This window comes from Dipodomys merriami, unplaced genomic scaffold (assembly GCF_024711535.1).
Source record: "Dipodomys merriami isolate MVZ:Mamm:240054 unplaced genomic scaffold, mDipMer1.0.p SCAF_85, whole genome shotgun sequence".
NCBI classification, from domain to species: Eukaryota; Metazoa; Chordata; class Mammalia; order Rodentia; family Heteromyidae; genus Dipodomys; species Dipodomys merriami.
This window is the reverse complement of record NW_027206457.1, coordinates 2,020,575-2,163,120: the sequence shown is the minus strand read 5'-3', so window position 1 is coordinate 2,163,120 and position 142,546 is coordinate 2,020,575. Positions and strand designations below refer to the sequence as shown.

The following is a 142,546-nucleotide window of genomic DNA, read 5'->3' as shown; positions in this document are numbered from 1 at the left end:
TAGCCTCCTTCCTGTGGCCTTACCTGAGCTAGAACATCCCCATCTGACCCTGTGGAGATGTCTTGCCCAACCAAAGAGCTGGCACCTGCCTGGAGATACTCACACCTGCTTTTCTGTCCCTCTGAGTGCCCAGGGAGCTCCTCATGCAGGGTGAATTAGGTGTGTTCTTGGGTGACTGCCTGGGACAGTTCAGGATGGACGATGCTGGGCCCCATGATCACCACAGAGCTCTACAGCTGGATGGCTTTCACAGTTGCCTGTGTCCCACGCTGCCCCAGGAAGGGAAGGAGCTGGGCAAGGAGACTGGGCAGCTTTGGGGCTGAAGCAGCGACATGTTGAGTCCTTTAGCCAGCCTTCCTGTCTCCCTTCCAGGCCTCCTCTGCGATCTCTCTGCGATTCTATCTACTGACAAAGCTTTGAAGGCAAATTTCCCCCAGGCCCTGCTTGCCAGCCAGCCTGGGTTAAGTAAGGTACTACTAAGCCAGCTTCCTAGTGTAACTGACCAGAGAGCTTTGTGTCCAGCCAGATATGGTATATCTGCCTGGCTGGCCTTCACAAATTTCCCTTGGTAAGGTGACTGAACCTTTTCTGTTGGTGATGGTGAGGGCTTTTGTTGGTTTGTTTTGTATTTTTGAGACAGGGCCTGTTTCGGGTTACTTGAAACTTACCAAGCAGCCCAGGCTGGCCACTAACTGACTATCCTCCTGCTTCAGTCTTTGGAGTGATGAAATTATAGAAGGAACCATTGCACCCAGCAAAGGAACAGATTGTAGCCAGTCATCTCTAGCCAGAGTCCAGTGGTCTGCAGAGATGGAGTCTTGCCTCTTCTCTCAGCAGGGACTGATGTATCCAGCACAACCGAGTGCCTGTGCTTGCACACCCTGGCCGCTTGGCCCCCCTATGGCAGTGTGGTGTGCTGTTATGGTAGAGTCTGTAAGAGGTGAGGCCTGGAACCATTTCCCTGGGAAAGGATTAATGCTGATTACTTAAAGTGAGTTAGTTTCCAAAAGAATGAGTTGGGAACTAGTAGTTCATGCCTGTAGTCCTAGCTGGTTGTGAGGCTGAGATCCAGAGGATTGTGGGAGGGCAGCTTGGGCAAAACAGAGACTCCTATGTGACCAATAGCCAGGTATAATGGCATCTGTCTGTCAACACATGCTACATGGTGGCCAAGATCCAGATGATTGCAGTACAAGAGCAGAGGGCTGAAAAGTAAGACCTTCTTTCTTTCTTTCTTTCTTTCTTTTCTTTCTTTCTCTTTCATTCTTTTTTCTTTCTTTCCTTCCTTCCTTTTTTCTTTCTCCTCCTTCCTTCCTTCCTTCCTTCCTTCCTTCCTTCCTTCCTTCCTTCCTTCCTTCCTTCCTTCCTTCCTTCCTTTCTTTCCTTCCTTCCTTCTTTCCTTCTTTTTTGTTGGTCATAGGGTTTGAACTCTGGGCCTGGGAGCTGTCCCTCAGCTCTTTAGCTCAAAGCAAATGCCCTACCACTTGAGCCACAGTAACACTTCTAGTTTTCTGGTGGTTTATTGGAGCAAAGAGTCTTATGGACCTTCCTTCCCAAATTGGCTTTGAACCACAATCCACAGATGTCAGCCTCCTGAGTAGCTAGGATTACAGGCGTGAGCCATCGGTGCCCAGCAAGATTCTATGTCAACAAAACAGGCTGGGCGTGGTGATAGATGCCTGTCATCCCAGCTACAGCATGAAGCATAAAAGAAGAAAATTGCAGTCCAAGTGCAGGATTGCAGGAAGTGAGACCCTTTCTCAATCAGTGCAAAAAAAAAAAAAAGACTGAAGATGTGGTTCAGTAGTAGAGTACCTGTTGGCAAGCACAGGCCCTGAGTTCAAGTTTTGCTTTCTCAGCTCACTGTTTTTGCTTTCTTTTTTTTTTTTTTTGGTCGGCCGTGGGGCTTGAACTCTGGGCCTGGGCACTGTCCCTCAGCTCTTCAGCTCAAGGCGAGCGCTCTACCACTTGAGCTACAGCGCCACTTCCGGTTTTCTGGTGGTTTATTGGAGATAGGAGTTTCACGGTCTCTCCTGCCCGGGCTGGCTTTGAACCGCAATCCTCAGATCTCAGCCTCCTGAGTAGCTAGGATTACAGGCGTGAGCCACCAGCGCCCGGCTGTTTTTGCTTTCTTATCCATGACTTCTTCCTCTTATACATACTCCCATAACAACATTGCACACCAAGCTGCAATGTAGGCAGAAGACCCCACCAGTGTCAAGCAGGTACCAGTATTGTGCCCTTAGATCTCTAAAGCAGTGGACTTTAAATAAATCTCCTTTCTTTATACATTTCCCAGAGTCAGGCATGTTGTCATACTGATTGAAAACAGCCCAAAGCACTAGGCACAGGGCCAGGGAGAATAAGATATCTCAGGTATGGTTTCTGTCCAGGGATCTCAAATCGAGTAGGGTCATCCTGTCTTCCGCTCAGAGCCCTTGCTGGGGACTCCCCCAATGACAGAAGCAAACCCTCCATCACTTGCTCCCTCCCTGCACATGCCTGCCTTTCCCGGTACTCTCAGGGGTGAACCATGAAGACGCGAAGCCCATTCTGGTGGCCAGAAGTTGAGTTGAGTCTGGGCACAGGTCTAAATTTGGCTCCAAATGGAAGTCTCACAAGTTAAATCTGGCAAAGGAGTTCCTCATCAATGACACACGGAAAGTGAGAGGTGGTGAGAGGAAGTGCTTCTGTGGATGTCACCGGCCCACTGAGCCAATAACAGCTCCACCCTGCACTTGTAGTTATATGAGGTAATTAGCATTTTATCGTCCAGTGCCTAAGACATAGGTCTTTGAGGACCAATTGCCTTATATTAAGGCTTGGATTCTTTTTTTCATGGTACTAGTGTTTCAACTCAGGACCTTGTGGCACTGTGGCGCTGTCTGGAGGTAGCAGAGCCCTTAGGAGGCGGAGCCTATTGGAGGGGATTTAGGTCATTGGAACCCAGGCCACTTTTCCTCTCCTTTGGCTTCCAAGGCACCATGAGGTGAGCAGCCTTCTCCTCCATGGGTTTTCATCACGATATACCATGCTTTCATAGGCTCAATGCAACATGGTCAAGTGGCCATGGACTAAAACTTCTGAAACCATGAGCTAAACCAAACCTTTCTCCCTTGTAAATTTACCCCCTCAGGTATTTTGTCACAGTAGTGGGAACCTGACGAACACATCTGTCTCCCTGGGCAGGCATTTAACTTGTAAGACCACTCACAAGCTGCTCTGGGATGTGAAAGTGCTTTATGTCTGTGACAGGACTGTCAGCAGGCCTGGCACTCAGGAAATGATAGGAAAGTATTGGCTGTTAGTTAGCTCTCTTTTATTTGTTTATTTAAATTTTATCTTCTTGTAAAGATGCTGTACAGAAAAGGAACAGTTACATCAGTAAGGTAATGAGTACATTTCTTGTTGGACACTGTTACCCCCTCCTTTGTTTTTATCCCACTATCTCTTCTCCTACCTTCCACACTCCTCCCCCCACCAACGTTATAAGGTTCATTTCCAGCATGGTGTCTTGTGAGTATTAGCTTTCTTTTAAAAATAGATATTAGAGCTGGGTGCCAGTTGCTCACAACCTGTAATCCTTACTATTCAGGAGGCTAAGATCTAAGGATCACAGTTTGAAGCCAGCCTAGGCAGGAAAGTCAGTGAAATTCTTATCTCTAATTAACCAGGAACAAGCCAGAAATGGAGGTGTGGCTCAAGAGTTAATCAGCTTTGAACAAAAGAAACTCAGAGATAGTGCCTAGATCCTGACTTCCAACTCCAGAACTGGGGGGAAAAAATCTTAGACAGAAAGGGATTAGCCATAAGCCTAATTCATGATGATCTGCCATTGGTCTATTAATTAAAACAATGAACACCTGTGAACCCATCTCTCCGTTGAGGAAGTAATGTCAACAGTGATGATGACTAGTCTATGCTGCTGTCCACGTTCCTCCTTCAGCCTCAGGTAAGCTGTGTCCCAAATCTGTTTACTATTCCCATGTCCAGGTAGTCTTATCACATGGTAATGCTGGTCAAACAGCATTTGCTTTGTTTCACCTGCTCTGGAGTCCTCTGAAAGGGATCCATGCTGCCAGGTCCCCTGGGCTATCATGATCTCATTCTTCAAAGGAGGGAGAGAAGTCCACTTTCAACAGACAGGGAACAAGTACCCGGTCCCTTTTCTTTCCCATTCCTGTGTTTCCTTTGGATGCGGAGATGCTCTGGCCCTCCTAAAGGTGCTTCCAGAAATACCTTCCCTCTGAAGCATTGTAGGAGGAGCTTCTTGTCCTCTGGCCTGGCTGCTTTGCGGGGCACAGGGTCCAGGGATGAGGGACCATGATGCATCTGTTCAGAGCCAGGCCCAGAGTGAGAAGCTGCTGCCCCCGAGGAATTTTTCTGATGCTTTCGAATCCCCACTGGGAGTCATTTTCCCTTTTCCATCCCAAATATGGGCTGGGGCTCCTGGGAGGCGTGGGAGGACTAATTTGAGGCGAGTGTAAACACTTGCATGCCCACGGAGCCCTGGCCAGCTGGAATTACAAGCCATCCAGCAACTCTGCCAACCTGAAGTTAGACTTTGGCTGGGACCCTCTGCTGCAGCTACTTTTAGCTTGGGAACATTTTTTTCCCAGAGTCTGGAGGCCACGCTTGAAAGTTTATGATTAACTTACAAAGACCCCTCACTGACTGGGTCATTGCTGCTCCAGAGGGCCATCTCCACGCCTGCTTCACTGCCTTCCTCCTTCTGGGTGGCGAAATCTACCCAGACTGTTAAGACACCGAGCTCAGGAAGTTGAATAAACCTGACCCCCACCCTGGGCCTTCCTTTTATTGATTGGGTTCAATAAAGAACACCTTTGCTTCAAGGTTCACACCTGGAACATGGAGATAATAGTAACACTTGCCATGGACCAGTGACACTTGAAATCCTACCTACTCAGGAGGCTGAGATCTGAAGATCGAGGTTTGAAGCCAGCCCAGGCAGGAAAGTCTGTGAGACTCTTCTCTCCAATTAATCACAGAGAAAGCTGGCAGTGGTGCTGTCACTGAAGTGGTAGAGGGCTAGCTTTGAGCAAAAGGAGCCCAGGGGTAGTGCCCAGGCCCAGAGTTCAAGCTAAAGAACTGGCCAAAAAACAATTCAAATTCAAATTAAAAATAATTAAAAAATAGTAACACCTGCCTTTGGAGTAACGGTGAGAATTAAGTGAGAGAATATAGGTATCAGTTCTCATTTCTTTCTGATGAATCTGGGCTTCAAATTCAGGGCTCCACACTTGCTAGGCAGGTGCTTTACCACTTGAGCTATGCACACTTGTGCACAGAAAGTGTCACTATTCTCCTGCCCTTTTTCATTTATTTTTCATGCTTTTTACCCTGGCTGGCCACAGACCCTCCCAAATCACTTCCAAAATAGCTGGGATTATGGATACACACCATCATACTTGGCCTCATATGAAAGTTTTTGCACATGAGAGTCCTTGTAACAGTCAATCCAGATAAGGAAATGCTGCAGTAACAAACATTCCTCAAAGCTCAGTGTGGCTTACTCCAACAGAAATATTATCTTCACTCCAAGCTTGCTGCATATCCAGACCACTCCTCAGGGCACATTTCCTCCCCAGGTGACAGTGATCGACAGGATCAAATTCTGGCTTCTTCATTTCAGCAGGAAGTCTCAGATTTACTGTGGCAGAGGAGGTCAACTTAAATAAGAATTGGTCTGCTCACGATGAACCGGCCTCCTCTACCCTATGGCTCTTCTTCACATCAGTGGTGCTGGGAGATAAAGTTTTTCTATGCTTAGGAAGAAAAACTTGAACCAGATATTGGGGTACCCATGTAATATCTACCACAGTGTTCAGTAAACGATTTTCTGCCTTTATTTTCAAAGAGAACCTATTCAAGGCGACAAGACACCAAAAGGTAAAGTCAACATATTTTATTTATTTTTAAATTCCTTGCTAGCATATAGTTCTTTGAATTTATTAGTTTGTTTAGTTTAGTGTTTAGTTTTTTGCTGATATTGGGGCCTGAACTTAGAGCTCGGGCACTGACCCTTTTCATTCAAGGCTGGCATTCTACTACTTGAACCACAGTTCTACTCCCAGCTTTTTGGTGGTTAATTGGCAATAAGAGTCTCACAGATTTATCTGTTCTGACTGACTTTGAACCAAGATCTTCAGATCTATCTCTCCTTCCTACATTGCTAGAATTACAGGCGCAAGTCACAGAGCCCAGCTCAATCCTTTGCATTTTATTTAAGAGTTTTCAGCTTCTTCCCACAGGTCTCAGCAGAGTCTGTCTCCAGCTAGAGCCTAAGGGGAAGGAAGGCAAGGAATAAACAGGGGAGGACTCTCCAAGGTGATCCCAAAGGCCCTTCTCAGACTGGTTGACTCTGCAGGGGAAATCCAGCTGCACCCAGCCCCGAGGAGGCCAGACTTATCCTGGCACTGAGCAGTCACTTGTGCATAGAAAGTGTCACTATTCTTGTCATACTTGTCTGTCCATGGAGCATTTAAATGCCCAGGCATTAGCCCAGTGCTTTGCGCTGTCACTCATACATATGTTAGCAACATCCCAATTTTACTGATGAAGAAATAAAGACTCAGATTGGTGAGCTAACTTGACAATCATACAGCCAGGACACAGGGAGAGCTACTGGGCAAGAGGGGTGTGGACAGTTTCTGGCAGAGACCAAGCTTTAGAATCGTCAAATGCCAATGGGCTGCGTGCAGGTGGAGATGGGGATTTGTGTCCTGTCCCGGGGTGTGCACAGGCCAAGGATGGCACTGATATAGTTAGGGATATTGTGTCCTCCCTTCTCCTTTCTGCCTACAGATAACAGAATTGTTTGAGAAATAGCAAAATATGACAGCGTGCAAGAGGCCCTTTGCAAAATACAAGTGCTTGTGGCAGATTTTTATAAATTTAAAAAAAGAGAAAGATGTAAGTTTTTAATGTGGAAACGACCATGTGCACTGCTGGGATGGAGCTTAGACACACACGCACACGCACACACACACACACAGACACACAGACACACAGACAGACACACAGACACACAGACACAGACACAGACACACACGCACACACGCATGCACGCACACACACACGCACACACACACGCACGCACACACACGCACACACGCATGCACACACACATGCACATGCACACACGCACGCACACACGCATGCACGCACGCACACACGCACACGGACACACACACGCATGCACGCACGCGCACACACACACGGGCACACACACACGCACACACACACGTGCGCACGCACACACGCACACACACTCACACACACACACGGGCACACACACACGGGCACACACACATGCACACACACACGGGCACACACACACACGCACGCACGCACACACACACACGCACACACGCATGCATGCATCCTAAGCAATTGCTCTATCATTGAGCCACACACCAACCTTTGTCCTGTCTAGTAGTAGAATCAGGAAGGGATAAAGACAGAGGGTAATTCCTCCTTGTATTGGATCTCAGAGTCAAGATCCAGATGAGGGAAGGGTTTCTTCAGGGTCACATAACCAGAAAGGGTGAGTACAAGGGACCACTCAGGTCTCCTGATGCCCTGCCCCCTCCCCTTCCCCTCTCCTCCTTTGTGGGACTAAGAAGGGGGATGCTGGGGCACACAGCTGACAAACAGCCCTGGGTTTGAACAGTGCCCCACTCACCCTTGTTGGTAGAGGGACTGCCCCTGGCCTGTGCACCTCCTGCCCTGCAGGCTGGCTTGCTCTGTTCCCTGAGAGCCTGGGAGCAGCTGTGGAGGTCAGTGACAACCCCATTGCGTTACAGCTTCTCTAAGTGCCTCACATTCAGAAAAGTGACCAGTGAACATGCCATGACACTTGCTAAGATTATGATAAGATGGTGGAAAAGAAAAACCAAGAAGTATAAAGAGAAGTGAACAAAAGGGGAATGATCTGGCTGTGGAACCAATGCAACAGCCATTTCTCCAGTCCCTCCCAGCCCTCCTCTCTTACTGCCTGCTCCCCATTATAGAGGTCACCTGTTCCGCAAACCCAGTACTTGACTTTACAGAAATGGAAGTTGGTAATCTCCAAATTCGAATGGACAGTTAGCAGCAGGAGTAGGGATGAGCTTCCCAGCCCTGGAAGTGTGCAAGGCAGGACTGTGCAAGGCTGGGGCTTGCTGCAGGGGTGTTACCATGCACGGAATGCTGGGTGTTGTCACCCCTCGGCACCCTGCTCTGAGCTCCTCCTGACTCTAGCTAGGCCTCCTGACTCTAGCTAGGCCTCCCGCTTTGCTTAGGTTTAACCAATAGGGGGCACCCGTGGGTGGTCAGCGAGCCTCTCCCGGCTAGACCAGAGCTGGTGGCTATGACATGTCTCCCTCAAAGCCTGTCTCCTGTTGGAGGCCCCATCTGGCCCACTTGATGTGGGCTCTGGTTCCTGTTGAGTTCTTCCCTCTTGTCTTTCATGTTCCTAACCTACAGGTCTCAGGGCGCCTCTTCTGCCTTTTGGGGTTCCTACCCTCTATAATAGCCCAACATTAAACCTTCCTCAGCGGTCCTTGGGAAAGTGCCATCTGTTTCCTGCTGGCTAGGACTCACACAAACAGGAAAGATGGGACTTTGACCTTCCAGATGCCAGGGCCTTGTGGTCCCCATCGGCACCTTGCTGTCCTAGCACTTCCGCCAGCATGGCCCTCCGAGTGCCCGGCCCTCCTGAGCGCCCGCCAGTCTTATTTATTTATTGAACAACATGAAGGCACAGTTTCCTTTTGTGTTTAATGTGTCAGCGTTTCAGTGGATTCCGACTTCAAGGCTTGGATTTTGTTGACAATAATGAGATCACCCAGACAATTATCGTTTGATTTTTCAGTTTGCCAGAGAGGAGAAGATTAAAGAAAAGTTAAGAAGCTTTGGCTGTTTCCTGTTATCCATTTGCTAGGGGGTGGGCAGGGGGGGGGGCAAGGTTGCTGGAAAGAGGAGAAATCTAACTGCTTAATAATGTCCACATCGAGAGTTGCAGTCTGTGCCCCAGGCAGGCTTCCCACACACTGGAAGGTGCCCATGTGGATGGCCTTCCAGGCACCCAGAATGCTTTGCTCCCCTGTCCAGCTGAATCTGTGTTGTGTATTGCCAGTACTGGAACTTGAGCTTAGGCAGTGACCTTTAGCTTTTTTGCTTAAGGGTGGCACTCTACCACTTGAGCTTCACTTACAGCTTTTTGGTGGTTAATTGGAGATAAGAATCTCATGGACTTTCCTGTCAAGGCTGGCTTTGAACCATGATCCTCAGGTCTCAGCTTCTGGAATAGCTCAGATGACAGGTTTGAGCCACCAACATCTGGGCCCAGCTGGGTCTGAAAGTGCATCAGTACCAATATCAAAGGTACCAGCTAAAGCCCCAGAGGGAGAGACAGGAGGCTGGAATCCAATGAGCATTTAGTTTTATTATCATTGCTATTATTATTATTACCAGTAGGATTATTATTATTGTTTAACCCAGTCATGAGTTTGTTGACATAACTCCTCTCCTCTAGCCTCAGTTTCCCCCTCTGTGACTGATAAGACTTTGGTTCTCTCTTCCCTCTCAGCCACGTAGAAGCAAAGGACATGGGTGCTGCCTGCCACACAGTAGCTCAGGTGTCAATCATTGCAAAAGCAAGGTCCCTTGGGAGCGAAGTCTGTGTCTCCAGGGTTCCTTGTCTTCTCAGTGACCTACCCCCTTCTCCCCACCCCCCCTACCCCATGACCTCCTGAATGGCCTTGCCAGCCCAGTAGCAGCTCCCTGGATAAATATTTGTGGACAGAGTAAAAGAACAGCCTGGTTTGGTGGTCTCTGGGGAGGCAGGGTGACAGGTTCCCTGAAGAGAGTCAATCCCAGAGTAGAAGTAGAGCTGGTGCTTGGATTCCACGAAGTTCTGGGATTTGGGGCTTTAAGAGACCTGGGGGGAGGTTCTTCCAGTGATCACAGAGGTGGGGTAACTGAGGCTCATGGAGGAGCAAGACTTTCCTCAGCTCTTTTAAAAATTGTTACTATACTATATATTTCTTTGTGGAGCTGGGGATTGAACTCAGAGCCTTGCACTTGCTAGGCAAGCACTCTAGCACTCAAGCCACACTGCAGTCCTCTTGATTTTAGTTTCTTTTTAAGATAGGGTCCTGCTTTTGCAAGGGGTTAGCCTCAGACCAAGCTGCTCCTCTCTCTGCCTCTTCAGTGGCTAGAATCACAGGCATATGCCACCATGCATTGTACCTTCTCCTAAGTTCTTTTAATGAGTTAATTGCAGAGCTGCAACCTTAATCCAAGTCACTTGCTAAATATGACTGTGAGCTGTGGAGCCCCAGTTGTCTCTCTGAAAAATGGAATATGCTAGTTAGCCTTCTGTCATGATGCTGAATTACTTGAGGCAGGCTACTTTACAAAGAAAAGAGGTTTGCTTGGCTCATGATTTTGGGTATACTGCAGGCCAAATAGCACTGTGCATATTCTGGTGGGCACTCCCTGGGCTGCACCCCATCATGGTGGAAGCAGAAGTGTCTGGGTGAGGTCTCTCTCTTTATCTCTTTATGAAGTTATTAGGGTCCAATCATGAGGCCTCTACCCTATTGATCTAATCTAACATGATCACTTCTAAACATCTCAGTGGGATTACATTTCTGCCATATTCAAGCCATCCTGAAAAGATAGATACAGGCTTTAGGAGCTGACCTGGAGCAAGGACCACATTATATGCCCTGTACAACTAACCTCCCACCCCCAAGTCTGGGCCCTGGCCACTGACTCTTGTTTCTGGCTTATTTTTCCAGGTTCCAGAAACCACCACTCCATTCCCCTGGCTCCTCTCTTTGGTGTTTTGGGCCCACTCACCCCACCCCCTGCCCTCAGTGCTTTGTCCCCACCCCATTGTTCTTTTAGAGGCGATGGAAGGGCTTAGGCCCTTCTTTGGATATGGTCGATCTGCTCAGCAGAAGGCAGCTTAGCTCCCCTGGAAAGGGGTTGGGCTGTCTCCCGGGAAATGGTTGCTTGGGGTGGGGGTGGGGTGTTTTCACAAGGCTTAGCCCAGGACAGTCATGTCAGCCTCCATCTCTGTGATACCATTACTAGTCCTTACTTCACAGATGAGGAAACTGAGGCCCAAATTGCCAGAATCCCTTCCTTTGGGTGTCCTGCACTATGTAGCTCAAAGCCTCCAAGCCTAGGACTCAGGCATGGTCCTGTTTCTCGCCTTGACTGGCCACCTCAGGGACAAGGCCTGGATGCTTCTGCCACAAGGGCTGAGTGGGCATCTGGCTGATCATTCCATGGTGTGTCATGTGGTCAAGGGGACCAAGAAGCCTAGGCATTTTAAGCAAGTGGAGGTCCGGGACCCAGAAGTATGAGGGCCCATTGGGAAGAGTTTTCTGTATTTAGAACATGGCTGCCCTTAGACTGGTTTATTTCCTTACAAAGCCTGGAGCTAAAAGGTCACCCTCCTTTGCTAGATCTTCAGGGTTCTTATCCACCCTCCAGGAGAGGAGACCTCCACAGGGTTGAACAGCCTGGGAGCCCTAGGAAGGCCTACTCAAGGCTACACAATTGGTGGAACCAGAGGTGCATTCAAGCTCTTCTCTGCCAGGCCTCTTTTCTTTTCCAAAGAAAATTCTAGGTAGGGAAGTCCGTCCGTTTCAATGACAGCTCACAGGTAACTCCAAGTGGAAAGCAATGGCTGTCACTGTGAACCCAGCTTAAAATCTTACTTCTGCTACTGTCCTTGTTGTGGGTACAGGTCAAGGCTTCCTGCCTGCTATTGTTCAAAAGTGTCCTCTGTCCCCCAGTTTCTGTGTTGGAAATAGATTGATGGTATTCAGAGGTCTTGGAGGTGATTAGGGTTAGATGAGATCTAGAGGGTCTTCACTGTGGGACTAGTGGCTGTACAGGGAGAGCTAGTACTGCTTTCTCCCTGAGATGCGCCCACCATGTTCCCACACAGCACAAGGCCCTCACCTGATACCAGCACTACACTCTAGGGTTTCTCAGCATTCAGAACCATGATGAGCTCAATGGACTGCTATTCCTTGTCAATTAACTGATCTCTGGAAATGGACTAAGACATCGTGTTAGTTTTCATTGCTGTGATAGGATAGCTGACATAAATAATGCAAGAAGAGAAAAGGTTTATTTTGGCCGATAGATGTAGATGTTTCAGCCCATGTCTGGTTAGCTGGCTCTGTTGTTTCTGGACTATGATGAGGTAGAATAACATAATGGAAGGTCATATAGCAATAACATTGCCCATTTCTTGGTGACTAGGAAGGCGAGGGAGGGAGAGAGAGAAAAAGAGAGAAAGAGGACTCTATGGGCTGGGCACCAATGGCTCATATCTATAATCCTAGCTACTCAGGAGGCTGAGATCTGACGATCATGGTTTGAAGCCAGCCCATGCAGAAAAGTCCCCATGAAACTCTTATCTCCAATTAACTACCAGAAAACTAGAAGTGGCATTGTAGCTCAAAGTGGTAGAGCCCTAGCCTTGAGCAAAAGAGCTCAGGGACATCACTCAGTCCCTGAGTTCAAGCCTTACCACTGACAAAAAGAAAGAAGAAAGAAAGAAAGAAAGACAGACAGAAAGAAAGAAAGACAGAAAGACAGAAAGAAAGAAAGAAAGAAAGAAAGAAAGAAAGAAAGAAAGAAAGAAAGAAAGAAAGAAAGAAAAGAAAAAAAGAAAGAGAAAAGAAAAGAAAAAAAGAAAGAAAAGGCACAATATAGTTTCCAAAGGCCCACCATATAATTGGATCTGGGAATATATGTTTATATTCTGGATACAATACAAAGGTGTTTTGTTTTTGATACTGAGGTTTGAACTCTGAGACTCATGCTTGCTAGGCATGTGCTCTATCACTTGAGCAATGCCTGAGTGTCTAATTTTGTTTGTTTTGTATGGGGGCCAGCCTCAGACCGTAATACTTCTTCCTAAGTTTACCATGTAGCTGGAATTTCAGTCATGAATCACCATGCCCAGTTTATTCTTTGAGATAGAATCTTGCTAACTTTTTGGTAAAGCTGGCCTCTAACCATGAGCCTCCTGATCTGTACCTCCTGCGTATCTATAATTGCAGGAATGTACCACCATGCCCAGCTACTACAAAGGCTTTATAAAAAAAATCATAGTCTACTTAAAATATTTAAACTAAGACTATGAATTTCTGGCTTTGTTTGTTTCTAAAAGAAAATCTGAAAAGGTTGAGCTCAGAGTGTCTTTGGGAACACTAGCAGAGCCTGGGTCAGGCTCTCTCTTCATCTTCCTGGCTGTTCACATGCCAGTCTGGCTTCTAGGGGCATTTGAATCTGAGACCCCCTGAAATAATGCTTTCTTTGTTTCACTTGTGATGCACATTGTCCTCATATACAGCACCCCCTGGGGCTGGGTTCAGGTTTTGTATCGTTTTTCTTCCAATCTTCCCAATTGCCCTTAATGGGGACCAAATTTCCCCAAACCACTGATGTTTCCACCTTCCCACCATGTTGTGCTAGTTTCATGGCAGATTAGGTGGATGGTATCTCGTAAAGTCCACACGGCCATCCAGGCTGGCCCCATCCTTTGTTGCTAGCTCAGGATTTTGATGCTTGTGGTAATTTACTAGTGAGGAAGAAGCAGAGATTAGAACCTGAAGTCATCCCCAAACAAGCCCCATCTTGGCCTTTGCTTTGGAAAGTATAAACTCACAGTGTAGATTACACTGCAAACTCAGGCATGCATGGGAATCATGTGGAAAGCTGGTTCAGACAGATTGCCAAGTTCCGCTCCCAAAGCATCAGAAGCATTAGGTCTCAGGAGGACCGACAATTTGCATTTCTAACAGATGTCCATGTGAGGCAGATGCTGCTGATCCAGGGCCACACTTTGAGAGCCATTGTATTAGATTATCCAGGGGATGGGGGAGAACAAGACTCTAACACACAAAGAGGAGGTACTAAGGAGAAAAACAGAAGTCCTTGGGAGTGGAGAAGGATGTGTAGAATCTATGACTTAGAAGTAACAAGACAGTACCTGGGGAGCAGGATGACAACCTCTAGAAGGAAATGGCTGTAGATAGAGAGACTGGAAGGAGGCTCCAGACTTAGCAAAGCTCCTCTGCCAGCTGTGGCTGGAGGCATCCAGCTGTAGCCTCCAAGGAGTTCTGGGGGGTTGTCCAGCCCTGGTGAGGGGTATGGGCCCACCAATAGTGACCAGGACCAAACTCTCAGTCATGCTTGCTGCTCTGGCGCTTAGAGTCATGTTTAATTTGGTTTTACTTTTGTTATTTATCTACTTGAATATTTAAGCTCCATCGACACAAATTGTATATATTTATGATGTACAACATGATGTTTTGATATACATAAATGGTTACCACAAAGGAATTAACAGATCTATCATCTCCCAACTGTATGTGTGTGTGTGTGTGTGTGTGTGCTGTGAAACATGTAAAATCTACTTTCTTAGCAATTTCAAGTATACAGTGTGAGTTGGCTAATGATGATTATCACGCTGTACATCAGATCCCATTGGATCTGATATATAGTTATTCATTCTGCATAACAATTTCCTATCATCCTTTACCACCATTCTACCTGGTTTTTATGACAACATTCTTTTTTTGGGGGGGAGGGCTCTTTTGCTTAAGGCTAGTGTTCTAGCACTTTGAGCTACAGTGCCACTTCTGGTTTCCTAGCAGTTAATTGGAGATACTTTGGAGATACTTTCCTGCCCAGCCTGGCTTCAAACTGTGATCATCCGATCTCAGTCTCCTGAGTAGCTAGGATTACAGACATGAGCCACTGGCACTCAGAGAGAACATTCTCTTCAGATTCTACATATAAGTGAGATCAGGTCTTCTAGGTTCATCTGTGTACTCTCTCTCTCTCTCTCTCTCTCTCTCTCTCTCTCTCTCTCTCTCTCTCTCACACACACACACACACACACACACACACACATACACACACACACACAGAGATTATTTTTTTCTTTTCTATTTTTCTTTCTTTGTTTCCAGTATCAGGGTTTGAGCTCAGGGCCTCAATTTGCTTGAATTCCTTTTTTTTTTTTTTTTTTGTCGGTCATGGGGCTTGAACTCCGGGCCTGGGCGCTGTCCCTCAGCTCTTCAGCTCAAGGCGAGCGCTCTACCACTTGAGCTACAGCGCCACTTCCGGTTTTCTGGTGGTTTATTGGAGATAGGAGTCTCACGGTCTCTCCTGCCCGGGCTGGCTTTGAACCGTGATCCTCAGATCTCAGCCTCCTGAGTAGCTAGGATTACAGGCGTGAGCCACCAGCGCCCGGCTTGAATTCCTTTCTTATGGATGGTGTTCTTTCACTTAAGCTGTACTTCCAGTCGGGCATTTTGCTGGTTAATTGAGGAGTCTTAAGGACTTTTCTGCCCAAGCTATTGCTGAGCTTCTATCCTTCGTGTCTCACTCAGTCTCTTGAGTAGCTGGGTTTACAGGTGTGAGCTGCCATTGCCAGACCTACCATTCTCTTTATGAGAGTTTATTAGTCTGCTGATAGACACTGAGGTTGATCTGTGTCCTGGCTATTGTGAACAGGGCTGCAGTGGCTCTGAGAGTACAGACATCTTGTCTAGAAATGGGTTTCATTTTCTTTAAGTAGACGCCAGAAGTGAGTTTGCTGAATAGCATGGAAGCTCTTTTTCATTGCACTTTTCTATTGTTTCTCTAGTTCATTTCATTCATTTCTGCTCTGATTTGTTTTATTTCCTTCCTATGCTAACTTCAGGCTTAGTTTGGTCTTCTTTTTTCTAGTTCCTTGTGATATAATGTTAGTTTGCTTAATTGATATCTTCTTTTTTTCCCCTCCAGGATTGGTGTGTGTGTGTGTGTGTGTGTGTGTGTGTGTGTGTGTGTGTGTGTGTGTGATTGTGTGTGTGATTGTGTGTGTGTGTGTGTGTGTGTGTGATTGTGTATGTCTGTCCATCTGTCTGTGTCAGTCCAGGGGTTTGAACTAGGGGCGTGGGCACTGTTACAGTGCTTTTTTGCTCAAGGCTAGCATTCCACCATTTGAGCCACAGCTCCACTTCTGGCTTTTTTGGTAGTCAATGGAGACAAGAATCTCATGGGACTTTCCTGCTTGGGCTGCCTTCAAATTGTGATCCTTAGATCTCAGCCTCCTGAGTAGCTGGGATTACAGGAATGAGCCACTGGCATAAGGCTCTTTTTTCTTAATGTAGGTGTTTATCAGTATAAACTCTTAGACATGTTTTTGTTTTGTTGGTGGTGGTGGTTGTGGGGCCTGAACTCTGGACCTGGGCACTGTCCCTCAGCTCTTCAGCTCAAGGCGAGTGCTCTACCACTTTAGCCACAGCACCACTTCCGGCTTTTTCTGCTTATGTGGTGCTGAGGAATCGAACCCAGGGCCTCATGCATGCAAGGCAAGCACTCTACCACTGAGCCACCTTCCCAGCCCTTAGATATGCTTTTACTGCAGCCCATAAGATTTTTGTTGTTGTTTTGCTTTTGTTGTTGTTATGGACTGCCACAAGATACTTTTTGATTTCCAGTTTGATTTGGTCAGGTGAGCACTTTTTTTCATTTCCACAAAGGTGAGAATTGTCGTTTTTTTCCCCTTCTATTACTGACTTTAGTTTCATAGCATTAGATTTAAAAAGATACTTGATAAGATTTTGGCCTTTTAAAATCCATGAAGATTTGTTTTGTGGCCTAACTTATGACCTATCCTGGAGAACATTCTGTATACACTTGAAAGAATGTGTTTTTTGTACAGTTACTGTGCATGTCTGCCAGGCCCACTGGGTCTGTAGTGTCACACCAACTTGTGATTTCTTATCTGAATAGACAGACATTGAATAATGTTGAAAGAAATATATCGATGGTTCCTACAGTTACTGTATTAATTTCCCCTCAGTCCTGTTAATATTTGCTTTATTGTTTAGGGGCTCTGAAGTTGGGTGCATATACATATATATATATATATGTATATGCAAGTGTTATGTTCTTTTTTGTGTGCATATATCTGCAAGTGTTATGTTCTTTTGATGAATTGACCCTTTAACTATTATAAAGTGGGCTTTGTTGTTGAATATGATTTTTTTTACTTAATATCTCTTTTGTCTAGTGTAGGATTGGTAATCTCGCTCCTTTGATCCCCATTTCCTTGGAATATCAATCCATATGAGAATCCTGAAGCTAAGGTAAAATAGCATATATGTTCGTCTTCTTTAGGTACCCCCCCTTTTTTTGGTACCAGTACTGGGGCTTTAACTCAGAGCTTAGGCACGGTCCTTTGGCTTTTTCATTCAAAGCTGGTGCTCTACCATTTGAGTCATAGCCCACTTCTGGCTTTTTGGTAGTTAAATTGGAGGTGACTTTGCCTGCGTTAGTTTTGAACCTGAATCCTCATATCTCATCCTCCTGAGAATCTAGGATTAAAGATGTTAGCCACTGACACCTGGCCCACTGGGCCTTTTACTGGAGAATTGAATCTCTTAAAAGTTTAAATAGTTATTGATAGGCAAAGACCTGATATTACCATTTTATAAGCTGTTTTTCTTATTGTTTGATAATTTCCTTGTTCTTTTCCCTCTTCTGTTGTCTTCATTTGTGATTTGAGAACTTTTCTTTTTGAGACAGGGAATCATTACACAGGCCAGCCTGATCTCAAACTCAAGACCCTCTGGGCTGAGCCTTCTGAGACCTGGGATTATAGCTGTGTGCCAGTGTGCCTGGTGATTTGAGAATGTCTTTTATACTGGTCTGCTTTAATTCTTTTATCTTTTTCTTTTATGGATACACTGCTATATTTTTATTGTGGTGATCATGAGTCTTCCACAAAACACCCTTCAGATCCCAATTAAAGGTGACAGAAGCTTAACTTCAACTGCATCAAAAACTCTACATTTTGTGTTTGTGATCTCACAATTTATATCTTTTACACATTATTAATGTAGCTTTAGCTATTTCAAACTTTTCTTCTTTTAACTTTTTTTGCTAGAGTTAAATGTGGCTAACAGTCTTAGAATGCTCTGATTTTGACTATTCTTTATTCATTATTTACACTTACATTTTCATGTTATTGGTTGACATTCTTTGATTTAAGCTGAAAGAATCTCCTTTAATATTTCCTTTATGCAGGTTGAATGGTTAAAAAATATCCCCACATCTTTTGTTTGTCTAGGAAAGACCTTTCTGTCCTTCTTTCAGAGGACAGCTTTGGTGTATATAATATTCTTGGTGGACAGTTTTCTCCCCTGAATTTTAAGTGTTTTAACATCTTCTCCTGGACTGTAAGATTCTGAGGAATCTGATGATAGTCTTATAAAAGTTCCCTTGTGTATGTATGATATGTTTCACTTTCTCTTGCTGCTTTCAAAATTGTCTCATTGACTTTTGAAAACATGTTCATGTTGGTGAATATCTCCTTATATTCTATATTTAAAGTCCTTTTAGGGTTCTTGAATGGACATGCTCATTTCCTTGTCTTATTTGGGGAGCTTTCTGTATTTCTTTAAATAAGCTTTCTGTCCCTTTCTCTGTTCTTTGTGGGGATTCTACGACATAGCATTAGCTTATTGTTTATTGATGCTGTCACATAAGCCTATTTCATTCTCTTTTCTTTCTGATCCTTTGGCTGGGTAATTTCAAATGGCCTATTTTTGAGCAGACTGATTCTTTTGCTTGCCTGAGTCTCCATTGAGACCCTCTGTGGTATTTTTCAGTTCAGTCATGTGTTCTTTAGTTCCAGAATTTGTCTGGTTCTTCACTATTGTTTCTATCTCTATGTTGAACTTCCAATTTTGTTCATGTATTACTGTTCTCTCATCATTTAGGGTTGTCTTGTAGCCCCATAGGCTTCTTTAAGACAATTATTTTAAGTTCTTTATCAGGCAGTTCATAAATCTTCATTTCTTTAGAAATGATTCCTGGTGAGTTATTGTATTCTTTAATGGTGTCTCAACTATTTGTGATCTTTATAGTGATGCCCGTACACTGAATTAATAAGCACCTCCTCCAGCCTGTGTAGACTGGCTCTGGCAGGGGAAGCCCTTCACCAATCAGCTTATCCTACAGTCTGGGTTGGCAGGTGGTGGTAGGGTCCACAGGCAGGCTAGCCTGTGGAATCCTCAGGCTGGAATCCTCAGGTAGGCTGGCCATGTCCTTGGGTCAGGGAAGAGCTAGAAGCTAAGTCTTTGGAGTCAGGCTGATGTTGAGACAGACCTTAAACCAGGGGAGGATGGCCTCGTGTTGAGATTGTCCTAGTGCCTAAGTCCATGAGGGTCAGCCTGATCCTGATCTACAAGTGCCAGCCTGGTGCCAGGCTCTACTTGTGCCATAGAGTTGGGCCTGGGTCTGAGATCATGGAGGTCACACTGGTACCTGGGCCCAAGGACACTGTCTCTGTGCTAACATCTGTTCATGTAGGCATGGACTATGGCCTGTCCATATGGCTATCACAAGAGCATTCTTGGACCTGGGGACTTCTTGACCCTGTGGCCACAGGTGTCTAATCAGGGATCAATGTCAGTCCAGACTGATATTGGGACCAGACTTTTCCTTGGGCCAAAGGAATAAGCTTGGTACTATATGTGGTCCTGGAGCCTGGGCCTATAGGAATGGCCTAGTGCTGGAGCAGGCCTGGAGCCTGGGGCTAGAGGACCAGACTGGTACTTGGATGGTCTTAAAATCTGGTACTAGGGTGTGTCTGGAGTCTGGACTTCTGAGGTCTAGCGTGGTTTGGGCAAGCATGTAGTCTGGACACTGGTATGAGCTTGGACTGGGGAGGGGAGGATTGGAACGTGATTCTGTATGGCCCAAATTCTGGGCCTGTGTGGCCAGCTTAGTGCTCTTGCAGGATGTGACTAGATCTTAGGACCAGTGTGATGTGATGCTGGGGACCATCTGGAGCCTGGAGCCTTGGTGATGAGCCTGGCTCTGGAGTTCATGGGGTGGGCCTGGTTCTGGGGCTTTGATCAAGTTACCTACTCGTTTACTTTCCTTCCCCCACAGAGGGGAATCCCTGTCCATTGTGCTATCCAGGGTTGGGGGAAGTGTAACATGCATAGCATGGAAGTGTCCTTCCTACCTCTGCAATAAGGATCTCTGTCTGTCTGTATCTTTCCCTGTCCCTGTCCCTGGCTCTGTTCCTCTCCCCCTCCTTCCTTCCCTCCCTCCTTTCTACCTTCTCTCTCTCTCTCTCTCTCTCTCTCTCTCTCTCTCTCTCTCTCTCTCTCTCTCTCTCTCTCTCTCTCTCTCTCTCTCTCTCTCTCTCTCCCCTCACTCTCTCTTTCTCTCTCTGTCTCCCCTATAATCTCTTTACCATCTCATCCAGTTTTGGCCATTCAAATATAGCTTCCCATGACTGAATTTTCTGCACTCCTAGCTCCTGAAGAGGGAAGATCCATTGCACATCTGGGGACAGATGACCACCATTGGTCCAATTGATCATTAGAGGGATGGTGAGATGGTGTAGGGGGAAGATGTGCTGTCTAAGCAAGGAAATCCTTGTGGTCTGGGACCTCTGAGGCTGCAGTTTGCTAAAGACCCACCCAGCTCATGGTTATCCTACTCTGGGAACCACTTGCCAGGCAGACCTGGGGTTAAGCCTGCACCTCACTTTGTAACCCTGGGCCAGTCTGTGTGCCCTAGAGCCTTGGGTTTATCCACTATTGAAGGTGAAAAACACCTTGCCTCATAGGACTGCCATGTAGGGTAGATAATGTCTGCGTATCTGTGCACATAGTAGGCCCCGCATGAACATGGGGTGACTTCAGTCTGAGGGAGGCAGTGCTGGGCTTCACTTTTCCAATGTAGTTCTGTTGACTCATCAAGATAAAGGACAGATAAAGCTAGTGTCTCTGTCATATACTGTCACTTCAAGCCAGTCATCCGGTTATTCCCTCCCAGTACCAGTAGCAAGAACTGGTTCAGTACAGGAACTACTGGGTAAACAATAGTTTAGTAGCAGTTGAAGAAGAGGAAAAGGAGGAGGAGGAGGAGGAGGAGAAAGAGGAAAAGTAAGAAAAACCTTCAGCAAATGGATTTGTTCTCTCTCTCTGCAGAAGTCTAATAATATCAGATATTTGCTTGTTTTTTGTTTTTCTTAAGACAGAATCTCACTATGTAGTCCACACTAGCCTGCTTCAGCTTCCCAAGTGCTTGGGATTACAGGCTTGCCACACCACATCTGGCTCAGGTGTTCTGATTTTAAATGAGTAATGTTAGGTATCTGACAGAGTTTTCAGCCTCTAAAAGATCTTCTGCAGTGCACAGGTAGCTCACACCTGTATCCTTAGCTACCTCCAAGCTGAGATCTGAGGATCAAATTTCAAAGCCAGCCCATGAAAGAATGTCTATGAGACTCTTATCTCCAATTAACCAGCAAAAAGCTGGAAGAAGAGCTGTGGCTCAAGGGGTAGAGCATGAACCTTGAGTGAAAAAAAAAAAACAACCAAGGCCCAGTAGTGGTGCGCACGCACGTGCATGCACGCACACACACACACACAGACACACACACAGACACACATACACACACAAACAGACACGCACACAAAGAAATCTTTCAACCTTTGGATTAGTATTTAAATAAAGTCATTGAACCCTCCTCTGAGCTAGGCTGGGAGGCTGGGTGCCACTTGGAAAGCTGCTCGCTAGTGGAGCTCTGGTCCAAGCCTTGGACCAGCTACAGAACCTGGCCCTACCCCCTCCCCTACTGCCACCCCCTCCTCCTCCGCCCACCCTCCCAGTGCCGTGCCAGGGATGACTTCAGCTGGAAGACAAAGGGGCCTTCATGTTCAAAGGCCGGCAAGACAGTTCATTCTCCATCCTCCACAAACAAACAGGGTGGCTTTGATCTGAGTGGGGGAGGAGGCTGCAGCTCCAATTAGGAGATCAGCCCATAACTGGGCTAAAGAATGTTTGTAATAAAATAAAAGATCTAAGTGGTTGTAATGAAGGGTAATAGAAAAATAGTGTCACTGGGCATTCTCTCCCAGTTGCCCTATTTGAAGTGGATTAGCCACTGGTACAGCGAGGGGTTGGGGTGAGGTCCCCCGCCCTCTCCATGCCATGGTGGGGGCACTGCTGGGTGGGCACAAGGGGACGCCAGAACAGTGATCCTGCTGGGTTTGCTGTGCAGTCACTTGCGTCACAGTGTTCCCTTTTCATCTGACACATGTAAGTCAAGATTGTCCCCCGAGACCCTCCTTGGGAACACGGTCCTTCAGTCCTGGGCCTTCGTCTGCCTTGTCCCTTTACTCTTTGGAGCCTGCCCCTTGGAGTCAGAACTGCATTACAAGGGCTTGTTCTTCCCCTTGGTAGAAACTGTCATTCCCTGAGGCTGAGGACTTTGTAGACCCAGGGTAGATGGGATGGCTTCCATCTTCTTCAGCTTCTGCACACACTGTACTCAGGAAGACCGATGGTTTTGAGGTATCTGATCACACAGAAAGAGGCCCCAGTGGGCTTTCCAATGTGGCATCACTTTGTATTCATCATCAGGGCTGCTGTGCAAGTATGGTTGGTCAGATGCGCACTGAGCAACCCCAAAGGGATGCAATTCAGAACCTAGGCATTCCCATCCATTTTCCTGGATGAGAACACTGCATGACAGTATTTGGGGCCCCAAGTAGGGAAACCAAGGTTCAAGGAGGGTTGAATAATGGTATTTCCCCCCCCCCCCCGCACCCCCCCCACACACACCCTGACAAAATGCCTGAGCCTCCTGGGCCTGCAATTGTCTGTCGCCAGCTCAGGAGGCATGGAACAAGCATGCATTATGGGCATTCTGGGGCTTTATGTAGCTTAATCTCTGTGATCCTTACACACTTGGAAGGTGGTTACCATCACCACCCTCTCCGTTTTACTCACTAGGAAGCTGGCAGAGCTGTTACTATTTCAGGCATCATGGTCACCCTATATGATCTTGTCACCTTGGGCCCAGCCCCCACAAGCTATAAGAACATGAGTAACTCATAAGGCCTCTCTTCAACTGTTCCATTCTCTGAAAGTGGAGAGCAGCCAGTGCAGCAAATACACTGTGATCTGAAGTGCTAATGTATGCTCTGGGGGGTATGGCTCAACTGGTAGAGAGTCTGCCTAGCAAGTTCAAATCCCAGTACTGCCAAAAAAAATAAAGTCATAAGCAGACATATAACCCTATATGTGGGTGGCAGAGATTGGGAGATCTTGCTTGGTACAGTTGTGTGTGGCTACCATCATGGAAAAGCAAAGTCAGAGGAAGTCAGCCTAGACTTGGCTGGGGCTGTGGGACTCTACCTCAAGAATAATCAGTGTTAAAAGGGACTAGAGGTGTGATGCAAGTTGTTGAATTAGCAGGAAGTCCTGAGTTCAAACTTCAGTTCTCAAGGCTGAAGATGGTGATCTGCAATTCCAGCTGGGTAAGAGTCAGGCAGGAGGATCAGGGCTCCACAGTATTATTTCCAGATATTATCAGGACCACTAGGAGATGCCTGTATGTAAATATAGTAAGGAGCCTGCAGGCTCAAGACCTGAGAAGAGCCCATGTTTCTGACCAAATCTCCAGCATCCCAGCAGGAAAGACTCCTTCCACCTTAGCCTTTCTGCTCCTTCAGGTTTTTGACTAATTAGATAAGGCCCACCCACGTTGGGCAGGGCAGTCTGCGTTACTCAGTCTATGGATTCCTATCTTAATGTCATCCAGAAACTCCCCCTCAGACACACTTAGAGCCAGTAGCTGGGTGAATATCAGGACACCCTATGGCCCAGTCAAGTTGGTGCATAAAATTCTCCATCACAGCTGCTTTGGTAGCTGCTCCTCGGGCCCTTTTGCCTGTTGTTGCTGGAATGCTGCCGAGGAGGGGCTGTGGAGGGAGGACAGGCTTGGGTCATTTTGGCCACCGTTGTACCGTACGTAGCAGCTCCTACACCCCTCACTTGCTCTCTTTCCTTGTTCATTCCTCAGGCCCTCTCCCGCCCAAAGTTGTCTACTCTCCCTCATTGCAGTCGCAGGCCTTGGTCTCAAGAGGTCCCAGCCCCCTGCAGGAATTGAGGACACCTGCCATCATATCCCACCTGGGCTGTGGGCTGGCCTGCAACCTTTTGTTTTCTTGATAGAATCACCAGGTGTTGGAAGTGTAGGGACTTTGGTGACAATTGTGAAACAGTTGCAGAGAGGGGAAGGAGGAGCTGTTTGGGTTGCAGTCTGGTCTTCCCATAAGTCCCCAGAAACAGTGGATGTGAAGAAAGAGGGGTGAGTGTCATGATGGGAGTAGGTATGTGATAGTGTGCATGTCACGCGAATGGGAACCTGTGTCCGCCAGCCTGGCTTAGGCCAGCGGTATGCATGGGGCCTTGGCGTCTCCCTCCTGCAGCCTCAGTGCCCTTTGGGCCACTCTCATGAGACTAAAGAGGGTGGTTCTTAGCAATCCTGAGAAGTAGGGTGGGGTCCAAGTTTTTCTGGGGATTGGTAGGCTGTTGAGAGGCAGCCCCAGGCCCAGCTAAGTGTGCCTCCTTGGAACTCAGCCCCTGGGCAAAGTTTCTCTTCTCTGGATAAGGAGGGTATGGCAGGCTGGAGGCTTTTTCCAAACACCAGCTCTCCAAGCCCACATCTGCCCCCTGGCCTTGGCAAATGAGACAAACAAGGACATTGTGGTGATTGTTCATAAAATTCAATGTGCTCATTTTAATGGACCTTCCCTTCTTCTCAGATGACGTCCTTCTTCTTTTTGATATTCCAGTGCCCTTTTAAAAATCAAATGATAGCTGGATTCTAGAGGCTCATGCCGGTTATCCTAGCTACTTAGGAGGCTGAGATCTGAGGGTTGTGGTTTAAAACTAGTCCAGGCAGGAAAATCCATAAGACACTTATCACCAGTTAACATCAAAAAGCCAGAAGTAAAGCTGCTGGCCCAACTGGTAGAGCACCAGCCTTGAGCAAAAATGCTAAGGGAAAGAGTCCAGGTCCTGAGTTCAAGCCCTGGTACTGGTGCGCATGCACATACACATGCATGCACAGACATAAAATGAAAATTCTGCGTGTTGGCATTGGAGGCGTGGCTCAGTTGGTATACAGCACTAGCCAATGGGCCAAAGTGTCAGGTACCATGTTTGAATCCTGCTCTCAGACCTAAAAAAGATTCTCTATGTACTTGTGGGTAGTTTTGACAAAAGGCAGCGTGGTGACAGGTTGTTCCTAGGTCTGTGAAGGCCTAGAGGTCCCCAAGACCCTTTCCGGGGGGCCCACAAGGTCACAGCCTGTGATGAAACTGAGCTGCCACTTGTCCTCCCGCCCAAGTGATACATGCAGGGATGGTACGGGAGTGATGGTAAATGTGTCTGCCGAAGTCCTGGCATGTACCGGGCCATGATGCTCACAGACAAACACCAGAAAAGGAGACCAGATCACCTCTGATGTCCTTGAAGCAGGAACATTTGTGAATTTGTTCATTTCTTTGACCCTGGAGGTTGGTCCATTTTACCATTCCGTGCAGCTAAGTGAAGCATGGAGCACTTTCCTGCATTCCAAAGCAGGAGGGTTGTCACAGGAAAGCACAGCGCAGCTGAGTTGGCAGCTGACCTTGCTGAACACCATTTACTTGAATAGAACAAAAATGACAAACAGAGAAATTATGTTGTTCAGGCTCACGCATCGACAGACATTTCCTGAAGATGAATGAAATGTGCCTATCACGTCTAAGAAAATAATAGACTATGTGTGTTTTCAAGGAGAGAATCAAGCTTCTAAGATAATTGAGAAGTGACCCCAGAGAGTTGACCCCCCCAAATACTGTCTCCCTTGCCCTATGTCTCTTCTTTCCTTTCCCATGTTTATGGTGTTAAGTAGCTCCTCCATCTTGGCTGAAAGGAGTCTGAGGATTAGGGGTTAGAATTGAAGGGGTAGGCATGGGCCAACCTGCTGTACGAATAGCTCCCAGGCCCACCAACTTAAACCCAGGGCTCTTTCTCCAAGGTGAAACTCCAGGTTAAGTTGTAGATGGTTGACTTGACTTCAAGAAGTAGCTCTGAGACCCCAGGAACTCCTTTGTCATCCTCTGAGGAGCTGAGTTCAAACTGGATTTCTGCTCCTGCCTCAGTGATAAGACCTGTTAGAGCACTCTCTGCTGCCAGGGAGCCTGTGTGGCCCCTCTGCTGCCCAAAAGAACAAGAGAGAGTATGTACCAGGAGACAATAGCATTCCTGCTTCAACAGGAATAGTAGAGGATCATGGAAAATGAACTGGCAAATGAATGTGCCACTTTTGGCTCTCAGAAATATGCTCAGGTGAAGGCTCAGAGAGGCCCAGGTTGACTCAGCATGTGGGTATGGCTGCCTTTCTCACCTAGTTGGTCTGTACGTATATCTAGACCAAGTGTCCTTACATTTCTCCAAGTTTCTGGAGAAACTTGTCAGGCCCAAGAGGGACATAAAGAGATCACCACCATCCTATAAGGGGGTGGGGACTACCATTCCCAAGACCATAGCCTTCCTGCCACACTTTCACAGCTATTTCAGGAATGACTTATCAGGCCCAGGACCCCCTGGACAGACTGAGTGACTCCCTACGCAAGATGACACTTGATTACCTTGACAAGTACTGACAACATTTTTTGTGTCAGTCTTGGCGCTTGAACTCAGAGCCTGTGCACTGTTCCTGAGCTTTTGTGCTCAAGCCTAACACTCTATCACTTGAGCCTCTGCTTCTGGCTTTTGGTATTGAACTGGAAATAAGTGTCTCACAGACTTTTCTGTCCAGGCTGGCTTCAAACCATGATTCTTAGATCTCAGCCTCCTGAGTAGATAAGATTACAGGTGTGGGCCACCGGTGTCTGACTTAATCATCAACACAGTTTAAGCAAGAAGATATGGGCTAATACAATAGGAAAGCAGCAAAAGGACATAGCTTCCAGAAGGTGACCTAGGGAGAGGGTTACCAGACCTTTCCATTTACATGTCCAGTCAAGAGCCTTTTGGTTGTAGGTATAAAAACAAACACACACACAAACAAAACACCCTCACTTGAATGTGCTTACACAATTAAGGAGGATTTTGATTTTGTTCATATACTCATTCAGTATTTTTAGGGCAGATCACTCTGTAGCCCATTCCTGGTACCAATTTCTCTATCACTTGTGGTCTTTTGTCAATGAGCAGCAGCCATATGCTGTGAGGCTTTGGGCTTCTGTTGGAGTGACCTGGGACCTTCAGGCAGAGAACTGAGGAGAAATCCTTAAGATGCCTGGAAGTGAAGAGGCCACTGTCTGAGGTGTCCATTGCAGCCATCTCCTGTCCCTGAGAGCCAGACTGTGTGCCCACTGCGAGAAAAAGAGAATGTACTAAAGCAGGGAAGCTATGATAGAAAAACAGTAACAGCAACAAAATAAACAATTTCCATCATGCCTGTTAACCTGCCATTTTTGTGTGTTCAATAGATTATGCTTTTAATCTCAAGATAAAAGGAAAAACAAAATATTCATATATTAAGACCTGATGAGAGTCTATGTAGTAGGATGGAGGGCATACGTTGTTAGAACATTTTGGCCCAATACCCATTAACTATGTAACCTTGGCCAAGTTACTTCTCTGAGATTCAATTTCTTCCTCTTTAAAATGAGAATAAAAATTCCTTGTAGGGCTGGGAATGTGGCTTAGTGTTAGAGTGCTTGCCTCGCATGCATGAAGCCCTGGATTCGATTCCTCAGTACCATATAAACAGAAAAAGCTGGAAGTAGTGCTGTGGCTCAAGTGGTGGAGTGCTAGCCTTGAGCAAACAAAGCTTAGCGACAGTGCCCAGCCCTGAGTTCAAGCCCTAGGACTGGCAAAAACAAAACAAAACTTCCTTGTAGGATAGCTAATTAAGGTGCCAAGTACATGGGAAAACTTGAAGTAGAATAAACATTACAATAGATGGTGGTTATGTGTGTGTGTGTGTTTGTGTGTGTGTGTGTGTGTGTGTTGTGTGTGTGCACACATGCACCTGCACGCATGCGCATACCACTATTAGAACTTATACTCTGAACCTCATACTCTCATTTGGTTTTTTCACTCAAGGTTGAAGGTCTACCATTTGAGGTACATCTCTACTTCCATCTTTTGGCTGGTTCATTGGAGATGAAGTGTCTAATGGACTTTTCTACCTGAGTTGGCTTTGAACCATGATCCTCTTTTCCCAACCTCCTGAATAGCTAGGATTATAGACACGAGGCACACCAGTACCTGGCTAGTGGTGATCCTTTTTATCATTTAAAATTTTCTACATCTCCACTGTCTTAAGATGGGCTCCTAGAAGCATATCCTTGAAGGCGAGTTGAAAAGGCTGAGAGAGTGGGGCAGGGAAACTGCCAAGCCTGGTCTCAGAGGGAGGGCAATTTTGGCTTATTCCCACAGTTGAACTCTAGGGATATGATGTATAGTAGCTCAGAGCTGCAAAAGCAGACACCAGAGCTGGGGTATTGACACTTCCAGGATGCCAGCCGCTGGCAGAGATCCCTGGAAAGCTGAGGGCTGCTGTTGAGAATGGGACTGGGTGCTGGCTACTCAGAGTCAAAGCATGTTACAGGGTAGAGAAAGGGGCAGAGGGGAGTTGGGTCTTCTTTCACAGACTTAAAGCAGGTATGGAGGTAAGTAAAGCTCAGCAGCCTCACTCCTCTGGGCCAGAGCTTACCTAAGGCTCCAGGGCTCTGCTTGGATCAGCTGATTTGCTCAACACTTACCAATAGGAAACTCATCAAACCCAGAGGCATGATGATATGCTCAACTCAAAAACTGGGAGCATTTTTTTTAAGTCCCAAACAGGGCATGGTGGACCATATCTGTAAATCCCAACACTTAGGAGGCTGCGGCAGGAGGATCAAGAGTGTGAGGCCAGCCTGGACTATAATACTTACCCAGGCTCACAACAACAGGCAAAACAAAATGCTTATTCTCCCCATCCATGTGTGTGGGGGGGGTGGAGGCAGGCGGGGGTTCACAGCTGGCCACAGGCCACTAATGCTCCTTTGGTACTTCCTGAGCACCTGCTCTGAGCTCAGAGACAGGAAGGCCAGGTGCCTCTGGGCTGCTAAGGGACAAAGTGTCATTTCCCCACCGGGACACCAGGGAGGGCCTCAGGAAAGACAAGGATTTTGCTTGTTCTTGAAAAGACCTGCATTTGCCCTGTTGGAAAGCAGTAATCAAAGGGGTTTTATTGGTCCCCTGGTCCCAACATTTGACATTCAGTTAATTCATTTTTATAATATTTATTTGTAAAGTACTCACAGATCATCTATTATATGCCAGAGAAAGTCTGAGGGCTTTATAAGCACAAACCAAGTTCATATCTAGATGTGAGGGATGTTTATAGAGTTTAGACATCCTGTCCCTGTGTTCTGTCTTTCTCAATTGTCACATATCTGTTGTCTTTCCCCATACTGGCTGGGCATGGTTACCAGTGGGGTGCTTTCCTCTCCAGAGAAGTCAAGAGATTTGGATTTTACTCCCAAATAGCAGTGACTTTAGGTCCTGTCAATGGACAGATCCCCAGATCGGGCCTTCCTTTCCTCTATATCAAATCTGTGGCCTCTTCTGACCCTACCTGCCGCCTTTTCCTGCTTCCTGTCTACTAGTCTTAGTGAGATTTTACAGCTGCCTCTGTGCTCCTTTTTTTTTTTTTTTTTTTTTTGTCGGTCAGTCATGAGGCTTGAACTATGGGTCTGGGCGCTGTCCCTCAGCTCTTCAGCTCAAGGCTAATGCTCTACCACTTGAGCCACAGAGCCACTTCTGGTTTTTTGGTGGTTTATTGGAGATAAGAATCTCACAGTGTTTCCTGTGTGGGCTGGCTTTGAACCACGATCCTCAGATCTCAGCCTCCTGAGTAGTTAGGATTACAGGCATGAGCCACTGGTATCTGGCTTTTTTTTTTTTTTTTTTTTTTCCAAATCAGGGTTGTTACCAGATCCTTGACTGGTTCAGAAGCATCTAGAAGATGGAGTATTTTCTTTGGTTAGTGGTTCTCAATCACTATCACCTGCTGTTACCAGTCAGCACTTGCTGTGGTTATGCTGTGTAACAAGCCAGGAACCCCCCCCCCCAAATGTTTATTTTTTGCCACTGCAAGTCTTTGATCAGCTGAGTTGACTGATGAACTTGACTAGTGTTGGTGGAGTACGGATCCAGCCGGGGGGCTGGGGTTGAAGACCCAAGCTAAAAGGGCAGAATCTGTCTGCAGAGGCCTGCCATGGAAAATTGCAGAAAGGCCAGAGGACAGAATGGAAATATGCAGTGTCTCATAAGGCCACTTGGAACTGGTGCCGTGTTCCTTCTATCCATACCGAATTGAGCAAAATGAGTCACATGGCTAATTCCACACACTGGAAGCCCCTGAGCACAGCGAGTCAATGAAGTAGACAAAGAATTGGGGGTAGAAGTGGCTTAATGCACCACACGAGTTTTCTCTCAATCTGACTCCTGGATTCCAACCTTCTGAGCAGAAAGTATGCATTTTGAAAAGGCACCCTAGTTATTCCAGTGTGCTCACCATGGGATAAGGGTTAAGTGTTCATTATGACAAGCCATGAGGGCTTTGAGCAGTTGAGAGACATTATCCATCCTGAGCTCCATAAATAATTCCAGGAAATAGAAGAGTAAGGCTGGTTGATCAGTGCATTAGCAAGCTGTTCCAGAAAAAACAGACAAGTTGATGGGAACTTGAACCCAGGGCTTTATATCCTTTGCTATATAATAAACCACCACAAAGTCCAGTGGCTTAAACAACACCTGGTTTATTAGCTCCTGGGACTTTGTGGATGGGCAGGGCTCACTGGTAGCTCTACTGTATATGATTGATGTCTTTTGGAGCTATGTCACTCAGGGACTTATTAGGGCTGGACACCCTAATGGCAGAGCATTCTCTGCCACTTGATGTTTCCCTCTATTCTCAAGGCCCAGGTCATGTGGTGAAGAAGGTCTTAGGATTCTGAGCTTCACTGAGATTGGCCCTTGGAGGGTAGCCAGGAGATGTTGTATGGTAAGAATCATCTTCCTGCTGGGCACATGGAAGTAATCCTAGCTACTCAGCAGACTGAGATCTGAGAATCGAGGTTCAAAGCCAGCCCAGTCAGGAAAGTCCATGAAACTCTTCTCTCCAATTAACTACCAGGATGCCAGTTGTGGTGCTGTGGCTCAAAGTGTTAGAGTGAACAAAAGAGCTCAGAGACAATGCCCAGGACTGAATTCAAGCCCCATGACTGACAAAAATAAATAAATAAATAAAAGAATGGTCTTCTTCCAGCTCCTTACTCCACTGGCTTTCCTTCAGGATTTAGGGCTTCTGGTCTCAATGGCACCAGTGTTCTAGGGCTGAGAGTGGTTGTTAATTTGCTTCTAGGATGATTCACTCTCTTCTTCCTTAGTCTTGCCCAAGAGATCAAGTTCATCATTTAAAAACATGTCTTAAGCCAGGCATCAGTGGCTCATACCTGTAATCCTAGCTACTCAGGAGTCTGAGATCTGAGGATTACGGTTCAAAGCCAGCCCAGGCAGGAAATCCCACGAGACTCTTATCTCCAATAAACCACCAGAAAACCAGAAGTGGCTCCTATATCTAGTCATTGTTCTTTTCCTCTGAATGCTGGGTCATGGGGATTAGGTGTAGGGAAACGTATGGAGGCAGACAATCCCAGACTGTGTTCCAGGATCACCCTTAAAAAGCATGTGATTGTGGGAAAGCTGCTGCATAAGTTAGAGAACTACAATTCCACCTCCATAAAGTAGGGCTACTACCCTTCTGAAGGACCCTGAGTTCTGTGCATTGTAATAAGTCAATCAGGAGAATATTTGACCTTCTTCAGTAAGCCCTTGCTCCCTTCCCACTCTTTCCCTTGACCCACTTGCTCTTCCAATCCAGTACCTAGCTGAAGTGCAGCTGCCAATCAACTCCATTTGGAAACAGGATTGAGCTGCTGACTAAAGTAGGAGCAATCAAACTCAAGTCCTGATTGGCCCACAAATGTATGCATGATCAAGGCACCAATCAGATTCTTTCTCAGATTCTCCATGAGTTGGGAAAGGATAGTTCCCTTTTTATATTCAACATAAATTTATTAGGTTGTAAGTCTGAAACTGTCCTCTCAACACCTGGGTCATATGAACCCTCATGTTCCTTTTTGCTTGGGCTCATTTTAGTCACTGTATCTTACAAACCAAAAAATCCTGAGAAAATATTACTTTTGATGCTTAATTATAATAATAGAATGACAGCTACTTTTATTGTGTAACTGCTATTTTCCAGGATCTGTTCCAAGCTCTTGTATCCTCAGCTCATGGTTTATCTTGATCTGGGTTATTTGCATATGACCAGTGACATGTTCCCGCTGCCTTTTATCTCCTTGAGGTTGATCTGCCCTAGTATTGCCCAGAACACCCCAGTCCATGGCCACCTAAATGACTTGTCAGTGGGTCATCTCAGACTTAGTCTGTATCAGTGATTGTGAGGTGAATGGGATATGGAGGTGGGCCTTGGACAAAGTTGTCTGGGAACTGATCTTTGGGGGAAGTAGTTGTATAAAAGTGGGTAAAGTCTTGTTCCTGCTCACCTATAAACCCTCAGGACTTCCTTTCCTAAGTTGGCTTTTCTACTATATTCATTTTTTCTGTTAAATTCATTCTATTATTTTTCTATTATATTCATTACATTTTTTCTATTAGACTCATATTTTTGTTATATTCATCTTCTGTTGCTTTAACAAAATACCAAAGGCTGGGCCATTTATCAAGAAAAGAGGTTTACTTAGCTCACAGTTTTGGAAAGCGAAAGTTCAAGATCACACAGCTCCATCTAGTGAGAGCCTCCTTGGCTGTGTCACAGTATAGGAGGTAGCACCATAGTGAGGTGGCTGAGAGGGACAGAGTAGTCTCATGGCAAGACAGGAGGCAAGAGAGACTCTGGGGCTAGGCTTACTCACCCTTCCTTCCTTCCTCCCTCCCTCCCTCCCTCCCTCCCTCCCTCCCTCCCTCCCTTCCTTCCTTCCTTCCTTCCTTCCTTCCTTCCTTCCTTCCTTCCTTCCTTTCTTTCTTTCTTTCTTCCTTTCTCTCCCTTCCTTCCTTCCTTCTTCCTTTCTTTTCTTTTACCTGTCCTGGGGTCTTAAACTCAGGGCCTGGGTACTGTCTCTGAGCCTCTTTGTTTTCAAGGCTAGTGCTCTACCACTTGAGCCATAGTGCTACTTCCAGCTTTTTCTGTGATTCATTGAGATAAAAGTCTCTCATACTATCCTGCCCAGGCTGGCTTTGAACCATGATCCTCAGATCTCAGCCTCCTGATAACTAGGATTACAGGTGTGAGTCACCAGCACCTGGCCTGCTCTTTTTCCATTTAAATTTTTTTTAAAAAATTGTTATTATAAAGGTGTAACAGAGATTACAGTTACATAAGCCAAGTAATGAGTACATTTCTTTTTGGACAATGTCACCCCTTCCCTCACTTTCCTAGTTTTTCCCTCCAGTCCCCATTCACAAGTTGTACAGTTCATTTTCAACATAGTGTTTAGTGGGTACCACTGCTACGTTTATTCACCCTTTGTCCTTCCATTTCTGTGGCCGCTTACCCTCCCAAAGACAGAGAAATGAAAAGTAAGTCAAAGAAAAGAAAACAATAATAACAACAAAAAACTTTGTTTCCATTTCCTGTGGTTCATTGCGATAAATACTACAGAGACACATAGGCTTTGCACCTCTGTGTTCTTCCCCTAGGAGTTCTAAACCCCAGCACTACCAAAAGGAAAAATTAGTTAAAATGTAAAAAAAACGTTAAAACATGACTTATTTTCACCTAAAGCTAGAGATATCCAGACTGTTACATGATCCTTAGAACATTGACTGTATACAATTAAATATTTTTAAAGTTTTTTAAAAAAATTATCATTAAGAGGGCCAGGACAATGTCTCAATGGTAGAGTGCTTGCCTTGCATGCATGAGGCCCTGGGTTCGATTCCTCAGCACCACTAAGCAGAAAAAGCCCGAATGGTGCTGTGGCTTAAGTGGTAAAGCACTTGCCTTGAGCTGAAGAGCTGAGGGACAGCGCCCAGGCTCAGAGTTCAGGCCCCATGATCGACACACACACACACACACACACACACACACACACACACACACACACACAATTATCATTATGTAAAGAACAGGTTTGGTTTGGTTTTGTGTTCTAGTACTGGGACTTGAACTCAGAGTTTGGGCACTATCCCTTAGCTTTTTCGATCAAGGCTGGTGTTCTGCCACTTGAGCCACAGCTCCACTTCTGGCTGGTTAATTGGAGAGAAGAGTCTCAGGGATTTTCCTGCCTAGGCTGGCTTTCAACCTGGATTCTCAGATCTCAATCTCCTGAGTAGCTAGGAGTACAGGCATGAGCCATTGGTTCTCTGGTTTAGTGAGCAGTTTTGGGAGAGACTACAGCTCTCCCTGCTTGAAGCCCTGTCCAGGTGTCCTGTGGCTGTTCTCTTTCACCTCCCAGGCATCTTGTGAATTCCAAGGCCTTTCCAAGATTCAATGTCCTTTCAAATGTCCCCCAGAGCTATCTGGGCCCCCTGCAGTTCCCAAGGACCATGATAGCTGATACTGTCCTCTGACCCTTATCTTCTGGCAGGGGGAGGCAAAGGTCCAGAGGAGCCACAGGGAGCAGTGGGGAGGGGCTCCAGGCCTGATTCCCAGAATGTCCTCTCCTCTGCCTTGGTCTCTTCTCTCTCTCTTTCTTTCTCTCTTTCTCTCTCTCTCTTTCTTTCTTTCTTTCTTTCTTTCTTTCTTTCTTTCTTTCTTTCTTTCTGTCTGTCTGTCTGTCTTCCTTCCTTCCTTCTTTCCTTCCCTCCTCCGTCTCTCTTTCTCTCTCTCTCTCTCTCTCTCTCTCTCTCTCTCTCTCTCTCTCTCTCTCTCTCTCTCTCTCTCTCTCTTCTCTTCTCTTTTGGTTATTTTGTGGTTTGAACTCAGGATCTTATGTTTTCTAGGCAGGTGCTCTGCCACTTAAACCATGCCACCACCCACATTTTTGTTTTCATCCTGGTTTTGACAAGATCTCACTGATACATTTTACTCAGGTTTACCCCAAACTTGCAGCCCTTCTGCTTCTGCCTCCTGAATAAATGGGATTACTAACATTGTTATATGGGAATTAGACTGCGAGATACAGACAAGCCACATTTTGAGACATTGAATTGGGAGTCTTTATTAGAGAGCCAGTGCCTATGAGCAGACACATCCCCCCAAAACTTATAGTCTTGAGTGCACTTAATACTCTTAGACAATTGAGTCACGACAGTAGTAAAGAGAGAGCAGAAAAACAATCTCAACAAGCCAGATCAACTCTAATGGAAAGTTGAAGAAGGACACTAAGGTGACCCTGAGGAGAGTCAAGAGACAGGATGCATGACACAATGGCTGCAGGGGTGGTGGGCCTAAATAAGGTCCCAGTCAGCGGGGACAGAAATTCAGACAGTCTCCCGAGTTTATGGTATATGTCTGGCAGGTCCAAGAACCTATTGTCTATGTCCCTGCCCCCATTTCTAGGAATTTAGAGCCTATCACCAAAGGATAGGGGCAGAGAAGAGGAATTTCATCTCTAGGAGTTTTTGCAAAGTCCCCATCATCCACCAAGATGCCAAGACGGCACCAGTCAGATCCAGTATCCACAATTCTTTAGGAGCTACCCTGCTTGGCCTCCCCCTGTCTTTCTGAGGCCAGTTTCATTCTCTCTAGGCTTGACTTGCCCCAACACCTCCCCTGGAAAGATTCCAGCCAATGGGGGAAGGAGCCTGGGTCCTTGTCCCTGCTTTCTCTCTTCTCTCCCCCATTCTAGGGTCTAGCACCTGAGGGGTAGAGCCTGGGCCCACCTCACTTCACAATGTGTATAAGTCTGTCACTTTGCTTCTGTGTCACAACTACTAGAGAGATCTGCTGTGTTGTGCGGCCAGTGAGTTCCTGGAAGGAGTCATCTTGATGTCTGAAAGTGGGAGCCATGGAAGGTTGTATGCAGGACAGGGGCATGGGCCCTCCTGAGCACGGTTCCATGGCGATGATTATACTGACCAGGCATCCGTGGCTGCTAACCCTCTGGGAGCTGACTCTAGGCCAGGCTCTGTATGTCATTTCACAGATGAAGGGAGTGAGAATGAACAGTCAGCTAGTGTCACCTGGCTGCCAGACACAGAGGTCAGAGCTACCTCATTTAGCCCAGAATCCCTCTCCCATGCCAGCAGGCCTGGGCATCCCATGGTAATCACGAAGATGGTGTGCCAGGACTCGTTTATAGATGGGATCACCAAGGGCAAAAGACTGCAGGTTTTCTGCTTTTCAAAATTCGACACTTTGAGTGGCAGAAGGTCTAGGCAAAGCAGGACTGGAAGCAACACCTACACAGGAAAGAGGGGTCGAAGGGAAGCCCAGCCCCAGGGATTGTATATACCTCCATGAATGTTTCATTGAAGTTTGTCTGTTCTACCACAGGACTAGCATGAACAATATTAATATTTATTTATGTCAGTGCTGGGGTTTGAACTTAGGGCCTGGGTATTGTCCCTAGATTTTTTTACTCAAGGCTGGTACTTTACCACTTGAGCCACATCTCCGCTTCCAGCTTTTTGCTGGGTAAGTAGAAATAGAGTCTCAGGGACATTTCTAGCTGGGTTGGATTTCAACTGCTTGGCATGTTTTTTTCTTTGTTTGTTTTATTTTTCTAAGATAAAGTCTTACCTGGCCTTAAACTCACAATCCTCTGCCTCAGACTCCTGAGTGCTGGGATTTTATGTGCCACCACATTTGGCCACACTTTTTAAAGTGCTGTAATTTGAAGCTTGGGACATTTCATATAGAAACCCAGATTTTGTTACTCTTCAAGATCTGATGCTGAAGCAATGGAGGGCCCACAACTAGCAGGTGATCTGGGCAGCCATCGTCCCTGCATGCTGGGCATTTGCTGTCTAGTCTGCCACCAATCTTACCTGGTTGGCTGGACTCCATTGTTTGGATTTTGTGCCCTCTCCTGGGGTGACTTGACCTATGGCTCCATGGAGCTTGTGGCAGGCTTACCAACCTCCTGGGCTTCTATTCGGCTGTTCATGATCAAACCATGGTCTGCATCTGTGTCACAAGTGCCCCTCACCAGGACAACCCATGGGGGTGCCCTCCAAACATGCCATGCTCACAACCAAGCCTCCAGGGTGTCACCTAACCGATTCACTCTTCCTCCTCTGCCTTCATGAGCTAGCCCTCTGCCCGGCTTCGGGGGATGAAAACATACACACCGTTATTAGAAGCCCAGATCAAAGGCAGCATCCCACAGCCTCTTCTCAATGGTCTCTTTGTGTAGGAAAGCCTGCCAGAGAGTTAGAACCCAGGGAGAGAAGGAGGGGCAGGAAGGGGCACAGTACAAAGACACTTGTCACCCGAAGAAGTGGCAGAAGATGATGTGGAAGATGTGCCAGGTGGAGGTGTGCCCTGCTTGCTTGCTACTCAGCCATGCAAATGGGGAGTCCTCCTCAGTTTTGGGGGAGAAGGATAAAGATGACTGGGCCCTGGGGCAGGGACAGCATCTGTTTGCCCCTGGTCCTCAAGTCTGTCAGAGTGTCAGAGAGGCAGTGACCTTGTCTTGGACACTGAATCAGAAGAAAGAAAATGACAAGTATGGAAGGGAGGGTGCTGGGAAGGAGGAGATGCCTTGGGGCTGGAGATGGTATGGTATGCCTTTGGTTAGATACATCTGTTCCCTTAACCATATGCCACAGCAGATCTTTCTAAAACCCTGCTATGTGTCAGACGAGTATGGAGAAGGTTCAGTAAGGGGCAGAGCCACAGCGAGGGTGAGATTCTGTGCTATGACCATGCATCCGAGGGAACAGGTACCCACCACCCCCTGGCTTTTATCAGGCCTATCTCTAGGGCTGGAGGAACAAAGACTTGCTTTGAGAGCTCAGGTGGAGATCCAGGGCCTGTCTGGCCCCCTAGCTCTGGGGAGGAGGCTGGAGAGCAGGTTCTCCAGGAGTGAGAAGCCATGGAACCCAGTGGGGCCTAAGAAGAGCAGTGGAGACAGACTAGATCTATAAAAGCACTGGTGGTGACTTCTCACTTTTGCAGGCCCCAGGGCTCTATCCTGGACTCCCTTCTTCTCTTTGCCAGGGTTGGGTTTTATGCTTACAATACCAGCTTGCGTCCGAAGCCCATGGATCTGAGTGCCAAGTGTGTGAGTGCACTTGATTCTGCAGCTCGGGCCCCCCACAGGTTTCATGATATGCTCCAAGTGTGCTCCTCATCTTCCTGGACCTGCAACCCACCTTGCCTCACCCACCTACAGGCTTCCATGATTCTGTTAGTGGCATATCCTGCTGCCAACCAGGAGTCCGGTTTAACCTTGACATCCTCATTTTCCCTCCCACTCAGGGTCTGATGTATTAGCCACTCCTGCCACTCTGAAGTTCATTCAACACCCAGTGTCTTCCACCACCTCCGCTGCTCTCACCCTGTTCTAAGCCAGCACTGTTTTGAGCCTAAGTTCCTTCTGTCACCTCTCAATCAGGTACTCTGTTCTCCAGTGTAGTCCCCTCCAAAAGCTCCTGTTGTACTGGAGTAATGTGAGAGCCCTTCTTGAAGCTCCTGAGGGTCCCCTGATCTGACTCTATCAACTTCCCTTCATTTTCCCCACCCCAAACCACATCACCTTGCTGTCAGACCCAGTGCCTTCTTTGCTGCTCCCAAAGCATTTGCAGCCTGTCCCTGCCTCAGGGCCCTTGTATTTGTTGTTGCCTTGGCCTCTGCCTGCTTTGCCCTGATTTCCTTATCCATGTGTGGACACAAAATTAGAAGACAAGTATATGTGGGGACTTGAGGAAGGCCAGGGGATCCTGTGGGGTGGAAGGGTGCCATCTTTGAGCATTTTCAAGTCTGCTCAAAGGTTGCCCTCTGTAACCTCCTACCTTGGTAGTTTCTCTTCTTTCCAAGTGGGTTTTTTTTCCCCATAGATATATCATTGACTTGTTTATAATGCCTTCCTTGTTAACATAGAACTATTTTCATTTAGTGGAAGTCCTCCCACAGATACTCAATGGCACAACTTTATTCTTACTAAAAAGATACCTATATTTCTTGATTCCCCCTGCCCTGCCATCTGCCTCACCCCTAGGCCCTGAAGCTGTTACAGACTCTATGTGGAGATGAACTCCACAGCTCCAATAGAAAGCTTTCCTATCTACAACTTCAGCCCCACCTGGGAGTTCCTTAGCAATGCAGATTCTCAGGCCCTGCTGCACTGAATTTTTACAAGGACCTATACCTTTGCATACTCAATTCCAAAGAACCTTTGTCCAGGCTACTTAACACCAGTTTCCAAAAGGAGAAATACAGGGCTTCCAGGAACCCAAGGCTAGAACACAAAAGAGGCAATATCAGGGACAAAGACAGATGTCTGCCCAGATGTCTGTCTCCACATGGCTCACATCTGTGCTAGTCAGACTTTTGTTGCTGTGACAAAATGCCTGGCGTAAACAACTTATAAGGAGGAAAGGTTATTTTGGCTGACAGTTTCAGAGGTCTCAGTCCATGCTCATTAGGCTCTGGGTTTCTGGATGGAGGGGTATGGTGGAGGAAAACTGCTCACTTCATTAAAGCTAAGAGGCGGGAGGGTGGAGAGGAAGAGAAGGACTGGAGACCCCAAATAACCTTCAATGGTAGGCCACCTATGAGCTACTTCCTCCACCTAGGCCCCGCCTCCTATCAGCCCATTCAACTGTGAACTCACCAGTGGTCTACATGCTTATGATCCAATCATCTCTGGGGACCAAGACTTTAATACTTGAGTCTTTTGGGGGCACCCTTCATATCCAAACCATACCTCCATCTCTGTTCTTGTTTCTTTTGGTTTCTGTATTAACTCATATAGACTACAAGTAGCTACTCCATCCCCCTAGACTACCCAAAGCACTATTTACCACCACCCACCATTCAAATTTTACGAAGTGATTTTTATTGGCTAAGCTGGTGGATGAGATATCCAATCAGCAGTGGCCAAGTTGTGAAGCAGTTAAAGGGTACCAATACAGTAGCTATATATTATGGGGTGGAAGCGAGGAGGGGTGAAGGAGCTGAGCTGGGAGGAAAGGCTGGCAATCTGGGCAAATCATCCATGCTGTGGTGATGGTTTTTCTTTCATTCTTCTAGGTGTGACCTAGAGATGCCTCAGGTATCATCACAGAGGCTGAGGCACCAGAAGTGTAAGGTTTCTTAGCACCAGCAAGCTGTCCTAAAGCACAGTAACTGCAGACTGGTGATGCTCTCCTACAAGGAACCTTTCCACCTCAGCTGTCTCCCCTGACCTGTCCTTTCTGCCAGGCCTGGCATAGTTCCTAGACTTGGTACTTGGAAGGATGACTTCGAAGAAAGTTATCAGACATAGCATGTTCCATGAACACTTGGCCTAGCAGGTATAAGAACCCTTGCTTCTGATGCTTTCCTCTTAGAAAATTGAAACACTCGACTGATCACTGAAGGCTCTGACAAATCCTACAGAAAAAGAACTTGTCTCCCTGCAGCTAAGCCAGGGTGGCCCAAACTTTCTCATGGAGCTCCTTCTTTCACAAAATAGCATCTTTCCAAACCAGTGTCCAGTGGAACACATTTTGAGAAATAGGATCCTTCCTTTGACATTACAGATGGTGACACTAGCTGTGGTAGGCAGGCCGAGGTTGGTTGCATTTAATTGGCAAATACAGGCTTAAAAAGATAGCCTCTCCTTGTCTTTTGTAACAGCAATGTGGAAATAGAGAGGGTACCATCACTAGGTGAGCTTCTCAGCTGGGCAGGAGAACCTGTGTGCAAATGCACTGAGAACCTTCCCTACAAGTGGGAGCTGGTGCTACGAAAATCCAATGCAATTCAACCAAGGTTCCGACAATGCTTAGTAGCTATCTTCTGGGTTTTCTGTCTCTCTGTCTGTCTGTTTCTGTCTCTGTCTGTCTTTCTCTGTGTATACTGGTGCTGGGACTTGCACTCAGGGCTTTGCCATCTTCCTTGTTTTCTTTCCCCTGCTCAAGGCTAGCCCTCTACTGCTCAAGCCACACCTCCACTTGCAGCATTTTGCTGGTTAATTGGAGATAAGACTCTCATAGACTGATGGATGCCTCTTGTTCTGTCCTTTCTCCACTGACCAACTGTACTCTGCCTGTGGCCTGGTGCTCTGTGGATGATCAGTGCTAAGCCATCTTTATAAGTCCTTTGTATTGTCCTTTGTCTCTAACTGGGGAATGTGGTTAGGATTTTTGTGTAGGGTTTGGAGCAGTGGATGGAGTTGATGACAGCTGCCAATTGCACAGCTTCTCCACCTCACTGGACACGCTCCTTCCCCAGTTCCTATTTCTCTCTCTGTCTTTCCTCATACTCTGGTCTCCTGGAGACCCTTCTCTTACCTTCCCTAGATACTGCCTCCATCATCCCCTTCTCCTCATCCAAACCACATCTCCAGGCCACCTAGCAATGCCAAAGCTCCCCAAAGGATGGTGAAATGAAGTATCTCCAGACCCACTAGGAACCAGTGGGGACTTGGGAATGAATCTGTTCCTTTGTGTATTCCAGCTCACATTCCAGGCCTCTCACTGTCTTAGGGATCTCTTCATCCCCAGGCTAAGTGAAAGATTATGGTTCTCTCCTTCAATACAAAGTTCCACTGTGGATGAGGCTGTGTTGGGCACTTCATCCAGACATGTGTACAAGGCGTCCAAGGGGGTCTCTGGATGGGAGCAGCTTCTTCATGAAAAGTAAGGCGTGCATGCCTGTGGCTGACCCCCTGTAATCTTGGCTATTCAAGAGGCTGAGGCTTGAGGATTGAGGTTCAAAGGCAGTGTTAGAGTGTCAGTCTTGAGTGAAAAAAGCTAAGGGACATAGCCTAGGCCCCAGATTCAAGCTTTCATGTACACACACACACACACACACACACACACACACACACACACACACACACACACACACAGAGGAAATGCCAAATGTGGGCAGGGAGGAGAGGGAAGGTAGGGGTGGGAGGAGAGGGGAGGTAGGGGTGGGAGGAAGGAGGGGAGGGACCCCCTGGCTGTTCTGATCAGAGTTGAGCTTTTCAGGCTGGAAGGCCAAGGAAGGCTTCCTCTAGGAAGTGGCATTTGAAAGGGGCCATATCAGATGGCTTAAGTCAGGGTATGTGGGGAGCCAACCAGGGCCATGCAGATTAAAAAAAAAACAAACCATCTCCCAGCTCTTGTCTGACAGATTTCACCAAAACTAGGCTGGCTAAACCTCCAGCTCTGTGCAGCCGCCTGTTCTAATCTTTCCTTCTTATCTCTTTCTGGCCTTCCTCTCCCATCTTTTCCCCCAAAGGATGGTAAATCTTCAAAGAAAAAGACATGTCACTGTAAGTATACAGACCAAGAAATGGGCCAGATAAATTATTAAAACACATAAAAGACACTGAGTTGTGGGGAGGGAAGCCCTTGAAGGCCACACGGCCACCCCAGTTGGATGGCACGTTGATGGCATCTGGGGCAGCCCCTCTTGAGAGTCCTGGTAACACTGCCCTGGTCCCACCCAGGCTCATCTTTCTGATTGCCGCCCCAGGGCCAGGTGTGTATGGTGGTCACAATTACAGTGGATTGAAGTCCAGGTCCCTGCTGGTCTGGGATGTCCAGTGTCAAGGTAGAGAGGAAGAGTATGTGTGTGTGGAGGAGGGGGGGGGGAGGAGGTGGGCTTTGTGTCTGGCTGGACTTATGGGATTTACTTCCCCCAAGACTCAAGCTGGTAACTGCAGTTTTAGTTCTTGCTTTTATCTCTTTTTGAACTGTAAAAAAGAAATTCCCAAGGGGAAGAAGGGATACTGTTTTCTCATGAAAGAAGAAAGCCATGGCTGGTTTAAGGAAGCAACCAACTTTCTAAGCATGGTGAGAAAGAGTTTGGCTTTGATTTCCATGCACCCTGGCTCCAGTGGGATTGTGAAGGACAAGGAACAAGCGCTGGTCTATCCTTGCAGGGGGCCTATAGGCCCCTCCCACTGAGTCAGAAAAGCAGCCCCTGACCACAGCTAGGCTCCTCTCCATTCTACTCCATCTCCACAGGGCTCAAGGGCTCAGATTCCCACTGCTGGCGTTGGCCTCAGATAATTTCTTACTGGGGAGCTATCCTAGATTCTACCTGCCTGATGTGTCCAGAAACTTCCAAAGATCTCTGGGGGTTAACTTGCTTTGTAATTTCCCATACGATTTAACTATTCATTATGCTGGTTGTTTCTTGCCTGTCTTATACCAAGTACCCAGTCTGGCCCCATAAGAGTGGTATATGTCCATTTTGTTCTCTGATAGATCCTTTAAGAGCTTGACACGGCTTGCCAGGTAGCTGCCACTCATTTTTCTTTCCAGGTGTGGGGACTCACTCTTATGGTGGGATATTATTAGATTTGGAATGTGTTGAGGAAACCTGATCTAGCAAATAAGAGCATGAGTAATGTAATTAACAGATGGGTTTGGTTTGACCAGCTGTGTGACCTTAGGCAAATAACTCTGCCTCTCTGAGCCTAATAGGGCCCTTCCTTTTTGCAGTTACAACTCTGCAGCAGAAAGTGGTTGTGATACAGGACAATGTCTAGCAATAGAAGTTACTGGATAAAGAATGACAATAGTACCACTATCTTCTGGGATATCCCTCAGCAATGGAGTACCTATTAATAAGATTGGTTTTTACAAGGTGTGTAACAGAGCTTGGAGGATGGAAGGAAAGGATTTTTAAAATTGTTTTTTTATTGTGAAAATACTGTACTGAGGGGTTACAGTTACATGAGCAAGGTAATGAGTACATTTCTTATCCAGCATTGTTGCCTCCTCCTTTGTTTTTCCCCTACCATTCCTTCCCTCCCACCTCCTCAGCTACACCCCCACCCCCACCCCCTCCCAAGGAAAGGATTTTGTGACTTTGGAGGACATCACAGAACCCTTTGAGACATACAGTGCTCAGATAGATTGTTCAATATAGTAGTCAGTCCCTACCTGCTGAAGATCGTTTGCAGTGTGCCTACTCTGGGTTTAGATGTGTGGTTTTTGTTATTGTTTTGTTTTGTTTATTTAGCTAGGGTCTTACTATGTAGTCCCATTTGGCCTCCAACTTCCAAGCCTCCTGTCTCAGCCTCCCTAGTGCTGGATTAGACAGGTATGTACCACCAAAACACATCTTGAGAAGTATTTTGAATATAAAATATACATGACACTTTAAAGGCAGTGAAAAACAAAGAATGTAGAACGTAGTGCCTTATTATACATTGAAAGCATAGTTTGGGTATATTGGTTCAAATGAAATGTATTAATTTTACCTGCTTTAAAAAAAAACTTTTTTTAAAGGTGGCCACTAGGAGGTTTAAAGCCAGAAATGTGGCTCACATTACATTTCTATTGGTGCTCTAGAGTGTAGGGAAAAGGAGCGGAGTCGCATCTCCATTTTACAGATCATAAAACTGAGGCTCACACAAAGAGCCGAGTTGGGGGTTTTCTTTCCCACACCCAGGCTGCCTGATACCAGGAGTTGCTCAGTACAGGCCTGCTGTGTCCTCAGCGGGGCAGGCATTCTCTCTGAGAACCACAAAGGTGGGGTGGAACCCCTTGATGTCGCCCTCCCCTTCGCAGAGACCTCCCCAGACAAAACAAACAAGCCCTTGGGTCTGGCGAACTTCAGCAGGGAGCGGAAACCAAGAAAGATCAAAGACCCAGCGGTTACCCTCTTCCCGGCCACGTAGCTTGGCAGCGCGCCCCCACCCCGGCCGGGCACCCACGGGTCCCTAGACGAGGAGGTCCGCCTCTGAATACTTGTCGTGGTCAAGAGGAGGCTGGACTCGCATGGACCCGAGGAGCAGCTGGGGAGGGGGGGGGGGTCCGGGGCTCCCAAATTAAAAATTAAAGAGATTGGAGGAGGAGGATGGGGAGGAAAACACACCAACATTTCTGCAGAAGAAGGCAGAAGTGGAAGACTAGGAAGGAAGCACGCAGCAGCTGAGATCGGGTCTCCCTACCTCAGTTTCCCCACTTGTAAACTGGAATCCTGCCCTGCCACTCCGCGAAAAATGCAGAGAGGAGAGAAGGCGCTGTGCAGCGAATGAGGAAGTGGTTACTCGGTGGAGCTCTGCACCCCAGAGAGTATCGGTCCCAGGACGCCTCGGGGCTCGAGCCTCCGCACCCGGTCCCCACCCCGGCAGCTGGCCAGAGACCACGGCCAGAGCTGGACGCCGAGCTGGCCTCCCCCGCCCCGCCCCCGGCGCGCAGGCCCCGCCCCGGCGCGCAGGCCCCGCCCCCGCGCCAGCCCCCGCCCACTTCAGGCCCCGCCCACGCCTCGCCGCGGCCCGCCTCGCCTTTGATGCGCCGCGCCTGGCCAATGGGCGCGCGGGGAGGCGCGGGGCCGCGACGGAGGGCCGGGGGCTCGGCGCGCCCGGGCGTCAGTCGGGCCGCGGCGACGGCGGCAAGAGCGTGTCCCGTCGCCGCCTCCGGCTCCGCTCGGCTCCGGGGCTGCTCTGGGAGGAGGACAGCTTAGCCGAGGCGAGGCGCGGGGCCCGCGGGCCGGGCGCATGGCTTAGGGCCGCTCCCGCCGCCGCGCCCCCAAGCATGGGGAAACTTCACTCCAAGCCGGGTCAGTGCCCCCCGCCCCCCGCCCGCGCCCGGCCGCGGCCCCGGCGCCCTGCCCCCCGCGATCGCTAACTCTCTCCCTCTCCTTTCTTTCCGGCTCCCGCCGCCGCCGCCGCCGCCGCCGCCGCGCGCGATGTGCCTGCAGCCGCCGTGTGCAAGCGCAGGGAGAGCCCGGAAGGTAGGGGCGCGCGGGGCACCGGCTGGGGGAGGCGCGGGGGGGAGCCCCGGGCCGGCGGCCGGGTGGTCAGGCCCGCTGGATCTCATTCCTAGGGCTGCCTCGACCCCTGGTCCTGGCAGCCAGCCCCCCCAAACCCGCTGCCGGAGCAGTCCTGGGGCCCCCTCCTCCGTCCGCCGGCCCCCTCCCCGCGGTCCTGCGCTCCCACTTTTGATCCTAAACCTCCTCCCACTCCCGCGTCCCCGCCCTCGGCGCTCACTGGTTCCCCCCTTCTGACTCCCAGATGCCTTCCCTCAAGACCCTGCCCCTCTCTTTCCGGCCCCCAGCCCCTTCTCCGGAGATCTGGCTCCGGAGCCCCCCGCGCCCCTCTGCCCCGCTGCGCTCCCTCCTCCCGAGGTTGCCGTCCCCGTCTCGTTCGCGTTTGCATCCTTGCCCTGGGGTTGCGCCGAACCCCGTTCTCCTGGCGTGCCCGCCTCGCTCCGATCCTGCCCCGGCTCTTGACGCCTCGGTGATTCTGATCTCGGGGCCCTGCCGCACCCCTCTTTGCCTCTGCTCTCGGCTCTCTGGTAACTTTTGGCTGGGCTGCGGGTGGGAGTGCCCAGACTCAGGGGCCTCCTGTCATCCTCACCCCAGGTGACAGCTTCGCCGTGAGCGCTGCCTGGGCTCGGAAAGGCATCGAGGAGTGGATTGGGCGGCAGCGCTGCCCGGGCGGCGTCCCAGGACCTCGACAGCTGCGGTTGGCAGGCACCGTTGGTCCAGACAGCCGGGTATGGCCCCCCACTCTTCCCCACCTCCTCAACCCCTTCGAGCCTCAGGGATAGATCTTCTCACCCCAGCTGCCCAACTTTTAGCATCTAGGTCCCCAAATCCCTTCTTAGTAGCCCCATGTTCCACAGGCATGACGGGTGCCCCATGCTTTGGGGAAACTTAGGGGCCAGGGGAATCCTAGCCCAGTTGGAAGCAGAGCACTTTAAGGGGGGGCGGGGTGGTCCTAGGTGAGGAGGTGCAGGTGGTGGGGAGGCTGGTCTGTGCTGGAGGAATGGGGGTCTACTCTGCCTTCTGCTTGCTTTCTGTGGCCAACAGTCAAAGAGTAGGAGATGTTGGAGGTGGGATAGTGAAGGTTCTAGCCATGTCTGGGTGGAGAGCGGGGCTGTGCGGGGCCCAAGATCTGTGGCCACTTCCAACTGGGTCTGTGGCATTCATCAGTGCCATCTGCCATCTACGTGGAAAGCTTGGGGTGCTGAGACCCAGTGACCCCTTGGTGTGGCCCTCAAAGAGAAACAGGGCCTGGCCTCACTATACTGCAGCCTGGGCACAAGCTTGTGCCTTCAGCCAGGGGCTCTCCAAGAGGAGGAGCAGTGAGTGTGACAGGGAAATGAAATGAGGGAGTCCAGCCCCAGTTCCTGGCCTGGGACTGGTGTTCACAGATGTCCTGTGAGCTCCAGAACTCTGCACGGGGCTTTCAGATGGTCTGCGTGGAACTCTCACAAGCTGAGGATCAAAGGATGAATCAACTTTTTGATGTGACATTTAATTTTTTTTTTTAACTTAGAGGGGGAACAGACTCAGTCTCGGGTCTGGTTAGTTCTTTGGTCTTGTCCATGGCTGGGGAGAGGCCAGTGGAGTGCACAGATGTGTGTGTGTGTGTGTGTGTGTGTGTGTGTGTGTGTGTGTGTACGTGTACGTGTACGTGTACTTGGGTGGTAGGACCTGGCAGCTGTGTTGCAAGGCCAGTGTTGTGTGTGTGTGTGTGAGTGATGTTCTCTGTGTCCGGGAGATGCTCCTCTCTCCCCCTCCACTGCTTTCTCTTCTCTGCTTCTCCTCATCTGGGGGCTGCTCTTCTGGTATAAAGGTCAAAGCTTCGTGGGTGGGGGACACTGTGCTTGGGGCCTTTCAACAACAGAAGTACAAACTTCTCCTTCCCCCTATGTTTTAGTTTTTGATCTACTTATTTATTTAAAGACCAATGAAAACGATCCAATTTAGCCATATGAACAAGTATATTTGCAGCTCAACTCAGAGGCCAACTGAGTGGATTTCCATTAATCAACTTTGGGGTTTTCTTCAGCCTGTTTATTTTTACAAAGTATTCCTGCTGAATGACATTTATTTGTAGTCCCTCTTTCTTTCTTTCTTCTCTCTCTCCTCCCCCCCCCCCTTTCCTAAACTGCCAGGCAGCTTTTGCTCCATGCTAGAGGGGAAACTTGAAATACAGCAAGGGCTTGCTTCAATTGACTTTTATCTTCAAAGCCATAACAAATGTTACCCGCATGTTTTTGGTAGGTCTCCTTGGCATCCAGTCCTGGAGGAAGGGAGGGAGGAGGGAAGAAGGAGAGGAAAACAAAAGTCTGTCGTTTTTAATTAAATAGTAGTGTTCCCAGCAAGAGGAAAAGTTGCCATTGGGGGAAATGAGAGGGGGTGGGGAGGGGGCCCCTGCTTAAGCCTGTGGCTTTGGTGAAGTCACGGAATTTTGTTCCCTGGTTCCTTCCCCCAGCTGAGGACAGCATGGGAGGGAGCTCACTGCCTCCCTCCCTCCTTCTCTCCCTCCCTCGCCTGCCCTCAAACAAACGCTGAGGGGTCATTAATATTTGTTCAAAGTACTTTTGAAGATGTGAGGCATAAAGCTGGGGGAGGGGCCAAAAGGGGGGTTGGAGGGTAGACTCGGCCCTCAGAGATGTTGAGTAGGGCATCTCTGTTTCTTGGCAGTTGGTCTTAGTGACTGGGATCTGGATGCCTTGCTTCTCACCTGCTGTGGACTAAGATGGTCCGGATTGGGGATCTGTAAGGGTGGGGTGGGGAGTCTGTAGAGGGAGGTGGTCAGGATAAGCCAGGGGTTTAAGGCAGTGTGGTAGAGGCCTGCGAGGTGTTTTCAGGTGGTGCCTGCAGGAATATTTTTAATCTTAATAGGCACCTTTAAAAAAAAATCAGAACTAGGGCGTCAAGCCAATAATTTTGTGGCTATTATCACTTAGGATGAAGCTAAGTTACAAGAGATAGGCTAAAAGCAACTCAGAGAAAATTACCAAGTGCAAGTGGCCATTCCCAGGGAAGTGAGAGTGAAGTGCCCAAAGGTTGAGGTTCTGGGCTGGACAAGTGGGCATCCCCTGCAGCTCTGCTTCATTTCCTGCATTGCCACTGGCAGAGGAGTGGCTGTTGGATCGTGGCCTGCTATCATCAGGATGGAGTAGGGCGTGGGTTCCTAAGTCTGCTGCCGTCCAGCCTGGCAGCAAGCCTCCAGCCAGCCCAGGCATGGCTCTTCTGTCTCCCATTTCTTCACCTGGCCGGTCACCAAAGTGGCTGGGACACATTAATGGCTTATCTAACTAGCATTATTATTATTGCAATGATAACTACCATTTGTTAAGTGCCTGTGCCTGTGTCATGCACTTTGCTTACATTATCTTAATCTCCCTGGAACCCTCTGGAGTTACCAGCCAGCTGGTATGAACCAACTTTTCCTCCCTCCTGAAGTACTTTCTAGGAGAAGGGAAGTTGCGTGTGGCAAAGCTCTCTGCCACAGCATCTGCCAGAAGTGGGTTGTGCTGCTGACTACTCAGGGAGGGGCGTCTTGCCCAGCTACCCAGCGTTTCCACGTGAGTTGTTTGTGGTGCAGGTCTGTATTGCATGCAAAGTCCTGGCGTGTGTGGAGAGGAGAGATGACACAGACACTAAACTAAGCCTGTCCTTCTGAATATAGACATAAAGGAAGTCAGGCTTTGAGCAAGCCATTTTGCTATATACCTTAATTGGCTCATCTGCAAAATGGGTGTTTTAGTACTTTCATCCACAGTACGACAATGGCAGATAACTCTTCAAAAAGAGTGGAACCTGGGTGGAGATGGAGGCCGGTAAGCAGGGATTGTGATTCCAGGGCTCCCTGCGCCCCTCAGTACAGGCTCACTTGAAGGGACACAGCTAAGGCCTGGCCGCTGCCTTTCCATGGTATCTGCTGGAAGTAAGTAGGAGGCCTACAAGGACCCTGAAAACAGAACAATAGATTGAGCCATGCATATGCCAGAGAGACACATGCTCAACAGAATTAGAAGGAAAATGAGTATAATAATCTCCAAGAGTAAAATGTCGGATATTGGAACAGCAGCAACAGGCAGTTTCAAAAGAAAACCACATGGAAATGCTGGGTGTGGAGAAGGCAGAGACTTCAGCTTCATATGGATGGAGAAGCAGAGGACTTCAGGTATGAGGCAGGAGAGTATTAGGGCCTCCGTGCCTCTGTACACATGTGTGTAAGTTTGAGTGTGCACTATAGATTTATAACAGTCCTTCCCTCCCCTCTTCCCCCCCTCCTCCCTCCTTTTCCCAGAATGCTTTTGTTCTTTTATAGCAGCACTGCTTGCAGAAGTAGACTGGAGTTGGGGGCAGGCAAAACCCCTTTAGATCAAAGGCGACTGCCAGGCACTTGGGTAATATGATGAGGGGCACCTATCGCATTTTGATATTTGAGGAAGATTAAAAGGGCACAAGCTTAAGGTGCCCTCTGGGATGCATGGGGCTAGGTGGCAAGAGTGGAGGCTGGCCCAGCTGCTGCTTGATGCCAGATTCCAGGGGAATTACCCTTGAATGATAGCTGTTGGCACAATTAAAAGGCCTCGTGTCTTCACACATGGTAAGCGTTAGGCCTTCTTACGTGGTTTCAAAGCTATGTGCCGGAAGGTGGACTTGACATTTGAGGTAGAGCATAAATTAAATATTTGCTGTTTTGAGAATTAAAAAGATGATCGCTTTGAGGCTGATGGGGGCTTAGGGTGGAGGTACTGTGCCTTACTCGCTGGCAAGTTTGAGTTCTCTGTGCAGGATCTCTTGTGCTCTCAAAACTCAGGGCTAGCTCAAAGGCCTGGAAAGACTGAGTTGGCTCAAGTGCTAGTGGCTTTCTCATAGGTCACTGGGCAAATGTGGGAAAGGATATCTCCTGCCTTAGATCATCTGCATGATGGATTGTCTGCTGGACACCTTTACTTCCCTTCAAATCTTTTCCTTTCCACACCTCTTCTCTCTTTCTTCCTCTCCCTCCCCCTGTCCTTCTCTTTCAGTACTGGGGTTTGAACTCATGGTCTCATATTTGCTAGAAAGATGTTTTACCACTTGTGTCACTCCATAAGCCCCCTTTTTATGTTAGTTATTTTTAAGCCAGGGTCTTCTTGCTTTATACCTGGGCTGGCCTGGACTGTGATACTCCTAGATGTGCTTTCCCACATCTCTGGGGATGACAGGTGCATGTCTTATAAACTTCAGGCCTCCAACTTCCATTCCACAATCTTCATTTCCCAAGTAGTTAGAATTACAGGCCTGAGCCACCACACCCAGCACTCACCTTTACTGAAGGGATGGATGAATGGATGTATGTTTGCTTACCATCCCTGCCTCCTGCTTCTCCAACAGCATCTCGACTTCATTCTGTTTCCTAGTTCTACTTTTCTAAGGTCTCACATTCCCCAGTGGAAGAATAGACCTAGGTCTTTCAGGCAGCAGTTTAATTTACCAATAATTACTTAGCATTAGTTATTAATCAGTAACATTGATGATGGTCGGTAATGACTTGTTACTCATCCCTTGGGGATACAGTGGAGAAAGGACACATGGCTTCCGGTCTACTGAAGAAAATCAGGAGTAGCAGGTGGAACAGGCAGTGGGCTGAAGGCACTGAGGGAGAAGGTGTGGGAGGAAGTACGCCCTGGGAAGGCTCACTCTTTGACCTTGGAAACGAGGGTGGTGGGCTTGCTGGGAGGCCTCAGTGTCAGGCAGATGACTGGAGGCGGGTGGAGGGCTGGAAATCTTTCCTGGTGCTCAATCTGAGAATGTCCTGCACATGGGCTGATCTTGGGTACCTGTTCCTCTGGTCAGGTGCAGGTAATGGGTAGTCAGCTGCCAAACATGCTCTGGAGCTGATGAACTTGTAGCTCTCTGGAGCTGTGTTGGGAGAGGCAGTCAGCTATAGAGTTAGAAGCTGAGGAGTGTGTGTGTGTGTGTGTGTGTGTGTGTGTGTGTGTGTGTGTGTGTGTGTGTGTGTGTGTGTGTGTGTGTGTGTGTGTGTGTGTGTGTGTGTGTGTGTGTGTGTGTGTGTGTGTTTAGGAGGCAGGGGAATAAGAGGTACCCCAAGAGCCAACTGACGAGGCAGTAACAGCCAGTCCCAGGGAGAATCCCCTTGAGCCTGTGCCTGTTTTCTCAGCCCAGCCAGGGGAAGGGTGAGCTAAGTGGCCCTTCATCAGGGGATCAGAGGTGGGCCCACAAGAAGCCCGGCTTGCTGGTGGTCAGGGGTACCGAGGTTCTCAGCCAGGGTTCTTGTAGCCTTACTCTGTGCTTTGCCTGGGAAACTTTTGGAATTTGTAGGTCCTTTGTTAGATTCCAAGGCAGGCGCTTCTGGCTGCTGCCTCCCTGGCTCGCTCGCTTGTTCACATGTGTTTCTTTCACAGCTCTTGTCTCTCACAGACATTCTTCTCTTCCTCTTGCTCTCACTCTGCCCCCTCCTTCCCCTCTCTTTCTCTTTCTCCCCCTCTCTTCAAGGAAAGAAAAAGGTCTGTCTCTTTCAAACAAAATACCTGCCCTTCTATCTCCAGGAGAAGTGAGGCAAAAGCCTAGAACACCCTGGAAGAAATGCCAGAGAGCTGAAGGCCTCGGTTGTTGACTCTGTACTCAGGGCTTTGATGTCACCCTGTTCCGTTTATCCTGGGAAGCTGCCTGCAGCCTTCTGGCCTCAGACTCCTTGTGGAGGATGGCCCGGCTCCTGCAGGGGCTGGAGGAGAGGCCCGCGTGCTCCCTGCTCCCCTCAGGCGCCTGGCCCTGCTGCCTCTCCTGCCAAACCCAGGTTGGGTTGGGACCCTTTTCTAAACACGCACTTCCAGAGGCATAAGTCATTCTTTGATGACTGTCCGGGCAAGTGGAGGGGCTGTTTATCCATGTGGGCACCCGCCCTAGGCCAGGCACAGGGAGGAAAGCCTCAGGTTCCTTGCTGAAGTCATCCTTAGCCTCAGTGTGGCACGGGCCCTGGCCGGCCAGCTTGGCTCTGCCTGTGCTGCTGGGTGGGTCTTGGGCTGGGCTTATTCAGTGGGCCCTGTGGAGCTGGCCTGGGCTTTGCTTTCCTTGCTTGCTGAGCCACATTGGTTGTGGCACATGTGCATGGCTCGGTGTGTGGTTCACATGTATTGGAAGGTGTTGGGTGGGCTTTACAGACAAGACATGAGCCCCTCTCTTCCCTGAGCCTTGGATTGTACCACTGAGAAGCAGGATAAAATCATCTTAATTTAGCAGTTGTTCCACAATTCATGTAGTATGTGAGTACCCACCGTAGGCCAGTGTATATCTGCTCTGCCACTTAGAGCATAGGCCTTCTCATGAAACATGCCATGTGGCAGGAAATATATGTGTGTCAGTATGTCAGTTCTGGGGCTTAAACTCAGTGCCAGGGCACTGTCCCTTGGCTTTTTCAACTGGCTCTCCCACTTGAGTCACAGCTCTATTTCTAACTTTTTGGTGGTTAAATAAGAGATCAGAATCTCTTGGGTTTTCCTGCCCCGGTTAGTTTCTAACTTTGATCCTCAGAACTCAGCCTTCTGAGTAGCTAGGATTGCAGGTGTGAGCCACAGTGCCCAGTGGAAAATATAAGTATTTTAAAAAACAAATTGCACAATTTAAGTTGCAGTAAAGACTCTCCAAAGAGCACTGTGTGCTTTCTGAGTGATTAGTCCTCATCGGAGTGGTTGTTGATACCACAACCTCTCTGCCATGTGCTATGCTTAGGATGTGGAAACAGGAACGCTTGCTTTTCTCTGCCTTGTGGAAATTAGAGGCCAAAAGTGGGGCTGGAGGCATGGCTCTAGTGGTTGAGGGATTGGAACTAAATTCTTGTCCATGCTTCTAATCTATTTTTCTTCTCTTTTTGCATTGGTATGGGTTACCTGTACAGTTTAATAACCACTAAGAATCATGTGTGTTGTTTATTTGGCTGTGATATTTTGCTTCTATTTCTTGCTTGCTGACAAGATTTTGTGTGTGTGTGTGAGTATATGTGTGTGTACTTTGGGGATTGAACTCATGGCTTGGGGGCTATTCCTTATTTGCTCAAGGCTGGTGCTTCACCACTTAAGCCATCATTTCACTTCCAGCATTTTGCTGGTTAATTGGAGAGAAGACTTTTCTGCTGGGCCTACCTTTGAAACGTGATCCTCAGACCCTAGCCTCCTGAGTAACTAAGATTACAGGCATGAGCCACTAGCACTTGGCAGCTGAGATTTATAAAATCAAGAATAATAGCTAAATTTCACCAAATGCTATCGAGGTGTTCTTTCTTGATATGAGCTATGTTTGTACATACGATTTAACATTGCTAGATTTCCTAGAGTTTAACTTCTTTGCACTCCTAAATGTAGTCTCTTTGTCACTATGGGTTGGTTACATGAGAGATTGGAGAGTCAGTGCACCCTACCCGTTGGTCTCAACCAATGGGACACTGAAAATATGTGACAAAAAATTTATATCTCTAGGGTCTGGGAAGGTGGCTTAGTGGTAGAGTGCTTGCCTAGCATGCATGAAGCCCTGGATTTGATTCCTCAGTACCACATAAACAGAAAAAGCCAGAAGTGGCGCTGTGGCTCAAGTGTATAACACTCGCCTTGAGCTGAAGAGCTGAGGACAGCTCCCAGGCCCAGAGTTCAAGCGTCACGATCAACAACAACAACAACAAAATACATCTTTCATGTAAAGATTCCTGAAAGGAGATGGTTCAGGCAGAAGAGAGTTTATTATTAGGAGAACCAAACCACTGGTCTGCACCAGATGGAGGCCTGCAGAGAGAGAACTTACAGCTCCTGGGGGGGGGGGGGGGGAGAAGGTGTGGAGGGAGAAGGGGTGAGGAGAAGGGTGCGGTCCCAGCAGTTGTGGAAATGACCTCAGAGCCTGGGGGACCTCTCACTTTCCATCTGAAGGAGGCATAACCAGGGCAGAGGAGGAAGCTACCTCAGAGGATGAGGAAATGACCTCGGAGCTGGGTTCCTTTGCTGACTCAGTCAGGTGGTTGATAGTTACAAATGATTACTGGTTGGGGGCAGGTGATTTCTGATAAGGCTACTGTGCTGTGTTTCACGAAGGGTTGGGGGTAGGGTGGGGAGGGCAGACCTAACGTCTAGCAACCATACTTTATTCTTGCTATTATTCTTTAAAAATGAGAGTATAATGATTTACATTTTACTAGGTATTATGAATAACAGAAATGACTTAGAGTATAGGTTACAAGCAAATAATACACATAATGTACACTGGCAACTTTTGATATCTGTGCAGGGAACTGCTCCCCCTATACTGAAGTACACAATAACATTCTTTTAAAATGTGATTGTTACTGTTGTGCCGATCTTTTACCAGGTTAAAGGACTGATGGTAGGGAATGAGGACAATGTTAAGGGAACTTCAAGAACATTGAGTCACAGGTGGTCTCAGAGGGTATCTGGTTGAAGCTGAGACACAGGGGTGAGAGTAGCCAGATGGAGCAAAATTTGTCCACGTCCATGTGGATATTGGTAGGTGGGGAAACATCTGGAATGGAAAAAGCCAGGGTGAGATGTTTGAGAGGCGATGGTAGTCAGGCTCCAGGCCTGCTGGCATTCTCTGTGTTATGGGCCAAGGACTTGGTTGAGAGGGAAGATCTGAGCAGGCCCTGTATGAGGCCTGCAGGAGTGAGGTGGGTGGGGGAGAAGGAATGTGGGGATGGGCTCTCAGTCATATAAATACTTCGTAGGATAAAGAGGAATCAAGTGACACACTGTTGTGTGGGCTCTGTGAGCATCTGCATGGCTGCCTGGGCCATGGTATGGGGCTTGGTTCTCTGGGGCCAGCCAGGGGACCCTGGAGGAGGCCACAAACAGACAGGGGAGCAGGAGAAGAAGAATATGCTACAGGGTTAAAGAACAGGGACCCTAGAGACTTGTGTCCTTAGTTCTAAACCTGGCTGCACTGTTTTCTAATCTTGGGTCCTGGGGCATTGTGCCTGACCTCCATGTCAGTAGAAAACAGAGTGGAAACGGGCCTATTGTAGAAAGTTTATCCAAGAAGACCCCCAGAGCTCCTGAAATCATGCTCAGGGGAGGGGAAACCTGACCTGGATGGAAGCTGAAGCTCCCCAGGCTTAGCAGCAGCAGGAAACAGAAAGGGTGGTGAGGAAAAGCTGTCTGTCCCTGGTCAGCCCTTGTGGGAGCAGTTGCTAAGCAGGGTTTAGGCGGCAGCCTGGCAGACTGCAGCCATAACGGTAAGTGGAGTCAGCCATGGTACAGCGGTGGCAAGGATGCAGGAAGAATTCCCTTTCTCTTCTCATCTTCTTGCCAGGGTCTCTCCTGTGAGCTAAATCTAGAGGAAAGCAGGCAAGGGAGCCCCAAGAACTTAGGTTGTGGGGCATAAGGCAACACAGGGGAGGAAGGGGGTGCATAGGCAGTAGAATAATTGTCTTTGGGCCTCAGTTTGCACATCTGGAAATTGGGACAATAATAATAATAATGTTGCTTGCTTCTAGGCCTAGTTGGGAAGATGCCCAAGTAAAAGAACCGTGACTTCCGGGCACATAATAGGTGCACAGTTCAAGTTAATGGTTTAAGTTGTAAAACCACTAGACAGGCACACCATGGGTGGTTGGGAGGCTTTTTGAAGGAGATGGCCTGTGAGGAGGGCTTTAAAGGGTCCTCAGACAGATCAGGGATCTGCAGAGACCAGAGAGGTTGAATATTATTGAGTGTAGCAGGCTGGGTGGGAGACCTCTGGGAGGGGTGGGGATCTGGGAACCCAAGCCCTGCCTCAAGAGGGCAGTATCACTCAGCCCTAGCCAAACTTTGCCAGCTGGGAGCAGCTCTGGCGTTGCCACACTCTGACGATGAAGAGGATCCAGACATCTAGGTTTATATAAAACCTTTCCAACGTAAAACATTTTGATGTTGCTTAGGGGATGCACTTAGCACCCCAGGACTTGAGAGGCTGAGACAGGAAGATGGTGAGTTCAAAGTTAGCCTGGATGGACTACATAATCGCACCATTTTTTTTCTTTTTCACAACCAGTTAGTTTTTAGAGAACATTGTCTTTGGATGACCCAGACAGCTAAAGTCAGCCTGGGGTGCCTAGCTTTCTAACTTAGGCTGTAAAATGTATTTTATGTGTGAACTCAGGGCCTCCAACTCTCACTTGGCTTTTTCGCTCCAGGATAGCTGTGTTCTACCACTTGAGCCACACCTCTGCTTCCAGCCTTTTTGCTGGTTAATTGGAGACAACAATTTCATGGACTTTTCTGCATGGGCTGGCTTAGCACCTTGACCCTCATATCTTAGCCTCTTGAGCAGCTGGGATTACAGGCATGAGCCTCTGGCTCCCTGTAGTCTGAGAGTTTCTGATAGTGCTGTGATGGTGGATCTCAGAACTTAAGGCCACACAATGAGTGTCCCACGTTGTGTCTGACACTTCCTGTCTTCTCTTGTTAGATCCTTGTATCTGCCACCTTCATCATTCCCCTGTTACGAAGATGAAACAAACTCTGGACTAGGTGGCCTTGGGCCTAGTAATAGCTCATTTTGCCATTAGCAGTCTTCAAACCTATGGAATGAGTAGAGCAATTGTTTTTCCTAGCAGTCTGACTTTGGTGTCTGAGATAGTAGGGCAAAAGTTTGTGTTTGGCGGGCTGGTGGGCTGCACCCATTGGGGTGAGTAGTGCTGCTGGATGCTGTAGCCCAAAGGGAGCCTGCGTTTAATCCCTGCAAACTTTCAGCACTTCAGCTTAGAATCTATTGGTCATAGGATAGTATGCCATCCTGGAGGTGATGGCCAGGGCTGTTCAAGTGCCCGGCCCTGCGTATGGAGCTGGGGTCCTGGCCGGGGAGGGGCAGAGCTCAAAGACCCCTCTTGTCAGGATAGGTCTGTCTGCCTTGGGCTAGGGGAAGGTAAGGTAGATGGGACCACAGCCACCCTGCTGAGGATGTCTTTCTAAGTTCAAGGGGCTGTGTGGGCAAGGGGGCGCTTGGTTTAAAGCTCTCAGTTGCAAGTGGCTCCACTAGTTAGGTGGGGCGTAGGGCTCCATACCCACTGTACATCTCACCTCCAAAGGGCCCTTGATCTTGAATTTTTGTCTTCTACATGATCTAGATAGACAGCAAGAGCAAAAAGATGATCCAAGAAAACTGTGATTGATACAGGAACAAAATTGCCTTTCCATTGGCGCTGGTGGCTTCTTATTCCCTGTCCTGGGAAGTCCACAATGGCTCCTGCTTGGGCAGCCCTGGGCCAGTGCCTTCTTTCTCACTGTTATGTGGCTGCAGGCTTAGTGCCCAAGCAGGGTATACATGCCCACTGAGAAGGAGGCGGTCATTGAGCAGCTGTGATGCCAAGGCCCTAGGGCCCACCCTGTCTTGAGGAGAAGGTAGGTGTTTCTGTTACCCATATCTACTCAGGGGGAAAATGGGGCTTTAAGAATTCTATCACCTTTCCCAGAGTTTCTTGACATGGAGGTGGAGTCTCATTTTAACAAGAGGTAGATTCAGGTTGATCTGATGTTAGATGCATCTTTTAATCAGTATAGATGGTATTTTCTTTTTACTATATGCTACAACATCATATATGCTATAACATCATATGGCCCATGAAGTCAATCAATGTCTATTAGACCAGTGTTTCAGAAAATGAAGTGGCAATATGACAAAGGGTAGGAGAAGACTGGGGGCTTCCAGCTGGTCCAGGGGCAGAGCAGCAGCCTAGCAAAGCAGGTTACTCGGAGTTCAAACCCCAGTACTGCCCCCTTCCCCCCAAAAAAAGGACAAAAATCAGATAGAGTAAGAGTAAACATTTGTTATAATTTGTATGAGTTTCAACACATACTTTCTGCCTAAGCTTGTATGTACAGGAGGCCATTCTAAATGAGTTATTACTGTAGGTCATGACAGCAATGAGGAAAACGGTGGCATTCACACACGGCGGTGGGCCCTCAGCTGGTTCCAGGCCCTCACTCTACTTTGCAAAACTGTCTCTGGAACAAGCTTCCTAACATCTATCTCTAGGCCTCCCTTTTATTTCCTTTGGTTTTTGACTTTGGGGGCAAATACCATGATAACTCCATGGGTGCTTTCCTGCCCACTCCTTTTGCTTAGAGGGACAAAAAGAATTAATGGTCAGTCCCTGGCGGGTCCTGTGCCCTCACCCCTGAGAGCCACCACCTGAGTGTGAAGAGCAGCAGCCACATCCTAGGCAATGATAGGGCTGAGTCTTGGGTCCTGGGAAGCCTGTGTGTGGTCCAGCTTTGCTGTTGGGGAGGTGTCATGGGCTCTTGTGACTTTTGTTCTCTCCATGTTAGAGGATAAGTGTTCTTTGTTTCTGTCTTATGACAAAAGGTTCAAGACTTAATTTATTTGTGTGTGTGTGTGCATGTGTGCCCTCACGCACGTGTGCGTGCATGCGTGCTGACATTGGAGCTTGAACTCAGGACCTGATCACTGTCCCTAGCATTTTAGCTAAGACTGGCTGTCCACCACTTGAGTTCCATTTCCAGGTTTTCACTGGTTAATTAGGGATAAGCATCTCACAGATTCTCCTGCATGGCGTCGAACCATGATCTCAGATCTCAACGTCCTGAGTAGCCAGGGTTACAGGCGTGATCCACCAGTACTCCTCAACTTACTGTTTTCTTTTTTGTCTGTTTTTGATCTGTGTAGCTTCATGCAGTCTGGGCAGAGCTTCTCAGGGTGTGTGGTCCATGATCCCATTGTCCTGTTGAGATGCCAGGTTGAGGTGACAGCAATCACTCTCCTTTCCTGAAGCTGGGCCTCACTTCTCTCCAGGTGGCCACCCTCTTCATGGTTTGGCAGTTTTGGAGAGCCACATTTTTATGGTGGCTGACTTCCCTAAGGTTGGGACGTGGCTCAGGAATTGGCAATCCTGAATTGTCTAGGAGAAAGCAAATAACACGTCCAGCTTGCACTTAGGAGAAGGGACAGTGCAGCACACAGACGCAGGAACATGGTACCTATTGGGAACATGGACAGTCCCACAGGAAGAATGTGGTTTTGTAGAAGACAGACTCTGTTCAAGCTGGGAGGGAAGTACCCACACTGGCCATTGCCACCTGAGAAGCTAGGATTACAGGCATGAGCTACTAGTACAAGCTAACATTTTCTTTTTTTCTCCAGCCTGCCTGCCTGCTTTCCTTCTTTCCTTCCTTCCTTCCTTCCTTCCTTCCTTCCTTCCTTCCTTCCTTCCTTCCTTCCTTCTTTCCTTCCTTCCTTCCTTCCTTCCTTCTTTCCTTCCTCCCTCCCTCCCTCCCTCCCTCCCTCCCTCCCTCCCTTCTCTTCCCTTCCCTTCACTTTCCTTCCTTTCCCTTCCTCCCTCACTTCCTCCTTCCCTCTCTCTTTCCTTCCCTCCCTCTCTCTTTCTGCCTTCCTTCACAGGGCCTAAAGACTATCCCTGTGCTTCTTTTCTCAAGTCTAGCATGTTCTACCACTTGAACCACAGCTCCATTTCTAGCTTTTTGGGTAGTTAAGTGGAGATAAGAATCTCACAGACTTTCTTTCCCAGGCTGTCTTCAAACCATGATTCTCAGATCTCAGTCTCCTGAGTAACTAGGATTACAGGCGTGAGCCACCAGTATCTGGCAACACTTTCTTTTAAAAAGTTGGCTCTGCAACTTGCTTTTTAAACTTCAGTGCATCATGGAACTGTCCCATGTCAGTGCAGATGGTCTTACTGTCGCTTTTGGGCTGTTCTTGTAAAGATGGCCATCATTTACTGCCCTGCCTCTTTTATTAGACATTGAGGTCATTTCTTGACTTTCGCCCTGAGTCAGCTTTAGGTCGATGTTACTTGTTTATGGCGTGTTCTTCTCCATGCCCCATGCTGTGACACACTCGGCACACACCTTGATGTCATCTCCAGATATGCCTCTACTACTTTTCTGCTGAAACCAGAGCTTTTGCTTCTGACTCTGCCTTCAAAATCCAGGAGAGGGCCAGCTTCTGGAGGGAGTGTGTTACCACCTAACTGTGACCTCTGCTGTAGCTTCCTGAGGACTCTAGGTTTTAAGTCCATTTCAGCTGTTTACACAAAGGCAGGTTATTAGCTCTTGTAACTACAGAGCAGACTTCAGGCACAGCTTGATCCTGGAGCTCAGGCTATACCCCAGCCCAGTGGGTTGGCCTCATTTTTAGACAGTGTCTCTCTGGATAGTGATAATTGTCCAGGCTTCTATCTTCAGCTGGAAGAGAAAGTTCTGGTGAAAGCCCAGGCTTGGTGGGCTTCTGTTCTTCTGACCTGGGCCATATGCTTACTCTAGAACCAGACCCTGTGCCCTGAGCAGTCCTGGGGCGCAGCTAGAACTTCCCTAAAGAGAAACTACCTTTGGACCACACATTCAAGGCCAGCTCTGGAAAAGTTAGTGAGACCCTATCCCAAAAAACATATAAAAAGGCTGTGGATGTAATTCAAGTAGTAGAGTGCTTGCTAAGCAGGACCTGGGTTCAGTCAACTCTCAGTACTGACAACAAACAAACAAACAAATACCACCACCCTGTAAGGAGCAAGCTCTGAATGGCATGGGTAGGTAGGACCAAGAGCCCTGGAACAAGGTGGGCGGGGACAGGACCACCATGCACAAAGTAGCTCACCTCTGAGGAAACTGCTTTTTACCATTGGATTTTAGAAGAGCTTTGGTGGTTTGCCACCTCCTCCAGGCAGCCCACCTGGGTTACACCCTTCCTCTGAAGCTCCTAGCCTCTCTGTGGTGGTGATAGGTGATGATTCCTAACCCACAGAGCATTGGCAACAAGACTGGGAATCTACTGAATCTGATAGTGTTTCCTTCCTCAGGTAAATGCCCTGATACCCTCCCTTCCAGCTTCAGGATATCCTGAGCCCCAGGTTCAGAACTCCTGCCTTCGTTTGTATGGATTTTTTCCTTTTTAACCTTATTAATTTGGTCATCTCCCCCTCTCCCTGTGTGGATCTTTTCCTAATTCATGGAGCACAGGGCTTGGATGTCGACATCAGGCTTGGGGTTAGCCTGTACTCTTTTACTTTCCTCGCCTCTAAGTGGGGAGCAGACCCCTCTCTTGGAGTTGTTTCTAGCACATGGCTACTTACGACCTAGGATATAAAACATCACTCTGGACATGTGCTGGTAGCCCCATAAGTCTTCTAGAGCTGCTGATGCCTTCTAGAAGTTTCCACAAAGCGCACACGCCGTCTCTTCCAGGCCTAAATTAGCCATGCAAGGGGCTTGCTGTGTGGTAAGAAAGAGACTCAGGTAAGTTTGTTTGTCTGGGGCTCCCCTAGGATGAACCTCCCTCAGCTGCAGATGGGAAGACTAAGGCCCCAGTGGCTTCCCTGGGCATCTTGGGGTTAGCATGGCTAGCGAGTGGACATCCCTGCCTTGCTTTACGAGCTGATCTCTTCCCTGGCCAAAGACAGAATACGGGGGCCAGCTCACCTGTGCACTGTGGCCACTTGCAGAGGTGCCCGGATCTCAATGGAGGCCTTCCCATCCCCAAGCCCAACTGTGGCTTTGCTGCCTGCCTGGCAGAACCTGGGCCAGGATGGTGGGTATTGTTCCGGTAGAAATGTGAGCTGGTGCTTTGCTCTGAGCGCATTAAGACACAAAGTCCCTGTGGTTAGCAGCAAATTAATCACTGTGCTCAGGAGAGACCGCCTCAGTAGACATGACTTCATGAGCTTGTCATAATGTCTACCCCTGCCGTATTTCACTCTCCAAGGATTTTCGACTTTCAGAAAAGGAACCACAGATAGAGTTACCAAGTTTTACAGAAATATTTTTACTGGGCAGAAGATTGCTTTATGGTGAGAGCCAGTTATTTTAGGAGACAAGCAAAGAGCCCTTTATTCTCACGTTCTGGGGGAGGAAAATATTATGCTAGAAAGCTGGCTTCTTGGATAGGCTGTGGGAGAGCCTGGCTACATTTCTGGAGTCTGGAGTGGGTGCCATGAGATGCTGGAGGAGGCCCACGGCCCCTAAGTGTGTACCCACTTTTCTTCTACCTCCCTGGGAACTTGTGGTTGTTTCCCACCCTAAGGATATGGAGCAGAGAAGGGAGGATGTCAGAGCTGAGCTCTGGAGCAGCTGGAGATTGGGAGTGGGGGGGGGGGCAGGTGCATCAGTGCAGAGGCCCCCAGCTGGAGATCCAGGGGTATGATCACAGCTGGCCCTGCTGTTTATTAGCCATATGCCACTGGTTTCTTTTTTCTTTTTTTTTATACCATTGGTACTACCTGGTGGGCTGGTCCTGAAGATTAGACATGAGCTTTATTGTGCATTGTGTCTAGGATGCTTATGTGATAGTTGGGGCAGAAGGTGGGTCTTCAATTATAATTCTTTTTGGGGGGAGTGCTGTTAGTAGGGCTTAAACTGAGGATCTTGTGCTCTTGCTTGGCTGTCTTGCTCAAGACTGGCAATTCTACCATACTTTCACTTCCAGCCTTTTGCTGGTAGAGATATAAAGAGTCTCATGGACTTCCTGCCCTTGCTGGCTTTAAACTGCAATCCTCAGATCTCAGCCTCCTGAGTAGCTAGGATTACAGAAGTGAGCCACCAGTGCCTGGCTCAAACACATTCCTGAATCCCCTCATCTGTGACTTCCATTGCTGTTGCTGATTCTTAGGGAAGTGGGCCATAAAGTGGGAGATTTGAACTCTGAACCTCTTAGCAACTGGCCTTTGCTGACCTTGTGCTTCAAGCTCCAGTCAGCACTTCTGCTCATGGGAAGAACCAATTTCTCCCAGATGTTAGAGGGACGATGATGGGCCTCCTTGTCCAGGGGAGGATGAGTCTGCCCTTGTGCATGGAGGCTTGGTGCTCCCCCTACCCATGTAGAAGAAGGATGCCTGCCAAAGGTTTTGTTTGTGTCTGGAGCAGCCTCGTGCCTGATAAGGGTGCGGCATCTTTGCTCCTGTCTTGCTCCCTACCGTAATCCCTTTTAAGTTGGGGTTAGGGAGGGTTGATTTATTTCCTTCTCCTCCCCACCTCCCTTTCACTATTTAGAATGTGAGGGAGAGTTTATCTTGTTCTCCGGGAGATCTATTGCTTCAATTCTGGAATGGCATCCAAGTTTACAGAATGGAGTCTGTGCCCAGAGCCTCTGGTAAATATTTTGGGAAGTTGGATTCCGTTGGCATTATGGCCCGTGGAGGGAGCAGTGGCTGCTTTCCATGACTAAGTGGTTGAACCTGGACTTGTCTCATAGTACCTGAGCACAGGCTTCATATGGAGGCACCTTTATACCCAGAATTCTGCCTGTCTTCCAGGTTCCCAGGATTCCTTGTGTTATTCCCATGCTTCTACATTCCCTACAAATGCATATGCACTTGATCCTGTCTGGTCCTGGGAGCTCTGCTGCTTTTTCTTTCTTTGCTTCTGCCAAGTCTGCTGCCCTCCTCCTTCCTGGTAGCTTTGTACCACCTTGCTGATGCGTTCTGAGGTTGGCCATGTCAGATTGGTGGGGGCTGAGCAAGATCCATGCGCTCAGTTTCTTTATCAACGAAATGCAATTGTGCTAGGGAAGCATCTCCTGGGATGCACATGATGAAAAGCTAATGGGAGGAGGGTGGAGGGAGGAGCCTCGGCTACTGAGCAGGAGGGTTTGGTGAACCATCAGTCATCCTTTGGGATCCTTAGGGCCTAGTTCCAGCTTGCCCCTTGGCTGCCCAAAGTTGTAGATATTTAGTCCCTTCTGCATATAACTTAGGCACACCCTTCTTGTATACTTTTAATCATGTCTAGATTACTTAAAATGCCTAAGAAACGTAAATGCCATATACACAGTTGCTACAGTGTATTGCTTAGGGACTAATGACATGAAACATGCCTGTACATGTTCAGTCCAGATGCAGTCTTTTCCATCCTGGGGTGGCTGAGTCTCTGGATGTACTAGCTTTTGCTTCTCCTTTGGTTCTAAGTTGCTCCAGGGCAGAGGCCTGCCCTTAATCGCCTGTACCCTGTGGAGAGATGTCTTGTCCAGTAGTCCTGAGAACCTTCTGAGTGGACCAGTAGACCAGCTGGTGAGGAGTGATGGAGATCCAGGAATAGAGAAGTTCCTTGGGGGCTTGGCTGTATGGACACTGGGGAAGGAGGCTGGAGTTCCTGGGCCCCATCGGCTGTGGTGACCTTTAGTCTATGGGCCAGCAGGTGTTGAAATGGGGTCATCTGGATCACAAAGCACAGGGGATTCCAAAGCCTTAGTGTGGGAAAAAGAGCTAAAAGTTACTCTTAACAATTTTGTACAGCTCATTACAGATAATAATACTGTTTTGAAATGTCAGTATTTTTGGATATATTGGCTCCAATAACTTTGTTAGAGTATGTTCACCTGTTATTAGTGTAGCTGCTAAAAAATTGGCTTATGTTCTGTTCGTGTTGACCTGAGGCTCTCTCGTTCTTAGTGAGGACAACTTGTGCCTGCAGGAAAAGTTAGATTTGTTTTTGTTTTTGTTTTGTTGTGCTGGTGTTGGGGTTTAAACTCAGAGCCTTGCACTTGCTCGGCTTGTTTGCTCACTTGGCACTCTACAACTTTAGCCATGCCTCTAGCCTGATTTCTTTTTTTTTTTTTTTAAACTCGTTATTTTGAGACAGAGTTTGGGGTTTCTCTGCCAAGGCGATCTTCAAACTTCAATCCTCTGATCTCAGCCACCTGAGTAGCTAGGATTACAGATGTGAGCTGTCTATGCCAGCTAAAAGTTGCTTCTTTAGACCTTAAAATCTTAAAATTCTTTAGACCTTAAAATTTCTAAGCTGTCAAGCACAAATGCATATGAAATACAGAAGCAGGTACACAGTGTATTTGTGGCATTGACCTTTTATGGTAGGGAAAATAATCGTCTCTGTGAGGAGAGGAAAGAGGTGGACAATGAGATATGTAGCTCCAGTATTGATGTCCAGGTGTAAGGCCTTATTTGTTGCGTGTTCTCTGAGTGTCTTCATCTGTGTCTCAGTTTCCCGATGTATAAAGTGGGGGTCAGGAGGGGACTTGGTGCTCAGAGCTGTAATAGATTAAATGAGAGGTCTGTGATATACTTAGCTCAGCTCTTGGCTCACAGAAAGTAGGCAACATGTTGGACAGTTAAGTTATTCATATTCTGGGTAACAGGCGTGGCTTGGAGTCCGCACAGGGCAGGACATTACTTCCTATCTGGGCACCATGCTGCTGAGCACTTTGTATTAAGAGAACATGGCTGCAGGTAGACCCCATGTAGACCCCACTCCAGCCTTTGTGACAAGATGTATGAGGTGTCACACTGAGGCTGGCCAAGGTGGCCCTCTGTGGGCTCACGTTGGCAGCACCAGTGTCCTGGGGGAATAGGGTAAAGTGGAAGAGGGGCTCCTGCCAACTGCCCAACTTACTATACAGTTGGATTACAGGTCCCTTCCCTGACTTTGGGAGGTGTCAGTCACCTGGGGGTGGCCTGGGCCACAGGCACAGCCTTCCTCTGCTGAGATAACCCAGGGATGGGCAAAGACTGAGATTGCCCTGTGTCCTGTGCCCTGGAAGAGGTGATTTAGAAGTGTAAGGTAAGCTGGGCATCTGTGGATCATGCCTGTAATCTCAGGAAGCTGAGATTCGGGGATCATAATTTGAAGCCAGCTCTTATCTCCAATTAACCACCACAAAAGCCAGAAGTGGAGCTGTGGCTCAAGTGCTAGACTGCTAGCCTAGAGCAGAAAAGCTTAGGGATAGCACCCATACCCTGAGTTCAAGCCCCATGACTGACCAAAGAAAAAGAATCTCGTTTGTCCACTGCTTGCCACTATCCCGGGCCTGGCCTCAGATACCATCAGATTAACCCTGGAGGACTCTGACAGTCCCTGAATGTATCTTCTACATTTCAGCCAGGCTGATCTTGGCTGAGGGAAACATCCCATCCCATCCTACCTCGGGGCCTTTGCGTATTCACTTTCTCTGCATAAGATGCTGCCCTACTCCCTCCCTGGGTTTTTCACCCTTAGGGTTACAACTTCCATGTCTGCAATTTCCCCTGAACCTCACTGGGCCAGTTTTCCTCCTTGCTGGGGTTTCTTCTCATCATACTCTGTTCCTTCTACTTCTGTGGTAGTCATCGCCATTGGTCACCTAGTGATCTGTCAGCTGTGCCAGGGAGTATAGTGTGTGTGTGTGTGGGGGGGGCTGGAAAAGGTTCATCTTGATGATCCACAGGATCATCAGATGTGTAGCATTCTGGAGGTGGCCAGTACCCTCTCTGAGCTCAGTCACTGAGCCAGTCCAGGCTGTCTGGAGTCTGTTCTGTCTTTTGTGTGTAGAATCACCTGAGGGGATGAGAGAAGATCTGGCCTGGTTCAGCCTTGACAATGCTAGGCCAGGAGCCTGAGAGCTCTATAGAAACATAGGGCTGTGTCTGCCCATGGTCCCAGAGAGGGAAGGGAGACTCCCAGAGGACCAACAGGGTGTTGTTGCACAGCATGAGGGTGGGGGGGGGCGCACAAACAACTATGGACCATGCAGAGGGTGGGATGCAGGCTCTCTATAACCCATGGGCACGTGTGTTACGCACGTATAAAACATCCATATATAATCCACTTAAATTCTGAGTGTCTTTCTACCTCTTTGGGGTAAGAGCTACCATTTTGATTGCATAGCCATAAACCTGTGGCTCGGCATGGCACAGGCTTTTCTCTGGGTCACCTGGATATGTAATTACAGAACTCTCCAGCAGATCAAAACTCAGGCTCTTTCCTCTGCTTGTTCTGTTTCTTCTATATTTCTTTGAAGTCTTGGTTTCCTCACCTTGCCCAGTGTACAGCGCCCAGACCCTGAGTCACCCTTGATGTCAGGCTCTGGGCTGAGGTGTCCTGGGAGGGACTGTTTGGTTGACACTTCCAAGGGGTGCTGGACCTCACTGGTGCCCTGGCTGGCCAGGCGACCTGTCTTCCCCCAGGGACTAAATTTAGGATTCCTTGGGTCTTGGCTGGACCTCTTAAGTTTGGAAAATCTCCATCGTGTTCCTCCTGCTGTTGGTGGTGGCCAGAGGCCGGTGGCAGCTGAATGACAGTCCTGCCATTTCCTGGCCAGCTCTGGCCTCAATTGATCTTGTCGGAGCTAATTAGTAGCTGGCTCCTGGTGGGTAGAAGGAGCTGTGTTGGGTGTGCCAGGGGCTGGGAGGGAGGGGCTTCCCCTCCCCATCTTGCTGTGTGTCAGGCACAGGCCCCGAGATGGAGGTGCTGGGGTTTTCTTTGGCACTTACTGAGCAAATGGCTCCGTCTCTCTTTTCTTCTGAGCTCTGTAAAAATAAAAAGTTAAAAGACCCTAAAGTTTGAACAGTAAAACCAAATACATGAAACCAAGCTGTTTCCATGTGGAGGCCACGGGCTGTGAACACCCAAGTTTGAAACTTCCTCTCTTTGGAATTTATGGAAGGCACGGAAACTTTTTCCTTTTCCCTTTAAACATCAGAATTGGCTCGGGGCGTTCTTTAAAAGCATAACCGGTGCTGCTCACAGCTTGATTTAGCACTGCTTGAACACAATAGTGACTTCTGAGCCGGCTCTCTTCAGAGAGGGCCACGCGGCTGCTTCATGACACCAGTAAGGAGGTGTGTGTTTCCCCTTCACCCAGAAGAGTATTCTAAGATCCATCCGCTCTCTGCTGCCCTCCCCCAGTAACCCAGTTTTCTCACTGCAAGAAGAGAAGAGAAACTTGCTCAGAGCTGCTCTAACTAGGGGCTGAAGGCAGAAAAGGCTTTAAAAAAAAAAAACAGGGCCTTGCATTTGCTAGACAGAAATTCTACCACTTGAGTAAGCCACGCTCTTAGCCTTTTTTTCCCTTTAGTGATTTCAAAGTTAGGGTTTTGTGTTCTTGCCTGGAATTGGCGTTAGACCACCATTCTTCTTACCTACCTTACCTTTTTAGCATAGCTGATATTATGAGCGAGAACCGTCATGTCCAGTTTGTTGGTTAAGATGGGCTGGGTTAAGATGAGCTGGCTTTGAACCATGATCCTCTTGATCTCTGCCTCCCTAGCAGCTGGAGTTACAAATAAGAACTATTGTGTCAGGCCAGGAAAGGGTCTTCTGAAGGGGTCATGTTACTGGGAGATGGACTGACTCACAGGGCAGGCAGTTCTTGGACTGCTTCTGCTTCTTGAATCAGAATGGCTGAGGGCCAGCTGGAAGAACTTCAGCAGGAAACTGATTGCAGGGGCAGGGGGAGAGGAGGAGATGGGCAACTACAAAGAAAACTGGTCTGGGTTTCTGGAGATAAGTTTGTTGTCCTGGGGTTCTGGGAGAAGTGTTAGAAGGAAGAGTTATTGGACAGGTGATATTGGAATAGTGACCCCAAATATCTGGGACTCTCTTTACCTGTCTGTCTATGTTATGTGTGCTTCTCACATCTGAGGTTCCTTCGGGGGCTGTGACCCAGAGTGTGGCCTTTCTGCTCGGTGAAAGCTTGGTTTCTCATTTCTCCTTGGGCTTAGCAGTGGGCTGGGTAATGCTGGAGCTTGTGACCTGCACCTGTGTTTAGTGGATCTCACAGAGTAAAAGAATTTAATAAGTTCTGGGGATGAAGCTCTGTGGTGGGTGCTCTTCTAGCATGTATGAAGTCTTGGGTTCCAACCCTGTGCCCCAAAAGAAATGTAACTCATTGCCTAAATTTAGAAAGGGAGACGTGGTACATAAAACCAAGGTTTTTGAAATGGAAGTGGGAAACCAACTCACCTGGATGTGGGTATGGCTGGCACTATTTACAGCAGGGTTATAAGCACATGTAGCCTTTGGCAGTGGCTGGGTATATTCTTCACTGGTATGACAGTGGGAGGTCCTGCAGGCAGTAGTGGGGAGTGGCTGGGTGTCCCCACATACCCTACAAAGACTTAATGTATGAGGTCATGAGCCCTGCCTCAGGGAAGCACGTGGGCCCCACTCAGCTTGCAGTGCCTACCATGTCCATTGCCTGGTCTTGAGAACATTCCAGAAGCTCCCGAGATTGGCTGGTAGTTTCTTGGCTTATCTCTTTCTTCAAAAGTGGGAGTGTATGCTAATCTGTCTCACTACCCCCAAGAAGCCAACCTAGGCCTTGACCAAACCTGGGACAGATAGGTGCTTGGTAGCTAAGAGAAGTGTGTAAAGTGTTGTCAAGTCCAGAAGAGAGTTGATGTGAGGGCATTGGTTACTCCCTCTCTTCCTCTACTAAGTCAGCAGAGCAGATGCAGAGCCCAGGGCTGAGAAAGCCTCCTCGAAATGAATATTGACAACAGATGATGAATAGGATTACATAGCCAAGTGGCTATGGCTGAGGAGCACTTTCTCAGGAGAGCCCGCCCTGCCTGGCACAACAGTCCTGCCTGCCCTTGGTGGAGAGAGCGGCTTAGCGGGATGGATTTGGGATGGTAGCCCCAAGTTCTTTCCAGATGCTGCATTGGCCCATGAGGGCTGCAAGCTGGTCCCATGGTCCTCAGCCTCACAGCCCTCAGAGTCAGGGTGCCCTGAGGGCAGCCTGAGCCCCAGCGTACTGCTGCAGGACCAGGTCAGAAGCGATTTGGGGAGGAGGAGAGCAGTGCTCCAGAGTAGGAGGGGCTGGTGGGAGGGGCGGGGCAAGCCCCCACCTCTTCACCTCCCCACCAGCCCACACGTGTTCCTAGACATACTCTGAATACTTAAGAATATCTTCTTAGAGTTTGCTTGGCAGGTAGTCTGTTTTTCCTGTAATCATTTCATATGTTACTATTTTTTTTAAAGAAAAAACTCACTTAATTGAGTTTTGAGTAAAATACAGTACCTATTTAATATAAACAACTTAGGAGTTGTGGATAGGGGTATACTATGAAGCCATCACTACTACCATAGGCCTATCTGTCACCTCTGGATGTTTCCTCTGCCTCCATCATCATCATCATCATCATCATCATCATCGTTGTTACTGTGTGTGATATCAACACTTAATATATCTTATACAACCCACACTTCCTCACATCTCTCCTGTCTGCTTCCCCATCCACTCTCCCATCCTCTGCCCACTTTCCCTCCTCTCCCTCTTCCACCCTCACTTCTCTGGCTACTTTCCTCTCCCCTGTTCTTCCCCCTCCCTTCTTCTCCCTTCCCCCTTGCCTCTGAAAAACCACCAGTCTGCTCTCTTTCTGAGTTTTATATTCCACCTCCAAGTGAGACATGCATTTCTTGTCTTTGTAAGTCACTCTTGGTCAAGGTAATAAGTGAGCCAACATTTGAAAAATTGAACCAACATTTAAAAAAAACAAAAAACAAAAATAGGTGAGTTTCACTTGGTCATAATGAGCACCCAGGGGTTTACCATCAACCTTCATCTGGTCGACCTTCCAGTGTTCAGATGGGTTGCAGGTAGGAGGCAGGGCTAATTCCACTTAGCAGGCATTTTTCCTGGATTGCTTTGCCTGGAGCTATTCACTGGGGTGAGCATTGCTTTTCTTGACCCATGATATTTTTCTCTTTCTGTTCATGTTTTTAGATGGACTAATGCGGTAGAAATAAACTTGACGGTGCAGTGGCCCGACTCATTAGAATTTTAATTGACATTCACCTACTAGTCCCTAAACTGGTGGCTCATGCCCTTAAGGTTTTGTTTTGCTGGCCCAGGCAACTTCCATATTGTGGCTCATTCTTCTGCCAGGGCCTCTGGGCTCTGCTTCTAGCCAACAGAGGGCCAAGATAAACAAGATCTCAGCACAAGACCCAGGCCCTACTTCTGTTCATGTTCCCTTAGTGGGAACTAGTTCCATGGCTCTAATTTGATGACCGTTGAGGCAGCCATTTTCCAGTGACATAGCTACACACCTAGAAGTGAGGGCTGGGATCCTAGGAGTGGGGTCCTGTCTCTATCCCAGCCTCAGCCTGAGACTATGCCTGAGCTTCTGTGTGGCTGGTGATGTTTCCTCAGTTGGTTTTGTCTAGCTTCACATTCTAGAAGCTTCTACCGCTTTACCATGTGGAGTGGCACTGCCCCCGGACGCTGTTGACACTTGGTTGAGGGGCTTACACCCAGCCTCTCAGATGCCTTCACTATGCCCTCCTTGCCCTGCTGTGTCTGTCTGTTTGAGAGGTGGATGCAGGAGGTCCCTCACCATTGTGAAAGTGCTCAGGTCCTTGGTAGCCAGAGACCCTCTAGACAGCTTAAGAGGCAGCCTGGCTAAGTCTGGGTCACTGCTCCAATGGTACCTCATTGGGTCAGGAGAAATGCAGATGCCATTGGGACCTCCTGCTGGAGTTACTTTGCACCCATGGACTCATCATCAACAATAAACTCACATTGAAAGGAAGCCCTGGCGACTGACCCATGGCCATGGAGAGACCCTAACAAGGCCATCCCTGGACACACATTCCGTAGTTGTGCCATCTCTGCTTGTCTGTCCATGTGGGTTTTCTCTGTTGCTGTTATTTGTGGTGGTCCTTGACAATAAGCCTTGTTTCTGAAAGGGAACTTCTGGACTGTGAGCACCACACCACCATCCATCCTCTTTGAAGACTGGCCTCCCTGGCTTCCCACTGTGTGCCAGCCTCAGAGCTCACCCTTCACATGTGCCAGGGCAGCCAGAGTAAAGGAGAGGGTGTAGTGCTGGGGTCTGCACATGACTAATTTGTGACTTTGGAGGCCCTGGGGCATGCAGTGTCGCAGCAGGTTCACAGGGGCTGCAGTGTGCATGCTAGGTGGGTGCCGGGAAGAGCACTGCCCTGCACATTGCCTCTCAGAGATTTCCTGGCAGCTCTAGATGACAACAGCCATTTAAAGAGTGTCACTCTGTCACCTGTGGGCTGAATCACAGCTTCAGGAAAATTTTATTTGACCTACTCAACTTAAAAAGAAATTGAGCCAACAGTAAAAAGAACAAACCATGTGCAATCTCACTTAAAAGTTCAGATTTATAACTTTGCCTTTAAAATGGGAAAGGCTTGTACCTCTGTTCCCTACCCTCCCTTTTTTTCTTTTTTCTTTCCTCCTTTACCCCCCTCCTCCTCCTTTTCTTCCTCCTCCTCTTCCTCCTCCTCCTCTACCTCTTCTTCCTATGCTCACCCCCTCCTCTTCTTCCTCTGCTCCCCGCCCTCCTCCTCTTCCTTTTCTTCTTTTCTTATAGCACTAGAAATGGAACTCAGGGTCTTACCAAGGACTCTACCACTTAGCTATACCCCAGTCCTTAATGCAAACAGGATATCGACACATAGCTTAGGCTCTGAGAACTTGTGATCCTACTGTTTCTACTTCATGAGGGCCTGAGATTTTCATAAACTTTAATTTCTTAGTCTGGCAGTATTCAGCTAGAGCTAAGGGTGGCTGGGCTTCTGGGCAGGGTTGTGTCCCCCCTAGAGCCCCTTGGTGCTCACCAGTTCAACAACTTGTTCTCTCCATGGTCTTCACCATAGCTCTTGGCAATTTTTTCCTTTTGCTTTTTTTGCTGGTTTTGGGCTTGAACTCAGAGCCTTGGTGCTGTCCCTTAGTTTTTTCACTCAAGACTGTTACTTTATTATTTGACCCACAGCTCCAGTTCCAGTTTTTTGCTGGTTAATTGGAGGTAAGTGTCCCATGGACTTTCCTACTTGGGCTGGCCTCAAACCATGATCCTCAGTTCTCAGCTCTTACATATCTACGATTACAGATATGACCTCTATTTTTCTCATGGAGAAGTTTCTTTTTTTTTGTAAATTTTTTAAATTGTTATTATAAAGGTGATGTACAAAGAGGTTACAGTTACAAAAGTTACCCCTTCCCTTGCTCTCTCCCAGATTTTCCCTCCCATCCCACCCACAAGTTATATAGTTCATTTTCAACACAGTGTCCAATGAGTACTGTTGCTGTATTTGTTCACTCTCTGAAGAAGTTTCTTTTATTCAAATATTTGTTTCTTGCATAGAAAAAATGTCATCAAAGATGGGTAGGTGAGGGAGATGAGCTACTTTATTCTAAAAAGACTTATCTTCTATCAATTCTTCACTGAGATTTTTGCCTCCCCCCTCCCCATTTGGATTCTGCCACTTGATCAGAAGCAGCTTGGGTGAGGAGAGCGAGTTGAGCATGAGCACCTGCTGTGTACAAAGGGTTTGTGGTTCTTTATACTTTAGGGGTTCATAGAGCTGGCGATTACTTTTTCAGATCCAAAATGAAGGATTCCAGGTTGCTGTGAGCATACAGGGCAGACAGGGTGCAACCCAGGAGGGCAAAATTGTGTGATTAGGTGTGCACAATGTCCACCATTTTCTGGCTCATGCATTTGAAATGACTGCCTGTGTCTAGAGGCAGAAGCATGCCACTAACTGCCTAAAGCCAGGAGAGATGCGTGTTTGTGGTCCTAACCCTGCAAGGACTGGTACTTGGGATGGAGGGGGGTTGCCGAGTCCCTTCTCCAAGGTGTGTTTCCTTGAGTCTGCCACTTCACCAGTCTAGGAAGACAGCTCGTGGACCAGATGCCAGCCTTGATCTGCAGAGCTTGATGAGATGCTTCTGGATGGCCAGAGTACTTTGCCCGCCCAAGGATGTCTTAACTAATTAGCCCATTAGAGCCGATGGGCCTCAGATCATGAATCTGGAGCTGTCTGCTAATTATGCCATGAATATGATTTTAGTTAAACGATTAAGGGCTCTCACAGGGCTGTTCTCTGTATAGCTGTCTCCCAGGCTGAGCCCAGAGCCCAGCCAAGATGAGAGTCACTTCTGTTGTGGGAGGGAGAGCATGGATGCCAGGGCCTGAGGGATCTGGACATTGCAGGTGCTTGCTTCCAGATTGAGGTCCTTACAGTGAGTGTGGCTGCATTCCACCTGCTGGTGTCCCTGTGTGTGTGTGCAGGAAGGGGAGTATCACCATTCAGTGATCCTCTCACACATTCTAGGAGGGACCTCATGGGGGCCTTGGGGTCCCCAGGTACTGCTGCTGTCTTGGACTTTATCCTGACCATGAACTGTCTGTGCTTCATTGTGTGTGTTCCACACATGTCCTGTAGCTTGATCCAGGCTTGCTGTTTCTTGCAAATGAGTGGTAGAATGCGCTGTGGCTCCACCTCAGGTTTGGGGATGCTGTATACCTGCCTGTCAGGCTGTGAGGAGGAGGCCAGAAATGTGCTGAAGTCACTGATGGTATTTCTTAGTCACTCTCTCATCTATAGGTAGACTTTATTCCCCTATCTGGAATCTGGGTAGGTCCAGGGCCTGCTTTAACCAGTAGGAAGCAGCAGGAGGAACACCCTTGACATTCCAAGGTGCCCCCTGTGAAGTCTAGGTCATGTTGGAGAGGTCATATGGAGAGGGTGGGGCTCTGAGACAGAACAAAAGAGAACCCAGCTCATCCAGCCTTTTAGCTGAGCCCAGCCTCTCAGCCATTCTGGTCAAGGCCTTAGATCAGACCGTTTTGGGATGCCAGCCCAGAGGGTTTCCTGATTCAGGTAGCCTGAGCTTTTATTTGCCTGCAGCCACCCAAGACTTGGCTATAATCAGCCAAACATGCAGGCAAAGCCCAGCAACACAAAGCATCTCAAGATGATAAAGTGAGGTCTGTATGTCTCTAAGTTTATATAGCTGTGAAGGCTGGCATAGAAGGAATAGGTGTATCCCTTGGCACATGGCACATAATTGCCTCATAAGTAGGTTAGAACAAGACACCAGTGGCTCATGCCTATATTCTTAGCTCCTCAGAAGGCTGAGACCTGATGGTGGCTTGAAGCCAGCCCAGGAAGAAAAGTCCATGAGACTTCATCTTCAATTAACTAATAAAAAGCCACACTAATAAAAGCTCAAAACAGTAGAGCTCTAGCAGTGAGCAAGAAAGTTAAGCAAAAATGTGAAGTCCTAGCATTAAAAAAAAAAAAAAGTGCTGGTGGCTCATGCCTGTAATCCTAGCTACTTAGGAGGCTGAAATCTCAGGATCACAGTTCAAAGCCAGCCAGGCAGGCTCATGTAAGTGGTAAAGCTTGAGAGAAAAAGCTAAGGGACAGTGTCCAGTCTGCAAGTTCAAGCCTCAGTACTAGCACACAAAAATAAAGAAAAATAAAAAGATAGTATTGGTAAGAGAGAAATTTGGGAGGAATGGCCGCTTTCATTTTAGGAGCACTGCACAGAGTACTTGGGCTTGTAACTGTAGTTGTGGCTTGGCTCTTCTGTGGGTATATTCGGCAGTTGTAGGACAAAAAAAAAAATCCTGACCTAAACACAGGTGCTCATTGACCTCATTTAAAGCAAGTGGTTTTCTTAATTCAAAGGAGAAATTGGTTGAATATCCATAATCTGGAAGTGTTGGGTTGAACAGATCAGGGTTGGGTGGACCTGGGCTGAACTAGGCTGAACTAAGTTGGGTTTGCTTGTTCATCTGAGGACAGTTTTACCAAGTTAGCTAGCAATAACCTGGTCTAGTGTAGAATTGGCTAGGTAGGATAGAAATCTCCAACATCTGAAAGTTTGAGCATCAGCATGATGTCACAAATAGAAAATTCCATGCCTGACCCATGAGAGGTTGCAGTTAAAAGACAGGCACCGTAAAAATACTCTGTACAATTGCTTTCAAGCTATGGGTGTAAAGAATATATGAAACATTAGTGAATTTGGTGTCCCATCCTCAAGATATCTCACTGGGTATATGTAAATAGCCTAAAATCCAGACAAGATATCCAAAATACTTCTGATGCCAAACATTTTGGATATATCAACTACTTATTAATTCTCAGGAAGTTTTTTTTTCCTATCTAAAAGTATAGTTGGCTATGTTCCAAAGCACCCCTTAAACCTGGTATCTTAAAACAGCCATTTGTCAAACATCTAAGGATTGCTTGGAACAGTGCCCTTGATCTGTACTTAGCTGATCTGGCTTAGGCTGGGCTGATCTGGGTTGATGTGGGCCATTGTGGGCTGAACTTAGATGATCAAAGCTCAACTTTCTGGATTGAGCTGATCTGAGTGAAATGGGTTGATGGCTTGATCTTGCCTGATCTAGGTTAGGTTGAGTTTGCTCGGGACTGGGTTGAATTGGTCATAGTTGAGTTGATCTGAGCTGAATTAGGTTGAATAAGCTGCTCATATGGTAGAGCAGCTTCTGGCTTTCTGGTAGTTAATTGACGATTTGAGTCTCATGGCCTTTCCTGCCCAGGCTGGCATTGACCTTTGATCTTCAGATCTTAGCCTCCTTAGAAGCTTGGATTATAACACCTAGCACCAGAAGCTGCATTTTCTTCAGCTGTGTTGCATATTTCCCTCCCCCCCCCCATGCCCAGCAAGTCAGGCATTTGTCCTCATAGTGGCAGGCAGGCTTGGGAGGGGAAGAGGGAGCCCCACGTCGTTACCAGGGTCCAATCACATTTACACATTTACTACTACACAGTGCCAGAGCAGGTCACGTGGCTAAGCTTGGACTCAGCGTGGAGGATAGCGCAGCAGGATGAGGACTGAAGCGCTAAACACATGGCTCTCTAGTGCATCAGTCACAAAAGCTGGGTTGAAAGGTCTTTTCCCCTTGCCACAGGCCGTAATGGAGTCCTATTTTTGCTACTCTTCAAATGTGTGACTTTGTGCATTATTTATGCTGTATCCCAGTTTTCTTCTCTATAAAGTGAATATAATACAGAGCTGTTGCACAGGTTTCAAAAGAGGATAAATGTAAAGCATGTGACACAAAGTCTGACGCTGAGTGGGCTTTGGAAAATGGTGCTATTAAGATATCACCTTCTTGCTAGGTCATAGGCACACCGGTAATTGCCATCTCTGACCTTCTGGCCTTCTCTTCCATCTCAGGTGGATTCAGCTGAGTCCTTGCTCTCTTGATTATAGGGAGCTGGGGCTGCCTGATTGCCAGATGTGGGCTTGGTTGCTCAGATTTACTCAGAACTTTTCCCTTAATGGGATGTTGCGCCCGTCCTGAAAGAAGGTTCCAGAAGGAGTAGATGGGACACCAGTCATCAGTTTGAGCTTTTGAGAAATGCTGCCTGCCACTGGTCAGGCTCTGAGAAACTGAGGTCACTAAGGGGCCTTCCTGATGTTGAGTGTTGGCAGGGATCAGGGACCATGTCCACTCAGGTTGACCTGCTCCAGAGCTGGATGTAGCCCGTGGAAGAAGAGAGGCGCCCAGCAGCTGGGCTTCATCAGCTCTTGGAGACACGACCCCTGCCGGCCGAGGAATTCTGGCTGAGGCTGAGGAGAGGCTGCTTTGGAAGCACATCCTTGGCCCGGGAAGAATCTGAGCGCCCTGGGCAGCAGGCCCAACTGGGGACTTGGAGCTGGAATGCTGGGAATGGCAAGCTGGCCTGACTTCTAAGGCTTAGAGCTGGCTCTCCAGAGGCCTCCTTGCCTCCAAACTCCAGCCGCCCAGCGTTTCCCCAGCACGGCCTGCCCCCTCCCCTGCCTGTCCACTCTCCACAGACTGCCCCTCTTCCATCTGTCCCATCTCCCCTCCCCACAAGCCTTGTCCCCAACTTTCCGCCTGTCCCCTGACCTCTGTCTTCCCTCTTCTGGCCTGTTCCCTCCTTGCCTGCCTCCTGTCCTTTCCTATTCTGTCCCTTCCCTTGACTGCCTCCTCCCCTGCCTCCCCCCTCCTCGCTCATGTTCCCTCCACTGTGCTTGCTCCCTGCCCTCCTTGCCTTGGCCTGAACTGGACAGGATAGATAGCAGATTTATTTCCTTTCCTGCTAGAAGTTCGAATGGTTCTAAAAGCCATAGCAGCCATGGGGACAGTGACAAGCCCTGTTTCCTGACTCAGGTCAGGAAGCAGGGTTATATAGGCCCTTAGTCCAGAACTTCATTGTGTGCCAGTGCTACTTAGCAAGAACACCTGGTCCATTCATAGCTGGTCTGCTCACCTGCCTTACAGGGATGCTCTGGCCACTCCTCTTCTTCCCTTAGTGACCATCACTTTGTGCTAGTGCTACTTGCAGGATGATTTCATTCTCAGCATAGGCTGACATCTGCCCTTGTGTTCCATCAGAGCCTAAGGCCTAGGGCATTGAGGGCTAGGCTTTGACCTTCTTGTGTGACCACGGAAAATTCTGCCTGGGCTTGCTGTCTCCAGACAGCTACGTGTCGGTGGGAGAAATGTCTCTAGCCTGACACTTTAGTTCTCATCATAATTTGGAGCTGCAGGTCCCAGAAGGTGCCAGTAAGGGCCTAGTGAGTCATGGCCAAGGCCACTGGTGATAATGGCGATGATTTCTGGGGCTTCCTGGCTTGGAAGCATGTGTCACTGTGACACAGAGGCATCCGCTTGTATTTGGGGGTGTCTCCCTTCATTCACCAGTGAGGGGTCTCTCAACTCTGCCTGTGGTCTAAGGGCCACCTGGAGCCAGGTATCATTTGTCCAGGAGAAAAGGTCAGTGCTTAGGCAGGAAGGTCAAAACTGTTCAGACTGTTAGACCCACAGAGGCCCATGGCCTCTCCTGGATACATGCTATGACCGGACTCACTACCCAAGAGGCTTCTTCCTTTGATGGATAGAAGGAGAGTAGAATTTGGGCATTGTAGCCTTTTGTCCTTCTCTGCCTTCAGGTAGTGCCTTCCTCCCCCGCTCAGGGGCCAGGCTTGGAATGGGGCAGGAATGGGGGCGGGGGCTACTTGCATTCATCTGTTAAGTTACTGGAGGCTTTACTGACCCCTGAGTTCCCATTCCTTTCCCAGTATGCAACCAGCTCTCCTGCACCCAAGCTGTGTGTCCTGGAGCAAGTTACTGAGTTTCAGCATCTTCATCTGTAAAATGGAGATAGATATGAGGCATGGTGGAGCACACCTGTAATCTTAGCATTTGGGAGGCTGAGGCAGGCAGATGCTGAGTTCCTGGACAGCCTGGTCTACATAGCAAGGCCTGACTTGCAAAATAAATAAGTAGACTGGGCGCAGTCCTTACATCTACAATCCCATAAACTTGGGAGGAAGAGATCTAAAGAATTCTGAGAGACATCTAAGTAAAAACAAGAGTATATCTGAAAAGTAAAACAAGAAGGGATAGAGGTCTAGCTCAAGCAGTAGAGTGCCTGGACAGCAAACATGGGACCCCAAGTCCAACTGCAGTATTGCACATGAATAAATGAATTAATGAATGAAATGGGATAGCCACAGTCCCTACATCAGACTTCTTGTGAATACCAAGTGAGTTAGTACATGCACATTACTTCCATGTATTAAAAATAAGGTTCATGCTAAGTATAGAAGTATCAGCTCTATGTTGTCACCTTTGGCTTTCTTCAGGGCTTCTCAAATTCCAAAGTGTCTGCATGGGGACCAGATAAACGTAGCCACGGTGGGCCCTGAGACTGCTTCCTCACAATATCTTAGGCTAAACTCCACACTTTGAATTTTAAAGATTTTAACCTGAGTGCGAGTGACCCATGCCTCTGATCCCACTTACGAGGCTGAGTTTGAGAATCCTGGTTTGAAGCCACCCCAGGTAGGAAAATCCATGAGATTCTGATCTCCAGTTAACCACCAAATAGCAAGAAGTTGAGCTATGGCTCAAGTGGTAGAGTACTAGCCTTGAGTGGGAAAGCTCAGGGACAATGCCCAAACCCTGAGTTCAAGTACCAGGAAGGGCCAAAATATACTTTTTTGGTGCTAATTTCCAGATCAGTTCCTCATGTGCCCAGTGGCCAGGACTCATGGTTTCTTGCTCAGGTTTCTTACCTGCTCTGTGCTTCGGTTCCATCATTGATAGGCAATGTAGCAATGTCTATTCTGGTCAGGTAAATGAGTTCATAAAACAAATGAGTTAATAAAATGTTATTTGGTCCTTTCCTGCTTTGCTGTGATTTCATTGTGCCTAAAGGTCCAGTGTGTGTGGACACACACACACACACACACACACACACACACACACACACACACACACACACACACACACACACACACAAAATCTGGATATACTAATGAACACATGTAATCCCAGGTGCACAGGAAGTAGGAGAAAGGAGAATCATGGTTCAAGCTAACTTGGGCAGAACCATGAGGAGTCTATCTGAAAAAATAACTAAAACAAAAAGCAGGGTTAGAGGCATGGCCCAAGTGGTAAAGCACTTGTCTAGTAAGCTTGAAGCCTGGAGTTGGATCCCGAGTACAAAAAAAAAATTTCAAAATATATTTCAGAAATTTTTGTCATAAAAATGTTCAGATATACACAAAAGCAGAGAGAATGTGGAGCTGAGTTCCCAGGAATCAGCCACCAAGCACAGTGTCCCAGTCAGCTTTCCTGATTATAACAGACAGATGGTGCCTTCCTGTACCAGCCTAGTCTGGGAGCTACCTTGAGGGGGCTCATCTTTAGGCTTCCCCGGATCATGTGGAAGCCCTCTACGGCATGTGTGCTTCTTCTACCTTGTATTATGGGTAATAGCCTTTGTTTTTTTCAGGACCCCTGGGTTCAGCCTCCCTGCCCTGTACTTATATAGACACCAGACCAGCAGTGCCTGGGGCACCATCTTCTCAGTAGGAAGAGTTTCCCATGCTCCTTTGGCTCCTTCTGTGTGCTCAGTGAGGGCTATGGATGTGCAGTGATGGCTGTTTTTATCCTTAGGCTCAAACTTTCTTTCCCCATGGGCTTCATGCTCACCTTTGTTTTGGCCCTGTGTAACCAGAGTTGATAGACTACTTCCAATGAACAGCATTCAGTTTCAAATACTTGGTAGACCTGACTTAATCCTCACAGCTGTTCTGTAGGTAGACTTTGTATATCCTCCACCACCCAGAGGAGGAAACGGAGCCCCACATAGCACCAACCACCATCCTCACCTGGCCTGAGTCAGGTCTCTTGCCTTGCCAGGCTGCTGCTCCCTGTAGAATCATTATGGGGTCCTAGCCACTAGGACTTGTCCTGTTTTTAAAATTAACCTGATAATGATTATTTTTCAAGGTCCAAATTTCCAAGCTGAATCTGCTGGGGTCTTTCCTGAGGGATTCTGTGTTTGTTGATGATTGCAGGCAGAGACAGCAGGAGTGGTCCAATCTAAAATTCCAAAACATTCTGGAATCCACAACTTCCTGAGTGCTACCCAAAGCCACGTGTGGAAAATTCCACACCCTAAAACTTTATGGCATGTATCAAACTATTAAACTATTATATAAACTTGCCTTCAGGCGCTGTCTGCAAGGTATATGTGCAGCGTGGCTGGACCTGGTTCCAGAGCTGCCTCTGTCCGTGACCACTGCAGCCAGTGCTGTCCAGTTGAAGAATCATGCATCTCCCCAATTTCTTTCCTTCTCTCTCAAGGACCTTTGCCTCCTTGAACAGACAGAATTAAGGATTGACTGGTTTGCCTTCAGGATGGCTTAATAATGACAGCATTGCCAAGGGAGGGGAGGGGCCTGTGCTGGATGAACTGACCCTGTCTGCGCTGTAGCATCACGGACCCTGGTGGTAGGAAAGCCTTTGAGACACTCTCTTGCCCTGTCTTTTCCATTTGTACAAATGGGGGAAACTGAGGCAGAACACCCATTCTCAAACCGGCCTTATTTCCCACCATAATAATTGATTCAGCACAGCCAACAGGACTGAAAATGCTCTAGGGCAAAACTTGAGAAGGCCTTGAGTTGGTGGGAATGGGGGCCAATGATGGCTGCTGAGCAGGTGGGGGAAACATATGCTGTTTGGCTTGGGATGTGAGCCAGGAAGCGGACCTCAGGCTGTAGGCCTGGCTGGACAAAGAAGTAAGCAGAGGCCACCCTGGTGTGGGGCTGGAGAGCTGGGGTGGGCCAAGCCCTGAAGGGCAGGGCTGCCATCTACTCAGGAGTGGAGCAGCCTGGCTCTGTGCATGCATGTGTGCATGCATGTGCATGCTACTCTGGAGTGGAGGGCCTTTGCACCTGCCCAGTTTGCATTTGGATAGTGATTTGGCTGCCATGGTGGATGGAACTGGCCAGGCTGTAGGAGACGCCGGCCTGGATTTTGACCATAAGCCAGGGCCTGTGCTGGAAGAGGTAGCAGGCTCCAGGCCAGTCCATGTTGGCCCCAGATCAGTGAAAGCTGTCCTGGGGCCAGTACGTTGTCGTGGCCACCACTGTGTGGAGCTGCAGGGGGCGTGGTCTGCTGAGTAGGGCAGAGCCTCCTGAGGCTCCTGGAGGCAGTGGCTCCAGCATGTCCAGGTTCTCGCCAAGCCTGTGCCCTCCCCACTGTGACACACAGCCCTCCTCACCCCTGCTGCCCATGCCCGGTGTGGGATTCTTAACACACAGGGCAGATTCCCTGCAGAGGAGGAAGAGGGAGGTGCGCTGTTCATTTCCTGTCTCTGTGTGTGCTGGGTGGAGTGCAGAGACTTCAGTGGTTGAGGGGGAGGAAAATGTACAGACCCTGGCCTCACTGAGTCAGCCACATTCATAAGGTCATCATCCACAGCGCACCGTGGAGACGGTCTGGGGATTGTCAGTAGAAGGCACAGGGTCCAGTCCATAATGTATCCCCTGGTCCGTTTACCCCTGACAGCTCACTTGCTCCTGTGGTCTCAGCTTATTCATGTTCTTCCTTTCCCTCTCAAAAGTGCCCTGCTTTAGATAGTAAAATTATATGGGCACTTGCCACGGTATACAGTCTGTAGTATAAAGGCTTGATCTCGGAGGTGGCCTATTGTGAGGTGGTGGACCCTTTAAGAGGTGGAGCCTAATGGAAGGTCTTTAAGTCACTGGGGGCATGCCTTCTCTAAAAGGGGTAGGCTCCCTCCACCTTCTCTTTTGCACTCTAGCCATCATGTGAGTGGTTTACTCTGTTGCTTTCTCTTCCTCATTGCCATCATTGGTGCCCAACCAGAAACTTAAGAGCCCTGGATCAGTCTCATCTAGGACTAGCTCTCTAAACCCATGAGCCTTTCTCTTTGTAAGCTGGTTGTCTCATGTGGTTGTTAGGGTGATAGGAAGCTGCTGGCAAGCACCCCAGACATGGATGTGTGTCTGTGTTTTATAGCTGAGGAAACAGGCTTAAAGAGATTCAGATTCATTGTTCTAGATGCTGGAGTAAAATTGGACAGAACTGAGGTGGAAACTGAGCCTCTAGGACTTGAAAACCCAGGCTTTCCCATAACCCCACTCTGGCTTTCTCCATGAAGGGTAAAGCTAAGTGTTCTCAGGCATTGACCCTGTGCCCAGCCCTGTGCTAGGAAAGAGGAGGATTGACTGTATAGGGCTTATCACCAGCCCATGGTAGAAAAACAAGCTCAAACTGATTTAACGGAAAGGAGAGACTTAGTGGCTCATCCCACTCAGTACTCTAGGGGATCTACCTAGCTTCTGGCATAGTTTGATCTAGGCCTCAAATGCTGTTGTCAGAACCTTGTTTCCTTCCTCAACTTCTTGGGTCTGTTTTCCTCAGTGTTGATGTCTTTCTTGCCTAGAGTCTTCCTGTCAGGCGATAGAAGGTTCTCATACACCTAAGAGAAGAGATCCTAAAGTTGCATCTCCCTAGCTTGGCTAAAGCCATGCATTGGTCATCATTGGTCAGACATTGGAGTCTGCTGTGGCTCTGCCACTCTTTGGCTTATGACCCTACTCAGGTCCTCAGTTTCTCCATCTGGACACAGAGGGATTTTTGCTAAAGTTTACAAATGGACTTGTAGCTGGTAGTTTGTGCTCCCCAGTGTTCAGTGTTCCACTTTGAGTGGCATTTTCTGGGGAGCAGGAAGTTTGGCTTCTTGCAGGTCAAGACCTTTCCCCAAGGCTCTGCCTGGCTGGACCCCAACCTGGGGTGTAGGACTGCCTTGGCCTTTCTTCTACTGCAGCGCCATGGTCCTCTTGAGAACCTCACCGGAATGGTACCTTCCCAGCTGCAGCCCTGCCCTGCTTTCCCTGTACACCGTTAGTCTCCCTATCTGTAAAGAGGAGTGACACTCACTGATTTGGCCTCTGTGTGCTGTTGAGAGGTTCAGGTGTGCAAGGATCTCTGCCATATACTTTATGACACCTCACGGCGTATGCCAAACCTCCTGGAACCTTCCACGGTCCACCCAGTCCCCTCACACAAGCTGCTGCCCAGCCTGCAGGGGCCCACAGTGCCTCAGATTTCCACTACTTTTGATCTGTGGTGGGGTTGGGATGACCCTGGGTCTTCACCATACCTGTTTGACATGATAAACTAGCCTTCCGCCATGTCTGGAATCAAACCTGCCTGCATTACTCCGTAAGGCTGAGTCCGCAGCCTGTTGCCTCTGAGGGTACAGTCAGAGAGCAAGAAGCAGGCAGGGACTGGCTGGGCCTTCATGGCCCAATGGGCAGCTTGTGGGGAGCAATGCAGGGAGTGGGGATCTAGTAGAGGCCTGCAGCCTCACCTTCCCTCTTGGCTGCAATCAGAAAACCTCCCATCTCACCAGAAACTTGCAAGACTTAGCAGGCAAGGGCTCAGGCATTTCTGGAAAGCATCTGCATGTACGTCAGCATAGAACCAATTTGGTGCCCATTTCGGCTTGTTTTTAGTGTGTTGCCTTCAAAGTGCCTGGCTTCTCTTTCTTCCTGTATAAGTGACCTCACATATTCACGATGAACAGCTGGGATCCAGCCCCGGGCACCACCTCTCAGAGCATTTTGGTGCCTGTCTGTCTCTCCAGACGCGTGTCTCTGACCCTGATGCCACGTGGGTGGTGTCAGTGGCTGCAGTCATGTTCTTGGGGCAAGGAAGTGCAGTCAGTAAATATAGAACTGTGTGTGGTGTCCAGCACGTGCCTGCGGAGCCTTCCTCTGTCTTGCGTGGATATGTGGGCTGTCCCGCATGGTGAGGGCCCCAGAGAACATGCGGCAGGGACAGGATGAGGGAGTGCCAGGGCAAGGACTATGATTTTTTTTTTTTTAGAGGTTTGGAAAGACCTTGTCCAAGTTGCAGAGTGACAACAAAACCCTGAAGGAAGGGCAGGAGAGAGAAATACTCTGTCTGGAGGAACATTCTAGGCAGAAGGAGTGGCAAGTACAAAGGTCCTGGGGTGGGAATGTGCCAAAGATGAGAGAGGACAGAGGCCTGGAGCGCAGGGTAGATGAGGTGAGGATGGGGGAGGGGGGAGCCGACAGGATGCCAGGATACACAGATGGACTGAATGAAGGGGTGGAAGAAAAGCATCAGCTCAGATGACTCTAGGGGTTGGGACAGAGAGAGCTGTCATGTTTGAAGTCAGGGAATTCTTAGAGGGGTACAGGTTTGGGGGGTGCCACGAGTCAGCTGGGATATACACAGTTTGTGGTGGCTGGTGAGCATTTGGTGGTATGACACAGACAGCAGGGCCACATCATGGTTTTACTGGAAAACAGCTTTGTTTGATTATTTTATTTTGTCTTGATTTTCCTTGTGAAGGCATTGCATGTTTTAGGGAAGAGAGCAACTTAAACAGCCCAGAAAGCTGGCCAGGCACAGGAGATGGCTCCATCCTCAGCTTTACTGCAGTATTGTGTCCCTGCACAGCAGAACCTCGGCCTGTTTGTGTATCACCTCCACTCTGGTGTGTGGGTGGCAGAGGGCCAGGGAAGGCACAGGGCTCTTGGGGTTGGGAACACCACACCGTCCTGTGGGAGAAATGGAGAGAAGGTTCTCAGAGCTGGATTGTAGGGCGGGAGGACAGAGACAAGATCTGCAAAAGTGATCCCTAGAGGGGCTGGGAGCAGGGCAGCCAGATGCTTCTCTGATGAGGGAGGCTACATGTGTGTCTGTCTTCCCGTCTATGCATATATGTGTGCATGTATGTAGTATATATGTGCATGGCATGTGTACATGTGTATGAGCATGCATGTACTTATGAGTGCACGTGCACATATTGCCCATGTGCATGCATACCTGTGTGCCTGTGTATGCATGTGGGTACATGTGCATGTGATGCATGCCGTACATGTCCATCTCTGTATATATGCATCTGTATGTTTTGTATGCATGTGCTCATGCATAGTGCACTTGTGTACATGTGTGATTCTATGCGTATGTACATGTGTGCATATGTATGTGTGTCTGAGAGTTTGGCTTCGGCCCCTCATTATTCCCTAGAGGCTCCAAGATGTATGAGTAGAAAGGATCATCTTGTATCTCTGTAGCTCTGCTAAGAAAGGCAAGAGGCCTGATCTCTTGCTCCTGAGGCTGGTGAAGGATCCCAGAGTCTCCTGTCATTGTGGGTTTGCTCACTTGGCAGGCTGCTGCCCTGGGCAGTAGTGTGCATCCTTCCCCACAGTGAGATGACCTCTGTCCATCAGTGAACAATGACAGCTACATTCTTAAGTGACCTGGATCACAGCCACCCTGCTCAGCAGGGCACACAGGCTGGCCCCGGGCAGCAGACCTGGGGACTGGCCAGGCCAACAGCTGCTGGTAGAAGCAGCCCAGTTGCACTCTGGGCAGAGGTGCCTGTGGCCCCCGGGCCTCTTGTTATAAGTTTGGCTGTGCCACATGGTGGCCAGCAGCCAGGGTCAGCAGTGTGGTGGGCATTGCCTGGTGTGGTCAGTGAGAGGGGACTAGATCAGAGGGCAGAGATCTTGCCAAGTGCTGAGGGTGGGTGACGGGTGGAGGTAGAGTTTCTGAGGCCTGAGGGATGGTTGAGACAGGACTGTCCAGCTTCACTGCTGTCTGATCCCTGTAGACCGTGGTTGAGGGGAGAGTGTGAAGAAGAAGAATAAAGAAGAGGGAGCCGCGGCTCCTGCAGAGGACATGCTAACTGCCAGGCAGTGGGCCGGGTGCTTTCCTCCATTCTCAGCTCCCTTTCACAACACAGGGGAAACTGAGGCATACACAGGTGTAGTCATTTGTGAAGAGTCTCCTAGTGTACGCCAGAGGAGCCAGGCCAAAACTCACTGCCCACTGCAGTGAGTCTGTCACCCCCAAGCCTTCCTCACAGCTCATGAGGATGGGAATAGGGACTCCTAGGCTGTGGGTGTTTAGTTAGAGTCTGCTGTCACCATTATCCATTACCAATATCCTTTATCTTCATGATCCCAGTTGTTCCTATGCCCCAGCCTGTTGGCTCTGGGTTTCCTTTAAGAAAATACCTCTGAATTCAGGCTACTTCAAGGAAGAGTCCAGCCAAGCTAATGGCTGGCCTATTCTCTACAGTCTGCCCTGCACTGAGTCACCCCTGACCCTGCTGAGATGCCACAGTTTGAGATGAGAGCATTCTGGGTAATCAGATTTACCCTGTCTGTCAGTTTATGCCTGATTTTTCCCATGGGCCATTTTTCCCCCCATATTTAGAAATTACAATCCACACCAGGTACCTGAACCTTGGGGAAGAGCCTGGAACCTCCTGCTGAGCACTTGGCCTCCTCTGGTATAACTGGCCTGGCATGGGGTCAGGGTAGGGGGCAGAGGGGCAGAGAGGCACAAGACTGCATTTTCAGATCCTTTATCCATATAGTTCCCAGAGCATGTTCCCTGGTCTTCTGGGTGTTGGAACTGGAAGTGCTAAGTGGGGAAATCTTGCATCAATGATTTTGTCTATATTTGGTATGAAGTGTGTGTGTGTGTGGGGGGGGGGTGTTTCTTTGTACTGGTCCTGGGGCTTGAACTCAGGGCCTAGGCATTGCTCCTGAGTTTGTTTGTTTGTTTGTTTTTCTCTCAAAGCTAACATTCTGCCACATGAGCCATAGATCTACTTTCAGTTATTTGGTGATTAACTGGAAATGAGTCTTATGGACTTTGCTGCTGGGGTTGGCTTCAAATCATGATCCTCAGATCTCAGCCTCCAGAGTAAACTAGGATTAGAGGTATTAGCCACTGGTGTTCAATTTGAATTATGTTTTTTAAAAAACAAAATAAAACTAGTTCTCACACCCATGATTTTACTGATCTTGTTCAAGAAAAGGAGGGGAGAGGGAAAAGGAATGGAAGAAGGGAAGGAGAAGGATGGAGGGAGGAAGGGAGAGAGGGGGTGTCTAGTTTATAGAGAACTATTAAGTGCTCCCAGTAGCTTGAATGGGACCTCACTATGGAGCAAGTTGTGAAATGGCAGGATTTGGGGTGACAGCAATCTGAGGAGCAGACTTTGGCCACTCACTCTCTGTGGGGTCTCAGGCCTGACACCCACACCCCCCTGCATGCTCTGCTGTCCCCTCTGTGCTAAATGTCCACCTTCCCAGCACCAGACCCTCCAGCCCAGGTTGTGAGCTCAGGCGGAGGCCCAGACATGGGGAACCGAGGCTGGGTATACAGTGAGGGGTGCTCGGATTACATTTTGAGCAGATAAAAATAGTTGGGAGCAATGTGAGGAATTTTAATCACAGTTCCATGTCTTTGGAGCCTGGAAGGCTGCTCCTTGAGGGCTGAGGCAAAGGCCAGCCCTGAAAGTGGAGGGGGGAGAGGAGAGAGGCTGTGGCGGGCCACATAGAGGGGTGGCAGAAACCTCTGCCCACAGCTGGTGTCCAGGTGTGTCAGAAATACCAACTGCAGTCTCAGGAGTCTGTGACCTGGCCCTGGGGGCCATGGGAGGGAGTCTTCATTTAGTACCAGAAGCTCAACCTTGCTTTTGTTAGTGATGATGAAAGTTTAGTGGTTCTTTTTTATTTTTTGTCCAAGTAGTAAGCTTGAACTCTGGGCCTGGGTCTCTTAGATTTTAGCTCAAGGCTAGTGCTCTGTCACTTGAGCCGCAGCTCTATTTCTGGATTTTGGGTGGTTAATTGGAAATAAGAATCTCATGGATCCTTCTTCCTGGGCTGGCTTTAAACCACGATCCTCAAATCTCATCCTCCTAAGTGGCTAGGATTACAGGCATGATCCACAGGTGCCTGGTTAGTTCAATGGCTTTTATAACCATCCCAGATTGCAATGATACAAAGAACCAATCAGGTTCTGCTTGAAGGGCAGCAACCTGAAGCCCATGTGGTGCTGTCTCTGCCTTCTTTGCTCTGTGTGAGCGAGCATCTGACTGAAGCAGAGCTGAGACAGGATGTGATTGGGTCCCAGAGGGAATGTCATTCACCAGCTTCTGCTAGGAGGATCCCATGGCTGCAGCTGGGATGAGTACTGGGCAGACTGAGCCAAGAGCCACTGCTGGTGACCTGTGGCTGTGGCAGGCTCAGATGTCTGAGGAGAGGCTGCCCACACTTCTGGGGAACAGGTCCCAGTGCTTTTACAGGGAGGGAGCTTGCTTTCTTCCTGTCCCTGGGGAGGATAGTATCTCTAAATCCCTGATATGGAGTCAGAGCCTCTGGGAGCCTTGTGTCCCATCTCCCCAGCCCTGGGATGGTGACAGCCTTTGCTTCCCTGGCCTGTATGTTGACCTGATGTGGACAGCTCCCTAGTAGTACCTTTAGCCTGCTGTGGCTGTGAGTAGAATAGCTCTGGGGACCAATCAAGGGGGAAACTGGGCAGAAAGACAGAGGTCTACAGGTTAGAGTGCATGGTATTCCACACTGAGAAAGAGGCCCAGAAAGCGGGGCTTGTCTTCCCTTTCTCTTCTGTTTCCTAGGGTGTAGCTCTAGAGGAACCCCCTATCCCCCTCCAAAAGACCAGATCATTGATGAGGTGTGGGAGAAGGAGCTAGAATTCTAGCATGTTTACAACTGAGCAGGACCTTGAACTTCATCAAGCCTCCTGCCCATTCTGGACATAAGAAGGCCTACTGAGCATTCAAACTTGCCTTGCCACCTTCTCTGGAATATTTGGCACCTGTTACTTCATCTGCTGACTTCATCTTCTGAAAAAGTCTTGTTGAATCAGGCTACAGTCACCTAAAGTAACCTGTAGATGTATAGCTATCCCTTTGTATATGGGGATTCCACATACACAGACTCAACTGACACTGGATGGAGAAGAAAACATTGTACTTTACTAACATGTACAGCATAATATCCATTTGCATAGCATTTACAATGTCTTGGGTATTATAAGTAGTCTAAAGATGATGTAAAGTCTCTGGGGGCTGGGTATGGTGGTCCATGCTTTTAATCCTAGCACTTGAGAGAAGGAAGGAGGAATGTGAGTTCAACTGCAGCCTGAACTACAAAGTAAGACCTTGTCTCAAACAAACAAAAAAAACAAAAAACAATAAAAAATAAAGGGGCTGGGAATGTGGCTCAGTGGTAGAGTGCTTGCCTAGCATGCATGAAGCCCTGGGTTCAATTTCTCACATAAACAGAAAAAGCTGGAAGGGGCGCTATAGTTCAAGTGGGACAGTTCTCGCCTGGAGCAAAAGAAGCTCAGGGACAGTGCCCAGGCCCTGAGTTCAAGCCCCAGGACTGGCAAAAAACAAACAAAAAAGCAAAACAAATAACAAAAACAAAAAACAAGCCAGGCGTCAGTGGCTTACACCTGTAACCCTAAACCACCAGAAAACCAGAAGTAGCACTGTGGTTCAAGTGGTAGAGCTCTAGCTTTGAGCTGAAGAGCTGAGGGACAGCACCCAGGCCCAGAGTTCAATCACCACAATCGACAAAAAAAAAAAAAAAACAAAAAAACAAAAAACAAGGATTTTGTTTGGGCCTCCCATAAGTATCCTGGAACCCATGTCTGAAGGAGACAGAGGGACAACTTTCCCATTGAGCAGAAATAGAGCAATTCTAGCAAGACTGAGATTTCTGATGCTGCCCTTGCCTCTCCCTGCAGCTGAGGATCTTCATCCTTTGCTTGTACCTATGTACAGGTATGCGTTTGGTGCTTCCCAGCCATATAGATAGTTTAGCTGTGTCCCTTACTCTTCCTGTGCTGCGGCACTCTCCACGGCAGGGTGGGCAGGTTGCTCCACCCTTTTGAACCTGTACGGTGGTGTTCCACGTAGAAAACCAGTTTAGTGTCTTTCGGTGGCAGGTGAGGTGGTTCTGACTGTTCATTAATAGGAGTCTTGAATATTGCTTTGAACTTGAATGGGCCTCATTGTTGCCCCTGCGTATTGGTCCCAGAGTGGACTCAGAGGTTCGACTGCTGGGCCTTGGGTGATTGTAAGGACCAACTGGAGACATTTCCAAGCACATGCCAGAGGAAGGTACTGTAGAAAGATAGGAGCTGTCATTTTGTGTGTCCCAACTTTGTACCAGATGCCCCCTGGGCATCCTCTCTACATCTCATGTGCCCTCTTTGACGTCTAAGTCCTCATTTTTTAGCCCAGAAAAAAACGAGGCCTGTACATTTGCTGCCTCTCAGCTGTTGAGGGTGACAGGGGCCCCCCAAGCCAGGTCTACACGGTGCTGGCGAATGGACAGGCCATGTCCTACCTCCTCAGAGGGGACAAGAGGCCTAGGAAGGCCTGGCAGGATGGGGAGAGCGAGCCTGCCAGGCATTTCCTGGAGCAGCTCCAGGCAGGCCGCTTGGATCTAAGGGTTAGGAGGCAGCCCTCACTCAGCCTTCTCTTCCCACGAGCATCTCAGCACTGCTTTCCTAGAATGTGTATGTCCTGCTGGGTTCCATGGGCACCGGGAATTGGCTTTGAAAGCCTGTGGCACCACATCTGTGAACTCTTAGAGAACAGAAAGATTGACACAGACCTGCTGGGGCAGTGGGAGGGGAAGGATGACGTCTTCAAGACAAAGGAAAATCCCCAGCCCACACCAGCCTGCCCCCCACGGCCCTGCTTTGATGTGGTTTCCCCATCCTGGAAGCCTTATAAGGCACTGAGCCCTGCGAGTCTGGGCTTGGGGCTGGTGCTGGCCGCAGGAGCTGGCCTCCCTTCCTGGGGCCCAGTGTGGGGCAGCGCTGGAACTTGGGAGGCCTGTTAGGTCCTGTTTCCCAAGAGGCCACCAAACTAACTAGTCCCCTGGGCTAGAGTTGTGAGGATCCAGGAAGGGCTTTCGTCAGAACTTGGAACTATCAATTCTGGAGGCCAGCAGGGAAGAGGCCTGGGACCTAGCCAGAATGGTGGGGACAGAAGAATCGAAAGATGGTCACTACATACCAAGCTCCACTCACAGGCTGCTCACAAAGAGGGGCCATCATGAAAGTGAAGGCTCAGGCACTTACTATCTGTGTGATGTCAGGCAAGTCCTTTGACTGCTCTGTGCCTCAGGTTCTCATCCGCAACGTGAATCCTTTGAGGTGTCTCTCAGTGATGCAGTGGGGATTAGCTCAAGGAATAAGAGAGTGCTGGGCAGGCTGGGGCTATGTCCTCAGGAGTCCATGAGGCAATCTGGAGGCTGGTCAGTCGCTCCATGCCTCCCAGCTGTTTCCTAGCAGCTGTTTGCTAATAATGGTAGGAGAATGGATAAACAGTCGTCACCAATGTGTCCGACTCCACTGCAGTACCAGGTGATCAGGTACGAGGCTGTTTCCTCACAGCCACCCTGGGATGTCACATGTGTTGTCTGGCCCATGTGCAGATGGGCAGAGCTTCTTCACAGCTTTGCTCAAGATCTGCCTGATTCCAGTTCTGCTCCCTCTACACTGGGCCCCTGTGGGTCTGAGTGACTCCTCTCCACAGCCCCTGTCTTCCTATAGGGTAATGCAAAGGGCCTAGCCGCAGGGCCTGCATGTAGGCTCTCAAGGCTGCACTGGAGGGCAGGACCATGTCCCTACATTGTGGGGAAGTCCTGAGGGCTTTTGAGATCCACTGGGAAGAGGAAAGTACTTGATCTCTGACCACAGAGCTGTTGGATAGGACTTTTTTCCCCTGTACTCTAAAACGTGTCTCCTGTCCCTGTCTCTTGGCCTTCTCAGCTGGTGTGCCTACAAGGTGGGCAATTCTACCTTGGGCTGGGTGTCTGAAGCTGACCAGGAACCCAGTTGATAGTCCACAGCCAGCCTCCAGCCTCTTGAGGGTTTACCTCACTTAAACCCAGGACCATTGGCGCCCAGGCTCTGGGATGTATGAGGAATGCTATGCATGGCTATCAGTGTCCTATTCTGTCTGGTGTCCCTGAGGATGGGGAATGCTTATCTGTTTGTGATTTACAAATGATTTATTCTTGGAGAGGTGGAAGAGCAGAATTGTTGTGTCAGTCATGGTACATGAATGCATGAAGAGCCTGGCATGGTGCCTGACATGCAGGTAATGCACAGGGAATGTGGTTCATTTCTGGGTCCATTTTACAGATGAGTAGACTGAGGTATGAGAACAAGAGTGGGCTTGGAGCCCCGGACATAACCCGGGGCTGGCTGATCTGGGGTTTAGTGACCCACTGTGAGGACCATGGCACTGTTCAATGTAGACCCTGTAAAATATGGCAGAGTGGACATGCTGGCTTTCCATCGTGGTGGAGCGTCAGTGGGCCAGCAGGCCAATGAGTGCTTGCAGCTACAGAGATGGTACCAGTTAGTGGTAAGAGGCTGCACCCAGAACTGGCCAGAACTCTGCTTGAGCCCTTCCCAGCCAGAGCACTGGACTTCATGATGGGTGTGAAGCAGGCGCCAATGTAGTGCCTTCACCACTCCTCCATTAGAGTGGCATCTGGACTCTAAATTCCATCAAATAGGGTCTTAAAAGGCTGTCAGTGCCGACCTAGGATGGACGTCTGTTTGGCCTGTTGCTGCCCCTGGAGGGAGGTGGCAGTGGTGTTTGCACATGTGTGTGCTTGTGCCCCTGTGTGTGTGTGTGTGTGTGTGTGTGTGTGTGTGTGTGTCTATTTCCACTTCCCAGCATGAAAACCAGGCTTTAATTGGCTGTTGGGGCGTCCCAGCCGTCTGAGGATGCCACCTGTATGTGTCTTTTTTCTGTCACTGTCTCCAAGCTCCCCTGTCAACTCTGCTCTGTTAACACAAACAGCCAGTTTACAAGCCTGGGAAATGTTCTGCCATTATAATAATTGGCAGAGGAGGAGAGTGTCGAGCATAGCCTGGTTTTGAAGTAAATGGTGCACCGAGAGCCTGGAAGGCCACATTTGAACCACCGTTGGGAAAGAGGGCAGTGCCCCGGAGAGATTTCAAAGAAGACTCTGAACAGAACAGACCCATCCTCATCCACAGAACTCAAGGCTGTTTATCTTTAAAACAAGAAACCAGAGAACAGGAAGCTGACCCCCAGCCGCGGGGGTGTCTCCAAGATACTCCTGGCCCTGCTTCAAGCATTTAAGGTGCAGGGATTTTGTTGTTTTTCTCACCAAGGAGCGGATGTTTCTCCTTTTTCTTTTTGTTCTTCTCACAAAGAGAATTTGGTGACAGCTGCTGCATTTGGGCTTTTTATTGCTTGTCCTTTCATGGGTTTGAGGGGGAATATTAGAACATCCTTGTAGGCATTAAGGGAGAAGGTGGTATAATCCCCCAACCCTTATCTGAACCCCCAAGAGTAGTGTTTTCCAAAGTAGATTGCTTGGATCATGAAACACATATGCCTTTGAGAAGCAAAATCCCATGGTCTAAATAGAGTTGGAAAATGCAATATATACCAACATGTAGAGATTCAGTGCTATTAACTACAATAAAGGCTCTGATAAGTCCTGAACTAAGAGGTCTTATTTAGCTTTGTCTAAAATAATTTTCTTTGATACCCAGACTCTTTGTGAGAGAAAAATCAATAAATATAGAAGCTCCTTTGACAGGCTTTGGTCTCACTTCTTGCATATTTGCAGTCATTCTTCTTAGACTTTTGGATAGATGCTGCATAGCACAGATATTGCGCTGTCTGTGGACCAGTGAAACTTTCCTCACCCCGAGTGCAGGGACCGTGCTCACCATGGATGGCTGCAGTGTCAGATACCTAGCTCACTGGCAGGGACAAGCGAGGGCTAGCAAGAGTTAGGCCAGTGTCTGCAAGGTAGGTGCAGGATGAGATGTGGTGTAAGTGGGGCTCAGCAGGACCCATAGGCAGTGAAGTCATTTTGGGGAGGGAAGGAACCCACCACGGAGCCCCCGGGTCCTGGAGACCTAACGTTGTTGAGGAAAGAGCCAGACCTTGGCCACCTCTTGAGGCCCACAGGAAACATGCTGGGCTTGGTTCTGTGAAGTTGGCTAGCTGATGGATAAGGGGCACTTTCTGATCTTGCCTAGGGGTTCCCAGGGAAGGAGATGATGCCCTCTGCAAGATGTGCGGTTCTAGGCAGCTTTTCTGGTGCTATACAGAGCGCGGCTATGGCTGACTAGTCACATGTACTAATGTACTGGGCCCACCCCAGCCTCCTGATCCCATCAGGATCTCATCTCCACTCTGTGCCCAGAAAGATGGACACACCTCCCTCATGTCCCTTCTTGTCTTCCCCAGGAGCTCGCGGGTGACGTTTTCCGAGAAGCACTCAGTGAGGAGGAAGAGGAGGACTTCCGGCTAGAAGGTACTTGGTATTCATGCTTCCCCTGCTTCCCCAGCAGCAAAGTGGGGAAAGAGTCTTGTTAACGGTGTGACCTATGGGCCCCAGAAGACTGCAGGCTATGCTGTGACTCACAATGGGGTCTGCTGGTGAGGGGGCAGGGGGAAGAGGAGGAGGAGGAAGAGAAGGAGGAAGGCAGGAGGTCCTGTCCCAGGACAAAGCCAGCAGAGCCTGGTGTCCATTAGCTGGGCATTACAGGCTCTCACAGCGCAGCTTCCCCCTTTGGGAACATCATACTGATATCAGCTCAAGTGTGGGCCACCCACGGGGCATTGGTGGGCATGTAGGCTGAGTGCTACATATGACACACTGATTCACAAACACACATGCAAACTCAGTCAGCCTGCCTCCTCTGTGTCCATTGCTCTGGCCCTGTTTCTGAGAGACATGGGGGGCTGGTTCCTAGTGCACTGGCTTGACCTGGGGCAGGTCAGCCTTCCCAGCCTTCCACTCATTGTTGGCGGGGAGTGAGAGCCTCTCCCTGCATGGGGCGCCAGGCGGCTCAGGTGCTGCCGCTGCCGACCTCAGGTAGCAGAAGGAGATGCATTCCATCACTTTATTCAGGATCTGAGAAGAGACTTGCCAAGCTGGAGAACATGAAGAGGAAGGACCTCAAGCTGGAGAGCTGAGGGCTGGGGTAGAGAGGTCCTCAGGAAACCCTGGGTTTTAGGCTTTGAGGGGAGAGTAAAATAGTAGAGGTAGCCTAGGCCACCTGGGGATGGAGGCCCCATCCAGCCTGGTTGCTGTTACAAATGGAGGCTCTTGGGCACTTCCCCTTGTATTTGAGCAAGTTCTCCTGTTGACTCATATGCACACCGCTCTTGGAGATGAACAGTTGGAAGATTTTTGCCCAGCTTCCCAGGAGTGGAGGCAGGGGATGCATGTGTGTATATTAAGCTTTGCTTGCGTCTGAGCAGGCCCCAGGTAAGGGCAGGAATGTGGGGATGGAAAGCTTTGTTTCGGCTGTAGGGTTCCTTTACCCTTACCTCATGGAGAGGTGCTGGGACTTGGTGCTTCATTCACCATGTTCATCCACCCATCCTGAGCACTGCTTGCATCCTTCCATTCATCCTCTGGTCAGGTCTACCTCCTGTCCCGCATCTTGTCACCCATCAACCTCATCGGTCCTCACAGGTCCCTATCTTTCACCTCTCACCCTTTACCCTTAGGATCAGCATCATTCACTTGATCACCCCAGTCGCCCCCATTTGTCATCCATCCATTGCTCTTTCTTTCATCCATCATTTACTGAGTCCCAGTTAGAGCTGAAATCTGGGACTGTGTATGTGTGTGTGTATGTGTATGTGTATACATGCCAGTACTAAGGCTTGAACTCAGGGCCTGGGTACTGTCCATTAGCTTTTTTTTTGTATATTTTTTTATTGTAAAGATACTATACAGAGGGTTACAGTTACATGAGTGAGGTAATGAGTACACTTCCTATTGAACATTGTTACCCCCTCCATTGTTTTCCCCCTGCCATCCCTTCCCTCCCTACCTTCCCCGAGGTTCTTTTTTTTTTTTTTTATTGTGATTAAGTGATTCCGAATTTCACAGTATTGTGGAATAATGATGCTCATTTAAAGTCACAAGTTCAGGGGCTGGGAAGGTGGCTCAGTGGTAGAGCGCTTGCCTTGCATGCATGAGGCCCTGGGTTCGATTCCTCAGCACCACATAAGCAAAAAGAAAAAAGCCGGAAGTGGCGCTGTGGCTCAAATGGTAGAGTGCTAGCCTTGAGCTGAAGAGCTGAGGGACAGCGCCCAGGCCCAGAGTTCAGGCCCACGACTGGACCCAAAAAAAAAAATAAAATAAAATAAAGTCACAAGTTCATTCTAACTTTCCTGGGGCAAATTGTCTATCACAGTCTATAACATATAACGGTGCTCACATGTTATATACCATACATGTGATCAGCAGCATGGGGATATTTAGTAGTGGTTCGACCAGATGAGTGGGAGTTCTTTCTTTCTTAAGTCCTGTTGGTTTTGTCGTATCACCTAACATTTTGGATTTAGCATCCACTTATCAGGGAGACCATGTACTGTTTCCATTAGCTTTTTTATTCAAGGCTGGCACTCTACCACTTGAAGCACAGCTCCCTTTAGTGGTTAACTAGAAATAATAGACTCCTGGACTTTCCTGCCCAGGCTGGCTTGTGAACTGTAATCCTCAGATCTTAGTCTACTGAGTAGCGACAATTACATGTGTAAGCGACTGGTGCCCATCTCCTAGGGACTTTCTGACCCTTAGGCTAAGTCTGAAATCATGTGACTGGCTTTTAAGTGAGAAGTCCTCACCTGAGCATAGGTGTGAGAGGATCCATGCTCCTGGCTCCTTCCTTGGAGGCAGTGACTCGCTGTGACACCCGGAGGGTCCTTCCCCCTCTGTCACAGGAGAGTGGTGACTTGGAGCTGGGCTTAGAGACGTCGGCACTGTGTGGGAGGACCTCGGTCATCCTCGGCCTGGGAATGGGGTACCAGAGACCAGCTCCGGTCAGGGACAGGTTGGGAGGTTAGTGGTACTTAATCAGATCCCGAGGCCCAAAGCTTTGTGTCAGGCTGAGCACCTTACCGACAGTGCTCAGGGATTATGAAGCCTCTACTGACCAGGGAAGGGCTTGGAAGCCAGCAGCCTGCCTCAGTTTCCCAGTTAGAGTTTGGGCTAGATTGCTGGTGGTCGTTTTTCAATCTCTTAGGACAGCTAGAGCTTACACAGAAGAACAAGATGGTTTTGGAGCGATGCAGGTGGTATGATGTTCACAGAGGAAAGGCTTGGGCCGTCCTTGGTGTCCCGTGGGACCCCACACATGCCTGTCCTGTGGACAGAGGACTCACAAGAGTTCCTTTTGGTCAGGGGAGGTAAATAAAACTAGAAAGATTGGGTGGAAAAGGCTGCAGTATTACGTGTCATGAATATTTGAACTTTAGCAGTAAACGAAAGAGAAGTTGCTTTGATTTGGGGCAGGTGGGCACCGGGACCTGTCCATGTACCATGGACCCAGGAGGGACCTTTGGTACTGTGACCTGAGCCTGCCCACTCCAGGGTAGAGATGTAGCTGTAGATGCCATTTTGGTGGGGGCAGGTGCCACAAGTCCTGACCACACAACTGTCCACCTGCCTGGCCCTGGGGCTACAGCATGCGTCTATGCTTCTGGCCGAGGAAGACAAGCAGGGTCCTGAATGTTTTCTTTGTCTTCCTGTTGGCCAAGTTCATTGCCTCTTGGCAGGCTGGAGGGCTGTTTAAGGGAGAGAAAAGGCCATCTGAGGCGTGAAGATAAAAAGAAGTCTTTTAGCCATCCCAGGAGAGGATGGCTTTAGCTCCTGTGTTGTTCCGTGAAGCCGGCCCTAATCCCGTGCCTTAGCTGCCTTAACTGGCCAGCTGGGAGCGGCGAAGGGATTAAGACGGCTTGGTGCAGGGCTGGCCCAGCTCCTTTTGAACTTAGGAAAGAACAAAGTAAACATCAAAAGTTCCAAGCTGGAGCCACAGGGTGGGCGTAGCTGGCTGGGGAGGTGAGGGAGGCCTTGGTGGGATAAGGGAGAGGGACCCTCCCTCTGCTGACCTATCAGGGGTCAGGGCCAGTGGTGGGGGGAGGGGAAGGAGGGTTGCTTCTCATCTCCAGAACCCACCTGCTTTTACCTCTGCAGCAGAGCAGCAGAGCATGGAGCCAGATGGCAGCCATCATCATGGCTTGTGCCCAGAGGTGAAATTCAGTGCCAGGCTTGCTTGGCAGACCCTTGTCACCCTGTGTGGCCTTAAGAATTGCTGAGCCTGAGAGTGTCCTGCTCTCAAGCTCTTCCAGACTCAATGTGGAAGAGAAAGGGGCTGAACTGTGTCCCTCTTGCTGTTTACATGCAACTGCCCTGCCCACCTGGAACTCCCTGCTCACCTGGGGCTCACCTCCCTGCCCACCTGGGACCCCCTCCCTGCCTGGGACTCCCTGCCTGCCTGGGACTCCCTCCCTGCCTGGGGCTCACCTGCCTGCCTGGGACTCACCTCCCTGCCTGTGACTCCCTGTCTGCCTGGGGCTGCCCTGCCTCACCATCCAGGCTCACCTCACATTTCCCCACCCCTGTGCCCACCTGTTTGCATCATGCATAGAATGAAACTCCGCAGAACCCGCTCAGCCTGCTGCTTCTGCCCTTCAGGCACTTGGAAGGCCACTAAAGTCTGTGGCCTCCAATTGGCCCTGCTGCCCATCTCCTCTGGCTCCGTCTGCACATGGCCCCAGACACCAGCATCACTGCTCCCCTGGCACCAGAGTGGAAGTCCAAAGCTGCCAACTGTGCCAAGCCGAGCAGAAGTGCTGGGACTGAGAAATTTTCCACAGGTCCTGAATCTTTCCTGAATCATTTGCCCAAGTGGAGCCACTTCTCACTTTATTCTAACTCCCATCAACCCCTCCTAGCCTGGCTTTATCACTATCTGATTTGTGTCTTCAAGCAAGTCACTTGCTTCTTGGTGCTTTAGTAAGGTAGCTTGCGTGAACCTCGAGAACAGGGTTCGAGAGTGGGCATGCATCCGGCCTTTTCTTGGGTCCAGTTGGGGTTGATGTACTTCTGTCACCACCCAGTCCACATCAAAGGAGGCAAGTACCAAAAGTTGCTTTGATCCTGTTAGGGCACCTCTCAGAGTCCTGGGACACAGCACACAGCCTGCCATGCAGTGAGTACTCAATAAACACTCACCTTGAGTGTGTGTCAACACTTGAAAATCACGGAAATCAGGCCCCCCCCCTTCAAGCTACTGGGCAGGTCCTGAGTACACACTGTCTGGGCCCAGGCTGTCTACACATACCAAGGGGTGTATGTGTGTGTGTGTGCACGCGTGTGTGCCTGCATGCATGTGCTGGTACTGGAGCTTGAGGTCAGTGCCTAGGCACTGTCTCTTAGGTTTTTTGCTCAAAGCTGGTGCTCTACCACTTGAGGCACAACTCTACTTGCAGCTTTTTGGTGGTTAACCAGAGATAAGAGTCCCACAGACTCTGCCCAAGCTAGCTTTAAACCACAGTCCTAGGATCTCAGCCTTCTGAGTAGCTAGGATAGCAGGCATTTGCTATCGGTGCTTTGACCATTAACAGAACTGGGGAACTCTTTAGAAGCGTTTAATTCCTTCTGTTGTAGTTGAAAAACTGAATCCCAGAGTGGAGAAGTGACCTGGCCAACATCACACAACAGATAGAACAGAATGGAGGTCTCCGTCTCCTCAGTATATTCTCAAGACTGCTACTGCTCTGCTGGGTCCTGGATTCATACACAAACAGGAGACCCCGCTGTGGGCCTTCAGAGGAGGGCAGGCTGGGGATAGTAGACCAGCGAATGCGCTGACAGGCGTCTGGTGTGTGGCTCTGCCGAGAAGTATGGGGAGAGGAGGTGATGCCTAAGGTGATGTGGATGCCGGGAAGAAGCCAGCCACAGGGACTGTGGAGGGAGAATGAGCTTTGAGTTGAGAACAAAGGCCAGAGTGGCAGGAAGAGCCAGCTGGGGAGCTGGGTAAGGCAGAACCACACCCTCTTTGGAGGAGAGTAGGATGTGGTGCTAATTGCGCATACAGGTGGATGGGCCACTGTGGCTGTGGCTGCCTGGTGGCAGACAGATGGAGCTTGGAGTTCATACCAGCTCAGGGAATGAGTCAGGACCAGACACTTACTGTCCTGTTCTGATGAGACCCCAGGCAGTGGCTCCAGGCAATCCCACGGAGCCCCAAGTGGGGAGGAGGACCCCTGGGAAGTAGCGTAAACCCCTGAAGATGAATGGGAAGGTGGGCTCTGCCCAGTTGGAGGCTGGCTTGTGGGGGGTCAGCGGGCCGCACGCCTCCCTTCCATCCCCCCATGGCTAAGTTTCCGCAGTGACAGGGAGAACAAGAGGACTTTGTTACCTCCGTAGTTTCTCTCCGTCTGTTCTTCATAAAAGCTCAGCTTGAAGAGTGGAAATTCTGACTTGTGTCAGATACCAAGAAGGTTTTAATAGTTTCAAGTAGCTCGGGGTTAGATTGTAAAAGTTGAGTTCCATGGTGTGTTGTAACTCAGATGGGGGGGGGGGGCAAGAGGGGAAGTGAAGGGGGAGTGCAGAGGGGAAGGGATGGGGAGGACAGGGGAAGGGAGGGGGGTGTTAAAGGGAGGCTCTTCTCTGTTCCTACCTTTCCTAGGACTGTCACCCTAGACCCTCAGAGCTGAGTGGCTGAAACCTCCTGCTCGCTGAGACATTGAAGCCAGAGTACTGTGTCTATGTCTGTGTGTGTGTGTGTGAGAGAGAGTGTGTGTGAGTGTGTATGTGTGTGTGTATGTGTGTGTGTGTGTGTGTGTGTGTGTGTGTGTGTCCCGTCCTTCTTTCCTTGCCTTCTCCCCTCTCTCCTTTTAGCTATAGCTGTGTCTGCAGCAGAGGGCAGTTCAGCTGGGCACAGCCTGGGCGCCCCTCTGCTCTCAGGAAGCATGGAGAAGCTGAAGATACCCGGGCGTTCTGTGTGGGGTCCTAGGGGGCTTTTCCTGAAAAGCAGGAGCTTAGACTAAGAACTAGGTCAGCCAGGATCCTCTGGTTCTCTAGGAAACTCAACCCAAACTCACTGGAATGTCTGGGTCACAAGTCATAAAAAGCCTAGGACGCAGTTCCCTAAAATACCCTGGCCAGGTCTAGAAACACAGGCCATGGAACTAACATACACACACCCCTGCATTTACGTGTATGCACATGTGCAAATATATGTCATTACAAATGTGAATTCATACTCATACATTGAACACATGCATGCATGCACGTGCACATGTCCACGTGTGTCCACATGTGACTACACACATGCACGTGCACATGTCCACATATGTCCACATGTGACTACACACATGCACATGCATGTGCATGTACACATAGGCTCCAGAGCTCTCACTCACTCCCCTGACTGCCTCTCCCTCCTCTTTCTCTCTGCCCTGCTGTCAGCCTGTCACTGCAGGGCCAGCTGGAGGCTCCCTGGACATCTAGAAGGGGCTTTCCAGTGGTTCAGTGAGGGAACAGGCTGGTGCCCCCCTCCACCCCCAGCTCCAAGCTCTCCTGCAAGCTTGAATATGTGGCTCCTGGTTCAGATCATGGCTCCGCGGGCTACTTTGTTTTGACAGTAGCTGGTGGTGGTAATGACCCACCTACAGTGTGCCGGGCACTGTGCTGTGGGTCTCGGCCACAGTGAGAAGAGTTGGACAGTCATATGTATCGATGTAGCACAAGCTTCCTCTCTGCAGTGTGAAGCCCCGATTCACAGGGAAGGGGGCTCAGGCTGTATTCCAGGGAGAGCAGCACAGACACAGGGACCATCTGGGAAAGCTGTCCCATATCCCACAGAGTGTGAGTGAAGACACCACAACTAGAATCTGAAGTCTTTGGCCTCCTCCTTCAGAAACATGCAACCTTGGAGAGTTTTCAGCGGGAAAATGGCTGATCAACTTTGCTTTTTTCTTTTTTTTTTTTTTTTGAGACAGAGTATCACAGTGTAGCCCAGGTTGGCCTTGAACTCATACTCTTTTGGTTCCACTTCCCAAGGGATGATAAGGCTACAGATGGGCACCATCATACCCCGATTTCAATTGTTCGCTTTCTTTTTCCAGAACTAAATTTGAATCCATGGCCTTACACTTGCTAGACAAGCACTTTCCTACTTAAACTATGCCCTAAGCCTTTTGCTTTTTTTTGTTTGTTTGTTTTTGGTAGCTGAGATTACAGGCATGCACGACCACACCTAGATTTCAGTTTTACTTTTTAAAGCATTATTTCTGCTGTTGTCAAATGCCTGAACAGCAACACCCCTGCTCAGTGTTTATAAGAGGACTTAATGCAGTCATGTGTGTAGCTGCAACCTCCCCAGCAGCTGCAGGCTGGCCTCCAGTATATGTGACCATGGGACCAACAGTTCTGTGTCTCTCTCTGGTCCCCACCCTCAGGAGGGCCTGATGCAGAGAAACCATTTGCCTGGAATGCACACATGATAGCTTTCTCTTTTTACTGGCAGCAGACTTACCCACCTAATTATGTAGGGCAGAGGCTAATATTAAAATTCATCTACATTCCCTCTGACAGCTGCTGCTGGAGGACTGGGGACACAGAAGCATCCTGGCAGGGTCCCCTGAGACCAAAATACTTGGAGCAGATCATGTGTACGTGGCCAGTTGAAAGGGGGCCAGGGGCAGGTTAGGATGTGCCCAAACTCCAGCAAGGAATCTCTGGCTTCTGTTACATCTGACATTGTATCCACCATGACGAACATGCCAGGTAACTGTGCTAAAGCAGACACGGGCTGTACATTTGATAAGCCAGAAGTTTCTGGTCTTTCTTTAGAGGGACCAACTTGGTCAGCATTGTGTTTCCAGTTTGTCTGTTGTTTGTTTTCTTTTTCCCAAAGCTTAATATCAACCAGGCCTTTTCTGGATCGTGTTAAAGATAAGCTGGCATTTGTTGATAGCACCAAGGGATTGGATTTCTGCCTGCATAGGAGCTACCTCCTTCCCCTGCACAGGTTCCCCATCTCCATGTAGGTGGGTCTGATGGGTGTGCCTTGCACCCTAGCCTTCCTCCTGATGTCCTAGGAGTTGGTGCTTCTGGTCACACTGTGGTAGGTTCTCTACTCTGTGAACCCATGGGACAGGCTGAGCCTGGCACTTCTGGGGCAGTGGCCATAGGGCCTGGAGTGTAGGAAGTGTGCATTGTGTCTGTACAGATGTGGAGGTCTAGGTGGGGCTGTACAGAAAGGGGCTCGATTGAACAAGGAGGAGGACCACGCCCTTCCATCTCAGATACACTTGTAGCAATTAGGAAAGCTGCTCCTCCCCCACACCTGCCTGCCACCTGTTGGAGAAATGGCATAAGCTATACCCACATCCGTGGCGTTGGCCTGTTAAGTGGGTCACCCTCCACCTCACGCCTCTGGGATTGTGCAGTGCACAACCTGCCCCTCTGAGCCTGTCTGCTCAGACCCCAAATGACCCCAGTCATAGAGCAAGGTGTGTCTGCTCTGGGTAGCTTAGAGGAGAGAGGCTGCCAAAGGACAGGGTAGCACCAGCTGTCAGCAGCTTAGTCTGGGTGGGCTGTGCCAACCTGCTCACCAGGTCACTGCTGTCTGCCAGAGTAAACAGTCCCCCGAAAGTGACGGTGCTCTCCCCAGCGGGTCCCCATTGGCCACGGGAGGGTGGAACCTGTACCCTGCTCTCGCTTGCCACCCTTCAGCCTCTGCTTTCTCTCTCCTCCTCTTTCCCTTTTTTCTAAACTGGAGGAGGGAGAGGGAAGAGGCTGTCTTTGATCTCAGTGGAAGAAAAAAGTCTGTTCTGTTCAGGCTTTTGGCTAACACAACAAACAGTGTTTAAAATTTAACTTTGCTTAATTAATTAGTAATTCTGTTTAATGCTGTCTGATCTCCCTCCAAAAGGTATTTTGAAGCTTGAGAAGGGAACATCAAAGGGAGCCGGGTGAAGATGGTCAAGTAACGCATTTAATCTGGCAGTTGCTGGGGGTGGAGAGCAGCCAGGTTGAGAACGTCTTTGGTGAATACTGAGCCAGACTCCTTGTGGCTCTGGCCATGATGTAAGGAGGGACAGGGAGCAGCTTCCAACCGGCAAAAGCTTCCCTAACAGCCCCCAGACTCAGTTTTAAGGAAGCAAAGTTAACATCTTCCTTCTTCTATGGCTGTTGTGTCTAGTTGGGCAGGTTGTATACTGCACAAAGGTTTCCAGTCAAATAAGTCTTAGGTGAACTCCACTCTGCACCTTGCTCATCAAGTATGTATCATGGTGGGGGTGGGGGTCTGCAGTCACCTAAAGTAGTGACCCACAAACTTTAGAAAAGGCACATAGTGCTTATCTTCAGCTTTGTAGGCTATACAGTCTCTTGTGAAACTCAGCTCTGCTATTGGGAAGAGAAAGCAGGCAGAGAAAAAGTACATATGCATGAGTGTGCTCCAATAAAACTTTATTTACAAAACCAAGCTGTAGGCCAAGCCAATTTCTAGGGTCTAGTTTCCTCGTGGTTTCTGCATATCATCTAGGCTTACCATGGAAATGGAAGATGGTTGCCTGCATCCTCTGTCCATCTATTCCTTATTTTTCTTTCTTCATTCTCATTGGTAGGCCCTTTTGCAGGCAGTCTGCCTTCAAGTACAACATTTTTGGAGTGTTCAAAAGCCTGTCACTCCCAGGGTTTGGCTGGAAGTGTGGATGAAAAGTAGAGAATGGACCTGGACACTGATTGAGGCCTGGCTCAACCTGCGTCTTTCTGAGCCAGGCACTGGTAATTCTTGATACTCAGGAGGCTGAGTTCAAGACATTAAGGTTTGAATCCAGCCCAGGCAGAAAAGTCTGCAAGACTATCTCAAATTGAGCAGCAAAATGCAGGAATAGAGGCATGACTCAAGTGGTAGAGCACCAGCCATGAATGGAAAAAAGAAAAAGCAAGAGCATTAGACCTGAGTTCAAGCCCCAGTATGGGCAAAACAAAACCAAAAATAGGCTCAATGACCTTTAGGCTCACCGTCTGCCTCATGCTGCCTGCCCATGAGCTGCAGATGGTGGGTGGGTACCTGAGTCCCAGTTCTGACTCTGGTCTTGGGTCTGTACGGCTTTTGGTTAGTTCTCTGATATCTTTTTGCCCTGGATCAGAGGGTGAAAGGTTCCTTGGGTCCTCACCCATGTCCCCTAATGTCCCAGGCTGGATCAGTCTTCCTGCCCATTTGTGTCTAACTCAGGCCGGGAGGGTGCTGGTGGCTTCACTGAGCACCGCTGCCCTGTGGCTGGGTGGTGTTCTTGTCTGGGATGGATAAAGACACCTGTGGAGAGGACAGTCCTGGTCATGCTGGTCTTTGGGGAAAACCCATGAGGCTGGAGATGTCAAGAAAGGAGGGGACAGGAGAGGACTCGAGGGCAGCGGGCTGCCGGCCCAGTGGCATCAGGGTGCTCCACAGCCTCAAGAACAGGCACAGAGGGTCCTTATCTTGGGGTTTATCAAGTGGAACATGAAAGGCAATTGAACCTGAAGGTGCTTGTCGGATAACTTTCCTTTGAACTTGCATCTGGGTTTCGATGAGCCCTGATGGCTGGCCTCTCCAGCAGGACCTCTGCAGGGGGGCAGCAGGAAGCAGCTTTGAAGGGGGAACTAGGCTTTGTTTTCCTTTTTCCTCTTCTCCTCCAACAGATGTTGCAGCCTCCGCCTCAGTGGTGCCCCTTCTTCAAGGGGCACTAGTGACTAGAGGGTCATTTGGATCTGGAATGCCAGCGGGGACCCTGGCTCAGCCAGCATTTATTACTGTGTTCAGTGAGCACTTCTTCCCTTGTTGCTTTCTCCTGGCCTTCCTGTCCCCACAATGTTAGTGTGGGAACCAGCAGCCCTGGGAGGGACACGCCATTGTGGCCCCATCTTACAGAGGGGAGGACAGGTCTAGAGGCAGCCGGTGCCTTGTCCAAGGCTACTGGGACCAGCCAGGGGCAGAGTCAGAATGACAGGATTTCCAGTGCCCCGTCAGTTGGGGTACTCCTGTTCTGCTCAGCTGTGCCTGCTGGAGATGCTGGAAGCTTCTAGAACTGAGGACAGACCTGGAGAGCCCAGGAGAACCCAGATTCTGGCTTGTGGGGTAACAGGAGGACCACATGCCATGTGCAAGGCAGCTGTGCCCAGAAGATACCAGGTGGATTCAGGACAGGGCAGCTACTCTGCTTGATGGTTCTTAGGTGTTTGCCTAGTTGCTCTTTTGGTCCCCGGGGCTGAGGTGCCCTGGAGTGGAGCAGATGGTTGGCTTTGGAGGATCAGGGATAGGACTTGTGTCTGCAGTGAGGGTGAGCCCCTGCACCCTTCTGCAGGGAGTGGGGGAGTGCATTGTTCATTTTCCTCCGTGGAGGAGCTGGGCCATAACTGAGACCACAGGACCTCTGGCACTCCTGATGGCTCTAGGGTGCTGTCTCCCTGCTGTGTGGGCCTACTGTGTTAGGAAAGAGGTTCCCAGGTTTGGCCCAGAGGGGAGCCATGATGGAGCTGTGTGCCAGATCAGGCAGTTGCTGCTGTGGGTTTCAGAAACCTACAGCTTCCATCTGGAAAATGGGGTTGGTAAACCTTCTCCCAGTGAGGGCAATCTATGAACAGCAAGTACTTAGCACTGAGGAGGCCTGGCACAATGCCAGCACCATCTCTATACACACATGGGGACCCCAGGTTTCCAGGGGTGCCAAAAGGAGAGCTATAGCCAACTTCCAGGAAGGGCTCCACCCCAGGACAGGAATGGGTGAATGGACGAAGAGGGGCTGGTCCCACCTTTTGGGGAGGTCCCCACACTCCCTCCTAGGGTCCTGGCATGTACCTCATTTTACCAGGAACTGACATATCAAGGAATCCCAACCACATCTTCCTGTGTAGTGGGGAAATCTCTTCCTTGTGGGGCCCTCTGCAGCCTGGTCACCCCCTGGTCAAGATGGATGGGGAAGGTTCCTAGAGTAGAAATCCATACTCCTTTTTCTGGTGCCAGTTCTAGAGCTTGAACTCAGGGCATGGGTGCTGTCCCTGAGTTTTTGTGTTCAAGACTGGTGCTCTACTACTTGAGCCACAGGCTCCACTTCAGGCTTTCTCAGTAGTTTACTGCAGGTAAGAGTCTCACAGACTTTTCTGCCAGGGCTGGCTTTAAACTTCAGTCCTCAGATCTCAGTCCTCCTAAGTAGCTAGGATTACAGGTGTGAGCCACCAGTGCTGTCCTACCACTTTTTGTGTACCTGCAAAACAGAACAGCAAAATCACTGCCCTAGGGTTCTGGAGGACATTTAATGAGGGAAGAGACAAAAGTATGTATATTCCAGGAAGTAGTCCCAGAAGTGTGACACCCCTATGAGATACTCAAAACTGACAGAAAGGGCCAGAAGAGGCTTGTGGGCAGGGCCAAGACTTGATGGAACCTTGATGGAACCTTAGGGCCTGGCTCTGGGATGAAGTGCTGCCCACAGTTCCCCTCCTGGCACTTGTTGGCGGTACCCACAGCAAGGAGGTAGCATTAGTAGGTCAGATTTTACATCCCCTCTCTGCAACTGGGGGACATGAAGAGCTGTGGCCTTTGGCAAAGGGACAAGGAGGACCCTGGTGAGAAGAGGCCAATTTCAAGGTCCAGGTGGGCAAGTGTGCACGCAGATGTGCATGCATGCACATGTGTGTGTGTGAAATATGTGTGTGTGTTGATACACATTGATTCCTTTCATTAACCCAGCTGAGTTCAGTTCCTGTCATCCCCCCCTCCCCGTACACACACACACACACACACACACACACACACACACACACACACACACACACACACACACACACACACACAGAGTAATGTACCTCACATTGACTCAGGTGGGTGATAATTTTGAGGAGGCTGAAATGTAGAGAAAACCATGGAACTGTGCAGAAAATAGCCATGGTCTCTGAGCTTCAGAATCTCCTCTGTTGCCCAACACTGATTGTGCCCCTCTGTGTGCACAGAAGGCACAGGCTGCTTGTGCGTGCTGCAGATTAGGGATGAATGGGGGTCAGAGAGACCCATGGGGGAAACCTGCGGCCAGTGTGATGCCCTGTGTGAGGCTCCCCGGGTGGCCTGGCATTGCCAGGGCCAGAGAGTCAGACCCATCCATGGGCAGAGCAGGGCAGCCAGGGCCCAGCACGCTGGCGTACATGTCATAGCCACTCCACACCTCCATCCCCCTTCACTTTCCCATCCACCTGCCCCACAGTGGCCCTGCCACCTGAGAAGACTGACGGCCCGGGCAGTGGAGATGAGAAGAGGATGGAGAGAGGGAGTGAAACGTGCCCAGCCTCCAAGAAGCAGCTGAAATTTGAAGTAAGTGTCCTCGCCTCATGTTGGGCTCTGGGGAGACAAGCTGCATTTCCCGTCATGGTGGCACAGAGCCAGGCATGGAGGCCCCTCACATCCCCTAGCCTCGGTGGGAGATCGCTTCTGCCTCTCTCCCTCCCCCCCACCATTCCCCAGGGCTTAGTACTGCCCCTCTCAGCTCAGTCCTGGCCTCTCTGTGAAGTGGTAGCCAGGGCATCGGGCTGGGTTCTGGGTAGGAGCCCAGGATGGGGAGTGTCTGGCGTTGGGTGCAGGGAGACAGGACTCTGGCCCAACAGTAGCTGTTCCCTCCTTGGCCTCAGTTTCCCAAAGCTGATCTGTGGCATTGCTGATAGGGTGGGTGAGGTGAGGCAGAGGGCTCTGGGCAGGTCCCCCGAGCTGAACTCTGAGCACTGAACCCCTGAGTGCAAGAGCGAGAAGTGGGGAGCCAAGGGGGTCTGAAGGGCGCTTCACACAGAGGGACCAGCAGGAGCAAAGGCCTGAGGTGCAGGTGTAATGCCCGCACACCTTGTGGGAGGGAATCAAGCTCATTGCAGCCTCCCGGGGTGGGGGTGGGGCAAGGAGACCTACACAAGACAGGTAGGGTCAGAAAGGTCACCACTGCGTATGTATGTGTAACGCATTGTCTCTTTGCCTGATGCATGCACGTGTGCGATACACACATATAGGAGTGTGCTGAACATACGAGTTGTTGTCTGTGTGCAATGCATGTGTATAGGTACACTACTTGCAGGTAGGTGTGTGGTGCACGCATGTGTGTGATGTATATTTGTGAGATGCAGGGTATATGTATGTTGCATATACGCATGTAGGCATGAATGCATGGGTTGTATGATGCCATGGGAAGCACTTTCTGGAGGGCAGAGGAGTCCTTGGCTAGCGGCAGCTAGGCAGGCATGTCACAGCTGAGCACGCGCTGACTTTGAACTCACCTGTGCCCACCCAGAGCTACAAAGGAACTGGTTTCACTCGCAGTGGCCCCATGCTGGCTGGCTTGGGCATACTCCTCCAGATCTTGCCCTCTCCTGGGGCCTGAGCCTGTGGTAGAGATGACAAGCTCCGGTGCTGGCTGCTTTGTAGCAGGAGGATAGGCAGAGTGAGACAAGAAAGGACAGAATGACCTGGGACTCCTGTTGTTAGGTTCATAGACTCTTATGGCCTCAAAGGCCTTGAGTAGAACTAGTGTCTCCCAAACAGCCTTCTCTAGAATTGTCTTTAATACTCAGCTGGCCTTTGTGTCCAGGCCTCTGGTGATGGAGCTTGCCACCTCACAGTTCAGACTGCCAGAGGTGGACCCCAGGATCTCTGTGAATAATGATAATGAACTTCCTGGGTTAACAATTACAGCAGACAGTAACAGCCAGTATCACTAGCCAGGTGCCAGGCACATGGTATAATAACTATCACTCCTCCCACTTCCTCTTAGACAAGGGTGGGGTGTGCGCTGTGTATTGGGACCATGGCAGGAAGCCAGTGAAGGGTGTCCATATGGGGCTCATGGGCAGCAGGAGCTTTATTCTGTGACAATACCCTAAGTATGTGTTCAGATGTGTTGTGTGGATAAGTAGGGGGTGGGGATGTTCACCCCAGCTGCAGGAACTTTGAGGAGCCAAGGGCTATGGAGCAGGATATTTCATTTCCCCAGCAACAGGGTGAATAGTCATTTCTCATCATTTATATGAGGGAAAACTGAGGCATCAAGAAAGAGCAATCTGCCCGGACTCCCACAGCTGTGGAAGACTTAAGTGGGAGCCATTAATTTGGGCAAACCCTGGAATCTTAGCCATGAATGCCTGTATTCTGTTGCTACCTGCTTCAGGTAGCTGACCCCAGGGGCCTTCCCGGGCCATCCATGTCACTTCCCTGTTGCCTCCCAGCAGCTTCTAGCCCTGGGTTCAGGTTTTGCTTTTTTCTTGTGTTTCTTTGTCTTTGAAGATTGGAGATTGCTGCCCACCCCCACCCAGGTCCTCTGTCCCTGCATAGTCCTCTGCTCCTTCTTCCCTGGTATTGGGGAGAACAGGGGCTGTCTGCCCCTGTGGCAGGCCTGGCTGGTGGGCTCATGCATCACCCTTCAGCCACTGTTCCAGCCGATAAGTGACCAGCCCTCCTGTCTGTGTCCAGGAGCTACAGTGTGATGTGTCTGTGGAGGAGGACAGCCGGCAGGAATGGACCTTCACCCTGTATGACTTCGACAACAATGGCAAGGTCACTCGGGAGGTGAGTGTCTGGCTCTGCCTCCTGACAATTGCTGGGCCCTCAGGCCCTAGGCACAGGGGCCTGATCCAGCCCCTAGTCTCTGCTGTCTTTCCCCTGCCTCAGGCCTGGGAGTGGCAGGGCTTGGGGGGAGGGTGTGAAGTGGGGACCGTGGAGCCACGGGAAGGGGGAGGTAACAGAGAGGAAGGGGCAGCCTGCTTCCTGACACTTAGACTGGGCAGTGCTCTAGATGGAAGGGAACAGGTATAGAACACAGGCCACTCCAGAACCTGCCAAGCTCCTTTCTCTGTGGTCCTGAATCTCTAAGGGTGGGGCTGAGCCACCCCAAGCCACTTTACCCCTCTATGCTGGAGCAGAGCTTTGGGGTGGGGGTGGGTATCCAAGGCCACAGGGCTCCTGCCATTGGCTGAAGCCTCATTGCTATTGCCCTTGGAGAGAGAGAGAGAGAGAGAGAGAGAGAGAGAGAGAGAGAGAGAGAGAGAGAGAGAGAGAGAGAGAGAGAGAGAGAGAGAGAGAGAGAGAGAGTGTGTGTGTGTGTGTGTATGTGTGTGTGTGCTAGTACTTGGACTTGAACTCAGGATCTGGGTGCTGTCTGTTGGTTTTTTCATTCAAGGCTGGTACTCCACCATTTGAACCACAGCTCCACTCCTGGCATTATGGTGGTTAGTTGAAGAGTCCCATGGACTTTCTTACATAGGCTGGCATTGAACTGTGCTACTCAGATCTCAACCCTCTGAGTAGCTAGTATTAGCTACTCCTGGTAGACCTGCTGTGATCACAAAGCATGCCCCCAGGCCCTGTGAGGCCTATGATGATGCTTGTAAGATGGCTGTCAATAGACCTCCATCTGTCCACGATGCTCCCTCTGGCTTCCCAAGAAATGGGCATTGTGCCATGTGGAGGAGCTCTATAGAAGGGAGGGAGGGAGCAGAAATTTTCTCTGCAGGCCTCATTAAAGCTGAGATGGCCAGGTAAGCCAGAAGTAGCCATGGAAGCCTGACATTCAAACTTGGTCTCCACAGTCGGAATCCAGCCCCCACCTTGTCTGGTCTGTTCTTCCAGGGGTCTGTTAAAGGTTACTCATTGAAGCCAGGCTACTCAGGAGTCTGAGATCTGAGGATCACAGTTCAAAGCCAGCCTGGACTAACTACTCAAAAACCAGTTGTGGAGCTGTGGCTCAAAGTGGTAGACTGCTAGCCTTGAGCAAAAGAGCTCAGGGACAGTGCCCAGGACACTGAGTTCAAGCTCTACAAGTGACAATTTTTTTCTTAAGTTATTGATATCAGTATCAGTGACTGAAGATTCACAGATGGTTTGGGGTTTGGGGCTTCTCAGAAATGATCCTCAGCCTGCAAATAAGGGCATGTCAGCTGAGCCGATTGACTGCCTCCCACTCACTCCTCCATGGGTCCCCGTGGACCCTCCATGCTCACCCCATGGCAGCATGGAGATCCCCTCTGTTTCCTGTGCTGCAGGGAGGTGAAGGACATACAAGTTCTGGGTTCATGAAGAATCGCTGGACAGATGGGACTGTGGGGTCTGTTGCACACAGAAAATACATTCCAGAAGTTTCCAGTATTATTTAAAGCAAAAAGCTGCCCCTCAGACAAATGACTTCAGCAGATACCCAGAACCAAGGGAGGACTTCCAGTCCCAGTCAGAAGCCAGATTAGAGACCCTGGTGTTTTGGTTTAGAGGGTAACTGAGGCCCAAAGAACAGATGTAGGATGTGAGGCAATCTGCATATGACATCTGTCACCCCATTGATTGCCAGGGTTGATTTAGCTGACTTGGCTGGCCAGGAGGGTGTCCCCTTCCTCACTGCTCCATGTTTACCCTCCCCCCTGCCCCTGAAGCAGCATGCTTGGCAGAAGAGGACGACCATCCCTGATAGAGGAGGCCCCGTCTTCAGCCAAGGATGTACAAGCAGCTAGAACCTCCAAACAAACTCTCAAGCACAGATGTGATTTTGCTCAGTTTCTTCCTCAAGACAGTCTCAGTCAATGTAGGCTACCATGACTGAGGAGCCCAGGCGGGGGACCTCCACCGAAGTGGAAGTGTCCAGCTTGGAGGCTGGACAGAGGGATCAAGGCACTGGCCCATTTGGGTCCTGGGAAGCCTTTCCTCCCAAATGGCCTTCTCCCTACATCCTTTTGTGATGAGAGAGAACCTAGAGACACAACTTGCTGCCAGATTGTGTCCCCAGTAGCCCCTCTTCCTATCAGGACCCCAAGTCTATCGGTTAGAACCTCACCTCCATGAGCACATTCGGCCATCATCACCTCTCACTCCAACCACAGGGGGGTGTTGGGGATTCAGACTTCGATAAAGGAATGGGGCCAGGGGCATAACTCAGTTCACAACAGTCACATATCCGCTGTCTGTTTCCTTCTCAAAGTGCTCATCAGACCTGAGTAGATGCTGCTGCCACCTCCACCCCAATATTCCCCGGGCTCACCTCTAAGTCCTCTCTGCTGCTTTCCTGGCCGGTGCTTTCTGTGGAGTGAGGGCTAGCACTGCCCTCGCAGGACAAGCTGAAAGCGTGGGGGTGTGGGCATCCTGGGACACCAGTGATAGATGAGAGTTGTTTGTGCCCTCAGCTGTGGATGAGGCTGCCTGGCGTGGGCTCCATCCCTAAGAGGGTCCTGGTACCCCTGAGCTTAAGTGGTTTGTAGCTACAACCCACTCTTGAGGTTTTCTTCCGCCGTTTCCTCCTTCTGCCACCTGGCCCCTTGCTTCCCCAGCCTTGCATCTGCCACGGGTTCAGCAGTGCATAGGCAGCCCAACGCCTTGTTGCTGTGTTAGCGATGCTTTGAGCTGAGGCCCATGCAGGCACCTGCTTCCTCCCACCCAGGACATCACCAGCTTGCTGCACACCATCTATGAGGTGGTCGACTCCTCCATGAACCACTCCCCAACATCCAGCAAGACCCTGCGGGTGAAGCTGACTGTGGCCCCCGATGGGAGCCAGAGCAAGAGGAGTGTCCTTCTCAACCATGCTGGTGAGGAGCTGCTTTGTGCCCACGTGGGGCTTTGTTTGGCAGGTCCTGGAGGAGCAGCAAAGGAATAGGGGGGTAAGAGAAGGAAGGAAGCAACACAGGTGGAAACCCACAAAGGGATGTAAAGGTGGGAGATGGCGTGATGAGCAGCTGCGGGGAGGCGGGCTAGTGCGAGGAGCCAAGCTACAGAGTCTCAGGGAGGAGACGCTTTGTCCCCAGCATGCTTTAGTCAGCATTTGTAGACTGTCCCCCAACTGTTCCTAGTTTAGTGCACCCTCTACTTAGCCTTAGCCAGGGGACTGTCCTACAGAGCCAGAGCAGAGCTTCCATGGGCATGTTTCAAGGGCTGCACACCTGGGCAGACCCTGGCAGGGCCAGGAGCAGGCAGCTCACGGTCATCCCCTGTGCTTCAGACGTGCAGGGCACGAGGCCCCGAGCAGAGACTAAGCCTGCTGAGGAGCTGCGCAGCTGGGAGAAGAAGCATCGAGCCCCCCTCAGGTACAGTGGGCACAGGCAGAGGGCCAGCCTGGGACCTGTGAGCATGTATTAAGCACCAGCTGGGTGCCTGCATCTGAAGGATTCCAAAGGGGCTCTCTGTAGGGGGGCAGTGGTCTCACTACACAGATTCACAAATAATGAGCTGTAGCCCTCATCTTGTCATGCTAAAACCCGTATCACCAATGTGATTTGGATTCTGTGGGGTATCCCTGGCATGTTTCCCCGTGCACTGTTGGTGGGGTTCAGGCAGTATTCTAGGACCTACCACGATGGTGCCTTGGGAGGATGTATGCTCACTGAAACCCAGTGAGACAAAGATTCAACACCTCCTCCCTGTGGGGTGCCTGGCCGCCCAGCAGTTAAGAGGAACCTGTATTTTCAGGCGTTTGAGCTTCAGAATTGTGGCACCGCTGATGTGCAGATCTAGTCACACCTGGTGGGTCAACAGCACGGGTGGGGTAGGGTCTGCCCCATGTAAGGAGAAGAGGAGACAGGCCAAGCCGGGGTGCCATGTGAGCACACAGAGGGCTAGGGTCAGAGATGTCCAGGGGGCTGGAGCTGTGTGGAGAGAATGACCGGAGATGGGAGCAGACTGCAGAGGTCCTGCAGAGGAGGGAGGTGGGCGGTCAGCATCCTTTGTGGGGCAAAAGAATGGCTGTTGCAGTACCTTCTCCTTGGAGAGCCTAGACTGGGTTCTGGGGCAGGTCGTGGAGCCGCCAGCCTGAATGCTAACAGTTGGGCCTACCCACAGCCCTTGGAGAACCAGGCCTAGGTCAGCTGGGTGCCTGCAAGTGGGCATGGCATGTGTGATTCAAAGCCTGAACTGGGAACACTTTCTGATTTTAACAGCCTGACATTTGCTTTGCGCCGGTTTGGTGTGAAGTCCCTGACCACCCTTCTGAACACAGAGAAATCAGTGCACTGACTAGAGATGTCTGCTCCCTTGACTCCTCCCCAGATGAAGAGGGGTGTGGGCATTTGTCCAGGTTGTGGTACCCACTCACTTCTGTCCCCCACCGCAGGTTCCAGGGTGACAGCCGCCTGGAGCAGTCAGCTTGCTACCACCATTGCGTAGACGAGAACATTGAGAGGAGAAATCACTACTTAGACCTCGCCGGGATAGAAAACTACACGTCTCAGTTTGGGCCAGGTAAGAGGCTCCCACTGCAGGAGGCGAATGTGGGCAAGGTCTGGATGCGCCAGGCTGGGTGGTGGCCACTGTTCTCCTGGGCTGGGGGAGCTGTTATGGAGTCAAAGATGCCAACTGTAAGAACATTTTCAAGCCGAGCGCCAATGGCTCACGCCTGTAATCCTTGCTTCTCAGGAGGCTGAGATCTGAGGATCACAGTACAAAGCCAGCCCAGACAGATAAATTCAAGACTCTTATCTCCAATTATATAGTTAAAAAGTAGAGGTATGGCTCAAGTGATAGAGCGCCATTCTCGATAGGAAAAGCTAAGCAAGAGCTTGAGGCCCTGAGTTCAAACCCCAGGAGCTGGGGTTTGAAATCAAAATGAAAGTAATCCATGCACAAAGTTAAACATAATCCAGTATTGCCTAAGGGCTTAGAACACAAAGAAAACCATGGTTCCTTGTCTGTCCATCCCAGCCCAGGTCCAAGCCTTGCTTGGATGTCCCTTGGTCATTTCACCCGGGGAAACACTGCTCCTCTTGTTAAGCTAATTTCACTCACCCAGCTCCCCTTTCCCTCTCTCTTGGTGCATTTAATTTCTCTATATTTCCATCGGAAAGCTTACAGCTCTTCCTCAGCCTTCTGATCCGTTGGTTATTAGTATTCATTGCTGTCAATCTTTCCCAGCTCCCTCCCAGATGAGAGCTACTCTTTCTGAAGACTCACCTCGCCCCAGCTCTTCCCAGGGCAGTGGGGCAGTGGCTTTTATCCATCCTGGTGGCCTGGAGGCAGGGTGATCTGGGGTGCAAGCCCAGCACGCAGTAGGTGCTCACTAAATGTTGTTGAATTGATTCCTAGGCTCCCCTTCAGTGGTCCAGAAGTCAGAACTGCCCCCTCGCACCTCCAACCCTACCCGGTCTCGCTCCCATGAGCCAGAAGCCATCCATGTCCCCCATCGGAAGCCCCAAGGCACAGACCCGGGCTCTTTCCACTTCCTTGACACCCCATTCGCCAAGGTCTCAGAGCTCCAGCAGCGGCTCCGTGGCACCCAGGACGGGAGCAAGCACTTTGTGAGGTCCCCCAAAGCCCAGGGCAAAGGCATGGGTGTGGGCCATGCTGCCAGAGGAGCCAGAAGCAAGCCTCCCTTGGCACCCTCTGTCCCTGCAATGTCCCCCACTGCCCACCTGGCCACCAGCCCAACCCTCCTTCCTGTTCTGGCACCTCTTGGGCACAAGAAACACAAGCACCGAGCCAAGGAGAGCCAGGCTGGCTGCCGGGGCCTGCAGGCACCACTGGCCACAGGTACCGTGCTGGGGCGGGAACACACGCGAGAGCTGCCTGCCGTGGTGGTTTACGAAAGCCAGGCTGGGCAGGCAGTCCAGAGACACGAACACCACCATCACCATGAACATCACCACCATTACCACCACTTCTACCAGCCCTAGAGCCCCCCTCCCCGGGCCCCATCCGCCATATGAAGGACCCTCCCCATATCCCCTGGCGTTGTTATTCTATTAATTATTGTTATTATGACGATTATTGTTATTAATAATTATTGTTACTCCACTAATATTTAGCTAGCCTTCATGTAGAAGATATATGGAAACACAGAACTAAAACGTTTTATTTATATGTCGTGGGGAATGCATAACTCACCCAAGAAGTGACTCTGGGTTTAGAAGGGGCCTGTAAATGGCAGAGGCATCTTTAGGGGGCCCCTTGAGCTGTGGCGTCTACATGGATCTTCCCATCTTCCCCTAGTGCCATGGGAGCCCCGGGGCCAGTCTCTGGCCTGGGCCTTCCCTGGCCTGGCATCAGAGACCCTCAAGATCTCCAGAGGACAAACAGCTGCTACCTCGTAGTGTTGTTCTGGTTTGATTTTGCCCTTAATTGACTGTAATGTGCTACAAGGGATTTCAGCGGACTGCCAACATACCACCTCCCTGCCACTGTGTTTTTATGTCCCAACCTAAAAACTTTAGGAATCTCTTCTGGCGTTACCTTCCCTACCTATCCAGTGGGATGACATCCTGGCCCAAGCCAGCCCCATCTCTCCTGTTCTGCGCTCCCTGGAAACATCCCCCTCCTCCACTCCCCCACTCCTCTCTGCATCTGGAAAACCCACCCATGTTTAAGGACTGTCTCTGAAACCAGCCTTCTCATTTTGGAAACCGTTAGAAAGAACCAACCTCATAAACAAGCATGGTTTTCCAAGGTTGTGTGGTATTGGCTGTGATGAGAGGGTGGAAGCCTCAGGTTTTACCAGCTGTGAATATGTGCCCACCTTTGTGGTTCTCTGAACAGTCTTCTGCATCTAGAGGTAGATGCCACCTACTGTGTCTCTGTATCTTTCTAGAAATATATGTTCTCAGGTATCTTTGCTGGCACGTAGAAACCAGTGGTCAGGCTCTCTGGCTGCTTCTGGAGCCCAGATGTGACTCTGTGTGCCTCCTGGGGCGCTGGATGGCTGTCAAGTACACATAGTCACCACCCTGTGAGTAGTGGTCTTTCCTGGAGGGTTTAGGGGATACAGACTAGGAAGAGGCCTTTGTGGGTACAGAAGATTGGTGGAGGATGGGGACAGTGGCCAGAGGGGGATCCCAGGGTCAGTGTTCTTAGCAGGGCTAAGCTTTGTTTGGCCGGAACCTGGGGAGACCAGGGAAAGGTCCACTGTTAATCAGTTGGGATTCCTACAAAATCCAGATCCCTCTCAGACTAGGTAATTTAAGTAGGTGTAATCATGGGGTTACCGACAGCGTGGGGCACAGCTTTTGAGAGAGCACAGAATCCTCAGGCTGTCCTGGGTGCCACTCCCCTCCCCCTAGCCCCATTAGGGGCGAGGGAGAAGCATGGAGTATCTTTTACACAGGGGACTAAGAGTTTGAGGAAGCATTCACTCCAGGGATGCAGCCAGCTGTGAAGCCTCCAGGAAACGCACATCCTCGGCTTCTTTCCCACGTGCTCCGAAGGCACCTCTGGCTAGGGAGCCCCAGAGTGTGTGGGTGCAGGCTCCATGGGCACTCTTGAGAGCCAGATGAATTAAAATCTCCTTCCTATGGCTCTCTTGCTGAGAATCCCTTCCCATAGCCTCCATGTGAATTGGGGTTGAACATGGTTGGAAGGCAGTTCCTCCTCCTGAAGGCTGTGGGCGTGAGTTGTGTCAGTTTTATTCAGTCCTGATGAGCAGCCACGGCGACCTTCAGGGGGCAGGCAGTGGAAGCCCAGTGTCCTAACGCTCAAAGAGGTTAGTAACTCCCCAGAGACTACACAGTAAGTGGCAGGGCTGGGTTCTAGTATTTTCCATGGAATTCCCTTAGCCACTATGAAAAGGGTGTAACCACTGGGTTGGGACTTCCCTTGCTTGGGATTGTGGCTTTCTTCTGTTCAGTCAGGATCCAACTCAAAGTAGCTATAATCAAACCAGAGGAAGGCAGATGGCGCTGTTGGAGGTGACAAAAATCAGGTGTGAAGCTGAGCGGAGCTGATTCTTAGCCCTCCCTTTTAGGACTCAGACTTGTACCTCCAGCCAAGTTAGGGTTCTAGCTATTAGCATTCTGAGGAAATTCCACTGAACAGTTCTGATTGGCTGGGCAGGTACCCACTCCCCGCCCCCCCAACCAATCACCATGGCTCATCTGGGGTCACATATCTATTCAGTAGGGGATGAAGTCAGCACCAGAGGGCCACAATGAGCATTGACCAGGAGTTGGAGCCCCTGGTTTGACTGCAGCTCCTCAGCATACACACCCCCAACTCCTGCTGCCAGGAAGTGTTGCCTCCTGCCCTACCCCCCGATAGGATTCTTTTATTTCTTGGTAATGGATTTACCCAAGTTTTTAAAAAAAAATATATCATTTACAAAATACAGCAACATGTACACATGTAAGATTAGATAGTGTGAAAATCCATACAGTAAGAAATAAACTTCCTGTCATCCTACCCCAGCAGCATGATGCCAGCTTCTGGGTGTCTTCCGGGACCAGTCACGTAGTGTGGGGCGTGCTGAGCACAGCCCGCTGTGCCCTGCTTCCCAGGTTCCAGTCCTGGGTCCCTGGCTTCATCCTGCTGTCCCTCAGTTTCCCCTCAGTGGAAACTACCGGTGTTATCTGTCCTTCATTCTCGGAATAAATGCATTTATATAAAATAACTCCTTGTTTACATTGGGTTAATTTAGGCACCAAGTTTGAAACAGAATACTGCAGAGCGATCACTAAGCCCTCCATTCACCATTTACAAATGCTGACATTTTGTACTATTTCTTTCGGATCTATTTTTGAGAAAGAAAACCCTGAAATTGTTGCTTAATCCCCTTCCCACCCCACCGTTTTATTTTTATTCAAGCAGCATAGCAGTCGTGCTTAGGCCCTTTTCTCTCCAACTGAATATATTTGGAGACTTCCCTGACTCGCTGAGCTCCCCACCCAGCCCCCCAACAGCTGCTTAACTTTTTGCCTGCTTCCAGGCACTGTGGCCTCCCATCAGGCTCATGGGTCATCTCTCATCCTAGGCTGTGACAGCCTAAAGGTCCTTGTACAGGGCTTGTCTTGGTGTCTACGCACACTTCCAGTGACCAGAAGTGTCAACACTGAACAATGGAGTTCAAGCAGGTGTGATTTTGATTTTGATGTTATTATAAGTGGCTTCAAAAAGTAAACATGTATCACTACTTACAAATTGAGAGGAAGGAAGGAAGCAAGGAAGAAAGGAAGGGAGGGAGGAAGGAAGGAAGGAAGGAAGGGAAGGAAGGAAGGAAGGAAGGAAGGAAGGAAGGAAGGAAGGAAGGGAGGGTGGGAAAAAGAAGAAAAGCACATTAGGAGCATCCATGTTTCTTGTTGAGGTTTTGAGTGTGTTTTCCTGCTGGCTGGTGAGGTGAGAAGTTTAGTCCTGTTTACAGATCTGAACTCCAAGAACAGCTGCTGCTTTCCTGGCCCCTGACCTCAGAGCCTGTGAGTATTATGGGGCCTGGAGAAGTTACCGGGAGCTACGGTCAGGACTTGTGGCTTTGAAGGCGTGTGTGCATGGGCGCTTGGCATGAGCTGGTCCGCTGGGAGATGTGGGCTCCTGCTGCTGCTTCCTGGCACTAAGGACCTGTGGTGTGTTCAGTCCCTAGAGCAGCATGGTCTGTTCTCATCTCAGGAGCGTGGGAGTGGGTCCCCAGAAGTCCTCAGGGCTGGAATACAACATACCAGCCATGCCAATTGAACTTTTTGGCAAAGGGACCAGCTAGGAGCAGGTTCTTTGGCTTTCTCCCATTTTCTTAGCATTCAGCTCTCAAATCATTGCTGGATCCCAAAGAAGGCATCTACAGAGGTGTGAGGAGAATGGGGACCAGCCTAAATCTCCTCCTGGAAGCCATTCAGTACTCTAGGAATCAATGTACTACTCCATGTCAGTGGGTTGTGAAGCTCACCCATTGCCCTCAGCTTCAGCTCTACACAGAAAGGCTGCCCCACCACCCAGCAGATGCCCAGGGGATGCAGGCCTCCAAGGACCCCGAGATAATCTTGCTCCTTGGCCAGTCCTGTGATACAACCACCTTCCCCAGACCCAGCATTCCCCTTTTTCTGGATATGAGCAGGACTGGGCTCAGAAGGTCGAATACAGAGACCTGCCACTCTAGGGACTGAATACACCACAGGTCCTCAGTGCCACCGATTTGGCTGACATCTTAAAGCCATGTCAGGGATACCTTCTCACTCTGCAGCCCCATCCTGCATCTGGGGCTCTGATCTGGTTTTTTGGTCTCATTACCTCCCAGGCCAGTGGATCATCAAGCTCAGCCTCTTTCACCTGGGGTGGTTTTCTCCTGCAGAGGGCTTTGTGTCTTCAGCATATCCCCCTGCCCTGGTGCCGGGTCTCCAGAGAAACTGTGGAGCTGCCTTCCACTCCCCGCCCCCTCCCACTCTAGAATCCTCATGAGTTTAGTGTGTAAGTCTAGTAGAGAGACAAGCAGATCTCTACCTACAACAGGAGAGTTTGACATGGGCCAGCCATTGGCCAGGGGCGAGAAGGGCAGAGTGGGCCCCACACACCAGTGACTCTCAATCTGTGATGGCTGAATTCACAGTCACCTGGGAGAGTTTTCCAGAGACCAGTTCCCAAGCCTAACTCTGACGATGCTGACCTTCAGGTCCTGGGTGTGGCTTGGGGATTTTAAAGTATTTCAGCCTCCCATGTGGCTTCCTATGGAGCCAGCGGCATCGACTGCAGATGATCCCTGCGGAAAGACCTGAATTCAAAGCTGGAGGCATCTCCCTAGGCACCTGGTTACCGAAGACCCCAGACCTAATAGGATTGATTGGGTGGGCTTGGGTGTAGAGCACAGGACCAATGCCTTATTTATGTGTTTCTTAAGATATTGTCTCTCTCTGTAGCCCAGGCTGGCCTTTCAAGACTCTCTTGCCTCTACTTAATTCAGTGTATGACAAGGCCAGTGCTTTTAATAAGCTTCCTGCCTCCAGGAGCTGGTATTGCAGCTAAGCCTCTAGACCTGTCTGAGAAGCCCAGAAGTCTGTGCCTGGGCCCAAGCAAGGCCCAGCCTCTGTGAGTATGTACACTGAGGTGACAGGAGAGGCAGAGGACGCCTCCTGCTCCTGCCCCACCAGAGACCTCCCAAAACATAGGTGTTGGGGTAAGTGACCATGACCGCACCAGAGGATGGGGGGACGTGGTGACACCTCCTCCCCTCACTATAGTGCTACATGCACCCCAGGGAATCAGATCTTATGAGGCCAGATGGCTTCCAACCAGGGTCACCCAGGTGGTTTCTGGGTGTAGACCACCCAATCTCTGCCTTGGCTCAGGGTGCAGCCCTGAAAATAGAAAATTAGATTTGATCACTCACCTCTTGAGAGTGTCTCTCTCCAGCCTTTGCATTTGGCCTATGGCCCTGGGCCAAAGCCAGCCATGAGGAACAGCTATCTGTGGCCCTGCTTGGCTGTACTGCAAACTCAGGCTAGGTTTGGGGGTTATGTGTGGACAGACCCTTCAGAGAGCCCTTCCAGTCTCCTTTCAGGGAGAGAAGTGGGCCAGGAGGGCCCTAGAGGCTTAGGAGAAGTCCTAAGGTACAAGCTGCCCAAGGACCTGCCAGGGCCAGAGCTGAGTGTAGGTGCAGAGCAACTCAGGAGTCCCAGACCTCACCTGGACCTCAGGACAAGAGCAATGCTGCACAAAGCAGGACGCTGCCACTTGAGCTTTGAGGTCCCCTGCTTCACTAAAATAACTCTTTTTCCAGATATTTCTGATGGTAAAATTCAAAATGAGGTCATCAAAGATGACCTATGCTGTTTTCTTTCCAGGGTGACCATTCTTCCTGTAGTCACCTTAGCAGGTGCCCAGCAGGGAGCAGACGACAGGCTTTGTTGAGGATCCCAACTGGTCCTGAACTTGACCTTCTTCCTGGGCCGAAGCCCCTGCAGCCAGGGTGCCTCCTGGGGTAAAAGCAAGGGCTGCTTCCAGCAAAGGTGGGGAGGGTGGCTGGTAATAAATACAAGAGCGGATGAGATGGGGTAAGAGGCAGGGAGGAGCAGTGGGCATTGCCATCCTGCACTGTCCGTCCATGACTCCAGCCTGTGAGTCCTGACTGGAGGGTTTTACATATACAGAGTGAAAACATTGCAAATAAAACTTTGGAAACACACTGTGTTGCTTTTTTAATTTCACTAAATATGTACTTAACAACAACAACAAAGAATAGAAAAGAACCAGTCACCAGTGGCTCAGCCTGAAACCCTAGCTACTCAAGAGGCTGAGATCTCAGGCTTACAGTTCAAAACCAGCTGGAGGCAGAAAAGTCTATGAAACTCTTATCTCCAATTAACCACCAAAAGCCAGAAATGGAGCTGTGGCTCAAGTGATAGAGTCGACAGATTTTGAGAGGAAAAGCTACAGCGCTCAGTTCCTGAGTTCAAGCTCCAGTACCAGCAGACAGGGCAGGGCAGGCCTGAGGCTGACTTGCCGGGAGCCCTTTCCCAGGGAGCTTCTAGGCCCCACTCCCTGCCCCCTTCCCACGGCCAACGCCCTGCTGGCCAGCCCGTAGCTAGTGTGGCCCAACAACTTGTCACGTTTGGTCCAGATTTCTAAGACCTAAAGTTTGCAACTCTTAAAATCAGGATTTTTAGCTATTTTTGTAAAAATCAGAAAACAAGATTACCTTGGGACCCCATCCCCCCAGGCAGCAATGTGCAGGAACTAAGTAGTGTCCACCCTTTCCAATGGTGTACATACTTCCCCCTGGAGCCCCTCTACCTGCCCCCCAACCCTTCCCCAGCCTGACTCCCAATACGGTGTAGCTCACAATTCCTAGGGCCTCTCATATTCAACCTTGGAAGTCACCCATTAAAAACGAGGCCCAGTCAAGGGCTGAGTGGCTAGTGGCTTGGGAGGTCCTTGTGGGAAGTCCTAAACCCTTGCTCACAACATAATCTCATTCTTCCTTTAGGTGGGACTGGGTTGCCTGGGGTCGCTCTGAGGGTCCTGGTCTGTGTGAGACTCTGCCACCCCTCTTAAGCTAACGCTGTGTTAAAAGTGTGTCAGCCACACAGACTTCCTGGATTCCCAATTAGCTGTGCCATTGTGAGCTACTGACTGTGCACCAGTCTGGTCATTTTTGAGCCTCACTTTACCTCTCTATAAAATGGGCCTAATGCTTGGCTTCCGCTCCAGGATCTTTGGATATTTCATTGGGGCAAGAAATGCAAGAGGACAATCTTCCACATCGAGCTCCCTGAAATAACATCCCTAACTCTTTTCAGGCAGGAATAGAAGGCTGCTGGCCTGAAGCGGCTCTCGGTGGGTCGAGGAGACGCCAGCCCTGGCCTTTCCAACCCAGGTGCTGGCTGTAGCTCCCACAAATCTGGGAGGATGTGGCCTCAGATTCTCAGGAACTGGTGTCTTGAATTCTGGTCATTTCATCTGTGGGTAGAGCTTGAGAAAGTGGTAGAATCCAGTAGTCTCCTACCTCTGGGCCTGTCCTTGTCCTCAAAGAACTGGGTATGAGCTGACACACCAAAATTGCTGGGGAGTCGAAGTTGTCATAACTACTACTTATGGAGCAGCTACTGTATGCTGAACTTACCACTTATGGAGTGCCTACTCTTGCCAGGCCTACATTCCCGATAAACTCGGAATAGTCTTGTGAGGAACCAGTGGGGAAACAGTTACAGTCTAGAAAAGCTACTCACCAAACTTGCCATCAATGCACAGAAGGCTTAAACATAATCACGGTGTGTGGGGATGAGCTGTTAACACTTGACCCTGCCTTCCAGGGACAGCGTTAGCCAACACTGACCAGGGCTAGTCCGAGGCCTGCCATCACCCTGCTAGTTCAGGGAATCTAGGGGAGAGAGTCCTGGGGATAGGGCTGTGGTCTGGCTGAGGGCCCTTACAGTCCCCATATTCCCAGAGCTGACCACATTGGTGACCAGAGTCAGTGCAACTCACTTGGGACATTCATTCTATTCTGTGAAGCTGCTTCAAACATTGACTTTGTGGATACTGAGTGGTCACTTCTGGGTTCATGCAGGGTGAGGATCCCACTAGCATGGGTCACAGCACTGTCACATCTAACACATACACCGTACATGCCTGTCACAGCCTCTTGGTGCTCGGGAATAGCAGATGTCTCTTCCACACAGAGCCCAGGGCCATTGTAAGTAGCAGAATCACCAGCAGTAAATGAACCATGAAAATTCCACTGCTCTGCACGTGTCCACAAATGACCATGAAAATGCTGGAAATGCTGATTTTGGCGTTCCCGGTACACTGTAGTGAATAGGCAAATTCACAATACAGCAAGTGTGAGTGGCGAGGATCCGCTATCCGCACTTGTTCATGCCATGGGCACTGTCTGCTTCTCTGAATAATAAGGGTATTATTTTCCAGTCCCAAGGGCCCAACGAAGACAGCTGCTTATCAGACGGCTGCTGAGCGACTGAAGGACACACGCTCTGGGCCTTCCACATGGACCCCAACCTGGCCCAGCATGGCCCCAGCAAGGCCTTGTGGTGACTGGGTTACAAATTTCCAGCAATGGACTGTCCTCATGGTCAGATCCAGTAGTGTGTCCCTTCTGCCATGAGGCAGAGGTGAAAACTGGGGATATTCTAGGAGTTTAGAATAGAGCGACACATGGGCTGGTCTGTGGGCTCTCAGTCCATGCACTGGGTGGCCTTTGGTGGCTAGGTCCCTAGCCAGATCCTCCCTAGGTGGAAAGAGGCCTCTAATCATCTTAGCCCAGATCACCAGGTTCCCTTTCCTCTGACTACTCAGTCTGCCATCTGATACTTATTTGGTCCAGAAACTTCTGCCCCAAATGGAGCTTTCCCTCCTTCTTCCTTACCTCCCTCCCTACTAGTAAGTTTTGTGTGTATACTCATATTGGGGATTGAGCTCTGGGTCTCTCACTCTTGCTTGGCTCTTTTGCTCCAGGCTGCCACTCTACCATTTGAGCCACAAGTCCACTAACAGCTTTTTGCTGATTAAATTGGAGATGAGTTTTGTGGACTTCTCTCTTCCCAGGCTGGCTTCAGACTGGGATCCTCAGATGTCAGGATCATGAATAGCTAGGATTGCATTCGTGAGCCACCAGCACCCAGCTTCCTTCCTTCTAGAGAAGTCTTGACCACTGGGCCCCCTCCTGTCTTGCTGTGCAGTTTAGTATAGCATGTCAAACTCTGGGTATGACCTCTCTCTCTCTCTCTCTCTCTCTCTCTCTCTCTCTCTCTGCAAGAAGCCACCACCAGAATTGAACTCTGGGACAAGATTTAGGTAGAGCAAAGAATGAGTCAGATTTTTCCCTCACCACTTGGACTAGAACCTGCTAGGGCATAGCAGGCCCACACCCATCCAATAGTTATCTCCATCCTCTATGCTTTCCAGTCTTTAGTGATCAGCTACTACATGCTAACAATTATACTCCAAACTGAAAAAAAGGCATATCACACAACTTTACTTTCTTGGAGCCTGTAGTCTAGTAGGGAGTTAACTGTCATATAAAAGCTTTGTTGTTGTGTCAGAACTGAACATTTGAAATGATTGTGAGATGGAGTAGGAGAAACATTAGAACTTACATGCATAGGAAGGAACTTTTTGAAAAGAGTCCCAGGGGCACAGCAAATAGGAAAGAAACTTGTCAGATGGAATTACATCAAAATAAAGTTTCTGCACAACAAAGGATATAGAAAGATAGCCAACGGACTGTGAAACAATCTTTACCAGCAATCCTTTAAAAGGCCAAAAGCCGAAGTTTGTGGAGGGGTTCCTTAGGTGGAAAGCTAATGAGGACAGCTTGTACAAAGGCCCTGAGCTAGGGAGAGAATGAACCACTGGATAAATATGGAGGCTGGTGATGGCCATGGGATAGCCTGGGATAGCCACAGTCTGGGGGTTATGGTGGATAGCAATCTCATTACCCTGAGAGAAACTCACCAAAATGCTGGGTGGGAAGCAGGGGTAGGATGTGATCCTGGCCACTGTGTAGAGAGGGGATTGGAAGCAGCATCCTGAAGAGACCCCCCCACACACACACATTGTAGGGTACTAGGGTGATTCAGTGGACCGGGTACACTGAGACATGGAGGGTTCCTGTCCCTTTTCCCACATTCTCACCCGTCAGTACTAGAGTCCCTGCTGTCAGATAGCATTTTTTAAGTGGAGGAAGAAGAGAGAGAAACAGACAGACATGGGGGGGGAGGGGGAGACAAGGCCTCTTCTGCTCCTGGTCCTCTTGAGTCAGGAAAGGAAGGGCCGACTTGTGTTCCTCTGCCAGGCGAGGGGGCCCAGGAAGGAGGCCACTATCGACTTAAATGTGGGGGATTTAAAAGGCCCCTATGTTCCCACTTTGTGCTTGGCTTCTCACAGACAGCCCAGGACCTTTGAAGTCGGCCTGGCCCAGTGGGGAGCGGGCTTCTGTGGAGAGGAGCCGCTGACTGGGCGGTGGAAGGGGCCAGGGGGGTGGCTGAGACTCTATTAGGCATGCTCGAGCAAAAAGGAAGGCAAATCCAATGATAATGTACATCTGTTTCAGGGAATTTATAAGCTTTGAACATTTTTTATGGGCAGATAAGTGGGTCCTTTTCTTACCATAACTTAGAACTTCAAAGCTGAGTGTGTGGATAATGCAAATTGCTGAAATATGAGATTTTTCCCTACAAAGAGGTTTCCAAAAAAGACGGGAGGAAAGAGGAGGGGTGGGGGGAGAGAACGAAGGCTAATTGATGCCAGTCTTTTATGTATACAGAGAAAACAGGACAGAAATTGATTTTTATGAAATAAGAAATTGATGGGAGAGACCTAGAAGGAGGGGGAAGCTGTTGGGCTTGTGTGTGCAGATGGAACCAGGGCCAGCCTTCCGCCCAGGCTGAGGTCAGCTCCAGGGACACGGCGTCCTGTCTCTGGGGGCCATAATGGGGACATAGGACACGGCAGTCAGCCCAGGCCGTGTGGGCGCCTGTCCCCAAGGTGTGGGAAAATCGGGGAAGGCACCCTGTAGGAGAGGGGCTTTATGAGACAAGCTTGATCCTGACTGGAGGAGGGGGAAACATCCAGAGGACACAGCAGCCCATTCAGGGCCTTGCCCGTGTCCCATGTGCTGCCCGCATCTCATCCCTTCAAACAGCCCGTGAGGCCTTGAGATCAGGACTGTCGTAACCACTCAGTATACACGTATTGAATGAACGAATACATGAAGAACGAATGAGAGGGCAAAACTGTGCTGTTTGGCATGCTCAACCTGCTGATTTCTTTTATCCATGGGTGGAAAGGAGGTGAGAGTGTGTTCTGATCTTTTCTGCCTATAAATCATCCATCGAAGCCAGCCTTGGCAAAGCCACCACCTTTGCCAGCAATTGGGCCAGAAAAGGTCACGTGACCCTATTCCAGCCAATGGCAATTGAAGGGAAGCCTACGGCAGCCCAAGATGAGGTTGTGGTAGGAGCCATCTTGCTAGCAGCCTTAGGCCTCCAGAGCATAGGTCCTGGGGGGGGGGGGGGGGAACAGCACTGGGGTAGCACTCAGGCTCCCTCTGCCCCCACCCCCACCCAGGCTCAGTTTTTTTTGGCTTTCCTTGGATCAAGATCCCAGAGAAGATTTGAAGGTGAGTGGGAAAGTAGACAGAAGGAGAACTTGCAGCTGGACACCTTTGAGTCTGCTGAACCAGCCCACACCAGAGGTCCATGTCTGCGACTGGAAGTCCAGCCATTACTGCTCAGAGCTGAGATTATCCTTACCGGTACAGCAGGCTGGTGAGGACTTCCAAGGGCTAGATGAGGGGTCTGGACGTCCCCTGGAACTCAGTAAGGACCCAGGAAGCCCAGGTTTAAGGCCGGTGTTGCCTGGGACGAGGTGAGGACCCGCGAGGTCCCTGGGAGACCTCTGCCCTCCTCACACCCTGCCAGAACCCAGGGAGCTCCACGCCTGCCTGAGCCCCAGCTCCCAGTTCTGTGACATCTACTCTCCCCCACAGAGACTTCCTTTTTCTCCCTTCTGTGCTGCTCACTTCTGAGCCCCATGGTGGACTCCCCTATGAAGCCACAAATTGCCATCTTCCGCTGCCCCCTCATAGCCCCTCTCCATCCTTCCACTGTCTTCCCATCATCCGCTCCACCCTCCTTGCCTCACTTCCTTCCCCCCTCCTGTCACTTCTGTCAGGGTTAGCACTGGGTCTAGCACCCTCATGTCCAACCTCCCACCTACCTGTCCTTTTATCTGCTGAGTTGCCATTGACTATCTCGTCCCTAGATCCAGGGAGTAGTTCAATAGGCTAGATTTGGGGATTTCTTGATTGTGTTTTGGTTTGACAGTAGTGGGACTTGAACTCAGGGCTTTGAACTCGCTAGGCAGAGCTCTACTGCTGAGCCACACCTCCATCGGTCTTGACTGATTCTCTGTATACTCTCCCTCTTAGAGATCCCTCCGTCCTGGTACTCGCTGCATAGCCAGCTGTGTGCTCTGTATTCATTCTCTGCCTTTTCCTTGGTAATAAATAGACTTTTGGATTTGAGTTTAAAAATACAGAAAACTTCTTGGACAATGCCAACTAAATTTTGTGACTACATTCATGGATCGTGCCTTAGCTCCTGAGACTCTTCCTGCAAGATGACTTATTTACACCTGCTATCATCTTTTTTTCTTCTCTGTCTCTTATATTCTGCTTCATGGAGAGCAGATGTGATGGCTGGAATTCTAGCCACAACTTTGAATCATGAGGATATACCAGATCATGACAATACACCAGAGACGATGAAGTCTCTGGGGCCTGAGAGGACCAAGTTCTCTATTCTAGTGTGGAGGCTCTGTGTACAGCATTACAGAAAGGAGGAAGAAAAGTTCTCACTTGTTTGAACCACATTAATTTGCAACCATGTCAAATATAAGTGAAATTGTGTATCTGACATCACCCTCTCCAGCTTCAGGGCCCCTTGTAGACCAGAGGGCCTTGCTTAATGGTGCCATGTGTGAGTACCTGGGACTTCTCTTTGATACCTTTGTAACTTCCTGTGAATTGATCATTCCTTCAAAGTATAAAACAAGTGGTGTGAGCTCCTACCCTTGGCCTTTTCCATAGACGTAGTTCCTGGAGTCTCATCTGCTCCATGGCCTCAGTTCTAGGCAGTTCCAGTGGCATGATCAACCAACCTCACCATCATACCCCATAACTCATTCCCAGGGCAGCAGAGAGACAATCCAGCCAGCAGCCTGGATCAGCACTCAGATGCCTCCTCTACTCTTCCTTCTTCCACACCTCTGCTCCAGCTACCAAGGCCATTCCCTCCTCCTTCCTAGAGTGCATGCCAGCCCCTCCGTCCTGGCTGCTGCTCCCCAACAGAGCCCTCCCTGCGCTTCTAGCCCAGGGATCACTTCCTGCAGCCTTCCTCCTCCTTCTGGTCCCTCTGCTGCAGATGGGAAGCGTGGATAACATACCTGCCAGCTGAACTTCCTGCTGTAGACCATCCATGACCCTCTGGACAAGGACCAGCCCTGCCCCTGGAGACTGGCCTGATTTCCTACCTCATCTCTCCTCATTCCATCTGTCCTCTTCCCTGTGGCATTGCGGGTCAGGATGGTCCTGGGACAGTGGAGGACACACTGCTCCCTCCCCACCCTTGTTGGTTCTTGCCATTCCCCCAACAACCTCCCCACCCCCGTCTTAGCCTACATTCCTCTAGGTGCAACTGACCAAAGGGCCTGAGGCCTGTGGCGTTGCTTGAGTGTCACCGGGCAGGGGTGAGGGAGTGGAGAGCCTCAAACCTTGGTTGGACAAGCCAACAGAGGCATGTGCTGCTGAGGTCACCGCAGGAGCAATGATCCTCTGGGACAAGGACAAAGTACTGGATGCACATGGAGGACGCGAGTCCAGAGCACGCGCCTGCTGCTCCCAGCCACATCTCAGGGTGCATGCAGGTGCCCCTTACTTCCAGCTAAGCTGGAGAAGACATGGAGATAGGCCAGAAGACTGCTGGGGTAAGGACATGTGTGTGTGTGTGTGTGTGTGTGTGTGTGTGCGTGTGTGTGTGTGTGTAGGGGGGTCTCTAGCACCCAGAGCTCTGGGTTCAGTGATGCCTGTCTTCAAACCCAGCTCCTTCAGGGAGCCTTGGTTGACCCTGGCACCCAGGGTAGGCACCACTCTGAGGCCCCCTGCATACCCCCAGCCACACTAGCCCACTGGGCACCGGGGCTCCCCTGCTCCTCCTGCAAGACGCCTCTGAGAGTGAGCACATGGGCTTTGGAGCCTCTGGTGAGGGGCTAAGGAAGCAGTTCTGTTCCCTGAAATGGCACTGTGACAGCACTGACAGCTCAGGCAGCACAGTACTGACTGAGCTCATCTGGTTCATGGTACTCTTAGTTCATCCAGTTCACAGGACTGAGTTCCTCAAGTTTGTAGCACTGACTTAGCTTATCCAGGACACAAGACTAATGGAGTTTCTCAAGTTCATAGTACTGACTTAGCTCATCCAGCACCCAGGACCGACTGAATTCATCCAAAGCACGCTGACACCTAAATCTGGTTCCAGTTGGTTTGGGACCAAGTCAACTTGGTTAGAAGATGGCACCACTCACCCATAGCCATCACACCTCCAGCTCCATGCCTCTCCCATCAGCCCTGTGGAACTCTCTAGATGCCTTCTAGGTTGGGCAGGGCCTGGTGGGGGGACAGGGCTGTGCGAGTAGCTAGAGACAGTCCTTACAAAGCATGCCAAGTGTCACATGGGCAGCTTCCCACGCACAGAGAGAATACAATTTCCTGATAAAGTAGAAGAGGCAATTACACTAATGAAGGATCGTGTGTGCTGATTTGAAAACTATAATTAATAGGCATTCATTGTCTAGTTAGAAGTTTAGTGTGGCGTGGGCTTGGAGGCCAGCGTCAAACACAATGTCATTGTGAGCGCAGTATAATAGACTGGGCCCAGATGTTCCTTAGAGCCCTTATGAGAGTGTGGCGAGGGACTGCTGTCATGATGAAAGACGCCACTTGCTGATCTACTCTTCCTTTAACGACGTCCTTCGGAGATGACGCTTTTCGCCTATGCTTTCATCTTCAGATAAGAAGCACGCAGCCCCAGCTGATTCAAGCCTCCTGGGTGTTGACGTGGGGTCCGGTGTCTCATGGTGGCAGTGGGGGCCCGTGGTGTGCTCTTCCACCACATCTGTGTGTGGACAGAGGGCAGGGAGGGATGAGAGGCTTCGAGCTGGCTCCGCTTGAACCAGGAGCCAGTTCTGGAGATGCTTTGGGGATCAGGCTAGGCTGGCTCAAGTTGTCTTCAGGGGGCTAAGGCCAGACCCAGTTAATCCTGGCTATGCCGGGAGGCTTTGTTCTGAGTCCCCTCTACTCACAGACACTTGGAAAATTCAAGGGCAGCCTTGCTGCACCTGCCTCTCTAGGGGATGGGGGACCCAGGGCCGAGCACCGCACCTGCTTGGAGCTTATCCTCACAGGAGTGTGGTGGGGGCGGGAGGTTCCCGTGGGAGGTTGAAGAGCAGGCAATGTGCAGCAGGTAGGTTGGGAATGTTTCTACTGATCTCCCACAGTTCCCATGATCCCCTGTGCTCCCAGCCCCTCCTCACAAAGCCTCCGGCCTATGGGCCACCAGCAATGCCGAGGTGCCTAAGAGTTAGCCCGAATCTTCCTACTCTTGGCCTCTGTGAAGGAGTCAGCAGAATGTAGCCAAGCAACATATCAGAAACGAGACGGGCGAGACTCTTCTCGTGGGGAGTTTAGCCTGAGATGGCTGATGGGACACAGCAATGACGGAGGGGGGCCAGGCTGCTCACTGGACAATAGGAAGGAAGTACTAGGCACTTCCTAGGTGTTTGCTTGCAGAGAGGGGCTGGCTAAAGTAGAGTAATTGCCTATCTGGTCACAGGCATGGTCTCATGAGGAAGTACCTTGGCCTTGGACTTGGAGGGATATGGGCAGTGACTTAGTCCAAGAACAATTGAGTCTCTCCTGTTGTTGGTATCATGACCTTGCTAAACACCTGGGCCCTGTGGTTTGGTCTGGGCCTTTAGGATACAGTTGAAGGCCTGTAGGTGTTGAGCTGCCCAGAAAACACAAGGCTGGCAGAAGCATCACCTATCTCCCCCACTAGTCCAAGTTTGCCCTTTCTCAAATGGTCAGCGAGCCCTCGTGCAAAGCTAAGCATGTCTAGCTTGAAGGTGGAGGTGGTGAAGGGCACAGCAAGACATACCATCCTCCTCACCCATCAGGTACCTCTACCGGCTCCAGCAAAGACTCGGCATTTTCAGCAAAAACAGTCTTCACTCTTTCTGCAAATCACTTAGGCAAATGTTAACATAGCCCCACATGTCAGAGGTGTGATCTGGAGCCAATCCAGTAAGAAGCAACTGTCATAGCCTTCAGAGCCTCCTGAGCTGCAGATGGTCTGGGATTCTGGTCTAACCTGGTATTTAATGATAAAGCTGTGTAGAGAGTACAGGGATGGAGGCAGAAGGGAAATACGAGTTGATTTGTCTTTTGTCTCCTTTGCCGGGCGCTCCCTCACCTGTGTTGGGACAGAAAAACTGCAGGAGAGAAGCAGCCTGATTTGGAGAGCCACTGCATAGAAAAAGAGAGAGACCCATGATGCTCTGCGCTCTGCTCCGTGCCACATTCTGGTATAGGTGACTTGGCCTCCCTTGGCTAAGACCAGGCGCAGATGGCAGACTGGAGCCAGGGGGCCAGCGGGCTCAGGACCCCGGCCTGCCAGGCTCGAGGCCTCCTGGTCACTCCCCTGGGGCTCTCTTCTCGCCCCACGGCTGTGAGGTTTCTGTGTGGGGTCCCCTTGGTAAACAAGGCTCCTCAGGAGAATCCAGGTGGCAGCACTTCTATTCGTCAACTCTTCCACATCGGTTCTCAACAAGGAAAACTGGGCCCTTTTACCAGAGCCTGTGTTGGTCAGTGCTGTCCTTCTTCCTGGGCAATGGAGCTACCCAGGCACATGGGAAAGCCCAAGGTCCGAGGTGGTGGGGTGGGAGATCCCATTTGGGGCGATGTGCTGGCCCAGCGCTTAGAACCACTGCTCTGAGGCCTCACGGGCCCCAGTTCTTTCTTGGAAAACCAGTTCCTCCATGAGACTTGCCCTGGCATTGGTGCCCATCCTCTGTGTCCTGCTCTTCCCCTGCTTTTGAGGACTCTAATCTCCACCCTGTAGATCTTTGAGGAAGGTCTACATGGTAATAGATTACTGAACCACATTCAGGCGTGGCTTGATTTAGGAGCTTAAAAATGAATCATAAGCCAGGCATCCATGCCTCACGCCTATAATCCTAGCTACTCAGGAGGCTGAGACCTGAGGATCACAGTTCAAAGCCAGCCCGGGCAGGAAACTCCATGAGACTCTTATCTCCAATAACCACTCAGAAAACCGGAAGTGGCGCTGTGGCTCCAGTGGTAGAGTGCTTGCCTTGAGCTGAATAGCTGAGGGACAGCACCCAGGCCCAGAGTTCAAACCTCATGACTGACAAAAAAAAAAAAGATAACACACTGTCTCACTCCAATTTGGGCACCATTTTCTTAGTTTTTTGTAGGCTTCTGGAAGCTCTAGGCTTCCATCACCTCAATCAAGATCAAATGTTCTCTGTCTCTGTAAAAGAGTCCCAAGATTGTTTTTCTTGGATGCTGATTGGTTCATATGCCCACCTCAATATCAGTCATGATGGCCACAGAGATCCCTATGGGCCAGGTCTGACCTAGGTAGACAGTCTCAGAACTGGGGTAGGAGTCTATCCAACGTTCTATCCAGGAGAAGAGAAAATGCAGGCCTGAAGGTGGCCAGCAATTGGTACAAAATTATCAGCCTGCAAGGCGGAGGGCCTGTTCTCTGTGCCTACCTGGGGGGCCTCCACCTGTATCTCTCACACGCATCTTCCAGATCCCAGCCGATGCCCTACCTTCTCCTTCTCAGGGAAGGGAAGTGGGCGGCCCCCTAACGCTCTCATTAGTCTCTGCCATCTTTTGTCACCTATCAGGGGAACAAGCTCTTCCTTTGATCATAGCAAAAGGAGAAAGAGTATTTAAAGTACGCCCTGTGAAGATTTGCTAAAGCAGCAGTGGCGAAGGCAGTCACTGGCAGGCTCAGAGCAGAAACATGGTTTCCAGCACCAGCTCTTCTTGTCTGAGCGTTGTCAAGCATTGCCAGGCCTTTGACAGCAGCACTGGAATATAAATAGACCAAGGACCTGAGGGGACGGGCAGGGGTCTTGGTGGAAACTCTTTCTAGAAGGACAACAATCCCTTTAATCGTCAGGAATCACCGTGTGCTAAGGCTGGGTGGTCAGAGGGGAGACCACACTGGGGCTGGGGGTCAAAGGTCTGAGGTTCCACAAACCTAGGTGTGAGTCCAGGCCTGTTCCCCCTCTCTCTCAGAGCCCCGATATCTTCCTTCCCAGCGGACTCCCTTCACAGTTTCCGTCTGGCTTCCCTCCACCTGGCTATGCTTTACAAAGATGGCTAAGTGTCCACAAAGAAACTCTTGCCGCCCCTCCCCATGAATGAAGAGACCACACCACCATGGCAACAAAAGTGGCCAGGAAACAGCGAGAAACAATACTCCTCCATGCCGGGAACTGCTGCTCAGAGAGCGTCAAGAAGAGTCCAGAGCCCTCTCATTAAAAACAGAGACAGGTGGAGTGAGGTGGTGCTCATGTGTAATCCCAGAGACTCAGGAGGCAGAGATTGGGAGGATCATGGTTCAAGGGCAAAGTGTTTCTGAGAGGCATGCCACCTCAACAAATAATCAGGCATGATGACTCAGGCCCATGATACACAGGAGGTTATACTCCAAGAATGGCCCCTGGGGGAAAAAATCGGGACTCTACCTGAAAAAATAAAGCAAAAAAAAAAAAAAAGAGGTGGGGGGGGCGGGAGGGGTGGCTCAAGTAGTCTAGAACACACAAGGCCCTGAGTTCGACTCCCAGTACCGATGAAAACTAAAACCAACTAACCAAATCAAAACAATAGGAACAAAAAACCCAGAGATTGGAGGGCTGGGGTGAAGCTCAGTGGTAGAATTCTTGCCTGGCATACTCAAGATCCTGACCTATTCCTATTATCAGGAAAGATGGGATAGAGGGAAAGAGTGGGGGTTGAGGGAGAAAGGGAAAGAAGAAGGGGGAGGGGGGAGGGAGGGAGGGACAAAGTCATTTTTCCAGGGTGGGGACTGGTGGGGAGGCCTCCTGGCTGTCTGCCTCAGTGTCTGCAGTGAGCGTCTGGGTGGTGAGGGGGACAAAGAATGCTGGAGGGTCATCTGGGTCTGGACAAGGCCATGCATGCATAGAGCTGAAGGGTTGGCGGGTGGATTCTAGGTGCTACAAAGGAAGACCAAGCTCACCACCTGTGAGGGGAGAGGAGAAGGGAAGGGTGGCCTAGTCAGGGGGGGAGGAGATAGGAAAGTTGGCCCAGGCAGGGGCTGCAGACTCTTGGGATTGGCTGAGAACACTGTGACTATCCACAATGGTAGATAAGGCTGGACAAATGACCATCTGCTTCAGTCCTTGGAATATCAGTTAGTGGACAAAATCCCAGGCAGGTGCCTTATACAGCTGAGCCCAATTCCTTTGGGTCCACTGTGGTTGTACTCTGGGGATGGCTCAAGCCTCAGCCTCAGTACCTGTGAACGTGGATTTATTTGGACGTAAATCTCTGGGATGTGGAGCTTTGGAATGAGGTCACACTGGTAAGCAGTGGGCACCAATCCAGCAACTTGTGTCCTCCAAAGATGTGGGAAACCTGGCCCCAGACAAAAAAAAGGGGCCTTGAAAAGAGGGCAGAGGGCAGAACGATGCAGCCACAAGCCAAGAAATGCCAGAGATTGCTGGAAGCTACCAGAAGCTGGAGAGAGAGAGAGGCCGGGAGCATACTCTTCCCTCACCTCAGCAGGTGCAGGGCCTCCACATCTGTACTTCACCCTTCTAGCCTCCAGAGCCTCTGGCCTGGTTGAAAATGGTTACAGATGAGAAGCAAAGTATACCACTTTTTTATGATTAAAAAAAATAAACCAGTTCTCTTCACTTTTAGAAAGCATTTTGTCTTGTTCCTGTGCCTTTGAAACAGCACAAGCTCAGGAGCAGGGAGCAGAAGACCTGAGTTCAAGTCTTGGCTCTGCTCCCATGCCTGCTGTGATTGAGAGGATGGGGCCACTCCGGCTGCTCCCACATGAAGTGCTATGGGAAATCCTGGAATTATGTATCTGATTTCATTTGAAGAACAGGCTCCAGGATTTAAAAGAAAAGTCTGAAATGTACAGTGGAGTCTCTCGGTGTGGTCTCCCCCCACCTCCCATCCCCACCCCTGCAACCCCTATATCCTGAGTCTGAGTCTGAATGACTATGCCATCCTCTTCCACTCAGCCTGCTTAGAAGCTAAGGCCAAGCTTCTGCTCTGCCCCCTGACTGCTGTGACCTGGCCTCTGTTAGCCACACCTGTTACTGTCCTTGCTTGTGATGCTTTTGGCAGAATCCAAACATCGATTTCTTCCCAACAAGGCCTCAAGACCTCACTGCTATTAATGGACAGTGTAGTAGTCAGCTACTTTTACATAACAAACAGCTCCTGGTCGATGGCTTTGAACAATAATCATTCACAATTTACACTCACAAATCACATAGCTAAGTTGACTAAGCTGCTATAACAGTTGCCTCTGGCTCAGTTCCTTGTGCTATCCTATCCTGGCAATCCAGCAAGATACAGTGGCACAAGTTCAAGATCAGGAGGGGAATATACAAGGTCTCTTGAGGCCAAAGCTTGCAGCCAGCACACCATCCCCTCCGTCACAGCCTACTGGCCAAAGCAGGTGTGCAGGACAGTGGGGCTTGGGGATGGGAAATGAATGAGGACCTCCCTACTCTGCCTGCAGTTTGGAAATGGTGCAAAATAGCTGTGTTGCAAAAGAAGGGAAGAGGAAGGGGTGGGGTCTCAATACTCCCTGGAGAACACATCACTTTCTTCCACTAGGCTCCACCTCTTAAAGGTACCACCTTCCAATAGTGCCCTCTTACAACACGGGCCTGTGTGGGGCACTAGTTCAAATCATAGCAAGGCCTCATGAATACAGAATTCATATTCCCTGCATCTATTTGTAACCTTATTATACATAACTTAATATACAATATTTTCATTGTGAAATGCAACATACAGAGAAGACTGCATAAAACAGAAATGTACATCTTACCCAACAATAACCAAGTAACTATTCCTATAAACACCCCTCAAGATTGAAAGCCAGAACCCCAAGCTCCCTCTGCATGGAAACCTCCTTGCCTCTGGGAAGTGGTAACCACTACTACTGTCTGGAATTATTTTTTTCTGGTACAGGGGTTTGAACTCAGGTCCTTGTACTTGCTCACCTTGCTAGACTGGCACTCTACCTCTTGAGTCACAACTCTAGCTCTGATTTTTGCTGATTATTTGACAGACAGAGTCTGGGTGGGTTATTTTTCCTGCTAAAGCTCGCCTCAACCACAATTTTCTAGACCTCAGCCTCTAGAGTAGTTAGGATAGCAGTGGTGAGCTGTTAGCACACAGCAGCAACTATTATCTGGATTTTCGTTCAAATGTGGTCATTTTTTTTCTTTGCTTGTTTATTTTTAACTTTTAAGTGTGTGGTAGTTAATCTTACATCAGTTCTCCCGAGACACAGGATGCTTGCCTATCTGTGAGGGTGGCTCTAGAAGAGACCAGCATTGCTGTTGGCAGACCAGGTACAACAGAGGGCCCCAATTCTTTCAGAGTGGAGGAACAGTAGATCAGCCTTTAGTTCCTGGTTCCTACACCTCAGACTCCACCTCTGGCTGCCAGATCTCTAGCAGGCAGACAACATTGTCTGATTTCCTCCATGAGCCAAAACTTTCTAATGCATCTCTTTGTGGATGTCTACCATCTGTCTATCATGTATTTGTTATCTATATATTGTCTATCATGTATCTATTATCTAGTCTATCATCTATTATCTATCTGTTGTCTATCATCTATCTAAATCTATCTGTCATATGTTAGTCTATCTATTTCCTGGTTGCTCTGTTTCTCTGGGGATCTCTCACACCTCTATGGAAGTTCACCATCTAAATCAAGATTCTTTAACACTGTCATGGCCTTTGCCTGTTCTTGATCTTCAGGCAATGGAGCCAAAGTCTTGTGTGCCTGGCTTCTTTTACTCAGCCTGTGAAATTACACCCACTTCCTTGTGCTTCTGAGCTGTAGAATGTCCTGGAGGTGAGCATGCCACTTTATTATGGATGAGTAAATGGGTTGACCCCAGGTGGGCACACTCTGGTCCTGAGGTGGGATCAGCTCGCTCTCCTGGGTCAGGGTGCTCTCTCCCAGCAAGCGGAGGTCCCTTTTTGTTGAGTCTTAGAAGATGGCACCAAGTGGTTCATCCAAGCGCCAGTACCCAGTTGGGCTGTAACAACAAAGAAGGTTATTCCTTTTTCTTCCCCTTCCTTCCATTGAGCCATTCATTCTGGCCTGGGTCTGGGCGTCTCCTGGTAAGAAGCATAAATTCTGGACACGGGTGGCTCATGCCTGTAATCCTAGCTACTCAGGATCGCCTTTCCAAGCCAGCCTGGGCAGCAAAGTCCATGAGACTCCGATTAACCACCAGGAAACCGGAAGTGGCGCTGTGGCTCCAAGTGATAGCATGCTCACCCCGAGCAAAAAGCTCAGGGACAGTGCCCAGGCCCTGAGTTCAAGCCCCACGACCAAAACAAAACGGGGTGGGGGGGGGGCGCGGGTGGCTCCCCTGTGTGCAGTCCCCCCCTCCTGCAGCCCAGATCTGCCCCCCCCCCCCAGGTCCTAGGTGGGTGTGGGGAGGAGCCTCTACTGGGCCCCTCCGCTCCCCATTAGGAAAGGCGGCTCCCGCGAGGAATCTGGTGGGGCCCTGGGGTGCAGGAAGCGAACAGGACAGAAAGCATCCCCAGGGGGATGCGTCCAGCCCCCACGAAGAGAGAGACGGAGACAGCCCTGCGCCAGCGCCGTCCCAGCGACGCCCTTCCCGCCCCGCTTCCCGCTTGGCGAAGTCGGGATTCTGGGCAGAGACCAGGTTCCCTCCGGTTCTCCACGGCCGGGAATGCGCCGAGCCGCCAGGCGGCAGCACCCTCTGCCGGCCGCCCTGTGAATGGCTGGATGGGCCACAAGGTCCCTCCTCTCTCTACCTGCCCAAAGGAACAGACTTGAAACTTAAAAATAGTTTAAATGTCAGGGTTGTGGAAGGCTCAAAGATGGGCATAGTGCAACCTTTACAGAGACAGAGAAATTAATAGAAAAAGCATGGGAGCGTAGATGATTCCTGAATACATATTTCTTTGGTCAATTTCAAAGTTAAATTTCTGTCAGGTAATGTGGCTTAGTGGCAGAGTGCTTACCTAGCATGCCTGAAGCCCTGGGTTCCATTCCTCAGTACCACAGAAAAGGCCAGAAGTGGCACTGTGGCTCAAGTGGTAGAGTGCTAGCCTTGAGCAAAAGAAGCTCAGGGACAGTGCCCAGGCCCTGAGTTCAAGCCCCAAGACTGGCACATGCACAAAAAAATACCACTAAGCAAATGGGAAGAAATGTACATATCCCCCGGTGTGGAAGAAATAGCTGTATTGTCAAAGCTCATAGAATTCACAAACTTTATAGACCATGATAATGACAATTTGCCTCGTGAAGGTTAGAATGTGTTTGTGACTCTAAGTATCACTATCCCACAATACTGTGAAATTTATGTAATCACTTAATGACAATAAAAAGATGAAAGAAAAAAGTAAAATTTAAGCTGAGCACTGGTGGCTCACACCCATAATCTTAGCTACTCAGAAGGCTGAGATCTGAGGATCACGGTTCAAAGACAGCCTGGGCAGGAAAGTCCATGAGATTCTTATCTACAATTAACCACCTAAAAACCAGAAGCGGAGCTGTGACTCAAAGTGGTAGAGCACTAGACTTGGGCAAAAAGAGCTCAGGGACAGCATCCTGGCCATGAGTTTAAGCCCCACAAATGAACCCCCCCTCAAAAAAAGGAAATTTTAAAAAGATTAAGAAGAGTCAAAAGAAGTGTTTAGAAACTGAGAAATCTGGGGCTGGGAAGGTGGCTCAGTGGTAGAGCGCTTGCCTTGCATGCCTGAGGCCCTGGGTTCTATTCCTCAACACCACATAAGCAAAAAGAAAAAAGCCAGAAGTGGTGCTGTGGCTCAAGTGGTAGAGCGCTAGCCTTGAGCTGAAGAGCTGAGGGACAGCGCCCAGGCCCAGAGTTCAGGCCCCACTACCGGACCCCCTCCCCCCAAAAAAGAAAAAGAACTGAGAAATCTCCAGTTAGAGGTAGATGTCAGACTGCAGAAATACAGAGAGATACACCATTTTGCCTGAAAGAATGAGAAAAGAAAAAGGAGAGGGAAGAAGGAGAAGGGAGGGAAAGAGGGCAGGGAAGGGGGGAAAGGGAGAGAGAAAAGACTTGGATGAGAAAGTTTCAATGTTTGGATCCAATTTGGCTTGAAATTAGTCAATATCCTGGGTTTTTCTGGCAATAAATTGCTACCTTGCCAGCTGAATTCGGGATTGTCTCTTGTTTCACGGCTACAAAGCACGTTCA

The 142,546-nt window shown here is 49.5% G+C and overlaps 1 protein-coding gene across 1 annotated transcript; it reads left to right on the top strand.

Annotated features, from left to right (window-relative positions):
* The first annotated feature begins 45,393 nt into the window (after positions 1 to 45,393).
* On the top strand, positions 45,394 to 121,205 carry Nkd1 (NKD inhibitor of WNT signaling pathway 1). Its single transcript, XM_070011947.1, has 10 exons — positions 45,394 to 45,589; positions 45,731 to 45,763; positions 46,394 to 46,527; positions 95,713 to 95,779; positions 109,525 to 109,631; positions 111,765 to 111,860; positions 114,712 to 114,859; positions 115,270 to 115,354; positions 116,377 to 116,504; positions 117,345 to 121,205. Exons 1-10 carry the CDS (start codon positions 45,565 to 45,567, stop codon positions 117,929 to 117,931), a joined length of 1,410 nt encoding a protein of 469 aa, XP_069868048.1. The 5' UTR covers positions 45,394 to 45,564; the 3' UTR covers positions 117,932 to 121,205.
* The last annotated feature ends 21,341 nt before the right edge of the window (positions 121,206 to 142,546 follow it).

Excerpts from the sequence above, each read along its gene's own strand:
- Nkd1 (XM_070011947.1), top strand. The coding sequence starts at position 45,565 with ATGGGGAAACTTCACTCCAAGCCGG. Across the intron at positions 114,860-115,269 it reads TGTCCTTCTCAACCATGCTG|ACGTGCAGGGCACGAGGCCC; the intron begins GTGAGGAGCTGC and ends CCTGTGCTTCAG. Across the intron at positions 115,355-116,376 it reads AAGCATCGAGCCCCCCTCAG|GTTCCAGGGTGACAGCCGCC; the intron begins GTACAGTGGGCA and ends CCCCCACCGCAG.